General features: G+C 44.8%; 3 protein-coding genes across 7 annotated transcripts; 1 reads left to right on the top strand and 2 right to left on the bottom strand.

Moving 5' to 3' along the window:
- Window positions 1–63,191: 63,191 nt before the first annotated feature.
- On the bottom strand, window positions 63,192–92,139 carry CCDC47 (coiled-coil domain containing 47). 2 transcript variants are annotated; one of them, XM_040438879.1, is made up of 13 exons: window positions 92,028–92,139; window positions 85,657–85,947; window positions 83,966–84,073; window positions 83,080–83,254; window positions 82,570–82,691; window positions 78,638–78,703; window positions 74,530–74,631; window positions 74,339–74,449; window positions 74,168–74,253; window positions 68,769–68,827; window positions 68,576–68,685; window positions 68,251–68,418; window positions 63,192–65,229 (listed from the first exon to the last, which is right to left on the bottom strand). In XM_040438879.1, the coding sequence occupies exons 2-13, from the start codon at window positions 85,936–85,938 to the stop codon at window positions 65,149–65,151; spliced, it is 1,470 nt and encodes a 489-aa protein (XP_040294813.1). In that variant the 5' UTR covers window positions 85,939–85,947; window positions 92,028–92,139; the 3' UTR covers window positions 63,192–65,148. The 2 variants fall into 2 exon arrangements, with proteins under 2 accessions (XP_040294813.1, XP_040294814.1); XM_040438880.1 differs by having other exon boundaries at window positions 92,033–92,126.
- A 7-nt stretch (window positions 92,140–92,146) lies between these two features.
- Window positions 92,147–115,893, top strand: STRADA (STE20 related adaptor alpha). 4 transcript variants are annotated; one of them, XM_040438874.1, is made up of 13 exons: window positions 92,147–92,196; window positions 92,874–92,933; window positions 95,576–95,633; window positions 97,303–97,331; window positions 103,160–103,265; window positions 105,046–105,167; window positions 105,435–105,543; window positions 105,726–105,849; window positions 110,744–110,915; window positions 110,999–111,103; window positions 111,189–111,421; window positions 113,800–113,842; window positions 113,926–115,893. In XM_040438874.1, the coding sequence occupies exons 2-13, from the start codon at window positions 92,922–92,924 to the stop codon at window positions 114,076–114,078; spliced, it is 1,266 nt and encodes a 421-aa protein (XP_040294808.1). In that variant the 5' UTR covers window positions 92,147–92,196; window positions 92,874–92,921; the 3' UTR covers window positions 114,079–115,893. The 4 variants fall into 4 exon arrangements, with proteins under 4 accessions (XP_040294808.1, XP_040294812.1, XP_040294810.1 ...); XM_040438876.1 differs by having other exon boundaries at window positions 92,182–92,200; XM_040438875.1 differs by lacking the exon at window positions 92,147–92,196 and adding an exon at window positions 92,241–92,364.
- A 2,729-nt stretch (window positions 115,894–118,622) lies between these two features.
- On the bottom strand, window positions 118,623–143,554 carry RNF113A (ring finger protein 113A). Its single transcript, XM_040435511.1, has 10 exons — window positions 143,368–143,554; window positions 135,050–135,132; window positions 133,855–133,956; window positions 133,129–133,236; window positions 132,495–132,604; window positions 131,327–131,433; window positions 130,483–130,572; window positions 120,302–120,395; window positions 119,701–119,807; window positions 118,623–118,749 (listed from the first exon to the last, which is right to left on the bottom strand). The coding sequence occupies exons 1-10, from the start codon at window positions 143,516–143,518 to the stop codon at window positions 118,679–118,681; spliced, it is 1,023 nt and encodes a 340-aa protein (XP_040291445.1). The 5' UTR covers window positions 143,519–143,554; the 3' UTR covers window positions 118,623–118,678.
- Window positions 143,555–144,179: the final 625 nt, after the last annotated feature.

The raw sequence follows: 144,179 nt of genomic DNA, 5'->3' as shown, positions 1-144,179 counted from the left end.
TGAGTTAAACCAGATAACCATCCGTGACCCATACCCTCTTCCTCTCATTCCTGACCTTTTTAATCAGATTGCGGGTGCTAAGTGGTTCTCCAAACTTGATCTTAGGGGGGCCTACAATCTGATTCGTATCAGGGAAGGGGATGAGTGGAAGACAGCTTTTAACACCCCTGAGGGGCATTATGAAAATCTTGTTATGCCTTTCGGTCTGACCAATGCCCCTGCTGTCTTCCAACATTTCGTTAATGATATTTTTAGTCATCTCATCGGCAGGTTTGTAGTCATATACCTAGATGATATCTTAATTTATTCGGCTGATCTGAAAACACATGAGGTGCATGTCAGGCAAGTACTGCAGGTCCTACGGACGAATAAATTCTATGCGAAAATTGAAAAATGTGTCTTCGCTGTTCAGGAATTACAGTTCCTGGGATATCTATTATCTGCTTCAGGTTTCCGCATGGATCCTGGGAAGGTCCAGGCAATTTTAGATTGGGATCTTCCTGAGAACCTTAAAGCCCTACAACGGTTTTTGGGTTTCGCTAATTTCTATAGAAAGTTCATTAAAAATTATTCAGTGATCGTTAAACCCCTTACCGACATGACTAGGAAGGGGACGGATTTTTCCAAATGGTCTGACGCCGCTAAAGATGCATTTTCCTCTCTAAAGGAGAGGTTTACCTCGGCACCTGTTCTAATTCAACCTGATGTCTCCCAGCCTTTTATTGTCGAGGTAGATGCGTCAGAGGTGGGAGTGGGAGCTGTATTGTCTCAGGGTCCGTCTCCTGGCAAATGGCGTCCTTGCGCTTTCTTTTCCAAAAAATTATCTTCTGCAGAGAAGAATTATGATATTGGAAATAGGGAACTGTTGGCGATTAAACTGGCGCTTGAAGAGTGGCGTCACTTCTTAGAGGGAGCAATCCACCCCGTCACGGTGATTACGGATCACAAGAACCTTCTGTACCTAGAATCGGCTAAACGTCTCACCCCTAGACAAGCTAGGTGGTCGCTATTCTTTACCAGATTTAACTTTGTAATCACCTATCGTCCTGGGGCAAAAAATACCAAGGCAGACGCATTATCTCGTAGTTTCCCTGGAGGGGGTAATGTTTGTGATCTGGTACCTATTTTACAAAGAGGAGTGGTTGTCTCTGCTGTACACTCTGTTCTAGAGGGAAAGGTGTTAGAGGCTCAGGGGGACGCCCCGGCCTCTTGCCCCTCAGAGAAATTGTTTGTACCGTTAAACCTGCGTCTTGAATTATTAAAAGAACATCATAATTCGGCACTTGCTGGACACCCGGGTAGTAAAGCAACCTTGGAGCTTTTATCTCGTCGTTTTTGGTGGCCAAGGTTGCGTCAGGATGTAATGGATTTCGTGTCTACTTGTTCTACTTGTGCACGCGCGAAAGTCTCTCATACACGTCCAGCAGGGTCTTTATTGCCACTTTTCATTCCCAATAGGCCATGGACACATCTGTCTATGGATTTCATCACTGACTTACCGTTGTCGGCGGGTAAAACAGTTATCTTGGTAGTAGTAGACAGGTTTAGCAAAATGGTACACTTTATTGCGCTACCCGCACTTCCTAATGCTAAAACTCTCAGTGAAATCGTGAAGCTTCACGGGGTCTCTTCCGATGTGGTTTCGGATCGGGGAACCCAGTTTATTTCTAAGTTTTGGAAAGCTTTTTGTTCCCGTTTGGGGGTTCACTTGTCCTTTTCCTCAGCTTTCCATCCTCAGTCGAATGGACAGACTGAGCGTACCAACCAAAACCTAGAAACATATTTAAGGTGTTTTGTGTCTGAAAACCAAGAGTTGTGGTCATCATACTTACCGTTAGCTGAGTTTGCCATAAATAATCATTATCAGGAGTCCACTGGCAAGTCACCATTCCTTGGTGCATACGGTTTTCATCCCCAATTTTGTACTTTCAAAGAGGGTGGGGTCTTCTGGGGTTCCCGAAGAGGAAAGGTTTTCTTCATCTCTTTCATCGGTATGGCAGAAGGTGCAAGTTAACTTGAAAAAGATGAGTGGTAAATATAAATGCATGGCCGATAAGAAACGGTCGCCAGGTCCGGACCTAGGAGTGAATGACTATGTGTGGTTGTCTACTAGGAATATTAAGTTGAAGGTTCCTTCTTGGAAACTGGGTCCTAGGTTCATTGGTCCCTATAAAATAGTAGCCGTCATTAACCCTGTGGCTTTTCGCCTGGAGCTACCTCAGACTTTTAAGATCCATAACGTCTTCCATAAATCGTTACTCAAGAAGTATGTTCCACCTCTAGAACCATCGCCGCTGCCACCTCCTCCTGTTATTGTGGATGGTAATCTGGAGTTTCAAATAGCCAGAATTGTTGATTCTCGTCGGGTCCGCCGCTCTCTTCAGTATCTTGTGCATTGGAGGGGTTACGGTCCGGAGGAAAGAATGTGGGTTCCAGCGTCAGAGGTAAACGCCAACAGGTTAATTCAGACTTTCCATGCCTCTCATCCGGAGAGACCTGGTCCTGAGTGTCCGGAGGCCCCTCGTGAAAGAGGGGGTACTGTCAAGAGGGTATCAAGGGCCACGTCTGACTCCGTTATACCCGGGGTCAGGAAGTCGCAGCGGGTGGCTGCGCGCTCTATATCTAAAGATCATGGTGTTTCTTAGTTATTGTTTTCTGTGTTTGCCTTGCTATCCTTTTTGTCTCTCTCAGGGATCCGTAGCTTCTCCTCCTCAGCTGTTTCGTGTCTGCCACTCCCTACCTCCTTATATTCTCCCCTCACACTTCTCTAGTTGCCAGTTATAGAGCTTCCTGCCTGGACATCTATACTGACCCACTGGAGTGGTTAATCCTGGTTGTTGTTCCTGTGTGCTACCCTCCGGATCCCTGTTTGGCTTATTGTTGTCTCCTGTTGTCGCCCACCTGGGAATATATGTTGAGTCTGTGTTGTCTGTCCTCCCCTTGGTGTTTTCCCTTAGAGTTAGTGGTGCGGACTAGTGTTCCCATCGCCCTGTTCACTACCTAGGGCTCAGCTCAGGGAAAGCCAGGGCTTTAGGCACGTGATCGGCGTACGGGTGAGGAACCCGTCTAGGGACGTCAGGGCAGCCAGGTGCCAGCCGCCAGGTGAGTCAGGGGTCACCATCTTCCCTCTCACTTGGGCAGGGCCTTCCTCGTTCCCTCCCTCTGTGTCACGTATGTGATAGCCACGCCGACCGTGATAAGCACCGAATGTTAACCAGATAACTTGGTTCAATACTCTGTTCCCTCAATATTACTTTCGAACCCCTTTTAGATTCTACCTCCTGTAAATTGGCCATATCTAGAAAGGCCTTGCGCTGTCTACATAAAAGACTCCAAAATGCCCACTTGGTGGACGCTTGGAGGTTAATGAATCCCTCCGTACGTGATTACACCTTCTTTTCAAATGTACATGGGTCCTAACATAGGTTAGACTATCTATTCATTTCACAGGAACATCTCCAGCTCTGTTCATCGGCATGTATTGACTATATTCACTTGTCAGACCATTCTCCTGTACTTTTGACCATCTCTGCCCCTCAGCTCACTCCTCGAGCATTTAAATGTCGCCTAAATGAACAATTAATATCATCCAGTGACCTTGTGGAAAAAGAACAAAAGCTCCTGGATGAATATTTCTCACTGATTTCTACCCAAGGGGTCAATTCATTCGTTTAGAATCTCGTCTTAAGAAAGAGAGAAAAGCTCGTATAGATGCCGTCCTGCATGAGATACAGAAATGGGAAACCCTCCATAACCAATCCCTACTTATTTCCGAACTAACCAAGCTGTATGATTTAAGAGTGTTGTGCCTTTTCATAGGTAAATGCATTGATATCCAATTTATTCTAGTCAAGATGGATGTTCATTACCTTTAAGAGCCATGCTCGACTATAGTTGCAATTTTGTATGTCTTGAGTAGGCCGAAGTAAGGTCACACAAAGGTTTCTGCTTTTTAGTGTTATTCTTCTCATGAATGTACCAGTCTGAGAAGAATCCTTCTTGTCTACTTTTAAATTTATGACGGGAGATAAAGATAAGCTCTATGCAGCTGGTGATAATTACCTATACAATTAGGCATTTATTAATGAAGCAAAATATATAATATGTATGTATTCATTTAATAAGCCTTAGTTAGTCCTTAGCATAAGACAATCAGTAGGACATATATATATATATTTGTTTATATTATATTGTTATATGTTACGAAGACAACATGTATCCAGTATATTGTATATATTTCTCATTAGGAGAATATCTGTCTGTAAAAGAGTGTCTGTGAAGATGTGTGTTTTGTAACAATTATTCACATCTTTGGTATGAGAGGAGGTACTGATATCTCTGTGAGAAAACAAGGCCATTCAAGTTATTTATGATCCATAAATCAACAGTGTGTGAAACATTCAGAGAGACGCCTAGAGGTCTGTCTCTAATTGCTACAAGTGTCAGAATTAATCCCTATAGCTTTGAATTAAAGCTTCTAAGGTCATTTAGACTTACATAAGTTAACCCTTTATACTATGATGCAAATAGCTTATACAGCAGTGCCACCTAGGTATCAGTAGGTGACATTACAACAGTAGCAAAAGTGCATTCTGGGTAAGGTTATGATGTCACATTTTTTATCAATGGTCACGCCCATTCGACAATGATTGGAAAGTTCCAAACTAGGAAGGTGTGTCTAACTGATAAGTTTGTGATCATAAACCATACACAGAAGGTAGAAAAGGAGGATAAAAAGGAGAAAGAGAAGAAAAGTTGAGCTCTCTAGAGGGGTCTATCAAGATAAAAGCCATGGTGAGATGCGCTATGATGGACCACCCAGCTTTCCTAGGAGCAGAAGTGAGATTCCTACTAGGACTTGGTAAGAGACACAGAAAATGATATTTCATTTTATTAAGACTAATTTGATAGTGTGGGTGAAATTATACCATCTAGATTGGCGAATAAATAAATTATTAAATTAATTGATTATCTCCATATTGAGATGTAGTCTTAGGATATTGTGAGGCTTCATTCTACCTGCAGAAGAATCAAGACTCATAATCTAGCAAAGCATTAAATGATTGCTTATATATATACATATATATATATATTGATAGAACATTCTTCGCCGAGCTAAGTGATTGATTCCCACAGGAAAGACTTGTTTCAAGTCCTTCCCATTTAAGATCCTAGATCCCTGTTATTTGTCTTAACAGTCTTACCAAAGTCATATATGTGAAAATAGTCCAGGATGGGGTGGAAGGATATAGTTGTCTCTTCTAAGTTATATCCTTGAATGGATTTGCCCATCTTGAAGTCATGTGATGTGTAGTTAGTTGGGGGGGGGGGGGGCAGAATGTATTTAGCATTCTATATTGATGTCTAGGATTAGACATACCCATCTTGATATCATGAGGTTTTCTCTGAACAGAAGTAATGTATATAACTTATGTTCATATTTTGATATCCTAACCTAATAATAGCTTGGTTATAATGTGACAAGTTATTTCCACTCACATGTATTGTTAAGCTTGTAATGCTTTATATTAACGCTATATATATTCATTTGTATGTATCATTGTGTTTATTTACTTATATATGTATACAGGGTGGGCCATTTATATGGATACACCTTAATAAAATGGGAATGGTTGGTGATATTAACTTCCTGTTTGTGGCACATTAGTATATGTGAGGGGGGAAACTTTTCAAGATGGGTGGTGACCATGGCGGCCATTTTGAAGTCGGCCATTTTGAATCCAACTTTTGTTTTTTAAATAAGAAGAGGGTCATTTGACACATCAAACTTATTGGGAATTTCACAAGAAAAACAATGGTGTGCTTGGTTTTAACGTAACTTTATTCTTTCATGAGTTATTTACAAGTTTCTGACCACTTACAAAATGTGTTCAATGTGCTGCCCATTGTGTTGGATTGTCAACGCAACCCTCTTCTCCCACTCTTCACACACTTATAGCAACACCGCAGGAGAAATGCTAGCACAGGCTTCCAGTATCCGTAGTTTCAGGTGCTGCACATCTCGTATCATCTGAAGGCAATCGTCTATGCTGTGAAGATACGAGATGTGCAGCACCTGAAACTACGAATACTGGAAGCCTGTGCTAGCATTTCTCCTGCGGTGTTGCTATCAGTGTGTGAAGAGTGGGAGAAGAGGGTTGCATTGACAATCCAACACAATGGGCAGCACATTGAACACTTTTTATAAGTGGTCAGAAACTTGTAAATAACTCATGAAAGAATAAAGGTACGTTAAAACCAAGCACACCATTGTTTTTCTTGTGAAATTCCCAATAAGTTTGATGTGTCACATGACCCTCTTCCTATTGAAAAAACAAAAGTTGGATTCAAAATGGCCAACTTCAAAATGGCCGCCATGGTCACCACCCATCTTGAAAAGTTTCCCCCTTCACATATACTAATGTGCCACAGGAAGTTAATATCACCAACCATTCCCATTTTATTAAGGTGTATCCATATAAATGGCCCACCCTGTATAACCTTGTAACCAATAAATCTCCATATATTTATAATACCTGTGTATTATTGTATAATGCAGAACTACATTTTATCATTAACGTCATCTCACGTCAAAAATAACTTATTTATCTGAGGAAATAGTCAGACTCAGATGTCAATTGTATCAATTAGTTTGTCTACAATTCACCAGGTCATGATTTTTTTTTTTTTTAATATTTCTTTATTCAGATGCATGAGGTATACAGTCATATAATACAATAGGTATACATCGTAAGAGACATACAATCATATTTCATGCTGTCTGCATTCCAATACATCTTTTTTCATTTTATTCTCCCCACCCTAACTACCCACCCTCCCTTCACCCCTCCCAACTTCTGCTACTCATACCAATCTTGTTCGCCTCCTCTCAAATTCAGACTTATAAAAATGTTTTGGAGCCCACACCTAGATTTCCAATAAACCAAGAGTACCTTTCAAGCTTGCCTCCAAATACCACTTGGTTTGCTTGAATGGGGTTACTAATTCCATAATTTCTTCTCTCGTTAGGATATGCTCAACCAGTTTTTTCCATTTTTTTAAAATTTTTGCTACTTCCTTTGTTCCTACCTACTTCTAACCTTTCTAAATACAATTTTTTTTTATGAGACCCAACACTTCCTCTATGGTAGGAATGACTGGTTCCAACCAATGTCGTAACAAACACTTTTTGACTGCCATAAGGGTAACATGAACACCTGGTTCCGCAACCCCTTTACCCAACGAGACATCCTGGCCCACGGGAATATACTGGAACACACATTGTTGCGGATCTGTTCTCACCTCAATATCCCAGACCTCTTTAATAAGCGAGACCACATCTTCCCATAGCGGTCTAAGCCGTTGACAATTCCACAGCCCATGCAAAAGGTCTGCTTTGGGCAGCGAGCATTTAGGACATTCCCTCAGATAATGTGCTGGGGCATTGGTATATGAAAGATTGTACGCATATGTAAAATCCTCCATTGTGATTCTCTCCATTGTTCACTGTGAACCGCCCTCCTGACATACTCTAAACCCTCTCTCATTTTAAGGGTCAAATCTTCTACCCCCACATCTCTCTCCCAGTGCGTAAAAACAGATTTCGCCAGGTTCATAAGACTGATGTCTCTCAGACGTCTATATGTATCTGCCAGGGAGATCATAACCCCACCCCTCCCCAATAGAGCTTCAAACCAGGTCATTCTGTCCACTTCTCCTAAGGAATCCGCTTGGGCTTTACAATAGGCTGAGAGCTGATAAAATGCCAGTGGGTGAGATGTCTCCATCTGATGCCCATTAACAAATTGCTCCCACGACATCAATTTATAGTCTGATCCAGTTAGTAAGTCATTTAGTGTGTAAATATTTTTCTCTCTCCACTTCTTATACATTCTATTTTCTCGCCCCTGCGGAAAGGCAGGTAAAGACCACAAAGGCATCTGGGGTGACAAGTATATCGGAAGTCTGTATATTTTCCTAATCGCTTTCCACGCCATAATAGTGTCTCTAAGAAGGATAGATTGCTTTACCTCCTTTGGAAGATCTTTTAACCGAGTGTGAATAAGGGCAGCCAACTCCCACGGTTTAGCCAGTTCCCGTTCCACCTTTCCTGCAGAGAAATAGTCTGTTTTCTCGACCCAGTCCCTCACGTGATGAAAAAAGGGCAGCTAAATTATATAGTCTAATGTCAGGCATATTTAAACCCCCCTCCCATTTCAGCAAGCAGAGTTTCTTATAGGCCACACGCGGCCTCTTTTTATTCCAGAGGAACTTCACAAATGCCGCTTGCAGTTTGCTCACATCTGCGTGTTTGAGAAGCACGGGAATTGTCTGCAATGGGTATAGCATTTTCGGGAAGCTTACCATTTTTATTAAACATGCTCTCCCCATTAACGACAATGGTAGATCCTTCCATTTATCAAGCTCCTTGGTGATGTTGGCTATAAGCGGTGAGTAGTTCAATGAATACATTGAAGATGCATTCTTGCCTATTTTGACCCCTAAATATGTAATATATTCCTTACGTATCTCAACCCCATTTTGGGAAACTTCCCCCATATCTCTATCCCTTAATAAAAAAAAAACTGACATTTGGTCACATTGATTTTGTAGCCCGTTACTCCCTCATAGTTCTGGAATATCTCCAGTACCGCTTTTAGGTGTAAGCCCGGTGCATTCATAAAAATTAGCAAGTCGTCCGCAAAACATGTGAGTTTTAGAACTTCATTCCCCACCTTAATCCCCTCGTACACATCCGACCCACAGAGGAACAGAGCAAGCGGCTCCAAAGCAATGTCAAACAGTAAGGGCGACAAAGGGCACCCTTGCCGTGTCCCCCTGTAAAGCCGAATAGTATCCGACAGAAAGCCCGGAATATGAACCCTTGCCTGAGGATCTGCGTATACTGCTGACAAATATTTCCTGAATGCCCCTTTTATATCCATTTTGTTTAAGACATCATTTAGCCATTGCCAGCTGACATTGTCAAATGCCTTTTCGGCATCAATGGCCAAGAGGGCCTGCGTCCCGTGGGCTCCATTCCGCCTCAAACTATCTTGCACTGCCAGCACTTTTCTGATATTAGTCACCGCCGAGCGGCCCTTGATAAATCCTACCTGGTGTTCCCCAATCAGGTCCGGCATGAGTAATGCCAACCTATTGGCCAGTATCTTTGACGCCAACTTAAGGTCCTGATTGATCAAGGAAATTGGCCTGAAAGATTCTGGTTGTGTCAGATCCTTCCCTGGCTTCGGGATCAATTTAATATATGCCATATTACCAGAAGGAGGAATCCTCCCTCCTCTGAGTACCAAATTAAACGGTAGTTAGCGTCGAGATTATGTCAGGTCCTAATGCCTTATAAAATTCTGCAGGGAATCCATCAGGGCCCGGTGACTTCCCATTATGCAAAGCCTTAATTGTCTGTTGAACCTCAGTCTCCGTTATATCAGAGTTGAGGCTCTCTAACATTTCTGGTGATAGTGTGGGGAGTTTCACTTTGCTTAGAAGTTCCCTCGCTTTCCGCGAGTCATATGTTGAATGGGAGTACATGACCCCAAAATAATGTTTCATAATGTCCAGAATCTTTCTAGGGTGGGACTGCAAGACTCCCTGCTCATCTCGAAGGGGATATACTTGTAAGCGTTTGACATAAGGGCGCGTAATATTTGCCAGCAGCTTTCCCGCCTTGTTTCCATATCTAAAAAGAGTAGTTTGCTTACAATCAGCAAACCACTTAACCTTCCCTTCCTGATAATAATCATAGCTGTGCTTAGCCGTGACCCATGCCACCTTATTTTCATCCGTCGGATCATTAAGATACTTTGTGTATGTCAACCTCACATCTTGTATTGCTTGATCATATTTTTTCAGTATATCTTTTCTCTGCCCTATAGAGTATGATAGGATTCTTCCCCTTAATACCGCTTTCGCAGTTTCCCAAAACAGCTCAGCATTTTGTTTATGTGCTTCATTATCCTGGGCGTACTCCCACCACCACCCCCTCAATCTGTCTTTGAAGTCTTCATCCAGTAACAAATGGCATTCTCCAGATCTGGTCTGTACCCCTGGGGATATTTTCCTCCATATCAACCCAAAGCGGAGCATGATCTGAGATCAAAATGTCTTCTAATTCTGCCTTATGGATTCTGGGGACCAGATCCGGAGATACCAATATATAATCTATTCTGGACCAAGACCTCTGTGAGAAAGAGTAGTGAGAGTATTCCCTATCGGCAGGGTGGTGTCTCCGCCAAATATCTATCAAGTCTACAGTCTCCAGAAACGGCGTAAGTGTATGAGAACCTTCTGGATTTGGTTCACTCCTTTTATTTTCCATCTGCTTCCTGTCCTCCACACTATTTCTCACCCTATTGAAGTCCCCTGCCATTACCATGGATGGGCCTTTATTTTGGAGTACTAAATTCTCCAGAGTTTGGTAAAAACCTGCTTGGGCCGCGTTAGGAGAATAAATATTATACAAGATTAGTTGTCTGCCCCCCAAATTAATCTCAGCTCTCATACTCCTCCCTTCTTTATCAGCCTCACTCTTACTCAAGGTGTATTGAAGATTCTTGTGAAAGAGTATCATTACCCCCGCCCTCCGTCCTGTTGACGATGAACCGATCACCTGTCCCACCCAATATTTACGCATCCTCCAGAATTCTTGTTCCTCCATGTGTGTCTCCTGTAACAGGGCCACATCCGCCTTCAGTTTTTTAAGATGTCTAAGTATCATATTTCGTTTGGTCTGGGAACGCAGACCTTTCACGTTCCATGTCACTATTCTCATAAAATCCTTTTAAACAGGACTATCTCAGGAGACACACCTGGAGGAAAACCAGACTGTCTATACCTGAAAAGAAAGCACAAGTCAGTGATGAGCAGCAATGCAAACATTTCCCAACATAACACCCTTCCCTCCCCCCTCCCCCCCCCCCCTTGAACAATTAAAGCATCCCTACGCGATATCATTCTCCTAGCATCGACTTCTCTTTTTTTGCGCATCCCGTGGAACTATCGCAATTCCACACTCCTACCTTCACACCACCCTAATAAACTCGAAATAGAGTAAGGTCAAAAAAGAAAAAAACGTTGACCAAATCCTACCCCCAAAGCCCTCTATAACTTTCTAAACAATGAGATTCTTCTCCATCTATCGTTTACCCTCCATATCAAACAGCATTACTGTTATTTCTCCATTATCCTCCCCTCCCTTCTATACCTGCAGACCTCACCAGACCCCAGAGATCAAACTTGTTAGTCCCAGGATCTCTGAAACAACTAACAGATTTTGTCCATCATACTTTACACTATACCCCCAGGTCACTTCACTTCAGCCTTGGGACTCATCCATGGACTCTCTAATCGTCGGAGATCTCCTGTAATTCTGCGAGTCCTGTCGCCTCTCCTTCCTACGATTATAGTGAGCGTCCGACCTATTTCCTCCTCTCTCGTGCCATGCGCCCTCATCTTCGTCTCCTAGTTCCCTCATGGCCTCCCTCGGGTTTAGGTAAGTGTCAATGTGTCCATCTGGATGAAAGACCCGCAGTGTGGCGGGGAATAGCAACGCAAATTTGGTCTTCTTTCTGACCAGAGCCGAACATACTTGCGAGAAGGCTCTCCTCCGTTTCGTAACTTCCATCGAGTAGTCGCTAAAAAGGAATATTCTAGAGCAGGGGTGCACAACCTGCGGCCCAGGGGCCACATGCGGCCCTCGATACCATTCTTTGCGGCCCCCAACCATCTGGTAACAGATATGTATGTCTATGTCTTGTGTCTGCTCACATGTATCTTTCATGTATTTTCCCATTAGATGGGAGTCCTGGAAGTGTAACTAGACATTAATAATATATACTGTATGTTTAATATGCCATAAATACAGTATTTCAGTTGGTAATACCTCCTTTAAGTTTTATTTTCGGCCCTTGGAATTGGTTCAGGCTGACAATGTGGCCCCCAACCATAAAAGGTTGAGCACCCCTGTTCTAGAGCCTCTCAGCATCACTGGGTGTTGTGCGCTTTTATACTTCCTCAGTATCGCCTCCTTGGCTGCATAATTTAAATACTTTGCAATGGCTGCTCTCGGTCTCGCTTTACTCCCGTTTGCGTCTGCTTGTCTCGCTGGGCCCAATCTGTGGGCTCTCTCAACTGTGCATTCGCCTTGGAGCCCCAAGGCTTGAGGGAGTTCTAATGTGAATATCTTAATCAGTTGCGCTTGAGGAATATCTTCTGGCAATCCCACCATCCGAAGATTACTTCTCCTGGAACGATTTTCCAGGTCTTCCAATTTGTCTTTAAGCGCCTGATTGTTTGAGAGTACCTCTCTCATCTTTATTTGTGTCTGCTCAAGCTCATCTTCCACCATAGTAACTCTCTGCTCCAGCTCCGTTATTTGTGTGGAATGGTGAGACACCTCCGTCTGTATCTGGAGGAGCGCCGCCGAGACCGTGGCCTCCAGTGTGGATTTAATGTCGGGCGCTAGCAACTTCGCCACTTCCAGCGCCATGGTCTTGCAGGATATCATAATGTCCTGGTCTGGGGTTAAACCACTCTCCGAACCCTCCGATTCTACATCAGAGCTTCTAGCCGGCGTCTGGGCTGCCGATCGGGTAAGTCTCTGTGTCTTCTCTGTTGCCGCCATTTTACCTTTCTGCTGGCGCTCCTTGCCCTGTGATGGACGTGTCGGAGTACACGACATGCCGTCTTTCCTGAGAAATTTCTCCATTCGCTTATTCTGTGGCTCCCACAGAGGGTCGGGGATGTCAGATTTATCACCCGGGAGTTTTATCTATCGGTTTGCGGGCTCTGGGTATCGGAGCTCCGATCCTCGCTACGCTCTCATGCGCGCGCCGGAACCGGAAGTCCAGGTCATGATTTTAAGAATTTATGACAAATTTTATAAATTTTATTTTTTTATGGTTAATTATTTTTATGACCATAATTAATAATTCTTAATTGAATTATTACCCCCCGACAAGAGCCGAATTGAAAAACTTTCTTAATTCTTCCTCAGCCAAATACTTTTTACATTCACAATATAAATACTTTGCACATGGTGATAAAGCCTCTAAATTCATAATGAGTCGTATTAAAAAAAGGAAATTGCAAAATTATATCTGCAAAATTTGCGAACCAGAAGGGAAAGTGGCATTCACAACTAAAGACATAGCCCTACAGTTCTTGGATTTCTATAAGTCATTATACAATATCCCCCAAAATAACTAAAAAATTACCCACCACTATCAGCAGATTCCTTTAAAGCCTTTCTAAAATCGCTATCACTCCCTAAATGGAGAAAATCCCAGATGGAAGTATTGAGGTCACCGTTCTCGGGTGAAGAACTTCAAACACCCATAAAACAGTTACCTAAAGGTAAAGCTCCAGGACCGGATGGTCTTCCAGCTCTCTACTACCGAACATTTTACAAAACATTAATCCCACACTTGTTATCTATCTGTAACTCTTCTCTATTGGACTCCCCTATGTCCACAGATATGGACAATACTAACCAAAGAAGAAAAAAAAACAGCAGATTGAGCAAACTATCGCCCTATATCCTTACTTAATCTTGATCTGAAACTGTTAGCAAAGATGTTGGCAAATTGCTTCTCCATACATTTACCAGCACTAATACACAGAGATCAGTCAGGGTTTATCAAGGGTAGAGAGGTAAGGGACAATACGACTAGAATTATAAATATACTACTTAAAGCTAAAAAAAAAAGTCCCAATCCCTGGTCCTGGTAGGCACTGATGCTGAAAAGGCCTTTGATAGGGTCAACTGGGAATACATGCGCACCACACTAAAAAATTTGGATATCCCAGAACCGTTTATTAATGCCATCTTTTCCATGTATACTAACACATCAGCCACTGTGATAGTAAATGATACACTGTCCCCCTCGTTCCCCATCAAAAATGGCATGAGACAGGGTGTCCTCTTTCCCCCCTGATCTTTGTTCTAACCATGGAACCTCTACTTCAGGCAATTAGACAGGAAAGGGATATAGGTGGATTTAAATTGGGCAATCAAGAACATAAGGTTTTAGCCTTCACTGACGATCTTTTGATTATAACATCTTACCCAACGGTATCCTTACCCCTTATATATGGTCTGTTGAAGAAATTCAGCCCGTTTTCTAACCTAAGAATGAATATGAAGCAGTCACATATCCTCAGTATGGGTATTAAGCCCTCAACCAAGACAGATCTAAGGTTGCAATCGCCATTTAATTGGGATGCACCGACTATTACTTATCTGGGTATCAAGATAAGTTCTGACCCAAACAGACTTTTTCATCTTAATGATACCCCATTACTTTAATCCATGATTGATCAACTTGATGCACTTCAAATCCCTATGCTCTCAAGGTTTGGGCGGAAGAACTTGGCAGCATCTCTCATATTACCGAAATTAAACTATCTCCAACAGGTGCTACCTATTCCGGTCCCCAAATCCTTTTACCTCACTTTATCAAAACATCTTTCATATGGGACAAAAAAAACCTTGCTTGGCCGTGTCAACTCTCAGAAGACCAAGGAATCTAGGTGGCATTGGCCTACCCGACCCATCACTATATGGCAGGGCAATCCTCTTATCGGGGGTGGTAGACTGGATCAGACGACCCTCACACAGATCTTGGGTGGATATGGAGGCCTCGAATTTCCATTCACTTATTTTTTTTTTTTAACTCGTTTTATTTAACGATAAACCATTCAGGTATGAATCAAGCAGTACAAAGTACATTAATTTCCCACGCAGGGGAGCAGCATGACATGTTACAGGCACATAGTGATGCATTACATTAGAGCATACATTTCAAATAAAAAAAAAGAAAAGGAGGGATCGTACCAGAAGGAGCCGAGAATGCGAGCATTCAGTTACATACAGTAATAAGAAACAGGACACATCCACCTTAATTCTATCTTGGGTTGTCGCTTACTGAGTACATATGAGAAGTTTGCAGGGTCAGAGCGGAGGAGCACCACTCTTCCCATACCTTCTGGAATTTTTGTGGACACTTCCTATGCTTATAGACAATGTTTTCAATGGACACTGTATGATTAACAAGGGACTTCCACTGACCCAGAGATGGTGGTCTGTGCCCCATCCAACGAAGTGCAATAGCTTTCCTGGCCAAAAATAACGTTTCTCCCAAAAATATTCTATTATAATGGGACCATATCTCCTCATCCAACACTCCAAGTATACAAAGTTTGGGACAAAGAGGGATCACAGCAGGTACCATTGTGGATAATACCCCCAGTACCGAGGTTCAGAAGCGACGAATATAAGGGCATTCCCAGTACATGTGCCAAAAGTCGGCACGGTCCGCCGAGCATCTGTGGCACTTACTATGAGAAATCCTTCCCATCTTGTGGAGCCTGGTCGGAGTGAGGTATCTCCTATGCAGAATAAACATCTGTATCAATCTATTATTGATAGAGGGAGAAACCCTGGTCGGAGTAAGAAGCGCCTCACTCCAATCATCCCCCGTTAAAGAGGGAATGGATAACTTCCATTTATTTTCAATAGCAAGGGGGTTCATTATCATGCGATTGCATAGCAGATGGGTGTATAGTATGGAGATGATCCCTCTCGGGCCCTGAGACCTAAGCACTCCTATCAAAGGATATTTTGAGATAGCCCTTCCCAATATTCTAAGCTGAGCCTGCAGGGCGTGTCTCAATTGCAGGAACCTAAAAAACATGTTGCGGGGTACCCCAAACTTATCCTGAATCTGCGAAAAGGAACGTAGATACCCACCCTCATACAAGTCCTCCAGTGTGGAGACTCCATGGAGCTTCCACATATCAACCCCATCCCCCAGACACATGTGGGTGAAAATGGGGTTATCCCACAAGGGAATCACATCAGGCAGATCCCCGAGGGCAATTTGAATTCTCCAGGACCGGCCAAAGAGTACCCAGGCGCAAGTGCTCTCGCAGAAAGTATTCAGCATTGGGCAAATCAGCCGATGATTCCCAGGGCTTAAGAAACTTAAGCTGTCCGGCTAAGAAGTATAGGAAGAAGTCCGGAAGAGAAGCACCTCCTTGCGTCTTGGGCCTCTGAAGAACAGCCAGGGACAACTTCCTTCTAGCTCCACCCCACACAAATGAAGCAACCATGGCGTGGATACGGTCAAAAAAGCCTTTAGATATGGGAGCGCAAGCGTGAGCTAGAACGTACAGACCCTTGGGAAGCAGTATTATTTTTACCAGATTTAATCTGCCCATTATAGAGAGGGGAAGAGACCCCCATGACTTAAACTTGTCTGCAAAGAGAGCCACCAGGGGCTCAATATTCAAAGTATATGAGAGGCGTGTATTTCTAGTTATTACTATCCCCAGGTACTTAAAACGATCCACCACAGGTAGATTGTGATAGTGAGGTGGTCAAGTGTGATCCCCAAGTGGCATGATAGCTGACTTGGTCCAGTTTATGCGCAACCCAGAGAATCTGCCAAACTGTTCAATAATCTCTATTGCTCTAGAGAGCGATGCCTCGGGGTCAGACATAAACAGGAGCAAATCGTCAGCATAAAGTCCTATTTTGTCCAACCTGTTTCCCATGCAAATACCCGTGTATGTCTGATCCATCCTTATTCTTAGAGATAAGTGCTCTATAGCTACTGCAAATAACAGGGGCAATAAAGGGCAGCCTTGCCTCGTACCCCTGTTCAGTGGGAAGGATCTGGAATGATGACCATTAATTAATATATCAGCCCTCGGTAGCCTATATGAGATCTCAATCCACTTGATAAATTTCGGACCAAAGCCAAAGTTCTTCAACACGGCAAATAGAAAGGACCACTCAATCGAATCGAAAGCCTTGGCAGTATCCAAGGAGGCCATGGCCCACTGTGCACCCCCCGCCGCTCCTATCTGTGCAATCACCAGGGCTCTCCTAATATTATCAGAAGTGGACCTGCCTGGCATGAAACCTGACTGGTCGCTATGTACTATCGAGGTGACCACTTTATTAAGACGGTTTGCTAAAACTCTGGTAAGAATCTTGTAATCTAAATTCAAAAGGGAAATAGGGCGGTATGATCCACATTCCAGCAGGTCCTTGTCGGGCTTCAGAATAACCACTATTGTGGCATCATACATAGAATCCGACAAGAGTCCACAGGTGTGAGCAGTCATATAGTTTGTGAAGTTGCGGGCTCAATATGTCAGTGTACCTGGAGTATACCTCAATTGGGATGCCATCTGGCCCAGGAGCCTTACCAGCAGGAAGGTCCGAAATGGCTAATTTAATCTCAACCAAGGTAATATCATCCTCCAGTACAGTACTATCCAGATCACAAAGCCGAGGATGAGATACTTCAAGAAAGTACTCCTCCAGTTCCTGCGCTGTGTAGGTCACAACGGAATCATAAAGATCCATGTAAAAACTCTCAAAACAATCTAAAATGCCCTCCACTGACTCCCTCACATGCCCGTCGGGATCCCTAATTCTGATAACTGGGGAAGACATGTTATTACCATGTGCGAGGTGTGCAATAAGCTTGCCTGCCTGATTGCCCATTTCAAAGGACTGCTGCTTGAGAAAGAATGACTTGCGATTGCTTTTTTCTGACAGATGCATCATGTATATCCTGCCCCTATTAAGCCATTCCAATCTGTTTGTCTCAGTCGGGGAGGATGTGAAAGCACTCTCAGCCTCCTTACATCTAGTGTGAAGCTCCACCTCTTTGCGTTGCGTGTCTCTCTTGACGAAGGATATTGACGATTTGAGACAACCTCTCAAATACACTTTCATGCTGTCCCATAGAAGCAAACCATCTGTCTCAATATCCTGCACCTCCAGAAACATCAACAGCTGATCAGGGATCCTGTCATTACTATCAAAGAGAGACAACCAGAATGGGTGAATTCGCATCTTCCCTCCCTGTCTAACAACATCAGATAGCATAAGTTCGGCCCATATCGGAGCATGATCTGAGGGGCCCTGAGGCCCGTATCTCACATCCTTGAGATCAGTACAGACTAGAGCATTCCCTAAAGTATAATCAATCTGGGAAAGAGCTCCCCTGGTTGGAGTGAAGCAGGAGTATTCCTGTATTAATGGATGTCTGATCCTCCATAAATCTAACCACCCTATTTCAGAGGCTACTCTAGAGAGGACAGTATCAGGAGAAAAATCATCAAGCATATTGGAATCCCTGCTAAATCTATCCATCCCACAGTGCATAACCATGTTAAAATCGCCCATACATAGCAATCTAACATTGGGGTATTGCGTAACAAAGCCAATCACAGTTTGCAATAAGGAGGAAGAAGCAGGCGGCGGGTTATATACATTAATCACTACGTAAGGGGTACAATTAATGTGCACGTATAGAAAGATGTATTGGCCCTCTGGATCAGTAACCACCTTATGCACCTCCCATCTAAGACTACTGTGGACCATTATAGCAACCCCCCCTAGAGTGCGAACTTCCAAATGCATTGACTAAATATTGAACCCAGTGTTTTTTAAGCCTGTTCCCGGTCTCGGGCGTCAGATGAGTCTCCTGTAGACCAATAATGTGAGGGTTAAAGGAGCGAATGTGTGAGAATACCGCTATCCTTTTTTTTGGATCCCCTAGTTCCGTCACATTCCAGGACAGGATTTTCATGGAGGCCATTTCGGGTTTGTCCTAGATCTCATAGGATGTTTTACTACTTTCCCCACCGACTCGCCACACCACTGTCTAACCGTGCTAGAGTAGAAATCCATCCCTGAAAAAAAAACAAATCCTAAAGAACATAACTTAAAACGTTGATGTAACAAGGCAAGTATGTGGTCGTTGGAGACTAATCCAACTAATATATGGGCCCATATTTCGGGGACCTGCATAGTGCAATTAGATGGAATACCTATGCAGGTGGAGCCCCAATCACACACTATCATGAGCAACAACAATACATGTTTACATTAAGTAGCAAGGCATGTACAATAAGGTGATTTAAGCTATGACATGACTCCCACATGGGTGAGATTAGCGATTGATGGGACGGCATCATCCACCTCCACAGACATATCAACAAGTGAATGAACAAGCAAACGGAGAGTCACCAATCAGCAGTAATACTTGCACAATGGATGCAGCTAGCAGGTCAGTGCAGTCCTGAGCGTCCCGATTTCCTGGAGACCCAGTCCTCTGCCTCTTTAGGGTCAGCAAAGAATATGGTTTTCTCCCCATCCACTACACGAAGGCGCGCTGGGTACGCCATAGAATACTGCAAATTCAGATCTCGCAGTCGCCGCTTGACCGAAACAAATGTGGCTCTCTTCTTTTGTAGATCGGCCGAAAAATCCGGGAATAAAGAGACTGTCACATCTTCATGTTTGATTACTTGCTTGATCCGAGCTTGGGTAAGGATAAGATCTCTGTTCTTCCAATTCAATAATCTCGCAAGGAGAGGTCTCGGTGGGGCCCCGGGAGGAGGGGATTTGGCGGGAACCCTGTGCGCTCTTTCTATGGCGTATGCGTTGGAAAATGGCGCCTCTGGGAATAGTGCTTTGAACCAGAGCTCGAGAAAAGTGGCAGGGTCCCTACCCTCAGCTTTTTCCAGGAGGCCCAGGATTCGGACGTTGTTTCGTCTGGCTCTATTTTTCAAGTCGTCACACTTCTGCTGCCACTGGTTCACAGAATGCTCAAGAACTTGTACTTTCCCCACCAGGGGTCTGGTCAGGTCTTCAAGTGAAGAGACCCTGTCCTCAGTGTTCTTAACGCGATCTCTAAGCAGCTGGACATCATGCCGGAGCAAACCCAAGTCCACCCTTACCTCCTCGATCTTGCCTGTAAGCGATGTTTGGCAGGAGGATATCACAGACATGAGCTGCAGGTAGGCTGTTTTCAGGGTGAACTCCGGTTCCTCAGGGCTCTCTGCTTCTAATTGCTGAGCTGCCTGACCGCGGGTGACCGCCGCGCGTGATGGTGAAGACGCGGCGGCGCCATGTTGGGCCTCTTGTCTAGCGTACTCTTTGAGCTTCTCATCTGCTGTCTGCGCCTTGTTTGGACCCATTTTCGGTGTGCGGGGTTTCCTCTTGCGTGTACACATCGTCCACTCTGAGGTAGGATTCGGCAGGTTGCCAGGATTAGACAGGATTGAAGTGGGGAATCGGAGGAGAGCTGAGATGCGTGCTCACATGCCGGTAGTTGGCCACGCCCCCTTCCATTCATTTTTAGAAGCCTGTTAGTTGGGTTGCCAGAATCCTTACTTAAAAAAACACAATTGGATTCAACGGTCAAAGCTGGAAATGGCTCTAATCGTCTCCCTGGGGAGTTCCACTCCCCTCTCCGGGGATACAGGTGAAAGATTTGGTGAGTTTGGCTCCTCTTGAACTGAGACAGAGCCTTCCAGTCTCAATTCAAGAATCGGAAATTCCCGTTGTTTATTTATTTAAAGAGGATAGAGGAGTTTAGAGTATGGAAGATCTGGCGCGCTATTTGCCGGAGTTGAGGTTTTATCTCCCCCTGATATCCTTTTATTAGATCTTTTGTAACCAATCACATCCCTAAACAGGCACTTCTCAGGACACTTACCAAGTTCAAGAGCTTACTGTTTTCCCCCGCTCCGCCATATAAACCTATATCGAAAATCTATAGATAATTGAATACCCCTATATCTATGCCTAAACCAGCATTTCTTGGTCTCTGGGAGAGAGATCTAGGGTCATGTTTTGCTCCTGAAGAGCTCCAAAAACTTTTTATAGAACCTCATATTTCATCAAAGTGTGTGAGAATACAGGAGAATGGCTACAACGTTCTTAATAGATGGTACAAGACACCTGACATTACGTGTAGGTATGATAGTTTGAACGCGTTGCAGGAAAGGAAGAGGTACTTTCTTTCATATATGGTGGTCTTGTCCCCTAATACGAAATTGGTGGGGAAAATATTTAAGAGATGCAATGAGGTTTGCAAATCTAACCTTCCAGTGTCCCCCCAGCTTGCCTTGTTGGGCTTGCCGACTTCCAATTCGGCAATAAGGCCCTCATTTCTCTTTAAGAAATTAATTATAGCGGCGCGTCTCCTGATTGCATTTTTGGCTCACACCTGGTTTTCTTTCTCTTGATCAATGGTCTGAAAAGGTGGAATCCATCTAAATATTTGAAGAAATAGCAGCAAAAGAAAATCGTACCTTTTCTAAATTCCAAGCTCAATGGAGATTATGAGAAAGATACAGAGGACTTAAAATTTAAGCGGTCGATTCCGACAAATATATATCATGACTGATAAACAATTCGTTTATGCTATGTAACCCCTGTAATTTTCAGATGAGGCATCTATTCATGTTCTATGTTTGTTAACATAAATGGCATGTAATGTTGAGCTTTCAATAAAGCTTTTATAAAATAAAAAAATTAAAAATAAATAAAAAAATGTATAACTGCACATGCATGAGCTCCGCATTTGATAATACTAAAAGAGACCAAGACCGATACATTTATTTTTATTTCTATCTTTATTTTTATATATACAAACCTAACATATTTCACTGGGGAGCATATTCCTTATGAGATCTCAATACATTGTTTTTTTTTATTGTTTTTTTATTTATTATTATAAGGATATATGTTTTTAAATAATAAATGTGATGTTTTACCGTGAGCTAGCCAATTGTATATTTAATGTTTTTTTCTGTCCGGATTGCATCTGTTTTGCATGTATTTTTCACACGCATGAAGAAAAACTTAAAAGAGTTGTCTCACTTTAGCAAAGAGCATTTATCATGTAGAGAAAGGTAATACAGTCCTGATCAAAAGTTTAAGACCACTTGAAAAATGGCAAAAAATCATATTTAGCATGGCTGGATCTTAACAAGGTTCCAAGTAGAGCTTCAACATGCAACAAGAAGAAATGGGAGTGAGACAAAAAAAAATTTGAGCATTCAATTTAATGAAAACAACGAATAAACTGAAACAGGCTGTTTTTCAGCTGATCAAAAGTTAAGGACCACACCTCCAAAAAAAAACTAAACCCCCCCCAAAACAGAAATCCAACTTCCAAACATGAACTCAGTAATGAGTAGCTCCGCCGTTATTGTTTATCACTTCCAAAATTCGTTTCGGCATGCTTGATGCAAGCGTTTCCATGAGGTGAGTGGGAAAATTTCTCCAAGTGGTGAAGACGGCCACACGAAGGCCATCTACTGTCTGGAACTGTTGTCCATTTTCGTAAACTTCCCTTGCCATCCATACCCAAAGGTTCTCAATTGGATTTAGATCAGGGGAACACGCAGGATGGGCCAAAAGAGTGATGTTATTCTCCTGGAAGAAGTCCCTTGTTCTGCGGGCATTGTGTACTGTAGCGTTGTCCTGTTGAAAAACCCAGTCGTTACCACACAGACGAGGGCCCTCAGTCATGAGGAATGCTCTATGCAACATCTGGACATAGCCAGTGGCCGTTTGACGCCCCTGCACTTCCTGAAGCTCCATTGTTCCACTGAAGGAAAAAGCACCCCAGACCATTATGGCGCCCCCTCCACTGTGGCGCGTAGAAAACATCTGAGGTGGGATCTGCTTGTCATGCCAGTAACGTTGGAAACCATCAGGACCATCAAGGTTAAATGTTTTCTCATCAGAGAATAAAACTTTCTTCCACCTTTGTGTCATGACTATGTTCATGGTTGTGACTCTTAGAGCCGCATGCAGTTGCCAGCGGTCAGTTTGGTTGTTCACCGCAGGTGAGGGCTGTGAGTTGTTTGCCTCACGTGTGGTTGCCGCTGGCAACATGATGTTGTTGGCAGTGTAGCAGCCTGAGCTGACTGCTGGGCTGCTCACTGTCTATGCATGCGGTTGCCTCTGGCAACTTGTGTGGTGTATGTGTGCATTTTCCCTGTTTGGTGTGCACGGGGTTTAGTTGTGTGTGCATTTCCCCTTTAAGTGGCTTCACTACCCTGTCTGGTGGTGGAAGGGTTAACTCCCATCCTAGTGTGTGTGAGTGGGTGTGGCTGCTTGGGCTATTTAGCTTCCGCTGGATGCCTGAAGGAGAGGGGTACTCCAGCCATGCTGTATGCTGGAGTCATCCTCCTGGTCGTCTTATGCCATATGTCCAGTGAGGGCTACCCTTGTGGTCATAAGTAAATGTCATGATGTTAAGTTTATGTTCCGGTGCTGTCTCACCTTAGTGCAGCTATGGTGTCCTGGTTTCCTGTGTGATTTGTGATGTGTGCTGTGTCCTTTTATGTTGGTGTGGACATCAGCACTTGTGCACGGGTTCCAGTCAGTGTGTCTGTGGCAGGTAGGGTGGAACTGGTTTAACTTACCTGCCATATCCATATGTTGTATATGTTCCCTTCTCCTTGCAGCTTGGCCAGTTGAGACTCCTGTTCGTCCGTGATGTGGAGGAACAGGTCGTCTTACTCTGCTCCTTGTCCAGGAATTTCCTGAAGGCTAGTAGGGACCTGAGGTTCCGGAGTATGAGCCCTCCTACCATCTGGGTTGACTCATACGGTTAGGAGTCAGGGTCAGAATTAGGGACGTTTTAAGAGGTGACCTGCTCCCTGATCCTGTCGTCCTGGCCTAGCAGCTTCCTCAATTCCTTTAACATCGCACGGTGGGGGGTTTCCGCCACTCCTCACTGTGACACTTTGAATGACCCATGTTTGGTGCTCTCTTGCAAAGTCCAAACGAGCAGTTCTGTGGCGTTCAAGGAGACGAGGTCTTTGAAGACGTTTTTTGGTTTTGAAGCCCTTCAGTCTCAGATGCCGTCTGATGGTTATGGGGCTGCAGTCAGCACCAGTAAGGGACTTAATTTAGGTCGAGGATCGTCCAGTGTCTTGACGGACAGCCAATTGGATCCTCCGGCTCAAATTTTTTTGGGTCTTCCACTTGACTTTTTTGTTCCATAACCCTCAGGATCATTTAAGAAATTCCAAATGACTGTCTTAATGCGTCCCACCTCAGCAGCGATGGCGCGCTGTGAGAGACCCTGCTAATGCAGTTCAACAACCTGACCACGTTCAAAAAGGGAGTTTTTTTGCCTTTGCCATCACAACGTGTGACTACCTGACAATGAATCCACATCTTTGCACAGATTTGGCCTTTTAAAGGCATGTGGTCCTAAACTTTTGATCAGCTGAAAAACAGCCTGTTTCAGTTTAATCATTATTTTCAACTAATTGAATGCTCAAAAAATGTTTTGTCTCACTCTTATTTCTTCTTGTTGCATGTTGAAGCTCTACTTGGAACCTTGTTAAGATCCAACAATGTAAAATATGATTTTTTGCCATTTTTCAAGTGGTCTTAAACTTTTGATCAGGACTGTATAAGACACTCACTTTACCAATAAAGCCATAGTGGAGATGCTACAATGCACCCCCTTTCCTCACATCTCCTTCAGGAGGTCTCGCTTACCCACATTTCAGATGTCAGGGTACAAGAGCTAATTTCAGAGGGATACAAAATAGAATTTTCCTCTGTTCCCACCTCTCACTTTGTCAGGACTACTATCTTTGCGTGCCTGACCAAAGCCTCGGCCTTATTTCAAGCCATTCAGATTCTACTCGTTACCCGAAAAAGAGGGGACTGTTTGCCTAGTGCTCGACCTCAAGTTACTCAACAAATTAGTTTAAGCCATACATTTTCACATGGAGTCCCTGAGATTCGTGACAGCCTCCACGGAAGTGATAGAATTTTTGTCTTTCACAGACATCCAAGATGCCTATCTTTACATCCTAATCAGTGTCCAGCATTACTAAAAGGGGTTGTCTCACTTCAGTAAGTGCCATTTATCATGCAGAGAAAGTTAATACAAGCAACTTACTAATACACTGTTATTATCCATATTGCTTCGTTTGCTGGCCAGATTTATTTTTCCATCACATTATACACTGCTCGTTTCCATGGTTACAGGCCACCCTGCAATCCAGCATCGGTGGCCATGCTTGCACAATATAGGAAAAATAACTAGCCTATGGGGGTGTGGCTAGTGGCGCATGGCGGTGGCTGTGTGAGACACCAGCTCCGGAGCATTACAGCCCAAAAGCAGCACAAAGCTGCACCTGACTGCCTCAAATTCCGGCCCAATATGTCTGGCTTACCTCCTGCCAACTGCATGATGCCGAAAAAGAAGGGAAAAAAGAGCCCATTGACGCTTACCCAGTTTTTTCCAGAAGTGGATCCCTCACAAGATGACGCCACACTTTCTCCGGCAACAACACAGGGTGAGCAAAAATCCCCAAGCAGCTCCCCGGCCTTGTCAGCAGCAAGGGGGCAAAGATCAGGGGATCGATATCTGAATCCAGCCCTGGGTCATCCCCGGGAGGAAATCTCTCCGAAACACATGATAGTGTGTCCTCAATTACTAAGGCCTCCAGGAGCCATGTTACTGCAGTAGGCTGGTTAGCGGGGAAACCAGAAGCTACCACAGCCACCAGTCCTTGCTCCACTATACCGGGATCTACTATCCTTGTAACTGAATCCCAAATGAAGCACCTGCTGGCTGATTTAAAACTGGCCATTCAAAAAGATTTCAGGTCAGCTATTTCTGAATTACAACATGAGATCACCTCTCTGGGTAATCGTACTGATCATATACAGTCGTGGCCAAAAGTTTTGAGAATTACATAAATATTGGAAATTGGAAAAGTTGCTGCTTAAGTTTTTATAATAGCAATTTGCATATACTCCAGAATGTTATGAAGAGTGATCAGATGAATTGCATAGTCCTTCTTTGCCATGAAAATGAACTTAATCCCAAAAAAAACCTTTCCACTGCATTTCATTGCTGTCATTAAAGGACCTGCTGAGATAATTTCAGTAATCGTCTTGTTAACTCAGGTGAGAATGTTGACGAGCACAAGGCTGGAGATCATTATGTCAGGCTGATTGGGTTAAAATGGCAGACTTGACCTGTTAAAAGGAGGGTGATGCTTGAAATTATTGTTCTTCCATTGTTAATCATGGTGACCTGCAAAGAAACGCGTGCAGCCATCATTGCGTTGCATAAAAATGGCTTCACAGGCAAGGATATTGTGGCTACTAAGATTGCACCTCAATCAACAATTTATAGGATCATCAAGAACTTCAAGGAGAGAGGTTCAATTCTTGTTAAGAAGGCTTCAGGGCGTCCAAGAAAGTCCAGCAAGCGCCAGGATCGTCTCCTAAAGAGGATTCAGCTGCGGGATCGGAGTGCCACCAGTGCAGAGCTTACTCAGGAATGGCAGCAGGCAGGTGTGAGCGCATCTGCACGCACAGTGAGGCGAAGACTTTTGGAAGATTGCCTGGTGTCAAGAAGGGCAGCAAAGAAGCCACTTCTCTCAAAAAAAAACACCAGAGACAGATTGATCTTCTGCAGAAAATATGGTGAATGGACTGCTGAGGACTGGGGCAAAGTCATATTCTCCGATGAAGCCTCTTTCCGATTGTTTGGGGCATCAGGAAAAAGGCTTGTCCGGAGAAGAAAAGGTGGACGCTACCATCAGTCCTGTGTCATGCCAACAGTAAAGCATCCTGAGACCATTCATGTATGGGGTTGCTTCTCATCCTAGGGAGTGGGCTCACTCACAATTTTGCCCAAAAACACAGCCATGAATAAAGAATGGTACCAAAACACCCTCCAACACCAACTTCTTCCAACAATCCAACAACAGTTTGGTGAAGAACAATGCATTTTCCAGCACGATGGAGCACCGTGCCATAAGGCAAAAGTGATAACTAAGTGGCTCGGGGGACCAAAATGTTGACATTTTGGGTCCATGGCCTGGAAACTCCCCAGATCTTAATCCCATTGGGAACTTGTGGTTGTGGTCAATCCTCAAGAGGTGGGTGGACAAACAAAAACCCACTAATTCTGACAAACTCCAAGAAGGGATTATGAAAGAATGGGTTGCTATCAGTCAGGAATTGGCCCAGAAGTTGATTGAGAGCATGCCCAGTCGAATTGCAGAGGTCCTGAAAAAGAAGGGCCAACACTGCAAATACTGACTCTTTGCATAAATGTCATGTAATTGTCGATAAAAGCCTTTGAAACGTATGAAGTGCGTGTAATTATATTTCACTACATCACAGAAACAACTGAAACAAAGATCTAAAAGCAGTTTAGCAGCAAACTTTGTGAAAACTAATATTTGTGTCATTCTCAAAACTTTTGGCCACGACTGTAGAGTCTAAAATGGGGGAGTTCACTGGGGCCCATAATGAGATTGTAGATGTGGCTAATAATCTAGAAGAACAAATCTCTGCACTTAAAAATAAAATCGCAGATATGGAAGACCATTCACGGCACAATAATGTCCGTTTTAGGGGAGTGTCAGAAGAGATAAAACAAGAAAATCTAAAAGATTACCTTACAGATTTATTTGCACCCCTTTTACCCCAAGCCAGCACGATTTACTTTCTGATAGATAGGGCTCATCTTCTACCAAACCCCAAAACGCTCCCAGCAGGCATACCTAGAAACGTTATAGCCTGCATACATTTTTTTCATTTAAAAGAACAGCTTGCTGGAAGCTATGCGCAGGGGACCGATCCTTCCAGAAAGATTAAAAAACATCTCCCTATATGCTGATCTCTCAGCAGCCACACTCGCTAAAAGGCGGGAATACAATGGAATCACAAAGCTGCTCAGGGATCACAAAATCCCTTACAAGTGGGGCTTTCCTGTTAAACCACGGATGCTCAACCCGCGGCCCTCCAGCTGTTGTAAAACTACAACTCCCGCCATGCCCTTCTGTAGGCTGTCTGGGAATTATGGGAATTGTAGTTTTGCAACAGCTGGAGGGCGCAGGTTGAGCATGCCTGTGTTAAACTGATCATCACCAAAGATGGAGGGAAGCATGCTCTCTCATCACCAGGAGCCGCTCTTCAAATGTGTAGAGAATGGAATCTACTCTCAGAGGACGACACCACGAACCTCGGTAAAAGACAGGCTCCACAACATATCCGTGAAGAGTGGACCACAGTGACTTACAGGAAGCGAAGTACGGTCTAACTCTATTCCAGGCAAGCCGGAGCATTGCTCTTATTGTATCCTTTTCCAACAGGCATGTCTATAAGTTGCCTCATTTTGCACAATGCAGTGGGCTGACACTAGCTCACGGTGTGTTTACCTCGGATTCCGTTGTTCCGACCCCCAGTAGATACACATCTTGTATCCTACAGTGACTACTTGACTTTTCCTACATAAGATCATAGAAGATTTGTTAGTTGATGTCATGGACTTTAGTTATTATGTTTATTTTTGTTCTCTCAATTTTCTATTTTTTATATGTTTTATACTCTTTGCCTAGTGAATAAAGGCGAACACTCGTCTATGTGCCATTTGTACGCGTGATTGTAGTGGTACTGTACATAACGGGAGCTGCATCGCATCATCCACTATACTATTGTTATGGGTTTTAAAATAATATCGTTGAATGTTAAGGGACTTAATTCACCTTTCAAAAGAGTGATGCTCTGAAAAGAGGTTAAAACTCTAGGTGGAGATGTGGTATGCATTCAAGAAACGCATTTGAGATCGGCGGATCTTAAACGCCTACAAAATAAACATTTCCGCTATATATATTCAACGACTACGCCTAATAAAAAAGGAGGAGTCACAATTGCTGTTAAAAACACAGTGGCCTTTACTTTACATAGAGGTATGGTGGATGATGGGGGTAGATTAGTTGTCTTACATTGCACTATTAATAACGCAAAGTATACCTTGGTCACACTATATGCTCCCAATAGAGGTCAAGAACATTTCCTCAACTCGGTACTACTCAAAGTATCTAAAGATACATCTGGGTCCTTGATAGTGATGGAGGATTTCAATAAACCCATATGGCTACGATGGACTCTACATCTAAAATACCCGATAAAGAACCAACTTCCCTATATTCCATATTACATCAAAATAGCCTATTTGACATCTGGCGCATACAGCATTCCTCAGATAGGGACTACACGTTTTTATCCAATCCTCACCAGATATATAGCAGAATCGGACGTGCATGCTGTACCTGCGCTCCCTGGACTTTGTGTGGCTGTCATGGCCCACAAACAGGTAGGAACTAGTGTTAGGGACCACTCCATAGAGGCGACCTTGACGTGGTGAGTGGCTTATTACGCTTTGGCCAAAATGTACACCAATGCCTCATCCAGCATAGAGGCAGGGCAGAATCCTGGTTGCAGAGTGCTATTGCATTTGTCTCTTTTTCTTTGTATATGTATTTCGCCATAGCGATGTGCACCTGCATATAGGGTTGTGCTGATTGAATCCCCCACATTTTTTCTTTGTAGTATATATTGGAGGCGTGGCGATCTCCATGCAGTCATGCACACCTGACCAGTCAATCTGTCCTGGAGGCTGGTTTTAAAGTCAGTATAAAACTGAGTCTGCATATATAGCACCTACCAGTAGCCATTTGGCTCCAGGAGAAGTATATAGTGGGCTCAGCATGCATGTTGAAACTTGCATCCCTGGATCCGATGAAAGCTGTAATGGCACTGGACGGGGTTAAAAGCAGAGTGTGCTTGGCGTGCATGCTGTACCTGCGCTCCCTGGACTTTGTGTGGCTGTCATGGCCCACAAACAGGTAGGAACTAGTGTTAGGGACCACTCCATAGAGGCAACCTTGACGTGGTGAGTGGCTTATTACGCTTTGGCCAAAATGTACACCAATGCCTCATCCAGCATAGAGGCAGGGCAGAATGCTGGTTGCAGAGTGCTATTGCATTTGTCTCTTTTTCTTTGTATATGTATTTTGCCATAGCGATGTGCACCTGCATATAGGGTTGTGCTGATTGAATCCCCCACATTTTTTCTATATAGCAGAATCGATTTCTTTCTTATAGACAAGTCCCTCTTACCAAATCAGTCAGTCTGCCATCCACACTATATCATGGCCCAACCATGCCCCTATCACCATGTCTGTGACTGAACACTTAAGCTTGAGTCGCTTTTTGCCATGGAGACTGAATAACTACATTCTTACCCAAAATACCTATAGGCCGCAGATGCACCGGTTTAATGAAGATTATTTTGCCTTTAATGATAATGATATGACCTCAAATAGTACACTTTGGTGTGCCATGAAAGCCACAGTGAGGGGGTGCTTTTTCCAACAATCCTCATTTGATAAGATGTGTAGACAAGCTAAGCAGCTCCAACACCAATTACAATTGCATAATAACATTTGCATAATTTAATTTACAGAACATGCCCACAACTTTGAATTTTTTTTTATTTTATTGTGAAGCAAACAACAAATAGGACAAAATAACAGAAAAAGTCAATGTGCATAAATATTCACCCCCCCCCCCCCTAAAGTCAATACTCTGTAGAGCCGCCTTTTGCGGAAATCTCAGCTCCAAGTTGCTTTGGATAAGTCTCTATGAGCTTGCCACATCTTACCCCTGGGATTTTTGCCCATTCATCCTTGCAAAATTGCTCCAGCTCCTTCAAGTAGGATGGTTTGCGCTTGTGAACAGCAATCTTTAAGTCTGACCACAGATTTTCTATTGGATTGAGATCTGGGCTTTGACTAGGCCATTCCAATACATTTACATGTTTCCCCTTAAACCAATCAAGTGTTGCTTTAGCAGTGTGTTTGGGGTCATTGTCCTGCTGGAAGGTGAACCTCCGACCTAGCCTCAAATCATGCACAGAGTGGTACAGGTTTTGCTCCAGAATATCCCTGTATTTAGCACCATCCATCTTTCCCTAAACTCTGACCAGTTTCCCAGTCCCGGCTGCTGAAAAACATCCCCACAGCATGATGCTGCCACCACCATGTTTCACTGTGGGGATGGTGTTCTTTGGGTGATGTGATGTGTTGGGTTTGCGCCAGACATAGCGTTTTCTTTGGTGGCTGAAAAGTTCAATTTTAGTCTCATCAGACCAGAGCACCTTCCTCCATACCTTTTGAGAGTCTTCCACATGCCTTTTCACAAACTCACAACGTGCCTTTTTGTTTTTAGCTGAAAGTAATGGCTTTCTTCTGGCCACTCTGCCATAAAGCCCAACTCTATGGAGCATACGGCTTATTGTCGTCCTATGTACAGATCCTCCAGTCTCTGCTGTGGAACTCTGCAGCTCCTCCAGGGTTACCTTAGGTCTCTGTGCTGCCTCTCTGATTAATGTCCTCCTTGCCTGGTTCGTGAGTTTTGGTGGGCGGCCGTCTCTTGGCAGGTTTGCTGTTGTGCCATGTTCTTTCCATTTGGTTATGATAGATTTTAAGGTGCTCCTGGGGATCATTAAAGATTTGGACATTTTTTTTATAACCTAACCCTGACTTGTACTTCTCAACAACATTGTCCCTTACTTGTTTGGAGAGTTCCTTGGTCTTCATGGCAGTGTTTGATTAGTGATGCCTCTTGCTTAGGTGTTGCAGCATCTGGGGCCTTTCAAAAAAGGTGTTTATATGTAATGACAGATCATGATGTCACTTAGATTGTACACAGGTGGACATCATTTCACTAATTATGTGACTTCAGAAGGTAATTGGTTGCACCAGAGCCTTTTATGGGCTTCCTAACAAAGGGGGTGAATACACACATGTCAATTTTCTGTTTTCTATTTCTGAACAATAGTTGTATTTATATATTTTTCTCATTTTTACTTCGCCAACTTAGACTATTGTGTTCTGATCCATCACATAAAATTCAGATTAACAAAACATTGAACTTAAGGCTGTAATGTAACAAAATACGAAAAAAGTCAAGGGGTGAATACTTTTGCAAGGCACTGTATCTGGAGCGAGCCATCCACCATGCACGGTCACATCTTGTGCTCCCAGGACGTCGGCACATGGCTCTGCAGTGTGGGCTTTTTTTAACACATCAGCTGCTGACAATAGTGTTGCCATCTGCAGCCTGTGCTGTCAACGCATAAGTCACGGTAAGCCCAACACTCACCTAGGGATGACTGTCTTAAGAAGGCACCTGGCCTCCCATCACTGAGCCCAGTGGGATCAACGCCGTCAGAACCCACAAAGCCACACTCCCGACGCTCCACATCCTGCCTCTTCTCCTTCTCCTCCCATTTGTCCTCCACTCCAACTTCTACCGTGCCATCGTCACATTCATCTGGCACAAGGCAGGCTTCCGTGGCCCGAATGTTCTAGCGTAAAAAAATGATGACGCCGGATAATCCTCTTGCCCAACGGCTGACCGCTGGCTTGGCGGAACTGCTAGCCAGCCAACTACTGCCAATTGGTGGACTCGGAGGCCTTTTGAAAATTTGTGACCATTGGCACACCGCAATGGAAGGTCCCCGGAAGGAAATATTTTTCCCAGAAGGGAATCCCTGAACTATATGGCCACGTTCAGCGGCAAGTTAATATATCTCTGGCACACAGTGTCGTGCCAAGATACATCTGACCACAGACACGCCTAGGAAACACGGGCAGGGAAGGTACATAACTTTTACTGCCCACTGGGTGAACCTTCTGACGGCCATCAAGCATGTAACCCGTGGCACCTGTGTGGATTTGGTGTTACCGCCACTGATTGCATGCAGGCCGGCCTCTTCTTCTCCTCCTCCTACTCCATCCTCCGTCTCCTCCTCGGCTGACTCCTCCTTTTCCACTGCTACCGCCTCTTCCGCTGCACCCCCCAGCTCCCCAGAACCTATTCGACGTGCCAGGTGAGATGTTGCTATGAAACATAGAAACATAGAATGTGTCGGCAGATAAGAACCATTTGGCCCATCTAGTCTGCCCAATATACTGAATACTATGGATAGCCCCCGGCCCTATCTTATATGAAGGATGGCCTTATGCCTATCCCATGCATGCTTAAACCCCTTCACTGTATTTGCAGCTACCACTTCTGCAGGAAGGCTATTCCATGCATCCACTACTCTCTCAGTAAAGTAATACTTCCTTATATTACTTTTAAACCATTGCCCCTCTAATTTAAAACTGTGTCCTCTTGTGGTAGTTTTTCTTCTTTTAAATATGCTCTCTGCCTTTACCGAGTTGATTCCCTTTATGTATTTAAAAGTTTCTATCATATCCCCTCTGTCTCTTCTTTCTTCCAAGCTATACATATTAAGGTCCTTTAACCTTTCCTGGTAAGTTTTATCCTGCAATCCATGTACTAGTTTAGTAGCTCTTCTCTGAACTCTCTCTAGAGTATCTATATCCTTCTGGAGATATGGCCTCCAGTACTGCGCACAATAGTCCAAGTGAGGTCTCACCAGTGTTCTGTACAGCGGCATAAGCACTTCACTCTTTCTACTGCTTATACCTCTCCCTATACATCCAAGCATTCTGCTGGCATTTCGTGCTGCTCTATTACATTGTCTTCCCACCTTTAAGTCTTCTGAAATAATTACTCCTAAATCCCTTTCCTCAGATACTGAGGTCAGGACTGTGTCAAATATTCTATATTCTGCCCTTGGGTTTTTACGCCCCAGGTGCATTATCTTGCACTTATCCACATTAAATTTCAGTTTCCAGAGTTCTGACCATTCTTCTAGTTTTCCTAAATCCTTTTCCATTTGGCGTTTCCCTCCAGGAACATCAACCCTGTTACACATCTTTGTGTCATCAGCAAAAAGACAAACCTTACCAGCGAGGCCTTTTGCAATATCACTTATGAAGATATTAAACAAAATCGGTCCCAGTACAGATCCCTGTGGAACCCCACTGGTAACATTACCTTGTTTTGAATGTTCTCCATTGACTACAACCCTCTGTTGTCTGTCACTCAGCCACTGCCTAATCCACTCAACAATATGGGAGTCCATGCTCAATGACTGCAGTTTATTGATAAGTCTTCTATGTGGGACAGTGTCAAAAGCCTTACTAAAATCTAGATATGCGATGTCTACTGCACCTCCACCGTCTATTATTTTATTCACCCAGTCAAAAAAATCTATAAGATTTGTTTGACATGATCTCCCTGAAGTAAACCCATGTTGTTTTTCATCTTGCAATCCATGGGATTTTAGATGTTCCACAATCCTATCCTTTAATAGGGTTTCCATTAATTTGCCTACTATTGATGTCAGACTCACTGGTCTATAGTTGCTCGATTCCTCCCTACTACCTTTCTTGTGAATGGGCACGACATTTGCCAATTTCCAATCTTCCGGGACGACTCCTGTTACTAATGATTGGTTAAATAAATCTGTTAACGGTTTTGCCAGCTCACCACTAAGCTCTTTTAATAATTTTGGGTGTATCTCATCAGGCCCCTGTGACTTATCTGTCTTCACCTTAGACAGCAAACTTAGAACATCTTCCTCTGTAAAGATACATGCATCAAACGATTTAATAGTCATTCTTTCTAGTGGAGGTCCTTCTCCTTTTTCTTTTGTAAAAACTGAACAGAAGTATTCATTAAGGCAGTCGGCTAGCCCTTTATTCTCTTCTACATACCTTCCGTCCTTTGTTTTTAATTTAGTTATTCCTTGTTTTAATTTCCTTTTTTCATTTATATATCTGAAGAATGTCTTATCCCCTTTTTTCATAGACTGAGCTAGTTTTTCTTCTGCCTGCGCTTTAGAAGTTCTTATAACTTGCTTGGCCTCTCTCTGCCTAATCTTGTAGATTTCCTTAACTTCATTGCTCTGGTTTTTTTTATAATTACAAAATGCTAGCTTTTTATTTTTAATGATTTGGGCCACTTCTGCTGAGTACCACATTGGTCTCCTCCTTTTTTTGCTTTTACTGACAAGTCTAATGCAATTTTCTGTTGCCTTCAATAATGCACCTTTTAAGTAGTCCCATTTCTCCTGGACTCCATGTAATCCGTTCCAGTCTGATAAGGACTCATTTATGACTGTTTTTCTAAAATCTAAAACTTTTGTTTTTGTGTGGTGGGACTCTTTCACAGTTCTTATATTAAACCACACTGACTGGTGATCACTAGATCCCAAGGTTTCGCCTACAATGACATCATATACCGAATCCCCGTTTGTGAATACCAAATCCAAAATGGCCTCCCTCCGGGTTGGCTCCTCAACCACTTGTTGTAGAGATGACCCCAGTAGGGAATTTAGAATATCTGTACTCCTGGTAGAACTTGCTATTTTGGTTTTCCAGTTTATATCTGGAAGATTGAAATCTCCCATAATGATAACTTCTCCTTTCATTGTCATTTTAGCTATTTCTTCAACTAGTAGATCATCTAGTTCTTTAACTTGACCAGGTGGTCTATATATCACACCTACACGAGTTACTGCATGGTTAGCAAACTGCAACGTAACCCAAACTGACTCTATGTTGGCCTCACCAACTTGTATTAGGTTAGATTTAATGCTATGCTGTGCTGTGGCTGTTGTGCTGGGAAGCCAAGAGCCACACCGGTCCTGCACTGCTTTCAGCTCTGCGGTCACAGGCCGATCAGTGGCTAACCCCGCTCAATTTGACAGTTGGTAAAGTGGTGTGTGACAACGTTGTCAATCTGCTGAGCGCGCTAAAACAGGGCAAAATGACACACGTGCCGTGCATGGCACACGTCCTAAACTTAGTCGTGCAGCGATTCGTTGCCAAATACCCTGGGTCCAGGACGTCTTGCGGCAGGCCAGGAAAATCTCTGGCCATTTTAGAAGATCTTACACGGCCATGGCTCGCCTTGCTGACGTTCAGCGGCGACACCACTTGCCCATCAGACGTCTTATTTGTGACTGCCTGTCGCGCTGGAACTCCACCTTGTATATGCTTGATAGGCTGCTCCAGCAGAAACTTGCCGTTAACAATTACTTGTACGAACTCTGCGGCAGGACAGGTTCTGGGGAGCTTGGTTTCTTTTCACCGCTCCAGTGGCTGCTCATGCGCGACGTTTGATGAGATCCCCAAACTGGTCAGTCACAGCTAGGGCGCCATCAGTGACATCGTACCTTATGCCTTTTTTCTGGAGCATGCATTGCGTCGTGTCATTGATCAAGCCGTCGAGGAGCCGGAGCTGGAAGATGAAGTCGCAATGCTGAATGAATTCCCAGGGGGTCTACTCCATCTGAGACAAGTCAGCAGGAATATAAAAGTGAATGGGCACTCTGATAGATGGAGTCACATATGGGAATAAATCAATATCAAGAATTTATTAATAACGCACAATGGTATACCACATTGGTGTATTGGTATTGGCTATTAAAACACCCTAACATATGTTAAAAAATATACAAGAAGAAAAATATCTATATATAGATGCAAATAAAATTGTACAATCAATATAAAATCATGTAAAATATAAATGATTGGTTTCTTCCTATTGGGTCCCAGACAGGAAGGAACCAGATGTTGACACAGTATGGAGGCTAAAAGCACTCTATAAACATAACAGGCACAGTTGGCTCCGCAATATATGTATCCTGATAGGTTTCTATTGGAAAAGCCTCTAATATAATAGGGCGGTTGGTAGGTAATGTTCACAGATAAGAGGTCAAAGTTCTAAAGTTCCTCAGAATTGGATATATGATAATCCTGCAATCTTAGGTTTACTTATCGGAGAGTAATAGTCTTTTCTTATTCACAGTTGTATGCATGTATCGGTAATGGTTTTCAACCGATTTGTGGACAGTGACACTTTCAGATAAGACGTTATTCTGAATAGATTACACAGCAGAAGGTAATTGTTAGGGTCTCAGTGTGCGCAGGTAGTACTCACGTTTAGCAGCCTCAGTTCGTGGCGTCCAACGTGCTGTAATTGTATGGTGAGCTTACCTACTGTTTGATCTAATAAAAGATCTTTCTTTGGTTATATACCAGATCTTTAATCTTCTGCTGGATTATAGCTGTGTCGAGCTGTTGCACACGCGGTCCCGATATTTCCACTAGTTATACAATCAATGGGATTCCTTTAGCGTCCCACGTGTCTCAAAGTCTATAGAGCCCAAGTGTTTAATGGTGAGACGGCTATGTGCCGATTCCTTTCAGAATGGCAAAAATGAGATTCCGCTAGTGGGTACCTTTGGTGAAGCGCTTCACTTGTGGACCATCCGATCGATGTTGTCCGACATATGACCGGCTGTTTTAATCCAATGACCGAGTGTTACCGCCAGACGCGTTTCGGGGACTATTCTTGTCTCCTTCCTCAGTGGCTGAGCAGGAGTCTGAAGAGGAGTCAGAGGAGGATGGTGGCTGGGGGGAGGAGGAGGAGGATGAGCAAGAGCAGGCTTTAAACTTTTTGGGGATCCCTGGTGTTGTCCGTGGCTGGGGGGAGGAGACCGAGGACGACATTCTCCTGGGAGATGAGCAGGAGCCCGGGCGGCTCCACTGCTTCCAATTTAGTGCAAATAGGGGAGATTTAATAAACATTTTTTTTTTGATGCAGTGTTATTGACATGCTGATTTGGATAAAGTATGATTGATTTTACTGTATTGATATCCTATTGTCATATAATGTATGGTTTATCTGAACAATTGGCTGTATGTAAAACCTTTAATAAAAATGATCTGATTCAAAAAATAAAATGAATGAGGCATGGATCTCGGAGGAATTTAACACCTGTGATGACCACGTGTAATTAAATTTCCTCATGGCAACCCACACATATCCACCACCACACAGAACAAAGAATGGTCCTTGCCTTTCACTTTATATATACAGCGGCATAAAAGTCCTTTTATGTCAGGTGAATGCCTAATTTTTGGGGCCTGTACTGGCCAACAGTTACATATTTATCCTGTGACCGCCTAATGTACCTCCAGCCACAGAATCCAAAGTTCTTTGCTGTCAGGTGAATGCCTATTGCCTAATTTTTGGGGCCTGTACTGGCCGACAGTTACATATTTATCCTGTGACCGTCTAATGTACCTCCAGCCACAGAATCCAAAGTTCTTTGCTGTCAGGTGAATGCCTATTGCATAGTTCTTGGGGCCTGTACTGGCCGACAGTTAAATTTTTTCTCTCTAGCCACATAATCACACCCTTGTCTCACTTCTCTGCCTCTCATTATGGTGGCGTATGAACCGCATTCACCATAAGGACCTTCTAATGTCACATGTGCCCCCCACCCCGTACTGTGCCCCTCACCCCGTACTGTGCCCCCTTATACCCTGCATTGTGCCCTCTTACCACACCCTGTGCAGTGCCCCTAGTCATTCCCTGTACTGTGCCCTCTTATACCCTTTATCCAGGCACAGTATGGCGGTGTTATCTGGTCACTGTACAGAGGTGTTATCCGGTCAATTTATGGCGGTAGTATCCAATAATTGGATGGTCATACCGGTATCCATTTCCCTTCCCACGCCATCCTTTTTTAGACCTGGCATGAGTGGGAAAAATATGCAGATTGCGGTGCTAAGAACCTTTGCGCCACAATCTGTGTCAGAAAAACGCCTAACATAGACGTATTTCTATATAATAAATGACCACCTAATTCTATTATTATTCAGTGGTAGGGATAATATATTTGTGGTCGGGGCTACAACTAGAACAGGAATCCTAACTAAGTAATTACCTGAATAAGCGGTTTGATTTGTGCCGTAACCGCAACGTTGTAGGGATGACTGAAGGAGGCCATCCCCTGGTGTTACAATGGAATAGAAGGTGGGAAGGGTGGGTGTGCTGAAACCGACATACAAAGTGGAGGGGGAGAGTGACCCTAAAATAGCGGGGCAGAGCCCCTCCCACAAGTACAGGCCAATAAATCAGCCTTATTACTTGTGGTCGGGGCTACAACTAGAACAGGAATCCTAACTAAGTAATTACCTGAATAAGCAGTTTGATTTGTGCCGCAACCGCAACGTTGTAGGGATGACTGAAGGAGGCCAAAAGAGACAACATATAACCAGAAAAACTTTATTACAATTCGCACTTACAACACTAAGTTCTGAAAGGCAAGAGACATCTCAACGTTCGGATGAGGTATATATCTTTAATAACAGGAGGACTGCCACCGCCCTAGTTTCCTGATGACATGAGCCTGAACTTGGTTCTTGGATGCTGCGGAAGCGGCGCCAATTCGAAAGGAGTGGACAGAGACAGATGCTGGGTCTATACCTAGGTTGGCCAACAGGGTACGGATATGAGAGACAAATTGCGTAGTTGTGAGATGCGCAGCATTGAATGGCAACAATGGACTATCGGGTGGTTTACTGTCTGAATTTTTTAACAACTGGCGTAGCACTTGAACAGGGCACCAGCGGTGGGTGGTAGAGTAGTATATGATCTGGGTTGGAGGGCCTGATTGTGATGTTTTGGTGGATATGAGCGAGAGAATAAAGCTTTCTCTATTTGCCTTGAGTTGACCGACGGTAAGATACCTACTGCTACTAAGGGCTGAGGTAAGTTCCCCTGGTCTCAGGAACCCATAGAAAGCCAGGTACATGGCTGCTTTGATGACTAGACTCAGTTGGGCTCCAAAGGGGCTTCTGTCTAACATGTCAGATAACTCACGAAATGTTTGCCCAGTGATGGCCTGTCGGCCAGGACGTTTATCTTGATTGCATTTGTCAAGACCCCTGAGAGTAGCCTTAATTACATGAATGGAGAATAGTGAGCGGGCTTCTGGTTGACTCGAGGCTCGGAAATGCTGAATACCGGCTAAGTAGGACTTAACTGTAGAGTATGACAGTTTCAATTCAGAATGACAATAGCCAATGAAAGTTAAAATGTAGTTGGTAAAATCGAGACTGCCTTGGGGAAACCTGTCTTGGAACTTGAGAAATGCCCTCCAACCTGTATGGTAAGATCTGGCCGTGTTAGGTGACAGGGACTTGGCTAGTAATGAACGAGCTGTGACCAGATGAGAGTTTAAACCCAGATCAGTGACGGAAAAGGAGGGACTGTGGCATCGTTGACGTCCGCATCGGGAAATACCTGTGAGAAAAGGGCAAAATTAGCTCTAGACAGGGCATCGGCTGCGACAATCTTTTCCCTGGATATATGTGAGCATATGTATCGAAATTGGTGCTGCAACGAAAGAAGCACTAGACGTCTGACGAACAACAACACCTGAGGGGATTTAGATGACCGTTATTCAAAATATCAATGACCACTGCGTTGTCGGAAACAAATAATACCATATGACCGGTTCATTCGTGACCCCAAACATGAGCGGCTGCAACTATGGGGCAAAGGAAGCTGAAGACTGTAGAAACCCCGGCAGTGTCTTGACCTCGTTAGGCCTCTCGTTCGCTAGCCAGTGTGTGTCAAAAATGGCTGCGAACCCAGAACTGGGAGTGGCATCGGAGAATACTACTGGGGAACTGTTTGACACTTCAGGGATGAAAAGTGGAATACCATTCCAGTTAAGAAAATAGTCCCATATGGCTTAATCGGCTACTGCTTAATCGTCAAGGCAAATAAGGCTGTCTTGGGAAGGAGCTAAAGGAAGGAGAGCTAGTAGTCGTGAAACAAATGGCCTACCTTGGGGAATAATTCGCATGGCGAAGTTTTACATACCTAAACGAGACTGTAATTCTACTTTCTTAATAATTCTGGTCTGCGTAAACTTGTGAAGTACGACCCTAATCCTACTCAATTTGTTTTCCGGTAATTTTGCGACCATGTTTAGCGTGTCCAGAATGATGCCTAGGAAAGTGATAACCGATTTTTTGGGGATACGGGAATACCAAGTTGGTGGAAACAGCTTAGAAGCGACTGTAGTGCTTTTGAATTGGACCCGGGGTGTTCTAACAATAGAAAGTCATCCAGGTAATGGATGACAAAACTACAATGAAACTCGTTGACTAGTATCCAGTGGAGAGCCTGAGCCAATTTGTCAAACAACCACGGGCTGCTTTTGGACCCGAAGGTGAGTTTAGAGGCAAAGTAGTAAAGATCTCTCCACTTTATACCGTGCCACTGCCACAGAGTTGGACTGATGGGGAGTAGTTTAAAAGCGTCAGAAATATCGGCTTTTGACAGAATAGTATGACGGCCTAACTGCAGTATTATGGCGATAGCCTGATCTATCGAGGAATATTTCATACTGACTTCTTCGGAAGATATGAGGGAGTTGATACTGGGAATGGAGTGACCGTGTGGGGCTGATAAATCGATGATCAATCTTTCTTTATTGCTAAACTTCCCCGTGACTACGCCTATAGGACTGACTCTCCACCGATCAAAAGGAGGGAAAGAAAAGGGGCATATCAGGAACCCGTTGGCCAACTCAATGGCAATAAGTTAATCTGCAGCTTCAGGGTAGCGCTCCACCGATAATACATTTCTGCATTCATGAGATGATTCGGGCAGGGCAATTAGACCAGTGTGGAAACCTGACTTAAGTCCCGATATGAGGAACTGTACAAAGCTAGGGTCGTGGTGGTTGCGTAGGAAATGCAGCAAGCAATCAATGTTAACAACACTTAAATATGACTTATCCGACTTTAATGTACAGACCGATTTGGGGTGGGCTCTGAAGCAATTAACACAAACATGTAATAGCCTACACTGACTGTAATTGCAGGAGGAAAAATTTAAGTTATTGCAGATCTGAGACCGGCCGAGGTGTTTTATGGGCCTCCCTAACTTATCGACTAAACCGGAGGTTTTCTGCGGTTCAGAGTACCCAGATGGCTGTGCGGAAAGGCTGCTATCGACACTTGAGGCAGCTTTGTGACACCATTCTGCTGTATGGTAGATGGACTGGCATAGGAAACAAGCAGGAGCCCTAAGGCCGGCAAAATGTCTACAAAATATCTCAGTGTCGATATTAGCCCAGTTCGTGACGAATTGAAACTGACTAAGGGTCGCAGCAGCCTTAGCGGAAAAGGAACAGTGATAGTTGTAGAACGAACTACCAGAATATTTGTACCCCAACTCGGTTACCCTGAACAAATAGAGATCTAATTCCTCCCTACAGAGCAAATAACATCCCTATATAGGCTAAAAGCTAGAACGAACTCAGGGATGGTAAGCTTTCTATTCAACCTGAGATCACGGCCCCTGAGTACCACTGAAACATCACCGCACGCGATGACTTTGCTGTCTGAGAAATCCCGGGTAGCAATCAACAAGGAAGCCAAGTTGACGTCCCTGCCTTTAAGGATATATTTTTTGGTGTTAGCCGGTATGAAGTGAGCCGGAGTGATATTGGGAACCTAGACTGTCGTCAGGGCTGGTGCAAGGATTTTTGCCACCCTAGGCAAAAGCAAATTTTGCCGCCCCCTTGACTCTGCCCATTGACCACACCCCTTTACCCGCCCCTTTTTCAGCCACCTATTGCATGCAACATTTAACTATGGTCGTGTACCCTGTGCCAGTCTATGGTCATGTACCCTGTGCCAGTCTGACTATGGTCGCGTACCCTGTGCCAGTCTGACTATGGTCATGTATATATAATATCCAGCCATTGTCTGCCACCTAGTACCATCCCAGTGATGCCAATCACTCTGCGCTGTTCAGCAGGTTGGCACACCAAACACAAGCAGTGCCACCTATTCACTGCTAGGCGCCATTCAGCCACTGTCTGAAATCCTGTGCCACCAGGGCAACATAAAACAGTATGCTGCCTTGTGCCCTCTGCCAGTCTGGCACTGTCCTGCACCCTGTACCATTTATAGCCCTTTAGACAGTCTGTGCCACCTATTAGGCTCCATGTGCCACTGCTGGGCACCCTGTGCCAGTCAGAATCTATGGCCCCTAGTCAAGCAGCAGGTGTGCCCTGACCCCTGTACACAAGTGTGTGCCACCCTGCTGCCAGTCACTGTCCTGCAGCCTCTGACACCCTAGTGCAGGTTGTCAGAGTGCGGTTGCCAGTGCTCACCAGGTTCTGCTCCTCGCTGTGCTCCAGGTCCACACTGCCTTGGCTCTTGCCAAGATCATGTGTCTTCGGCGCGTGATCCCGCGAGACCCACCTCTGGAGGTCACTGGTCTCGCGGGATTGCGCGCCCGAAGTCAGGGCCGGTGCAAGGATTTTTGTCAACACAAGCGAATCTACATTTTGGCGCCCCCCCCCCCCCATCATTTCACATTTCTGCCCCTCATGATTCATGTCCATTTCTTGCTCCCCCCCATGTGCTAATATCATAGTGCCATCCTCTCCCCCTGCCCCCTAATGTGCCAGTATCAAGTGGCTCTCTCCTCCCCCCTCCATGTGCCAGTATCATGGCGCCAATAGCCCCACTCCCCTGTGGCAGTAAAGTAACAGTCCGGTATTTAAAAAAAAAAAAACTTTTTCAGAAAAGTTTCTCCTGGGATTCGAACTCACAACCTTTCACATCAGAGGCAAGGAATTTACCCACACAGCTATGAGAGCAGTACAGCCAGTTGCTAAAAAAAAAAAGTTAAGTAACAGTGTGGTATTTAAAAAAAAAACACTTTCAGAAAAGTTTCTCCTGGGATTCGAACTCACAACCTTTCACATCAGAGGCAAGGCATTTACCCACACAGCTATTACAGCTGTCATGTGTATGGACGTACACTAGGTATCAAAGTTACCTACAGTAGAAGTCTAATATTATTTTTTTTAAGCAATTGGTTATACAGCTTTCATAGCTGTGTGGGTAAATGCCTTGCCTCTGATGTTAAAGGTCGTGAGTTTGAATCCCAGGAGAAACTTTTCTGAAAGACAGCCAAAATGAGATTTAAATACACCAGGGTCTCGTAGCTGTGTGTCAGCTGCGTGCCGCTCGCTCTGCCCGAAGTGACTGAACAAACTCGCAGCGCATCTGGCCGGCAAGTACAGGAACAGAAGGAGTCAAGGGATGATGTCAGTTGGATCACAAGTAGGCGGCGGCCGGGTGCTACTGCTTGGAATTCGAAAAAAAAATAAATAAGAAAACCCTGCCTCACTATTGGCACAGCGGCCCATGCGAAACATTAACCGAGTGACGAAACACGAGATCGGGATCACGCTGACCCCTGCATCCTACCTACACTGCCACGTGGGAGCCGGGGCTGCCAGGCAGATCGCTCTGGTGCAGCGTGACTCCCCCTTACCTGGGGAGCCGGTGCCGCCGACCTGACTGAAACAATGGGCCGCTGACTGAGGCGGCTACTTACCTGGGCTTGCGGGGCGCAGTCCGGAGACGAACGAGGGGCAGTGTGGGTATATTGTAGCGCTGCAGTCTGCTGTAGCCACGCTCACCTGGGTAACGTGTGCTGAAACCGACGTACAAAGTGGAGGGGGGAAGAGTGACCCTAAAATAGCGGGGCAGAGCCCCTCTCACAAATACAGGCCAATAAATCGGCCTTATTACTTATATTATATAGATTCTAGTGAATTATACAGTGCCCTGTATTTTCCAGTAGAAAATGATCCTTGGGAAACACAGTCCTCATCCCTGACCACCAGGACCAGGTAGCGCTCTGTCAGTACATGGTGGCCTCCCCTCTCCACCACACCAGTACACTCCGCTGTCTACTGGTGCTTATTCTGACACTAGGGCTGGGTTCACATCCTATTTTTGCCATCCATTTACGGTAATGCATACCAAAAATGTATGCGTTAACAGATGCCTCAGACTGATGCCGTACAGTGGCGTCCGTTCACCATACAGTTCCATGGTAGAAAAAAAATTTACGTTAAAGTATGCATTTTTTTTATGGACTCTGCAGGATACAAAAACGTGGAGTGCTGCACATTTGTATACATCAAACTGATAGGAATTGAAATTTTTCTAGGCTCCAGCAAGGCACATTTATGAGAGTTTCCCTTTAAGATGCATAAAAATGGCCCCTGATTAAAATACATATTTTTTGTGGGAATTTTTGCCAATGATACCCCTCTGCTATATTACTGTCCATGTTGTTGGACTATTTGTGTACTTCTAGTAAGTGTTTGCTGGCTGCAAGTATGACCTGAAGGTTTTCCAGGTTCGCCTGCCATTAAAGTGAATGATGCCCGCCGCGAACGCACGGTTTGCGAACATTTGATAGCGAACGCGCGTTCGCGAATCATCCCGGCCGATGTTCATCCATCACTACTTTGGTAAAGTGTGTAGCTAACTTTGGTAAAGTGTGCAAGAATATCCAAGAATATCCAAGAATATCGTCCGCAAAGAGACCAATGTTATGGTTTTCTGAACCTAATCTAATGCCCTCAATATCCGAAGATGATCTAATGTGTTGGGGTAAGGGTTCCATGACCATGTCAAAATAAGAGGGGACAGTGGGCACCCTTGTCTAACTCCATTAGAGATGGTGAATGGGTCTGAGATAGAACCTGAATTAAAAACTTTTGCAGTTGGGTTGGTGTATAATGCCATAATGGGGGTAAGGACAGCAGGGCGAAATCCAAATTTCCCAAGTACCTCTTTAATATAGCCTTAATGAATCCTATTGAACGCCTTCTCTGCGTCCAAAGAGAGAAGCAGAGAAGGTGTCTGACGTTTAGCCACCACCGACAGGATATTTAGAAATTTACAGGTCCAATGAGATGCTTGTGGCCCTTTTACAAAGCCCACTTGATCATTACGTATTACTGTGGGGAGAATGTCATTTAGTCTATGAGCACAGATCTTGGCATATAATTTTAAGTCGACATTCAGAAGTGAGATAGGCCTAAAGTTAGCAGGTGTACCTGGTGATTTCCCCGGTTTAGGTAGGATGACAATCAATGCATCCAACATTTCTGATGGGAATTTGCCTGTTCTGAATACGTCATGATATACAGTACTTTAGTTAAATAGGGAGCAATAAGGAGTTTGTGAGTCTTATAAAATTCACCAGTCATTCCATCTGAACCCGGGAATTTATGTAAATGCAATGAATCAATAAGCTTCATTACCTCCTGTTCAGTAATTTCCGCAAATAATTGTTGTGCATGTGCTGTGAAGATTCTAGGTAAGGACATTTGATTTAGAAAGGACACGATTCCAGTGTCAGTTGGTGTGTGGCATTGTCGTCTTCCAAGTTGTATAGGGTACTATAGTAGCTAGGAAAGGAATTAGCAATTCCCCTGGGATCCATAATTTTTGTTCCATTTGGGCCATGCAGGTATGGTATTCTAGATTTCAGGGTTTGAGATTTAAGGAGGCGGGTTGATAGGGCTCCTGATTTATTGTCGTACCAATAATGTTTTAATCGAAGGCGGCGTAACGACAGGTCATATAGATATGTATGTACAGTAAATTTGCAGCCTGCTTTTTGCCTCCGGTGCACTGTGAGTTCTGCCTGCTTTTCCTCCTTCTCCTCCCTATCTTCTGCTCCATCTCTCCCTCTGAACTCCCCTCCTCTTCCTCTCTTGTGGGCACCCACATGACTTCCATCGACACGTCATCATCGACACCTTCACCACCACTGACATTAGAGATCTCGGAGTAGGCAGCAATAGCGGGGACCACCCTCCTTGGGCTGATCTGGGTACTGTCGTCAGACCGCTGGGTAGCAGCCGTTGCTACCTCCTCTTCCTCATCCGATGCCAAGAATGGCTGCGCATCGGTAAGGTTTGGGAATAGATGAGAAAATTATTCCTCTGACTCAAGTGGAGGGGCTATGGTGGTGATGGTGGTGATGTCTTTGGGGGTGCACACAGCAGAGAGTGAGGAGGGTGCAGATACAGAGGATGAGGAGGGTGCAGAAGCAGAAGGCTGAGTGAGACATTTAACCAACTCTGGTGCATCCTTTGACATAATCGCACGCACCTTCTCACTTAGGCTCCGGCCTGGTGCACCTGCCCGACCCCTACCACCCCTGCGGAACGGCCTGCCTCTTCCTCTGCCTGTCATTTTCAAAATGACCCTGTGCCAAAGTCCCTAGAGAAGAGCAGTATTTGTGGAAGCTGATATATGGCAGGCCTCAACCAGTTGTTAGTTGAAGCTGGTATATCACCCTCAAGCAGTAATTTTGTGGACGCAGGTATATGGAAAACCTCTATCACAATTTTGTGGAAGCTGATATATGGCAGGCCTCAATCAGTTGTTTGTTGAAGCAGGTATATCAAACCCCGCAATCTGTATTTTGTGGACGCAGGTATATGGAAAACCTCTATAACTATTTTGTGGAAGCTTATATATGGAAGGCCTCAATCAGTTGTTAGTTGAAGCTGGTATTTCACCCTCAAGCAGTAATTTTGTGGTCGCAGGCATATGGAAAACCTCTATCACAATTTTTTGGAAGCTGATATATGGCAGGCCTCAAGCTGGTATTTTATATCCTTTAATTATTGTAATTACACCTGCTCACGGCTGCAGAGGCGACGTCGAGAAGGTAAAGAGTGAAGAGGAGGCAGCGCTGGCACGGCGCGCGCCCCCTCTTCAAAGAGCTGATCAGCGGGGTGCCGGGTGTCAGACCCCTGCCGATCTGATATTGATGACCTATCCTGAGGATAGGTCATCAATATTAAAAGCCCAGAGAACCCCTTTAAAAGATTTTAATGATTCTACTTAGTTATAGACTCATTTGATTCTTTGAGTTAAAGGGAACCTGTCACCTCCAAAACACATTTTAACCTAACATCATTACCTTACAGTAGCCCCCAGTGTGTTCCTAATCATGTTTTTTATTCCTCCACTGGTTGTTGTATACTTTATAAAAACGCTGTTTTAATCAGTGTTTTTGCTATCCACAGAGTCAGCTTGAAGTCAAAGGGGCAGTGGCCTCCTTGCTTCAAGTCAAGCTAAGCCTGCCCCTTACCCGTCCTCCCTTCACTGTGATTGACATCCTGCTGTGAGGCTGGTATCGTGCAAGCCTCGCGCATGCCTTGTCACTGCGCGACCCCGTCTCCGGCTCCCGCACTCAGCCGGCCGCTTTCCCCTCTCTGCGCATGCGCCAGGCGCGTGCACACAATGGAAAAGATTTGCCACGCCTGCACACTTCACTCCCCATTATGGGCAGAGGCACAAGAGCGTTTAATGCGTATGTGCCGGCCCGTACATCTAGCCGTCTTTGTGCCCATAATGGGGAATGAAGTGCACAGGGGCGGCTAATCTTGTGAATGGCGCTGGCGCTGGATTTCTGAAGAACCTAGGGCGGGCCAGAGGGGTGAACGGGGAGGGGTTTCATATGAAAAGCGACGAGGGGCCTGGGCACCAGCCGCTTGAACGCCGCCCCTGGGCACCACCAGAACCTAATTAACATTTTGAATAAAAGTGTTTTTTAGCGAAAATAAGCAACGGACAGCTATACGGTAAGTAGCATTCCAATATGGGGACTATAATGCAGATCATGGTGTTAGTGTTCTATAATGGTCAGTTTAGGTGAAAGACCCTTTAATGCTCGGGTCTTCCATTGATTTTCATTGTGCTCGAGCATACACAGTATTCGGCCAAACACTGTGATGCGCTGAGCATAGCGATGCTCGAGTCGAACTGCTGTTCGGCCGAGCATGCTCGCTAAACACTAATCATAACATTAATTGCACAACAATGAAAATCCACTAACCTCCCTGTTTTAACAGAGGTAATAAGTACAGTATAACTACGCAATGGAAGAGTCCACTGCTAACTAACTTGGTAAAGCTGCAATGACCGCAGAAAGATGGGAGAAATGGAAACTATTTATGAGTACATACAAGATTTGATATCCTTTAATTATTGTGTCTTTATTATCCTTTTCCCTGCCACCACGACAGCACCACAGAGAGTGGATCCGCCCCAAGGGACAGGAAACCTGCAGAATAAAAAGGTGGAGCCTCTCTCCCACCTCAGTGGTTTCCTGTCCCTGGAGTGGGAGACCTGCAGTTTCTCTTTCAGATTCTTGCCCATAGCAAGGAAGTCCCCGAGATGCTCTGGAGGGCTATGAGGCACATACCTGCTGGGGTCTATCGCCCATATGTTGGGCTGGCAGGACCCTAGGAGCCGGTGGTGGTCCGGGGCTTCCACCTGGCTCTTGCGGCAGGTGTGTGTGCGCTCCTCAATGGGAGTGAGGCCACGTTGAAACATAAAGGAAATGGAAGCAGCCCCATGTGGGGTGTTGTTTTCCTCCGCATGTGGCAGGGACCCAGCAGGGATTCGGTTCTTTTGGAGCAGCGTTTTCCTATGCATGCGGTCCATAGGTTTTTCATCCGTCTCATTGGGGGACACAGGCCTTGACCATGGGTAAAGCTGTTGCCGCTAGGAGGCGGACACTAAGCACACAAACTGTAAGCATCTCCCTCTTCAGCTATATCCCTTCCTGCAGGGACCAAGCTAATCAGTTTTAGCTTAGTGTCAGTAGGAGGCAGACCTTCCTGCGTTGCAGGTCTGCTGATTTACTAAATTTGTCTCACCCAAACCCCCTGCTCGTTCCCGCTCTCTAGAAGAAAAGGAGGACCAGAGATCCCTGTAAAAACCTCTGTCTCCCGCCAGCAAGCGCATTACCACGGCCGCCCCCAGCGAAAGTCCCCTCTGTTCCGGTGTAGCGTCCCTCACCAAGGGGCCGCACACCGAAGGTGGTGATCCATCTAGAGTCAGGGGGGCAGAAGACGTCGGACAGGTGAGTAGGAGCAGTGCTTCCCTCCACCCTCCCTCCAGTAACCCCCTCAGTACCACATCCAGTGACCCCCTCCAGGACCCTGGCCAGTATTGTCTCCTCCCCACGTGTGGACTTGGGCAGCAATCTCCTTATAGGGTTAACATACCTGGGACGCTGCTACAGTAAGGGGGTGGCTGCGTCTGCTGCGGCTTCCCGGGCCGACAACGTCCTCTGGAGCGCACCGGGAGAAGAGGGGGCGTAGTTAACTCCCCTTAGCGACGCTTCCGGGTCTGCGCATCGGTTCTGGGGCAGTCGGGGCCGTTGTTAATGGAGGCCCCGGCTTCTGTGCGGCCGATTCAAGCAGGGTTCCCCCCCTGGCTTATTGTCCCTGGCCAATATCTGAGACGGCCGGGGATGCCGACGTGGTTCCGGTGAGCATGGGACGTGGCCTGAGATGAGGGCATGGCCTGAGAGCGAGAGGGCATGGCCTGAGACGATGGACGTGCATTGGAGTTGGCAGCATTTTGGGGAAGGGGGGCTTGTGATCTCCCCGCCCCCACTTCAGCGGCAGATTTTTAAAGCTTCTGGTGGGAAATAAGGGTCTGACTGGCGTTTGGAGGGACACAGGCTGGGTAAGTTAAGTATTGTTTGGCCCTTCTTGCAGGGCCTAACCTTCCCATTTGCCTCATTGGGTGAGCAAGGCTATGGGAGAGTGGGCAAGTAATTTACATCTGGGTCTCGACTCGGGAGTCCGCTCGGGGGAACTTGCAGATGTGGCCCTGCAGCTCTCGCATGCCAGTGCATATACAGTATTTGTGAAGCATCTTTGTACGCCGCCAGGTTTATGGCTTGCTCATCAGCCCTGTTGGTGGCTATTCGCCGTACCCTATGGCTCTCATGCTCTCATGCTGGGCAGCAGATAATGCTTCAAAAGCGGACCCTGACGGCCCTCCCTTTTACCGGCGGCAGACTTTTTGGTAAGCACCTAGATGAGATAATTTCGGACGCTACAGGTGGTAAGAGCACCCATTTACCACATAACAAAGGGCGGTTTAATAAGTAAACAAAAACTGAATCCGGCCCCAAGGGAGCGTCCGATAAGTCGGCCGCAGGCCAGAAGCGCAAGCCTTCCTTTAAGCCGTGGCCTTCCTGGCATTCCTGTCAACAGGGCTCCAAGTCCTTTGACCCTAAGAGTTCCGATGCATGAAGATCAGGTCCGAGGGACTGCCCGTCATTCTCGTGGACCCAGATTGGCCGCGCAGGGTGGAGCACGCGTCCCTAGTCACCCTTCTTGCCGACGAACCTTGGCATCTTCGGGAGGACCTGCTGTCGCAGGGGCCAATCTTCCACCCGAATTTAGGCTCACTACACTTAACGGCATGGCTTTTGAAGCCGCCGTTCTGAAAGCTTGTGGGTTTTCGAATGTGGTGGTCCAGACCATGATTCGGGCCAGGAAACCGTCAACTTTCAGAATCTACCACCGGACCTGGAAGTCCTACTTTAGTTGGTGCGAGCGGCGACAGCTCTCTCCCGTTCGCTTTTCTTTGCCGCGACTTTTGGCTTTCCTGCAGTCGGGCATGGACTTGGGGCTGGCTCTCAGCGCCCTCAAAGGGCAAGTGTCGGCTCTCTCCATTCTTTTTCAGCAAAATTTTGCTTAGCTTTCGGCGGTTTGGACTTTTCTGCAGGGAGTGGCGCATGCTGCGCCCCCTTTCCGTCCTCCGTCGTATCCTTGGGATCTTAATCTAGTGCTCAACGCTCTCCAATCTTCTCCGTTTGAGCCTTTGCAGCAGGTGTCTCTGCGTTTCCTGTCTTATAAGGTGGATTTTTTTTGGTTGCAATTACTTCTATCCGTAGAGTGTCGGAACTCACGGCTCTGTCATGTCGGTCGCCCTTCCTGATCCTCCATCAGGATAAGGTGATCTTTCTTGCTGAAGGTGGTGTCGACATTCCATCTAAATGAGGAGATTAATCTTTCTTCATTTTGTCTGGACCCGTCTCATCCTTGAGAACAGTCGCTCCATACTCTGGAACTGGTGCTTGCAGTGCGTATCTATCTGTCCCAGACTGCATCTTTGAGGCGGACGGATTCCCTGTTCGTGAGTCCAGAGGGACCGAGAAGAGGGGTGGCAGCGTCAAAGACTTCCATTTCCAGATGGATTTGTTTGGCTATTGTGGAAGCGTACCGCGTTAAGGACCGGGTCCACGCCCTTCCGGGCGACTGCTCATTCGGCATCACGGGGCTTCGGCCCTTCAGGTGTGCAAGGCGGCAACCTGGTCGTCTTTGCATACTTTTTCCAAGTTTTACAGAGTGCACACCTTTGCATCTTCTGACGCTTCTTTGGGGCGTAGAGTTTTGCAGACAGCGGTTCTCTGATTGGCAGGGGGGTTGAAGTTAAGCCCACCCTCAGGGACTGCTCTGGAACGTCCCATGGTCAAGGCCTGTGTCTCCCAATGAGATGGATGAGAAAACTTACCGTAAAATCTGTTTCTCTTCCGTTCATTGGGGGACACTCACAGCTCCCACCCAGTTTTTTGTTTATGGGCCTTTTCGGGCCTGTGTGGTTCTGGGTTTGCACATAATGTGATTTTCTTATGTCTGGCTTCTCCTACTGCTTTTACACTAAACTGATTAGCTTGGTCCCTGCAGGAAGGGATATAGCTGAAGAGGGAGGAGCTTAGACTTTGTGTGCTTAGTATCCACCTCCTAGCGGCAACAGCTATACCCATGGTCAAGGCCTGTGTCCCCCAATGTACGGAAGAGAAACTGATTTTACGGTAAGTACAAAAATCTAGTTTTTACAGCGAATATTTATGTGGCTTCAGGGCCTGGTTGACTGCCTCATGGCTTCAGGGCCTGGTTGGCTGCCTCAAGGTTTCAGGGCCTGGTTGGCTGCCTCGTGGCTTCAGGGCCTGGTTGGCTGCCTCGTGGCTTCAGGGCCTGGGTGTCTGCCTCAGGGCTTCAGGGCCTGGTTGTCTGCATCAGGGCTTCAGGGCCTGGTTGTCCGCCTCAGGGCTTCAGGGCCTGGTTGTCTGCCTCTTGGCTTCAGGGCCTGGTTGTCTGCTTCAGGGCCTGGTTGTCTGCCTCTTGGCCTCAGGGCCTTGTTGTCTGCATCTTGGCCTCAGGGCCTGTTTTTCTGCCTCTTGGCTTTGGGCTTCGGGACTTCCTGGTTGTATGCCTTTGGTGTTATGTTGGTTTGGCTAAATTCTGGTGCCGGTATGGTTGAACGCCTTTGCATCTATGCCTGCTTGGTTGAATGTCTTGCTTTATACCTGCCTACGCCTGTAGCGTTTATGCCTGGTCGCTGAATGCCTGTAGCGTCTATGCCTGGTCAGCTGATCGCCTGTAGCGTCTATGCCTGGTCAGCTGATCGCCTGTAGCATCTATGCCTAGTCGGCTGAATGCCTGTAGCGTCTGTGCCTGGTCGGTGGAACGCCTGTAGTGTCTATGCCGCCTGTAGCGTCTATGCCTGGTCGGCTGATACCCTATTGTGTCTATGTCTGGTCGTCTTAATGCCTGTAGTGTCTATGCCGGGTCAGCTGAACGCCTGTGAAACTATGATTGTCTGCCTTTGAGTCTGTGCCTGGCTAGCTGGCTGCCTTTAGTATATGCCTGAATGGCCTCATGTGCCTATGGAGCAATTGCTTCTATGTTTATGCTTGCTTGGATGACTGCTCCTGCAGCCTCACATTGTAACTGTCTGTTTTCTGCTGCTGGGCTTATCTAGTGCAGTTGTGTTTGATCGGCTGGCAGCTTCTACCGCAGTGTCTGCATGACTGACGGCTTCTGCGGCCGTGTCTGCATGGCTGACAGCTTCTGCGGACGTGTCTGCGTGGTTGACGGCTTCTGCGGACGTGTCTGCATGGCTTACGACTTCTGCCGCTGTGTCTATGGGGCTGGTGTCTTCTGTTGCCTTTTTCCTGTTCTTGGCTCAGAGTGGATGTCTATGTGACCATCTGTGCCTTTTGTGCCCCCGATGCCTTGGTCGCGGTCTACCTTAGGAGCAATGCAGGCAGGGTGAGCTAGTTCTGTGACTATGTCTGGTTGTCTATTTGCGGTTAAGGGTCTACAATAATCATAGCACTCCAACAAAGCCCTATAATGCTCTTGGTGAGGAGTGAGAAGATGGGCTGAACCATATTGCTTGGATGGCCTACAGGATGTAGAGCATACCAACAAAGCTCTATATGGCTCCTGGTTGGGAGTAAGAAGATGGACTGGAACATTTAGCCTGGATGGCATACAGGAGGTATGGCGGACCGGCAAAACCCTATAAATACTTGCCCCCCATCTAGAATTTCGGAGGGGGTCGTTAGTGCGGTAGTTCCGGAGGGGACCCTAGGGGGTCTGAAGGGTCCAGGGGGCTCTTTGGACCTCTTGCAGAAAATCCATGAGCTCCTCCAGGGGATGGATGCCACGGTACAGCTCCACCATGGATGCCAGATTGCAAGGAAATGTGGATGTCTAAAGTTCTTTTGGTGGTAACAAAGGGCCTCCAGTGGATCTTGGATCAAAGCATCTGTCTAGCAATAGATTCTGCACCAAAGGAATCGGTGTTCAGCAATCTCCTTCAGTTTTGATAATTCTTGTCAAGATAAGTACTTCTCTAAAATGTTTTGTTAAATCTATTATGTTTACTTTGTTAAATACTTGATGAGAAACCCATATGAGATTTCTTTTATAAGTTTATGCTGGGTTTTAAGTATAGTGTCTAGTATTAAAATTTCCTAAGTTTGGGGGTTCCCTATGCTTCCGTCTGGGGATTTTTAGTTTAAGATTACCATTCAAGCTCTTTTGATAAGCCCAGGGATCAGAAGTAAAGAGTTTTGCCCCTGCCTGGATGTCAGGGGATGCCTTATACGTTACGTAGGGGTAACCTAGGATTGAAGTAAGTCCTCTGCGCTTTTGTAATAAATAAAGGTAAGGTGGTCTCAAAGAGTTCACTAGCCAGATGGATTAGGACAGTTATTTCCCTGGCTTACATCTCTTCTGGAAGTTCTCCTGAGAGCACATGCTACTCGCGCAGTCTCTACCGCTTGGGCTGAAAGGGCTAATGTTCTTTTGAACAAATCTGTAAGGTTGCCATGTAGTCTTCTCCTTCTACTGTTGCTAATGGCTTCATCTGAATCCTGTCTCTAATCTTCTGTTTGGGAAGAAAGTTCTAGAAGTGGTTAGGTTACCCACCCTTAAGGAAGGGGTTTTCTCTGTAATCTCTCTCTGTGGTGCTGTCGTGGGGGAAGGGAAAAATGATGATTACACTCACCGGTAATCGGATTTTCCAGACCCCACGACAGCACCCTTCCTTATTCCCTCCCTGGTGTTCACGGTTCTTGGTTAAGTTGCACAGGGTTTAGCAAAAAAAAAAAAAATATATATAAATATATATTATTACATAATTGGATAACCTCAGCCAGGTTGGAGTCTCTTTCATACTCTGTAAACTATTTAGGTAGGAGAGAGGCTCCACCTTTTTATTCTGCAAGTTTCCTGTCCTTTGGGGTGGATCCTCTCTCTGTGGTGCGGTCGTGGGGTCTGGAAAATCTGATTACCGGTGAGTGTAATCCAGAGCTATGGATATTTAATATGTGAGCCATTCATGTTTTGTATTTGCTTTAATTATGATTCGTTGTTTGAAACTGGCGATTCTCAGATTTGGGGGACAAGAAATTATACGGTTACTATTACTGTCATTTTACTAGGCAATATATGTTTGCGGTTATATTTCTTTTTTTCTGGAAAAATGATTTAGTCTGTAATGTTCTTTTTTGAAAACTCAAAAAATCTATAAACAATATGTTAAAAAAAAAAAAAAAAAAGAAGAACTAGCCTGTGTGCGCTCCCATGGTCCCGGCCACCAGAGAGGCTGATGCTTTTTCCTATAGCGTGCAAGCACGACCACCACTAATGGATTTGAGGGTGGTCTGTAACCATGGAAACAAGCAGTGTATAATGTGATGGAAAAATCAATCCAGACAGCAAAGGAAGCAATATGGACAATCAGTGCTTTGTATTAACTTTCTCTACAGGATAAATGCCACTTGCTGAAGTGAGACAACCTCTTTAAATTAAGTGTGGAACCTCAAATCCCAATTCAGAGCACTACCATCAGCTCCGTGCACATTTTGTGTCCCTTATGGCTCTTCTTTAGACCAGAGGGACTGTCACTATTCCATACCTGAATGACATCTTGGTGAAAGCTCACTCCACGGTTTCCACCCCAGCCAGCCTCACAACAGTCGTGGATAACCTTTAATTCAGACAGCTGATCAACCTCCAGACATTCAACCTGAGGCCCTCTGAATGGCTTGTATTCTTAGGTATAAGCAAGTCGTCCTTACCCAGGAGTTCACCTATTCTTCAGATCCGCCATCCTTGCCCAGTTTCAATTCGCTTCTGCATGCAAGTCTTTGGGCTCATGGTAACAGCTATGGAAGTGGTCCTGTGTGCTCAATTTTATCCTCGACCTCTTCAACATGCCATTCTAGCCGAGTGGAACAAATCGTCTACATTCCTGGATGCTCAGATACACCCCACTGTCTGACTTAAATCTCTCTTCAGAGGTGGCTGTCCTCCCCCATGTTGCAACCTATTCAAGTGAATTTTGGATAGGTTTGTCCCCAAGTTATATGTATGGACAATGTAAACTCACAAAGTTGTAACAATTTATAATAAGTGTAACTTGTCAGCTTGGGAGGAATATGCTGGGTGTGTTTCTATTGTGCCATTGTGTGTTTAAATGGTGATGTCTGTCCTGTTGTATCAACATGTGTATTGGTGATTTCCCTTTGTCCTGAGAGATAATTGGATTGCTCCTCGGTTGTCTCCGGGACAGAGAGGAGGAAACCATGATACATTGTGGGGATATGTTGTATCTGTCCTGTGTCGCAGTCTCCCTTCTGGTCCTCTGGGGGCGTGAATGATTGGTTGCTGTACTTACATTGTATGTGTTGTAAATTACTGATTGGTTGTATTTCAAAACCCTGTGGGCAGTACTATGTTTGTGGTTTATGCATAAAAGAAGCTGTACTTGAAGTACAGTCAGACCCTTGCTTGACCCTCAACACGGAGCCTTGTCTCGTTATTGGGGGGATCCACTGTATGCTGTTAGAGACTGATTGCCAGGAGTGTAAGCTGATTCCTGTTAGTCTGCTAGCAGCTATTCGTGAGGTTCCAGTTTGGAGTGCTATTTTGTATCCAGTTCGGGAGTTTGGTGTTCTGCAGTAGCTGTGCCTGTCTCTCAGAAAGGGGCATATCGCCTAAACGGATTTTAACCCCTTGTCTGCTGAAACGGTCCGTTACACCTGCAAACAAATAACATGCTGTGGACTTCGAAATCCGGATAGCAGGTCAATTTCCGCACACAAAAAAAGGACAGTATACAGGAGATTTGTCTAATCTCATACACTTCACTGGTGCTTTATTACACTGTGTTTTTTCTACACATAAGGCCATGTGGAAAAACTGTGTGTAATCAGCAACATGTGCAGGTACCCTTGGACACTGCCTCAGCTCCCAGCAATCTCGTTGGGTTTGGACATGATGGAGCTACTTTGACATTTAAGGGGTTAAATGGCCAGGATCAAAGATAACGCAGAGTTGCAGCAGAAGCCCAGGTGTGTATTGCAGTCATGATTCTGCTTTTGATCACACAGGCTCAATGACAGTGCCCTAGTGCTGTAACAGTTCTGAGCTGGATCTCTGAGGACTCCTGCCAGTGTCGTACTATTATGGCACTGGTCATTAACCTCTTCAGGACCCTGACATTTTTCACCTTAAGGACCAGGCCATTTTTTGCAAATCTGACATGTGTCACTTTATGTGGTGATAACTTTAAAACGCTTTTACTTATCCAGGCCATTCTGAGACTGTTTTCTCGTCACATATTGTACTTCATGACAGTGGTACATTTGAGTAAAAATATTTTATTTATAAAAAAAAAAATACCAAATTTACCAAAAATGTGGAAACATTTTCAAAATTTCAATTTCTCTTTTTAAAAGATAGCAATACCTCCTAAAACTGTCATTACTTTACATTTCCCATTTGTCTACTTCATGTTTGGATCATTTTGTAAACATTTTCTTTTTTGGGACATTAGAAGGCTTAGAAGCAAATCTTGAAATTTTTCAGAAAATTTCCAAAATCCACTTTTTAAGGACCAGTTCCGGTCTGAAGTCACTTTGTGAGGCTTACATAATAGAAACCACCCAATGGCCCCATTTTAGAAACTACACGCTCAAGGTATTCAAAACTGATTTTACAAACTTTGTTAACCCTTTGGGTGTTCCACAAGAATTAAAGGAAGATGTAGGTGAAATTTTTGAATTTCACTTTTTGGCAGATTTTCAATTTTAATCCATCTTTTTCTGCTAACAAAGCAAGGGGTTAACAGCCAAACAAAACTCAGTATTTATTTCCCTGATTCTGTAGTTTACAGAAACACCCCATATTTGGTCGTAAACTGCTGTACGGCCACACGGCAGGGCGCAGAAGAAAAGGAACGCCATATGGTTTTTGGAGGGCAGATTTCACTGAGATACTTTTAAGTTGCCATTTCACATTTGAAGACCCCCTGAGTAAAAACTTAAAAAAAAAAAAAAAAAAGACCCCATTTTGGAAACTACGGGATAAGGTGGCAGTTTTTTGGGTACTATTTTAGGGTACATATGATTTTTAGTTGTTCTATATTACACTTTTTGTGAGGCAAGGTAACAAAAAATAGCTGTTTTGGAACAGTTTTTATTTTTTGTTATTTACAATGTTCATCTGACAGGTTAGATTATGTGGTATTTTTATAGAGCAGGTTGTTACGAACACAATACCATATATGACTACTTGTTTTGGTTGTTTGTTTCAGTTTTACATAATGCATTTTTGAAAGAAATGATTTTTTAGTGTCTCCATATTCTGAAAGCGATAGTCTTATGTAGGGGCTCATTTTTTCGGTATGATATGACTGTTTGGTACTATTTTAGGGTGCATATGACTTTTTGATTGCTTGGTATTACACTTTTTGTGATATAAGGCGACAAAAAAACCCCAAAAAAAAAACTTTTATGGTGTTCACCTGAGGGGTTAGGTCATGCGATATTTTTATACAGCAGGTTCTTATAGACACGGCGATACCTAATATGTGTACTTTTTTTATTTATTTAAGTTTTACACAATAACAGCATTTTTTAAACAAAAAAAAATCATGTTTTAGTGTCTCCATAGTCTGAGAGCCATAGTTTTTAAAAAATTTTGGGCGATTGTCTTAGATAGGGGCTCATTTTTTGCAGGATGAGGTGACAGTTAGATTGGTACTATTGTGGGGGGCATACGCCTTTTTGATCGCTTGGTGTTGCACTTTTAGTGATGTAAGGTGACAAAAAAATAGTTTTTAACACAGTTTTTATTTTTAGCCCATACCCACTAATGCGCAGGCGCACCGTCCCATTACGTTTTAGATGCAACGGCGCATGCCCTCCCATCTCCAAGATGGCCACTGCATACTTCTTATACACACATAGAGCATGCGCCTCTACGCACGTGATCCTGGCCAGTCCCACAGCCCTTACGCGCTAGCGCCCAATGTGCGCACAGGTAACCTAACGCACGTGACCCTTGCCCACCTCACAGCCCTGACGTGCATGCGTCCGCGTCTTGCGCTCACACAGGAAATTAATTATGAGGGACATATTTATAGACACTCACACCACAGCTCTACTATCCGACTACCCCCACGCTAATTCACCTGGTAAGATTCATCCCTCCTGTCCATCTTCCTTTGACCCGACACCTATTGCATGATCTACTCACATTACTTCGTGCTTATCCCTCTCCACCTCATACCTTGAGACAAACTGCATTGCTATCCATTACTTTAAGTTTCACATCTGCATTCATGAGTTTTCATAATCCTATGTCATCAAATTGTATCAATAAGCTGATATGTGAATATGACCGGTACTAATATGTTTAATATGCTCAATGGTAATACTACCAATACTAGTAACGCTTTGTATATACGGCACCTATAGATACTTTCTTTTTGATACTCATGTACTCCTCTTATATTACAGCGATAAATTGATAAAGGTCGACACAGACCGAAATGTCTACCAAAATATCGCAGTCTCATTGGACAAGATCAATGATCCAATACATACGATATAACTGAAAATCCAGAGCTGTAATACAAAGCTTGCCTGCAGTTCAAGGCATCGATTGCGAAAAAAAAAAAATCTTCACATTTTTGTGTGTACCACAATAAATCCAACTTTTCATATTATATTCAACAGTGTGTGCGTGGCTCTCTATATAAAAAACAAAACAAAAAAAAAAAACTTTTATGGGCACAGATCCGTACACCACAGCACCTCATAACACACAGGAGTGCAAATTCCTGCCCTCTTTCACAAGGAAGGCATCGGGCTGCCTTCTCTGCCATCTGGTCCCCGTCACAGCAGCAAGGGGACCTGATGGCCACCCTGCACTCAGCAAGATCCTGCACGTGCCGCGGTCAGCGCTGACGGCGGCAGTGCAAGGTGCCGGCCTTGGTGTTTTCACTATCAGTGACTGCAGGACCCCTGCCGATGATCGCGCGGCCGCAGCTCCTGCACCCGCCCAATCAGCTCGCCATACATGTACGGAGCTGGTCCTTAAGTCACGTTCACCAGCGCCGTACATGTACGGTGCGGGTCCTTAAGGGGTTAAGGTGTTAAAGAGGCTCTGACATGTTTTAGTTGGAGGGGGTCTCTGTACAGTCGGATGTCGGACATCGTCCAATCAGTGCTGCCATCATCGTTTGAGTACAGTACAATAGACCCACAACATTAAAGTAACATCCGGACACAAAAAAAAAACCTAAAAAAACAAAAAAAAATTAAACACAAAAAGGGCAGAAAAGCAGAGAAAAAGGGTGTGCCTGTTTAGTACACACATCGCCTATGGGGTCTCCTACCTTTGCCAGTCAAAAAAACAAAACAAAAAAACCCCCAGAAAATCTTAAGTCATGTGTAGAAGAATTTTATTATCTTTTTTTAACCTGGCACCCTCATCATAATATAACACACACACAAAACACCAGTTTATCTTATTACATCCATTTTGATGTTCACTTGCCAAATAAAAAACATTTCGGTGGGTAATAGCTGCCGTGTATCCACAAGAGGACACATAACCGTGGGTTGGGGAGGGGAGATAAAATATTGCAGACAGTCATCCTATCCACAATCATCTGTGTTGGAAAGCAGCAACTGGATTTTGAGTTCCTGAGTATTGAAATCTGATGATCTCTCCTTTATTGCTAGACATCATCGCTCTAATATAAATCAATCACAATCTCATGCAATGTGCGGGCGATCATAGATAATGGACACAGTCAAGCCTAGAACTAGGTCAATGTCTAGTGTTCTCCCATCATGCGGCAGTCTCCTTATCAGGCCTTCTGGTAATCTATATAGTCATGGTGGATTAAATGGGGGTTCCACTATTCAAAAAAATCATTAACTGCTCTGTATAATGGTGTCTTTAAGAGGCATCTGTCAGCAGATATGTACTTCTAAAACTGGCTGACCTGTTGCATGTGCGCTTGGCAGCTGAAGGCATCTGTGTTGGTCCCATGTTCATATGTGCCTGCATTGCTGAGAAAAATGAAGTTTTAATGTATGCAAATGAGCCTCTAGGAGCAACAGGGGCGTTGTCATTACACCTAGAGGCTCTACTCTCTCTGCAACTGCCACGCCCTCTGCATTTTGATTTACAGCTCCAGGCAGTGAAAACTTCATCACTTGTCAAAGTAAAGAGGGTAAGGCAGTTGCAGAGAGAGCAGAGCAGAGCAGAGCCTTTTTGGTGCAATGCCAACCCCCCCACATCATTTTTCTCAGCAGTGCAGGCACGTATGAACATGGGGCCAACACAGATGCCTTCAGCTGCCAAGTGCACATGGAACTCTGCTGACAGATGCCCACACCCATTATGAATGTATTATAGGCTTGTCTCAGCCTGTACCCACACATCACATAATCTGCATCGGAAAAATCTGCAGAATGAGCTGCTGATCAGCAGGTAAATCCACAACAAACCGTGCACAAGTTACCTGTAGATCTACATTGCAAAGGATGAAATCTGTGGTGAAAATCTTATACAAGTTGCTGGTTGTATAAAAAACGGCGGATTTTCACATGAAAATTAAGGGAAAAAAAGTCAGAGTCTTTCAGAAATGGCACCACAGGTATGCATAGGCTGTATTTGGTATTACAGCTCAGCCATATACACCAGGGCTGCAATACCAGACACAGCCTGTGAAGACGAGTGGTGCTGTTTTCATTAGTTATTTCTGGAAAGGCTGGGTGCAAACCTATGAGAAATCTACAGACAAAACCAAGAGATAGCTGAGGAGTTGTATTGTCCATTTCTAGGAAAGTTGAGTGAAGTACAATGTTGCAGCCATTACTGCTCTGTTGTGGACTTTTACCCAGCTTTCCCAGAAATGGATATTTATTTTTAAAAAATGACAATGTGATTTCAGCAGCTGTGACAGAAGACGACTTTAAAACCTGTATTTTGTCATCATTTGGGGGACCCATCGCATCCGGTTATTTCTCTAACCATGCACACAGTAACGTCCTATATTAGTAAGCAGAATATGATCTTGCGATAATTTCACAGCATCAAGTCACACATGACATAACTGGCCGGTTTTTACAAACCTAATTAAACCTATCATTTTGCAATATTTAATGTTTGTTTTGCATAGCTTCTGATCTTGGAATCTCCTATTTCTTCTATGGAATTCTCCGCTGTGGTGCCACAAGGCACCGGGCTGGAAAATAAGTAAAAACGTATAGGTCTCACTGAAACCAGGTATTAGCTTATATTAGAACATAAAACCTGCAGAGTAGTGGTATCTGTGCAGACTGAGCACACCACTTGTGTGACCCGCCAGTGCATGTGTGTGTGTGTGGACCCCCACCAATCAGTAGAGCATGCAAGTGCCACACCCGGTCACAGGCTGGATGTGGTATTGCAGCTCCATTCACTTAAATTCAGCTAAACTGCAATGCCAGACACAACCTGTGGACAGGTGTGGTGCAGTTACTGAAAGAAAGAAGCCTTGCTTTTCTCCAGTTGGTAGGTGTCCATGTGCTGGGAGGTAACTCATCCTGAAACTTCCTAGTCATCCCCCGTATGAAGTACTTTAATTCAATTTAGCCATTTGTGAGTTTGCACATTACTAACGGTGACTACCTATAGCACCCATCATCCAACTATGCAAAGGTCTTAGCCTCCAGCATGAGCCAGGGTGGGTCATGTTCAGGATGGAGAGGCTGCCAGCATTTGGCAAAGATCTTAAAGAGGACCTGTCACGTCTGTTTTAATAGCTACATGCATTCCCAATGTAACAACAACTCTGGAGCATCCATTCCTTTATTATTTCTACTAGAAGTTTATGAATTAATTGCTAGCGGTCTGCAGTAAAAGGTAGAGATGGGTATTAACTGATTGGGGGGGAGGAAGGTCCCTGCACAGGCTGACAATGGCAGCACTGACTGGATGGAGTCCAACACCCCTCTGTACCCTTACTGCAGACTGCTAGCCTAGTGGTGACTGGTCCTCTTTGAAGGGGTTCTGCAGTTCTTTTAAACTGATGATTTATCCTCTGGATAGATCATAAGCATCTGATCGGCGGGGGTCCGACCCCTGGGACCACTGCCGATCAGCTGTTTGAGAAGGCAGCGGCACTGGCAGTAGCGCCACGGTCTTCTCGCTGTTTACCGCAGGCCCAGTGACGTCACGACTAGTATCTATGGCCTGGGCGCGGGGCTAAGATCCATTCAAGTGAACAGAGCTTAGCCACGCCCAGGCCATTGACACTAGTCGTGACGTCACTGGGCCTGCGGTAAACAGCGAGAAGGCAGCGGCGCTGCTGCCTTCTCAAACAGCTGATCGGCAGGGGTCCTGGGTGTCGGACCCCCGCCAATCAGATGCTGATGATCTATCCAGTTAAAAAAACTGCAGAACCCCTTTAACCTGATATATAGAACATTAAACGGATGACTAGGGGGCTGTATTTTCAGATCTTTTTTTTTTTTTACTCAAGTGAAATTCAGTTGTGGATCTTCAGGGCCAATGTTTGCGCCTTATAAACCTTATAGGCTAAATATCAGTTCGCAAAAATTGCTGCCTTCATTGTGTAGCCAACCAGAGCTATGGATCTGACAACACTGTAGTAAATGGAATCGACACACAAGCTGTGTACTGCCCCCTGCAGGTGGGCACTAGGAATAATACTATTTTGCTTTATAGAAATATTTTGCAATAAAACTTAAATACTTTTTTTTATATTAGATTTATAAAATATTGGGGAAGAGATTATTAAACCTAAGTAAAGAACCTAAAAATCAGAGGCCAAGTTATTATAGGATGTACTTGACAGCAGTGTTTTAGCTGGGATAGAAGCTAACACAACCGCAGCCAGGGTAGAGCAGGGTAGTGGGTACATTATGACAACCTCATCTAGGAAGACTTGCCCGCTTATGCAATCAATTTAACCAATAAGCAGGCAGATGGCGAGCAAAGTTTGTTCTTAATTTTAAGGACATGCTATGTGTTTTAACCCCGTCGGTGCCACAACTGTTAGGGCAAGTATGAACTTTTTTTCAACCTAATGCATATAACGTATAGAAAACCTAAAGACTACATTACAGAAATTTGATATACATGGAAAAAAGCCCCTAAAAGACCACCATAACCAGAACAGCATAGCCTGGTCTACTGATAAGCAATCTTCGCCACATATTTTACCAACCTGCCATAGCCAACATTAAGGTATACTCTCTAAAATTTATCAGCAAGACTCATAGATGATTTAATGCCTATGAGATATAGAAGAAAAAAAAGAAACCCAACAGCAAACATTTAAAGGGTTGATAATGGATGACCAGGGAATGATAATGATGACCTATCCTCAGGACCCTGCCAATCAGCTGTTCCAGGGAGCCGCCGTGCATAGTACAGCGGTTGTGCTTGGTATTGCAGCTCAGCCCTATTCACTTCAGTGGGGCTGAGCTGCAACTAGGCCATGTCACCGATGTACGTGATGTCACACGGCCTAGGAAGAGGCCACGGTGCTAATGGAGCGCCTGGCCTTTTCTAACAGCTGATCGGTGGGGTACCAGGAGTCAGACCCTTCATCAATATAAATTTACCGGATAACCATTTTCAGGGAGACATAACTCAGATTTCACCTATCAAATACTATGGGGGAGATTTATCAAAACTGCTGTAAAAGACAACTGACTTACTTGCCCATAACAACCAATCAGATTTTATTTTTCAGAGTTCCTTTGGACAATGAAAGGTGGAATCTGATTGGTTGCAATGTGCAACTAAGCAGTTTCTTTACACCAGTTTTGGTAAACCTCCCCATATGCGCCCATGTACTTTTCTTGCCTATGGTCAGCCTATATGTAATGCTGGCCATTAAACAAAAAAAAAAAAAGCTTTGCAATTAAAATACAATACTGTTAACAATCCTAATCTTCATTACTTGACATCAGAGATTAAAATTTCAAGGTGAAGGAAGAACTCTGTCCTGTGGTTTTCGTTCTAGCCGGAGAGGCTAAGGAAGGCTTGTAGGGGTATGGCTGGATTGGTGCTCGGTGCACATATTGAAGAGTTTTCAGAACCATGCAGCACTGTTACCAACTGGGCTCATGTTATGCTTCAGGCGATTCAGTACATTCTTGTCCATAAGTGAGGGGCGGTTACCACTACAGTCAAACAGTCCATGCCCAAACCTGCCTATACCAAGGTTCCTTGGGAGAAGGTATTGGACACCAGGTCCCTGCTAAAGGTAATTCTTACATAAAGCTGTATATGGGAAGACAAAGTACCAGTTCTTCATAGCCAATGATATACTATTCCTAAATGAGGTCTCAGTTTTCCCCTGCTATCCTGACTGAGGTTGCAGTTAGGGAGGGGGCAGGGACTGGATTGGCTGTTACATGGCCTTCACTTTAATTTGCTTCATTTTCATCTGCTTTTTCTCCATCTTCTTCTGCTCCCGACGCTGGGCGGCTTCCTGCACGAGATACAGAATAAATGTAATGAAGAGTTCATTGCGTCCTGTGCTTAAAAGGGAACCTGTCACCGGGATTTTGTGTATAGAGCTGAGGACATGGGTTGCTCGATGGCCGCTAGCACATCTGTAATATCCAGTCCCCAAAGCTCTGTGTCATATATTACTTGTGTGACCAGAGAAGAGTCATATTTTCAAGCTCTGACTCATTTGCATATGTATCAAATCGTTTTATTACACAATAAAAGCACACAGAGCTATGGGGACTGGATATTGTGGATGTGCTAGTGGCCATCTATCAACCCATGTCCTCAGCTCTATACACAAAATCCACGTGACAGGTTCCCTTTAACACTTTCATGACCAAGGGTCATTGATGCCCCAGTGTCCAGGTCAAAATTAACAAATCTGACATGTGTCACTTTATGTGGTAATAGCTTTGGAACACTTTTACTTATCCACGCCATTCTGAGATTGTTTTCTCGTGACACATTGTACTTCATGATAGTCATATATTTGAGTCAATATATTTCACCTTTATTTATGAAAAAATCCCAAATTTACCCAAAATTTTGAAAAATTCACAATTTTCCAAATTTCAATTTCTCTGCTTCTTAAACAGAAAGTGATACCTGATAAAATATTTATTATTTAACATTCCCCATATGTCTACTTTATGTTGGCATCATTTTGGAAATGTCATTTTATTTTTTTAGGACGTTAGAAGGCTTAGAAGTTTAGAAGCAATTATTACAATTTTTAAGAAAATTTCCAAAACCCGCTTTTTAAGGACCAGTTCAGATCTGAAGTCACTTTGTGGGGCTTACATAGTGGAAACCCCCATAAATGACCCCATTATAGAAACTACACCCCTCAAGTTACTCAAAACTGATTTTACAAACTTTGTTAACCCTTTAGGCGTTCCACAAGAATTAAAGGAAAATGGAGATGAAATTAAAAAATGTCACTTTTTTGGCAGATTTTCCATTTTATATATTTTTTTTCTTTAACACATTGAGGGTTAACAGCCAAACAAAACTCAATATTTATTACCCTGATTCCGCGGTTTACAGAAACACCCCACATGTGGTCATAAACTGCTGTATGGGCACACGGCAGGGCGCAGAAGGAAAGGAATGCCGTACGGTTTTTGGAAGGTAGATTGTGCTGGATTGGTTTTCTGAACGCCATATGTTTTTTATTTTTCTGCCGATCGTCTTGTGCAGGGGCTCGTTTTTTGCAGAAAGTGTTGAGGTTTTTATTGGTACCATTTTTGGGTACATAGGATTTTTTGATCATTTATTATTACACTTTATGGGGCAAGGTGACCCAAAAATTGGCTGTTTTGGAACAGTTTTCATTTATTTATTTTTACAGCGTTCATCTGAGGAGTTAGGTCATGTGATAGTTTTATAGAGAAGATCGTTACGGACGTGGCAATACCTAATATGTATACTTTTTCTTATTTATTTAAGTTTTACACAATAATGGCATTTCTGAAACCCAAAAAATGATGTTTTAGTGTCTCTATAGTCTGAGAGCCATAGCTTTTTTATTTTTTGGGCAATTGTCTTAAATAGGGTATCATTTTTTGCGGGACGAGGTGACGGTTTGATTGGTACTATTTTGGGTGTCATAAGCCTTTTTGATCGCTTGCTGTTGCATTTTTTGTGATGTAAGGTGACAAAAATAGCTTTTTTGGCACTGTTTTTTTTATTTTATTTTTATGGTGTTTATCGGACGGGGTCCATCATGTGATATATTTATAGAGACGGTCGTTACGGACGCGGTGACACCTAATATGTGTATTTTATTTTTTTATAGGAAAAGGCAATGTCTTTTTTTATTTACATTTTTATTTATTTATTGATTTATTTTTACTTTTATTATTTTCACTTATTTATCAGTTCCCTCTTGGATCTTGAAGATCCAGTGGGGCTGATAGTTGTACTATACTTTGCAATGCTCTTGCATTGCAAAGTATAATACTTCCAGATTGCCTGTAGGTGGCAGCACTGGACGCCTTTGCCATGGCAACCGGACGCTTTTGCAAAGCGTCCGGTTGCCATGGCAACCATCGGGTGCTGCAATCACAGCGCTGCAGCCCCGATGGTGGAGAGAGGGAGCTCCCTCCCTCTGTTAACCCCATGGATGCCGCAACCGCAGCATCTATAGGGTTACAGGAGAGTGTCAGCATAGAGCTGACACTCTCTGCTGATGGCGGCGGCTCAGGAATGGAGCCGCCGCCATCACACACAGAATGGGGAATCGGGGGCAGCGCTGGAAGGGATGGGGGGGTCGGGGGGTACAGACTACAATGGGGCAGCCGCAGGAGGGGCGGCTAGAAAATTCATGCAGGGGGCGGATCGCATGCCAGGAAGGAGATAGAGGAGCAGGAAGGAGATCGGCGGGGCACAGATCCGGGGGGGGGGGGGGGGCGGGGGGCGCACACAGAGGGGCACCATGTACTTAGAGCGGCTCAGATGGGGGGGCATGAGGAACACTATCGACTTTCAGGCTCTGATCTGCAGAGCGCAGATCAGAGCCTGAAACGGGCATTTTAACACTGCCGCGATCCGATTGGTTAGTCTGCACAGACTAACTAATCGGATCGATTGCCGGCAAGGGGCCACTCTGATTGGCCCCTTGCTGGCATTACTAGACTGTATGCTGTCCGTGACAGCAGCAGGACAGGGGCAGAAGCTTTAATCCAAACGTTTTGCAGCGCTTGGATTAAAGAGCTGGCTTGACGTCTATACACGTGATAGCTGCACGGGGTATGTGCAGCTATCACGTATATATACAGATTGCAGTCGTGAAAGGGTTAAAGACCGATCAGCACATATAGTTAATAAAAAGTAAATTGTTAATGAAGAGCACCCCCTTGTGGCCAAGTCTGAAATATCACTCTGAAATCCGGCAGTCACAGGACATTTACAGTCTACTGAACAAATAATTATTATCTTTGCGCTTAATTTGCTATGTTGCTTGAGGGCATGTAGATGTGTAATGCTCACAACTCACCTCCAGACGGCGCTGCTTATCAGGATCCTCCTCATTCATGATGCGCTCTTTCTCTGCTCTCTTCTTCTCCTCGCGTCTGTTCTGTGCGGCTTCTTGGCGCTGCACATGTGTAAGCTTCAGAAAGTTCTCCTCAACTCGGGCGCGGTTCTTATCAGCTTTTTGCTTCCCCTGAAAGTGAGAACCAGGTAGTTTGTTAAACATGAGTCACAGTAGAAGGCAAGGTGATATTATTTATATATATATATATATATATATATATATATATATATATATATATATACACACACACATATACATACTCATACTATCTCACACATCAACTCACCTCCCTGTTCAGACGGAACTTTCTCACTTTGTCAATGCTGTAAATTACCATGTTCATCAGTGGCAGAAGAGACTCCATGTCCCTTACTGACGCGTTTCCAGCTCCAGGCACTAGAAGACGAAGATGGAAAAGATCAGATAGTTCCCAAAGATTTCCTTGTTTAGTAGCAGAGACAGGGCACCCCTATCCTTACCATTAAATGTAAACAGAAGAGTCTTCTTGGTCTCTGGTAGTTTGAGTGGCTGCCCCTCCCTGAAAGGAAACAAGTGTAAGTAAGGGGTCCCAAAGCCATAATGGCATACATGCAATTGACTCTAGGCCTGTAAATAAATGACCTCTAATTTCAGCACATGAACAATATAGAAAGCCTATGAAAGATTAAGAATGAAACCAAGTGCCTTGTACAAAATAATGCACCAAGAAAGTTTTTGGAATCAAATGCAACTTTCTGTGTGTGAATGTAATGATGGCATATGTAAGGGATTACAATATTAGAGTGAAAGTGAAGTAAGTTTTTTGGGGAAAACTGTACAATTGAAAAGGAAGCTCTAGTACTCTGTCAGATGCCTCTAGCCATACGGTTGTGCATGGAGCAGACAGTTTCTGTATGGTACCCTGCAGCACAGATGATGTAGCTTGGCCTGTAGATCCTGCACACTCCTAGGTTGCTAGAGCTGGCATCCAAGTTGGTCCCATAAATGCTCAAATGGTGATCAATCTGGTGACTAGGCAGGCCAAGGAAGTGTTGTAATCTGGTAGACACTTCTGGGAAACCCTTGCTGTGTGTGCTCAAGTATTATCCTGCTGGAAAACACCAGTTGGAAGCCCTGCTATGGGAGGCAACACTTGTGGCCGCAGGATGTCCTGCACTGAGCTGTTAGTGTCCCTCGTATCACTACTGGGGGTGACTGTCATAGGTGAAAGGGTCCCCAGATCATCACACCAGTTGGAAGCCCTGCTATGGGAGGCAACACTTGTGGCCGCAGGATGTCCTGCACTGAGCTGTTAGTGTCCCTCGTATCACTACTGGGGGTGACTGTCATAGGTGAAAGGGTCCCCAGATCATCACACCAGTTGGAAGCCCTGCTATGGGAGGCAACACTTGTGTCCGCAGGATGTCCTGCACTGAGCTGTTAGTGTCCCTTGTATCACTACTGGGGGTGACTGTCATAGGTGAAAGGGTCCCCAGATCATCACACCAGTTGGAAGCCCTGCTATGGGAGGCAACACTTGTGTCCGCAGGATGTCCTGCACTGAGCTGTTAGTGTCCCTCGTATCACTACTGGGGGTGACTGTCATAGGTGAAAGGGTCCCCAGATCATCACACCAGTTGGAAGCCCTGCTATGGGAGGCAACACTTGTGGCCGCAGGATGTCCTGCACTGAGCTGAGCTGTTAGTGTCCCTCGTATCACTACTGGGGGTGAACGATTGTCATAGGTGAAAGGGTCCCCAGATCACCACACCAGCAGTTGGGGCAGTGTGTCACCCCATAGCAAAGGCAGGATTGAAGTGCTCACCACGAGGCTTCCATACTTGAAACTAACCATCGTGGCATCCCAACAGAACCTGAATTTGTTGCTAAAGATGATAAGATTCCAGTCTGTAGCAGGTCAGGTTTCTCATCCAAAACACCCACTGCAAATGAAGGCAACGTGGCTGGCTGTCAATGGCCGCACAATGAATGGGCGCTGTGATACCAAATTTCCTTCTGCTATGCGCCTGGAAATGGTTCAGGCAGAGACAGGGGTGCAGGATGAAGGTGCCACCTGTGTCTGGATGGTTGACGAAACTGTGGGAGCTGCTTATGCCAGTCAGTAGATCAAACCCTCCACTAGAACGGTGATCTGTCTGGGCCGTTTGGAGCCTGTTTGCCATGTGTGTATGCCCTCGTGTAAACACTGCTCCCAACACCTCCAAACACCCAAGTCAGAATGGCCTAGTTGGCAGGAAATTTCTTGAAATAAAATACTGCTTCTCAAAGTCTAAAGATGCACCCCCATCATAAAGTCTGGAAACTGGTCAAAATGTCTTCAAGTGCATGAAAGTGGCATGTCTAGTAGTGAAGGATCTCTCACCAAGAGGTACACTAACCAAAAGTAGCCTCTGAGATCCTTTTTATAGGGCAGCAGAAAGACTTTTACGCTCTCTTGTGGCAAGTCCCAGTGTCAAGTCAGACGACACCTGTAATCATTTACATGTCTGAGACAAAACTGCATGCAGAGTTCTGCGGCAATCTGACATTTCTATCTGGGTGGGTTATTTTTTTTGTAAATTAGTATATATCAGGGATGTAACTAAGGGCTCTTTCACACCTGCGTTCTTGTCTTCCGGCATAGAGTTCCGTCGTCGGGGCTCTATGCCGGAAGAATCCTGATCAGGATTATCCTAATGCATTCTGAATGGAGAGAAATCCGTTCAGGATGCATCAGGATGTCTTCAGTTCCGGAACGGAACGTTTTTTGGCCGGAGAAAATACCGCAGCATGCTGCGCTTTTTGCTCCGGCCAAAAATCCGGAACACTTGCCGCAAGGCCGGATCCGGAATTAATGCCCATTGAAAGGCATTGATCCGGATCCGGCCTTAAGCTAAACGTCGTTTCGGCGCATTGCCGGAGCCGACATTTAGCTTTTTCTGAATGGTTACCATGGCTGCCAAGACGCTAAAGTCCTGGCAGCCATGGTAAAGTGTAGCGGGGAGCGGGGGAGCAGTATACGTACCGTCCGTGCGGCTCCCCGGGCGCTCCAGAGTGACGTCAGGGCGCCCCAAGCGCATGGATCATGTGATCACATGGATCACGTCATCCATGCGCATGGGGCGCTCTGACGTCATTCTGGAGCGCCCCGGGAGCCGCACGGACTGTAAGTATACTGCTCCCCCGCTCCCCGCTCCTACTATGGCAACCAGGACTTTAATAGCGTCCTGGGTGCCATAGTAACACTGAACGCATTTGGAAGACGGTTCCGTCTTCAAATGCTTTCAGTACACTTGCGTTTTTCCGGATCCGGCGTGTAATTCCGGCAAGTGGAGTACACACCGGATCCGGACAACGCAAGTGTGAAAGAGGCCTAATACTAGCAGATCCAAGTTTTAATCTTCTTAAAGAAGTCTTCCAGTAACATAAAAAAAAGAACATTATATGCCCTCTACGGGTGTATGCACACTGAAGTGTAGTTCATGCAGATTTTATTATATGGCATTTTCAAGATCTCTCCTCACTGTCAATGAATCAAAACATTCTCCATTAGGCTACTTTCACACTAGCGTTGTTTTAATCCAGCGCTCAATTCCGACACCGGAACTGCCTGCCGGATCCGGAAAAATGTGTGAAAACGGATTACATTTGAATCCCGATCAGGATTTTGATCACAATGCAAAAATGCATTGGAAAAAACGGATCCGCCATTTATGGACTTTAACTTTTTTTTCTAATTTTTCGGGTTTAACATGCAAAAGCCGGATCCGGTTTGACTGAACACACAGCGCCGGATCCGGCGTTAATGCAAGTCAATGGGAAAAAGACCGGATCCGGCGTTCAGTCAAAGTGTTCAGGATTTTTGGCGGAGGTAAAAATACAACATGCTACGGTTTTCTGAAAAGCCTGATCAGTCAAAAAGACTGAACTGAAGACATCCTGAACGGATTACTCTCTATTCAGAATGCATTAGGAGAAAACTGATCAGTTCTTTTCCGGATTTGAGCCCCTAGGACGGAACTCAGCGCCAGAAAAGAAAAACGCTAGTGTGAAAGTACCCTTACATTTGTGTGGGCTCTAAGCCTCTGCGTGTAATACCTCTCACAGCTAATGGTTTGCTACAATTATATCTGGTCTAGATAAATACATTGGGGAGTACACATTTCTCTCATCCTGGCTCTTTGGTACAACATATTAGAATTGTGTGTAAAATACATGAGAACAGGCTCCAGGCTGCTTCGTCTACAGTAAAGTTGTTTCAATACCAACATTTTGATTCGGTTTCGATACCATAAAAAAGTATTGCGATACTCAATATCATTCGAAGAATACAGAAGTATTGGAATGCATTGTAAAGGATCAGACCCCAAAAAGTTCAAGTCCCAAAGTGGAACAAAAAATAAAGTGAAAAAAAAAAAGTTGAAAAAATAAAAGTCCCCCCCCCCCCAAAATTTTTTTAAAGTTTTAAGTAAAAATAAACAAAAACGTCATTTTCCCCAAATAAAGTAAAAAAAAAAAAAATAGGGAAAAAAATAAAAAATAGACATTAGGTATCGCCGCGTGCGTATCGACCGGCTCTATAAAGATATCACATGACCTAACCCCTCAGATGAACACCGTAAAAAATAAAAACTGTGCTAAATAAACAATCAAAAAGTCATATGCACCCCAAAATAGTGCCAATAAAACAGTCATCTCATCCCGGAAAAATCATACCCTACCCAAAGTAATCGCCCAAAAACTGAAAAAAAATATTAAAATGGAAAATCTGCCAAAAAAGTTAAATTTTGAAATTGTATCTATTTTCCATAAATTCTTGTGGAACACCTAAAGGGTTAACAACATTTGTAAAATCAGTTTTGAATACCTTGAGGGGTGTAGTTTCTAGAATGGGGTCATTTTTGGGTGGTTTCTATTATGTAAGCCTCGCAAAGTGACTTCAGACCTGAACTGGTCCTTAAAAAGTTGGTTTTTGAAAATGTCTGAGAAATTTCAAGATTTACTTCTAAACCTTGTGACGTCCCCCAAAAATAAAATGTCATTCCCAAAATGAAGTAGACATATGGGGAATGTAAAGTAATAACTATTTTTGTAGGTATTACTATGTATTATAGAAGTAGAGAAATTGAAACTTGGAAATTTGCTAATTTTTCCAAATTTTTAGCAAATTTGGTATTTTTTTTAATAAATAAAAATTATTTATTTTTACTCCATTTTACCACTGTCATGAAGTACAATATGTGACGAAATTTTTTTATCTCAGAATGGCCTGGATAAGTCAAAGCGTTTTAAAGTTATCACCACTTAAAGTGACACTGGTCAGATTTGCAAAAAATGGCCTGGTTTTTAAGGTGAAATAGGGCTGTGTCCTTAAGGAGTTAAAGAGGACCTTTCATCTGGTAAAAAATTCTGAACTAAGTATCATGATATGTACAGTGGCGCCCAGGGATCTCACTGGACTTACCATTATTTCTGGGCGTATAACCAAGTCCCTGAAGTCTCCGCCCAGTATAACCAAGTCCCCGAAGATACCGGAGGACGTAGCAGGAGAACGGAGCAGCGCCCAGGGATAATAGTAAGTGCAGCGAGATCCCTGGGGGCGCCGCTGTACATATCATGATACTTAGTTCAGAATTTTTTGCCAGATGAAAGGTCCTACATTTACTTTCATTGGTGGTGCAGTGCGCCCGCCCCTCTCTCCTCATTGGTGGCAGTGGCACAGGGTGGAGCGAGAGACTGCTTCCTTCTCCCCTGTGCTGCTGAGGAGAACACGGAGCGCGCTGAAAGCAGCGCGCTCATTGTTCTCGGATACTAGACACTAGCACACTGCACACAGACATAGTCATTTAAACAGGGATCCAAGTGCAATGATAGTATTTATTCAGCATGGAATACTTACTCTTGCACAATCTTTGGACCAGAAAATTGGTCCGAGAAATGGATGGATTCAATCTTATCACCATATTGTGTCAGGTAATGAACCATCTGTAGAGAAGACGTGGAGACAATGAGCAGGAGGTCAGCAAGCAAAGCTAAACAAAACAGGATTAATTCATCTTTAATGGCTCACCTTAGTGTCCAAGACACCATCTGTCACCTCCCCCATCTCAGACAGGATGGCCAGAGACTCCGGGAGACCAAGCTTGGCTGCAGACTTAGGCTTGTCATTGCAAAACTCACTCTGCAAATAGGAAACGGACGTAAAATAATCCTTCCAAATCCAGAGGCAAGAGTCTAACCTACCTCTATTGCCCAACTTACCAAGTCCTGCATTTCTTTCTGCAGCCGAGCAAGCGTCTTCCGAGTCCCTGCAGCAAACACATATGTGTCCATGTCCTCTTCATTCATCGTCACTTTAACTTGCTGCAAGATGACGTGTACAGTAGTAAGAGAAGGAATGAGTAAGGATTTGTACAGACATGATATACAAAGGCTTCACCATCACAGACCTGCATATGAACTAGATATGTCATGACAGGGTTCCAGAAAACAGCAATATCCAGTCCTTTCGTCCATGTTTCCAATTCTCTTTAAGGGTTTTCTGAGATTTTAATATTGATGACCTATCCTGTGAACAGCTCATCAGTATCTGATCGGTGGGAGTCTGACACCCGAGTCCCCCGCCGATCAGCTGTTGGAGAAGGCACTGGTGTTCCTGTGAGTGATGTGGCGTTCTCTGTGATTACCAAGCATAGCGCCAAACATTGCATAACGGCTGTGCTTGGTATCGTGCTCAGCCCCATTCACTGGGGCCGAGTTGTGCTTAGGAGCGTGTCGTCACTGAACTAGGGAAAGCTGAGAGAAGGCCACAGCACTACTGCGAGCGCCACTGGCTTCTCAAACAGCTGGTCAGCGGGGGTCCTGGGTGTCAGACCCCCACTGATCAGATACTGATAACCTATCCAGAGGATGGTTCATCAGTACTAAAATCTGGAAAAATCCCTTTAATGCCGAGTGACCAAGCATGCACAGCTATTTCTCGACAGGCATGTTGTTCTAATGAATGGTAGTCAGACCTCTATTACTTATAACCAGCGTTTAACCCCTTAGGGACGCATGACGTACCGGTACGTCATGGGTTTAAACCGCGATTGCGGCGCGGCGGGAGTTAATCTGAACAGGATGCCCGCTGAAATCATTCAGCGGGCATCCTGTCACAACGCCCCTGTATCGGCGATCGCCGCAAACCGCAGGTCAATTCAGACCTGCGGTTTACGGCTTTACCTGCGGTTGCGGCGGCTGTGCCATCGGGTCCCCTCACGGCTGTGGGGGGGACCCGATGGCATGGAAGGCAGCGCGATGTCTAAGGAAGGCATCGCGCTGCCTTCCGGTGAAGAGACTGTGAGATCCAGCCGCCTGGATCTCACAGGCCCCGGAAGCTGTATGAGTAATACACACAGTATTACTCATACAGCCAATGCATTCCAATACAGAAGTATTAGAATGCATTGTAAAGGAATATACCCCCCAAAGTTCAAGTCCCAAAGTGGGACAAAAAATAAAGTGAAAAAAAAAAAGTTGAAAAAAATAAAGTTTTCCCCCCAAAAATTTTTAAGTTTCAAGTAAAAATAAACAAAAACGTCATTTTCCCCAAATAAAGTAAAAAAAAAAAAAAAATGCTAAAAATAGGGGGGGAAAAAATTATACATATTAGGTATTGCCGCGTCCGTATCAACCAGCTCTATAAACATATCACATGACCTAACCCCTCAGATGAACACCGTAAAAAAAAAAAACTGTGCTAAATAAACCATTTTTTTTGTCACCTTACATCACAAAAAGTACAACAGCAAGCGATCAAAAAGGCATTTGCCCACCAAAATAGTACCAATCTAACCGTCACCTCATCCCGCAAAAAATGAGCCCCTACCTAAGATAATCGCCTAAAAACTGAAAAAAACTATTGCTCTCAGAATATGGAGACACTAAAACATGATTTTTTTTTTGGTTTCAAAAATTATATTATTGTGTAAAACTTACATAAATAAAATAAAAAAGTATACATATTAGGTATCGCCGCGTCCGTATCGACCGGCTCTATAAAAATATCACATGACCCAACCTCTCAGATGAACACCGTAAAAAATAGAAAACTGTGCTAAATAAACCATTTTTTGTCACCTTACATCACAAAAAGTGTAATAGCAAGCGATCAAAAAGTCACACGCACCCCAAAATAGTGCCAATAAAACAGTCATCTCATCCCGCAAAAATCATACCCTACCCAAGGTAATCGCCCAAAAACTGAAAACATTATGGCTCTGACTATGGAAACACTAAAACATGATTTTTTTTTTGCTTCAAAAATGAAAATCATTGTGTAAAACTTACATAAATAAAAAGTATACATATTAGGTAACACCGCGTCCGTATCGACCGGCTCTATAAAAATATTACATGATCTAACCTGTCAGATGAATGTTGTAAATAAAATAAAAACGTTGCCAAAACAGCTATTTCTTGTTATCTTGCCAAAAATCATATGTACCCTAAACTAGTACTAACAATACTGCCACCCTATCCCGTAGTTTCTAAAATGGGGCCACTTTTTTGGAGTTTCTACTCTAGGGGGGCATCAGGGGGGCTTCAAATGGGACATGGTGTCAAAAAAACTAGTCCAGCAAAACCTGCCTTCCAAAAACCGTGTGGCATTCCTTTCCTTCTGCGCCCTGCCGTGTGCCCGTACAGCGGTTTACGACCACATATGGGGTGTTTCTGTAAACTACAGAATCAGGGCCATAAATAATGAGTTTGGTTTGGCTGTTAACCCTTGCTTTGTAACCGGAAAAAAATTATTAAAATGGAAAATCTGCCAAAAAAGTGAAATTTTGAAATTGTATCTCTATTTTCCATTAATTCTTGTGGAACACCTAAAGGGTTAACAAAGTTTGTAAAATCCTTGAGAGGTGTAGTTTATAGAATGGGGTCATTTTTGGGTGGTTTCTATTATGTAAGCCTTGCAAAGTGACTTCAGACCTGAACTGGTCCCTAAAAATTGGGATTTTGAAAAATTCTGAACAACTTCTAAGCCTTGTAACATCCCCAAAAAATAAAATATCATTCCCAAAATGATCCAAACATGAAGTAGACATATGGGGAAAGTAAAGTAATAACTATTTTTGTAGGTATTACTATGTATTATAGAAGTAGAGGAATTGAAACTTGGAAATTTGCAATTTTTTACAAATCTTTGGTAAATTTGGTATTTTTTTATAAATAAAAATGATTTTTTTTTTACTTCATTTTACCAGTGTCATGAAGTACAATATGTGACGAAAAAACAATCTCAGAATGGCCTGGATAAGCCAAAGCGTTTTAAAGTTATCAGCACTTACCGTAAAGTGACACTGGTCAGATTTGCAAAAAATGGCCTGGTCCTTAAGGTGAAATAGGGCTGAGTCCTTAAGGGGTTAAGCAGCTGTCGTGAAACTACTACTCTCAACAGTCTACTAACTACTATCTGTGGCCAACTATGGCAGTAGGCTGTCAGGGTGTAATGGATGCTGTTGAACTACACAGACTTTAATGTACCGCAACTTATATCCATGGTGATTCACTGTTATACCAACTAATACACCTAATATAACTGCACTGCCAACCAAGCTCTTTCCCAAACTTCATGTGCAAAGTTATGTATACATCCCAGACTCTTGTGTAATCAGGTTATTTAGCAGCATGAGTAAACTGGGGAAAACCCCATGTGGAAGTGGTCATGGCCGTCATTACTGGTTGTCACCCAGCTTACCCAGAAACAGATACAACTAACAGTCTAATAGATTATCAAATTGTCAGAAGACTCAGGGATTTAGTAGTGATTTTTTTTATTTCTATTTTAGGCAGAAAAGTCTGACTATGTATTAGGCCTCATGCACACGACCGTTGTTGTGTTCCGTTCCGCAAAATCGGGTTCCGTTGTTCCGTTTCCGTGTGTCTTCCTTTATTTTTGGAGGATCACCAGACATGAAGAAAAGTTAAAAAAAAATCTAAGACAGGTTTGCCATGCAAATGATAGGAAAAAACGGACGCGGACAATCTTGTGTGCCTCCGTGTTTTTTAGCGGTCCCATTGACTTGAATGGGTCCGCAAACAGTTTTCCGCGAAAAAAATAACACAGGTTATATTTTTTTGACGGACTGGAACCACGGATGACAAATGGTGCATTAGCCGAGTTTTCAACGGACCCATTGAAAGTCAATGGGTCAGCAGAAAATCACGAAAAACGGAGCAACTGACACGGAATAAAACAACGGTCGTGTGCATGAGGCCTTAATAAGAGACTCAGAGCTATGGGCTTGACTGATGTGCTGCAAATGGTCATTTTGCTATTGCTCTTACGTGGTAACAGATGGGTTGCCATTGCTTCACTTACCACTTGATCGCAGGTCGGACGCATCATACGAGCCAACACATTCAACAAGTCCTGGCGTTTCAAAAACTGGAATTGTAATGAAAATAAAATTAAAAATTAAAAATGTTAAACACACATGAAATGGACCTACAAGGCACAATTGAGACTGGATATTATGAGCCAAAATACAGAATACAAAGTGACAGTCTCACAATAGTACAGTAGCCCTAGACCAGAGAACACATATGCAGCTGTTGTTTAAAGGAGTCCTCTGCTTTAGACGGTCCCTTCCTGTTACAGGGCTGCAAGAATGGAAGGGAAGGGGGGTGATTGGCCGTGGCAATGTCAAACTGGATGTTTACAACGAAGGAGCCCAGCGGAGCATCGCAGGCCAGGTTTACTAAACTGGAAAACCATCTTTACTTACATTTTTAAGCTAGACATAAAAGCAAGATAACTGTTGGACGAAAACTCATACATTAAACCAGATATTGGTGCAATGTAATCACTTCTGTTAAAAATGGCCTTCCTGACGGCTCCTCACAACTTCAGAAGTGCTGAATTAAGTGGACTTAATGTGCCTCTATAAATGGAAAAACCAAGGCACCGGAGCTTAAAAATACAGTTTATTCAATTCATCAAAATATTCACCTTCAGTGATGTGTCAGCTACATCTGCCCGTTATCAAGCCACAATCCTGTACATAGCAAGTACCATGGATACAAACGACACATAGATCCAAATAAGTGCAGTGGTGCATGGTCTATTTCATAACTGCGGGATTCATGGCGCCAGAGTGCACCAGTAACATCTCAAATGCAGCACCGCTCTACCCTGTGTCCATGTGACAAGTGCTTGTTACATGGACACAGGCTAGAGCTGTGCTAAGTGCCAGTCGCATAGACACACGGCAGAGAGGTGCAGGCCTCGTCAGACATTAGACGTATCCTCTGTCAGTCCGTGCACCTCAACAGAAATCTATGGCAGCTCAGCTTCATTTGAGCCAGAAAACTGGTGTAAATGAAGATAACTGTGTTGATAAGGTTGGTCACTCCCCCTTTTGAAAATGTGGCGAGGGCGGCATAAAAAAAGCCGCCTGCGACTATTTTTTTATATTTTTTTCAATAATCTTTTATATTGTAATTTTTTGTTACAGTACATATAAATAAAAGGTATAACAAATACAAAAAAACAAAATAAATGAGATATATATATATATATATATATATCTTAACATTAATATTAAGACACAGGTGTAACATATACACACATTCTAAATGTTTTCAATATTTAGTTTCCCTAGGATGTTTTTTTCAGTCATCAGATTTTCTATTTCGTGAGTTTGCAAGTGTGTTTCAATAAAAGTCTTCCATTTTTTAAAGAAATGATGTGGGTTTTTTTCTTTGTTATTTAATGTATCTATTCTATCCATTATTGTTGGATGTTTTGCCAGAAGTCTTGAATGTTGCTGCACTTCCATAATCCGTGTTATAGGTCTGTGTTTGAGGAGTTACATTTAGGACAGTTTGTTATTCTTTTTGGATTTTTATCATTTTTTGGGATGTTAAATCCTAGATATGCTTTATGTATTATTTTGAAGAATGTTTATTTCTGACTTTTGACCATCCTTCTAATATTTTTTTGTATGCTTTCATCTGAAAGCTGAAGGGCCCATGTCTTAAAAAGTTTTTGGATATGTGCATGTGAATAGAGATTTTTGTAAGTTTTTATATAGGTTTGAAATTGATGGATGATTTTGAGGTGTTTTCAGTAAAAGATCAAATGTTGTTTCTGCAGCTTCTTTATCGAGATTGGAGAACAGAGGATATTTGTGCGTAGGTGAGGAACTGGTTAGTTTTTAGGTTATATTTCATTTTTATTTCTTTTTTCTGTTAGCCATTTTTTTTTTCAGATTCATGCATTAGTTGACCCGCTGCGTGGATTCCCTTTTCTTTAAATAACGGGCTGTCTTTTCCAGGAGTAAATTCTATGTGGTTCCATAGTGGCAAGTGTTTAGATCAGAGATACGGTAGTTTGTGTATTTTTCGGAGCTCTTTCCAGGTTACCAATGTGTCACTTAGGACTATCGATCCCTTTGCTATGGTCGGCCAGTAGGTGTATTTTGTGTGTAAGAGACTTTTTAGATTTTCTGGAGCCATTAATGCTTCCTCTAAAGGAGTGTTGGAGTAATGCTGAGAGTCCTGTAACCAGTCTGTAACAATATTGTAGTTTCGGATCTTCGAGAGGTTTATTCCTCCTACCTCCTTCCTCTTTTGGTAACAGTTTTTGTAGTGCAATTTTTTTTTTTTTTTTTGCTTTGACATAGAAATTTTGTGAACATTTTGTTAATGTTTGTTATATCTGTATGTTTTAATAATCTAGGGATGGTTTGAAGTGGATATAATAATTATGGAAAAGTTATAATTTTTAATAGTTGACATCATCCCATTAATGATGGTGGTAAATGTTCCCATTTTTGTAATTCTTCTGTTATTTTTTTGAATAAGGGAGGGGGGGTAGTTTAATTAATAAATTGTGTCAGGGGTACGTCCAATTTTTGTGTGATGTGTGTGGATACTGGTTTTAGATTTATGCCTTTCGGACACCAGAACTGTTCAGATTTGGGATTTTTTAGTTCTAATAATTCACTTTCTAGATATGTTCATATAGAATCCTGCTATTTTACCAAAGTCTTGAATGTGTCAGTACTTTCTTTAATTGTTTTTGTGGTTGAGACATAAATAATATGTCATCTGCGAACATCGCTAGTTTTACTTCTTTTTTGTCAATATTGATTCCCTTGTATAGTTCTGATTCTTCTAATGATCTTGCTAATGGTTCTATGGCCAAATCAAATAGAAGTGGGGATAGGGGACATCCCTGCCTTGTTCCTTTATAGAACTGGAATGTGGGAGATAAGAACCCTGGCGTGTGTATTCCGGCCATGGGTTTTAAATAAAGGCAGTTGAGAAGTTTTGTAAAGTTGTTCTGTATGTTCATTTTGTCGAGCACTGCCCCCAGCCAGGACCACCTTTATATTGTCAAATGCTTTTTCAGCATCTTAGGTCATTAATGTTGGATGTTCATCTGGTCGGGGACAGTGCTTAGTTCTGTATAATATAGTTAAAACCTATCAATGTTGGTGACTGCTGCTCGTCCTTTGATGAATCCAACTTTTGCAGGTTCAATAAGTTTAGGCATCAGAGAGGCTAGTCTATCTGCCATTATTTGGGATATTATTTCAATATCTTGGTCTATTAGAGAAATCGGTCTGTATGATCCAGGAATTGTTGGGTCTTTGCTTATTTTTGGTAGTCATTTTATCTGAGCAATATTAGAAGGCAGCGGTAATTTGCCTGTGTGTAGTATGTTGTTAAAGAGCATAGTGAGTGTTGGTGTGATATCATCTTTTAGTATTTAGTAAAATTCTCCTGTGTAACCGTCTGAGCCTGGTGCTTTTCCATTTTTCATTTGTTTGATAGCATTTTGGACTTCTAGTTCTGTGATATCTTTATTAAGCATTAAGTTTTGTTCATTAGTTAGTTTTGGCAATTGTAAGGTTTCAAGGAAAGAATGTCGATTCATACCATGCGACTTTTTAACGCCACATTTCTGGCACAGGGTGATGATAAATCTTCCCCTTTGTGCATTTTGTATCCATGGGAATTTGAAGCGTTCACTTTCTACATACAATTATGTAATTGTGGCTTGACAAAGGTCAGATGTGGCTGAAACATTGATGAAGATGAAAAGGACTAAAAGCAGGTTGCATCAGCCTAAACTGCCCACTGGTTTAACTAGGGGCACCATGTAGGTGACCCACCAGTATCATGACAAATGCACTTTAACCCCAGTAATACTAACAAACTATAGTTTTGGGTAACAAAGGAGAATATACCAAGCAGCAGTCAGTTCTGTTCAAATGAATAGTATCAGCAGGATAATGACAGCACCTTGAGTTGAATCAGCATGCCCTCGCAGCACAGACGCCCTGAGCACCATAGGTTGTAGATGTGCTCGTTCTCCTGGTTCAGCTTCCCAGTGCTCACTGCATCCTTACTTGTCCCGTCATCCCCTGCAATAAGAGGAGGAACATTTTAGCAGGTTTCAGCCTTTCACTAGTTGAACAAAAAGCTGGCTGGTCAATGGGTGACTACATAATACATAGCTGCACCTCTGGCGGCTCTCAAACCTGGCTAACCCCACCCATTCACCTCTATATGCTTCTATGTAGTTGCTAACCTGACAACCCACACAACTTCTCGATTAGCTACATGATACAGAAGAATGGTGAGGAAGTGGGCATACGTGAGAGTCGCTCTATTCACCTGGGTACTCAGAGACCTTCTTTCTCCTGATCGGTTTCGGTCCTACTTGGTGGACTCCCCAGTGAATAAATACTTACCTGTGGATTTGTGACAGGTTTTCATGGTGGGACAACCCTATTAAGGCCTGGCACTTACCCACGAGAGAGAAGTTACTCTCCAGCAGTTCACGGTGAGAATTGAACCAGGCCTGTGCTAGACGGCTGTTCTTATTCTTGCCAATAATGTAGTTCATGATGTATGCCAGGAGCCCTGTTACCATGAGGATTTCCATGTAATAGCTCTCCCAGCTGTTCTGCAGATGGGCAGGGACCTGTAAGAGTGTGATAAAATATAACATGAAAACCAGAATAATGCCCAAAAAAAAATCTATTTAAGGGTAAGGCCGCGCAGGTCATTTCCGTAGCAAAATCTGCACTGAATTGATAGAAAAATACACGTGTGTTACATGCAGATTTCCTGTGGATTTCACACTATGCAGTGAAACCTGCAATGGATATCAGCAGCATAAATTGACAAACTACTGATTTAAAAGCCACACTGGTGGTCAAGCTATGCTCTCATCCACTTTGCTGCTATTGTAAGGCTACTTCCACACGTGTTGTTGTTTTCCAGTATTGAGATATGGCAGAGGATCTCAATACCGGAAAAAAAACTTTTCCATTTTGTCCCCATGCATTCTGAATGGAAAGAAATCTGTTCAGGATGCATCAGAATGTCTTCCGTTCCGGCAGCATTCCAGTTTGTGTCCAGTCATAAAAATCGGAAAAAATGGATCTGGCGCTGAAAACAATATACGGTAAGTCAATGGTGATAGATCTGGGTTTTTTTGTAGCCTAAAAAAAACGGATCGGTCACTCATTGTATCTCAATGTATTTAGCGACGGAGAATGGATGCATCCTGATGTGCAAAATCAAAACTGATCTGCATAATTCCGGTATTGAGATCCTCTGCCAGAACGGTATAGATTTGCTGTATGCGTATCAGCCACGTGTGAACATACCCGTAATTCCCTGAACTTACATCTACAATGGTGATTGGCTCCTTGTTTCTATTGGGGCTTCCTGGGTCTATTTTGTCTGGATAGCCTTCAAACTCTTCATCATCGTATGGCTCATCATTGTCGCTCTCCTGTGGGACAGAAAATAAAAAAAATTAATGCCCCTCCCTAAATAAGGTAGAACTTGGAAGCTGTCGATTAACATTAGGGAACTCTAATTTTAGTGGCACCATGCTTTAGTGGCACAGGTATATGTCATAGTACTTATATCCTCAACACAAGGCAGACTTGACCCTCAGTGCAGCAAAGGACCACAAGGCTAAGGGTGGATTCACATCAATGTTTATGCCTCCGTTTCACTGCAATTTAGAAAAAAAATAAAAGGATCCAAAAATGCAGCACTGTAAAAAAAAAAAAAAAAAAAATAATACTTTACTAGATATTACAATGGTAATGGTGATCCATGATTGCCATATTAATCAGATTTCACTAGAAACATATTTTACATTCGACTCTCTAACCACAGTTCCAGATCTTTTTAGCATAGAAGTAACCCTATAGCCACGTTCATCCAAATATTCTTCAGTTCAGATGGTACTGCTTTTAGACTTACATAGAGAAGCAGTATTTAAAGAGAACCTGTCACCAGGATTTAGTGCATAGAGCTGGGGACATGGGCTGCTAGATGGCCACTAGCACATCTGCAATACCCAGTCCCCACAGCTCTCTGCGCTTTTATTGTGTTAAAAAACAGTTTTGATCCATATGCAAATGACCTGATATGAGTCCTGTATCCGGAGATGAGTCAAGCGGAAAGGAGCCCAGCACCGCCCCGCGTCCTCCGAATCTCCTCCTTGCTGGCTGACGTCAGAGCTGGAGCGCCGAAATCTCGCGTTGCGCGAGCTAGCGCATGCGCAGTGTCGGCATCATGTTCATTCCCTGTACTGGCATCAGCACAGGGAACGAACTACGCATGCGCTAGCTCGCACATCGCGAGATTTCGGCGCTCCAGGTCTGTGACGTCAGCCAGCAAGGAGGAGATTCGGAGGACGCGGGGCGGTGCTGGGCTCCTTTCCGCTTGACTCATCTCCGGATACAGGACTCATATCAGGTCATTTGCATATGGATCAAAACTGTTTTTTAACACAATAAAAGCGCAGAGAGCTGTGGGGACTGGGTATTGCAGATGTGCTAGTGGCCATCTAGCAGCCCATGTCCCCAGCTCTATACACTAAATCCTGGTGACAGGTTCTCTTTAAAGCGGTATCTCCAATGAAAGAGAATCATCTCACCGGCGCCACTGGTTGGAAGTGCCTCTCTATGAGTCAAGATGCGACTTTCCAACAAGTCTTGGGATTTGACAAGGGATTATGGCCAAGCCAGATATTCATCCGTAGTCAGCTGTTTCTGGGTGCTTGCCCCTAATCAGTACGGAGTAGGATTCTGGATGGCTCAGTGTGATGCCTTGGAAGCAGCTTAGGCAGGGTACTGAATCTCCTTAAAAAGACCAACCCTGTATGGAGACTTACTGGTAGTGCTCCAGTGTATGAAGACTTATTGGCAATGCTCCAATAGGGACGCTGTAATGGGTAGGGAGAAAAAGAAGAGTGGCAACCACTATGTGTGCAGCAATTGCTGGCAAATGTTGATGCCATTTATACAGAGACGGAGACCATTAAAGGTGTGAACATCGATTAGGTGCACGAGTGATTACCTGTTCTTCAGCGTCCAGTTCGAACTCATCCTGTCCCTCCACCTCTACTGTGGCTTCCTCATCATCATCCTCCTCCTCCTGCTCCTCTTCCTCATCAGGTGGGTGCTGCTGGTGCGGTGGGCGCTCCGTGGTCATCTCATCCGCTGTGTCTTCAAACTCAGCAAAGTCATTGTCATCATATTCAGCCACATCATCACCATCATCAAACTCCTGGAACTTGGCATTGGAGCTGGCGACCAGGAAGAGGAGGAGTGCGACTAGCAGGCGAGGACAGGACAACATTTTCACGCTCTGCAAGGAAAGAAAGGGAACATATAAGCTGTTGTTGATGTTGACCAAACAGAATTAAGCAACTTTCTAATACACTGTGTACCAATTTTTCAACATGTTCAATATCTTGGCCTGCTGTCACTGAATGGAAGCATCAGGAGGTAGAAGGGCAAGGAATAAAAACATTCACTGTGTATCACCAGAGAGAGAAAAAAAGATCCCAATAGACACTGGTGAACATCTTATCACAATGAAGCACAACTGTCTCTTATAAAAGCCCATTCAATGACTGAAAGCAGGGATCTTGAAAATGATATATTAGAAAGAAGCAGAAAGTTTTATTGAGATGATTCAACGTGTTCCTTTCATATTCCTTTTCTGTTTCTGAGACGGGACTACTGCACGCTTAGGTTCAGGAATGTGAGAAAGCTGGATTAATACACCTGTGGTAATTGGAAGAGAGCCCTAGCTTTCCAAAAGACACCCGATGGCCTTAAACAGGTTGTCTCAAACTAAAGATGGCCATACACAGACACCGGTCAGATGAACACTCATTCGGCCAAAGGCCATCTCTCCGGATCCTCCCATAACTATGCATGCTCGGCTGACCATGCATGCCCAGTGAATGGAGAGAGGGGAGAAAGTTTATCTCCCCTCTAGAAAAAGGGTCAGACAATTGAATCCAATGTGCCCGACTCTTATCTTCCCTAATATCAGCGATTGGAAGAGTTAGACACCATACACAGTAGACTTGTGGGTTTGACTGATACACGTCTAAAGCCTCATGCAAACGTCCGTGGAACACAGACCGCGAGATACCGGCCTGGATTCCTGCTGAGTGCAGGAGCGCACGGCGTCATTGGTTGCTATGATGCCGTGTGCTTCGTGCCGCTGTACTGTACTGTACAGCAGGGGCGGCACGAAGCACACGGCGTCATAGCAACCAATGACGCTGTGCGCTCCAGGCCGGTATCTCATGGTCCGTGTTCCACGGACGTGTGCATAAGGCCTTAATGTGTATGGCCAGATTAAAGGGGTAACCCAGCTTTTAGATACTAATGACTTATGCTGATCAACATCAGATCCATGGGGGTCAGAGACCCGGCACCCCCACCAATGAGCTGCTTTCGTCGGTAACTGGAAATTCAACAGTGGGTGGAGTGGAAGCAGAAGGCTCCGTCCATTGTGTAGTGGTCAGCGAACTTCACTTGAATGGGACCGGCAGGACAGTCACTACACAGTGGACGGAGCCTTCTGCTTCTGGTCCGTCCACTGCACAGCCTCCAGTATTGGCAGCTGCTGAAAAGAGCTGGTAGGTGGGACCCCCACCGAACTGATAATGACATATCCAGAGGATAGGTCAGCAATGTCTACAAGATGGAATGCCCCCCTAAAAGGGTTTTCCAAGGCTTGAAATGCCCCCCCCCCCCCCCCAATATGACTGGGCCCCTCACACCGATTCTACTTACCTGGTGCCCGCGTGCAGATGAAAACATCACGTGTCAGGGGATAGCCAGCCAATGGGAGGCGGTGACGGGGACGAGCATCACCACCGTGCGGGGAGCAGTGCAGGGAGCAGGTAAGTAAAATCAGTGTGAGGGGCATTTTCAGCCACGGATAACCCCTCTAATTCCTATTAGAATATATGAATATCACAGGGGTGTTCATTTGAATGACTGCCATGTAATGCTACATTTTCCCCACACCGGCCACGATGCATGGCCCACTGCAGCTTCCCCCAAGGATTCCATCTGATTGAAAAGGGGGAAAGGAGACTTTAAGAAGGAGAACATTTGAATTATGACGGCGAGGAGCGCTATGTGTTAAGCCCTTGCTGTACTGTAATCTGCTTACGAGAAAATCCCTTTGTGTCGCACTGTGTCCTACATAACACCCTTGCTGCAAATTCCCATACATCCTCATTGTCCACGTACTGGGATCTGGAGAGAAGGTCAGTCGTGCCGGGGGAACGTTCTTCCAGTATTGCTCTCAAAGGAGCCTGAAAGCAATAAATCCTAGCAAATATTAACCCGTTTGCTGCACCTTAAAAAAATGCTGCTTGCAATAAACATATCTGATCATCTTAATGGTCTCCAACCTATAGAAGGGCTCTCCAGCTGTTGCAAAACTACAACTCCCAGCATGTCCTGACAAGCAGCCACTGGAGACCAATTTTCCATAATCCGGGCATTCTTGCATTACTTATAAGGATCTTAACACATGATTGTTGTAGTAGGGGTTGAATGAGATTAGAAAATCATGGCTTTCTGCTTTTTTTTCCGCTCAGAAACAGAGCCACCCTTGTCCATAGGCTGCGCCTGGTATTGCAGCTCAGTCCCAGTCAGCTGAATACTGCAATACAAAACACAGCCTCGTAGACCGAGATGGCACGGTTTCTGGCAAAGTGTCATGCAATCACTGGTGTCTATGGGCACCTGCATATAGTAAACATGTTAAATGACCATGGGGAAAATATGAACGAGGGTGGCACGCTTTTCTGATCCTCCCTCTGCAGTCTATGCTATATAGGCAACAAACAAGCCATATTGTGGGAGCGGGCAGCTGAGCAAGACTGTAAATGGAGGGGGATGTGAACATACAGGGAGTGCCAGACTGATAACCCCTGGGTGCAGCCATAGAGTAAGTTGGGTTAAGAGCGGGCACAGTAAAGAACTGGAGCTGGGAGGCAATGGGACTGGAAATGATTACACAGCATCTCACATCCAAATACAGAATGTGGGGCTTAAAATATCATGACCCCTGCCTAGAGGGGTCAATGGCCAAAAGACTGGGGACAGGTGGTGCCAGAGAGTGATGTCCTCCTCCAGAATACACAAAGCACTACTGATCCCATCAGACACAATATCTATCTATCTCCACAGTGCAATGACCTAATAACCACCACACACACGGTGGAGGTCCTACCACTGGGACAGCCCATGATCAGGAGAACGTGGAGCGCCCTCCCCAAAATTAAAAGAGTAACTGCTCAGGCATGTGATCATCCCGTCCATTCATTTCTATGGGAGCTCTGGAGATCATGATAATTATTTCCCACATAAGGCTACTTTCACACTTGCGGCAGAGGATTCCGGCAGGCAGTTCCGTCAAAACGCATGCAAACTGATGGCATTTGTCAGACTGATCAGGATCCTGATCCGTCTTACAAATGCATTGAAATGCTGGATCCGTCTTTCCGGTGTCATCTGGAAAAACTGATCCGGCATTTATTTTTCTCACATCTTTTTCGGTCTGCGCATGCGCAGACTGGAAGGACGGATTCGGCATTGCGGTATTTTGAATGCCGGATCCAGCACTAATACATTCCTATGGAAAGAAATTCCGGCAAGTGTTCAGTTTTTTGGGCCGGAGATAAAACCGTAGCATGCTGCGGTATTATCTCCGTCCTGATCAGTCAAAAAGACTGAACTGAAGACATCCTGAACGGATTGCTCTCCATTCAGAATGCATTAGGATAAAACTAATCAGTTCTTTTCCGGTATTGAGCCCCTAGGACGGAACTCTATGCCAGAAAAGAAAACCGCTAGTGTGAAAGTACCCTAACCATTTTAGGGTAAGGCTACATGGCGACACTGGTCGTGTGCGAGTCTCATGTGGGCCACAACTGTGACCCTGGGATCACATAAAAATCCAACTCTGCTTGATTTTTTTTAATTTTTTTCAGGGGTCGCATCTGCAGCACACACACATGTTACTCGCGACCCCACTCATTTCTCTGGGATCACAGCTACACTGCGATGCCCCTGCGATCCATGGCCACTACTGTTGCTGTACCTTTAAGGGCCCGACAAGAAGTACTTTCATAGAAGTTAATAAAGAAACAATCGAACGTTTAGAGCATCCATGGCGAATGTGTAGATCAATACCTCCCCAGCCAAAGTCACCTGGGATCTGTCTAGAGCAGGGATGGCCAACCTGAGGCTCTCCAGATGTTGCAAAACTACAACTCCCAGCATGCCCAGACTGCCAACTGCTATCAGCCTACAGCAGGGCATGATGGGAATTGTAGTTTTACAACAGCTGGAGAGCCACAGGTTGGCCATGCCTGGTCTAGAGGTTCCCCAGAATAGAGCAAGTACCGTGTGAATGGGACAGATGTGGGGTATGTAAGGACAAGATCATTTTCCAGGAGGTCCCCTATGTCACAAAGGTTGGGAAGAACTGGTCTAGGTGCATTAGCTTGGGGTAAAGGACACCCACATATACAGCAAAGATCAAAGTGAGGAGACAGATGTGGCACCGCTATGCACAGGACCAGCACTGACAACCCCTTATCAGTATAACTGCACCAATAAGTATGTATAAGGGGCTGACCATAACAACACAGGTCAGACGAGTCAATTACCACCCCTCCCCCATTGTCATTTAAAGGGAGTCTGTCATCAGCATTTCACTTTTTTAACCCTTCCCATAGCTCCCTAGCATGCTTAATTTTAATAAAAACGTTACCTCTGGCATCAATCCTGGACTTATAGAACCATCAAAAACGATCTTTATAACTTATGCAAATGAGGGCTCGCAAGTGCCCAGGGGTGGCGTTACACTCGTAGGTGCCCTGCTTGCTCAGCCTTTTCATTGCGTCCCCCTGCCCCTTCCTACCCTCCGCCCGCCCATCCTTTCCCTCTGACCGCCTTTCTACTAACTTGTTATTCCGCCGAGATCCTGCGCCTGCGCAGTCAGTCCGTCGGCCGGCGCATGCGCACTGCGATGCCCATTCCTTGTACGGCATCACAGTAACTATTGCGCATGCGCCGGCTAACGGACTGCGCGGGATCTCGGCGGAATAACAAGTTAGTAGAAAGGCGGTCAGAGGGAAAGGATGGGCGGGCGGAGGGTAGGAAGGGGCGGGGGGGGACGCAATGAAAAGGCTGAGCAAGCAGGGCACCTACGAGCGTAACGCCACCCCTGGGCACTTGCGAGCCCTCATTTGCATAAGTTATAAAGATCGTTTTTGATGGTTCTATAAGTCCAGGATTGATGCCAGAGGTAACGTTTTTATTAAAAGTAAGCATGCTAGGGAGCTATGGGAAGGGTTAAAAAAGTGAAATGCTGATGACAGACTCCCTTTAAAGGGATTCTGTCACCAGATTTAACCCTATTAAGCTAGCTGACATTAGCGATGTGCTAATGTCAGCTGAACCTAACTAGCCTATTCCTACTTTTATCTATGCCCCCGTTACAACAGAAATCTAACTTTTATAATATGCTAATTAGCCTCTAGGAGCAGGGGGGGGCATTGCCCCTGCTCCTAGAGGCTTCGTTCTCCCACCTTTGTCGCCTCCCTCCAAGTCCTGATTGACAGGGCCAGGCAGCGCTCACATCTGTCTGCCAGCCCTGTGCTCTGCTGAAATACTGAACGGCGCAGGCACGGAGAGGAGGCCGGCAGTCTGCGAGCGACATTCCTTCACCGCGCATGCGCTGAATGGGGCAAGATTTCACCGTCAATCAGGACTTGGAGGGAGGCGACAAAGGTGGGAGAACGCAGCCTCTAGGAGCAGGAACACCCCCCCCCCCCCCCTGCACCTAGAGGCTAATTAGCATATTATAAAAGTTATGTTTCTGTGAGTAACGGGGGCATAGATAAAAGTAGGAATAGGCTAGTTAGGTTTAGCTGTCATTAGCACATCGCTAATGTCAGCTAGCTTAATAGGGTTAAATCTGGTGACAGAAACCCTTTAAAGGATCTCATCACATCAATTCAGGACCTCACAATCACCTCCACTAGTAAAAAGTCATGAAAACTGTCTTTCTCGCCCTCTGAAACCAATCACAGTACAACTTTCATTTTTAAAGAGCACTATAAGAAATGAAAGCTGTGCTGTGACTGGTTGCTCTGGGCAACAGACAAACGACCCCCAGCCTCTGTCAGGTTTCAGGTCAGATATGCAACTGGTCACAATGCTGTGCCTGACAAGCTGAGCTGTCCAGAGGGCCCTGACAGCGCATGCTGGGAGTTGTAGTTTCACCACACAGTTTGCTGACTACTGTATGAAACCAATAACGAGTCATGATACCACGTGAGCAGAATGAAGGCCCTTCGATAACTAGCCATGCCCCACACAACCTCCTCCAAACCGTACCTGACCTCTCCTGGTAACTGTATCTTCCCTTCTCGCCTATTAGCTCACTCTAGGCCGCAGCGGAAGTGGCGTACACTTTGGTAACTCGGGAGAACTCACTGCCCATACCTACGTCACTTCCGGCGCAGAGCGGAAGTAGCCGAGGTCCAGGCAGGCAGAGAAGGAGGGGGTGTGTATTGTATCAGTCAGTGTGTATGTGTTGTTACAGGTTACTGGTACTGGTCCAGTCACTCGTGTATGTGGTGTGTGCTGCTAGTTACATGTAGCTGGTGCCCCTTCGCCTAGGGCTGCTGGGGTACTGTAAGTCTCAGCATGCCTATGTCCAGCACTCATACAGGTATATGACATACTGGTATTTGCAGCTTCTTGTGGTTCAGGTATTATTGGAATACTATACAGACTTGCTGGGATTTGCAGTTCCCCAACAGCACTGCATGGAGGGGGCTATAGTGTGTGTCTATTTCACATCTGTCTGGGCACTGTTCACAATGGCTTCTATGACAGACTAGTATATGGGATCTGTTTTATATTTCATCCTAACAGATAATTTCTCCACCAGATGTCATGCTTTTCACTACCACAAAGAGGACACAGATATGTAGATTGATTTTTAAATTTTAAGGGGCGGGGGTGATATTTGATAGGTTGCACAGATCACCAGGAATCCTTTTTTTCCTGCTTGATCAAAAGGTTGACTCGCCGGTGCATCTATTATGTGAGCCATGGCATGAAAGTGTGTGTGTGTGTGTGTGTGTGTGTGTGTGTGTGTGTGTATATATATAAATCTGTAGCACATGGTATGGTTGGAGGCCGTAATGTGATGTCAGATGTTCTATCTCTCTGCAGGTTCTAGTTTATGGCATATGACTAATCCTTCACCATAAAGAGGACCCCATGTCTTTTCTCGTGAGTATTTCCATGCACATTGCATGTCCCTTGAGAGGTACTTGTCACATTTCACAAGGGAGACAAACTGAAATACAACCAATCCGACAAGCCTTTAAGGGGTCACTGAGTTTTCCGAAAACCTTTGGTATGTCATAGAGCAGGCATCCTCAAACTGCGGCCCTCCAGCTGTTGTAAAACTACAACTCCCACAATGCCCTGCTGTAGGCTGATACCTGTAGGCTGCTCAGGCATGCTGGGAGTTGTAGTTTTGCAACAGCTGGAGGGCCGCAGTTTGAGGATGCCTGTCATAGAGACATATCAAAAGTTTTTACTCTGGGGCATTCCGAGTGCTGAGACCTCCTCTGATCGCTGGTGTGTTATGCGAGTTCTTCTCTCTCCTCGGTCTAGCGATAGGTGGGGTTCTTGGCACTCAGAATCCCGCTAATCAAAATTTCTCTATGTCAGTGGGGGAGATTTATCGGGAGTTTTCTGAACACTCAGTGGGGGAGATTTATCAAACTGGTGTAAAGTAGAACTGGCTTAGTTGCCCATAGCAACCAATCAGATTCTGCCTTTCATTTTCCAAAGGAGCTGTGAGTAATGGAAGGTGGAATCTGGTTGCTGTTGGCAACTAAGCCAGTTCTACTTTACACCAGTTTGATAAATCTCCCCCAGTGACTCTGTAAACAGTGGCCATTTATTTAACCCTGTCTCATTTTTTAATCCAGTATGCTGCACTGATTTATATAAAATAAAAGTGACAACCATGTGTGCCGGCCAGGTCTGTGCTTTGGTCCGCAATACACGGGCACCGACCGTTTGCAGACGCTGACCCATTCATTTGAATGGGGTCCGCAATCCGCATCCAATGGTCTGCACTTCAAAAAAGTAGTGCATGCAGTACTCTTTTGCGGTGCAGAGACACGGACAGAAAACCCACAGAAGCACTCAGTAGTGCTTCTGTGGGCTTCTGCTCCGCACCGCATCATCGGGACTGTGGACCCATTCAAGTCACTGGGTCCACATCTGTGATACGGTGCACACACGGCTGGTGCCTGTATGTTGCGGACCCGCTGTTTGCGTTCTGCAATATAGGCGTGGCCAGGCAACGGGCATGTGCATGAGCCATAAAAAGAAAAAAATATATATGCAAGCTCCTCCGTTCCAGTTCCCTGGAACCAGAAACAATGGGAACAGGAGCCTCCATGCAGGACTGGAGGGCTTTATCAGCAATCCTGGCTGTCACAAATTTTTGTACTAATTCTGTCTTTATAGTGCTGCCCTGCATAGACATAATTTCAGGATTTTTTAGTTTTTGTTTTTATGTCCTTTTATATTGATGGCCTTTCCTTGGGATTGGTCATCCATTTCTTAACGGCAGTGGTCCCGCACCCCTCTTCAGTTGTTCTGCAGTAGTTATGGCACTTTAATTGCTGCAGTATTGCTGATCAATGAAAGTGCGAGGGACAGACCCCCGCTGGTCGGGTATTGGTAGGTTATCCTGAGTATAGGCCATCAATATGAAAGGATTGGAAGACCCCTGTAAAAGGAACCTGCCATGATGAACATGGTGTCTGACCTACAGGCAGAGAGAGCAGGAGGAGCCGAGAAGATTGACATACTGGTTCTAAAAGTGGTGCCGTTTGGCGCAGCCAGGGTTTCTACACTTTTTCTGACTTGCTCAACAAGAAGCCAGGGTTTAAAGGGTGGAGGTCTAAGTTGTGCCATTTTGTGCTAAAATTGTGCCAGAAATGTGACACAAGTTTGTGTTTCAAAGTAAACCAACCAATAGTTGGTATAGAGTTATACCAACTGCACCAGACTTATCATTCAGCCTGAGCCCCTGTGATAAATCTAGTGCAGGTCCAGACAGCCGGTCTAGGCTTTCACCATCTATAGCCTTAGTAAATCTGGGACACCATTTTATGGAAAATTATTAAGTATAACCTGTATTTCATTCATTTAAAAACTAGGCTTTGAAGTCAGAGAGGCGTCCTATCAGTGATTGACCGCTTTCCCTCTGCTGCTGGCTGATCACGCTGCACTTTCAAGGTGTCGAGTTCCCTTTAAATGATACAAATCTTGCTTCCTGCAGCCACCACTAGTGGGAGCTCATTACACGCAATGTTATTATAGAGTTCAGTGTATAAAATAAAAGCTGGTAAACTCCCCCTAGTGTTTAGACACCGATCTAATAAGATAAAAATATACTTTGTGATCCTTGCTTGTTACTTGTTGTCTCTTCAACCCTGACTCTGTCTCCTGCTGTTAAAGGGGTTTTCTGGGATTTTATTACTGATGACCTATCCGCAGGATAGGTCATCGGTATCTGATCGGTGGGGGTCTGACACCTGGGACCCCTGCCGATCAGCTGTTTGAGAAGGCTGTGGCCTTCTCTCAGCTTTTCCTAGGCCATGTGATAACACGTACATCGTTCATGTGGCCTAGGAGAAGCTCAGCCCATATAAGTGAATAGTGCTGAGCGCGATACCAAGCACAGCCGCTATACAATGTACGGCGCTGTGCTTGGTGAGCACGGAGAAGGCTGCAGCACTCACAGGAGCACCGGTGCCTTCTCAAACAGCTGATCGGCGGGGATCATCAGTATAAAATTCTTGGAAAACCCTTTTAATCGGACATCCCTTTCTTTCTCTCCGCAGCGTTGGGTTTCAGATAAGATCCTGGTTGATGGTTTGAGAGAATTAGAGTTTTTTGGAGGTAAGTCAGATTTATCCGTACGATACAAAGAATGTCCTTTGTCTCTTGCCTTGTACTTTCCACACTCCAAGCAAATCTAATACACTGTTTCCTGCCTAGTGCAGGACCGGAGGGAACAGTGCATGGCTATTTTCTTTCGGTGGGTCTGACCCCTCAGAGTGTCCCTTTAACCCATTTAAAGATGCTATAGATTACTATGCATGCAACAACGCTCTCATGTGAGCTCTTCTACCAAGCTCCACTTTTACATAGTTTGTACATTAATGAAGCTATATCACATGTTGAACATTTTGACAGTCCAGTTACATTGCTTTACTTGATCAGTTTCTCAGTTATATGAGGTTTTATTCTTTGTGCAGAGATAAAACTGTACTTTGGCTTTGTTTGGAGTAGAAAGCAGCAACCAGATCGATCAATCGGTGTAATGGCTCGTCCACATGACCGTTAATGTCCCGTGCCCGTGTTGTGAACCGCAAATTGTGGTCCGCAATGCACAGGCACCTTCCGTGGGACAGGCGCATTAGGGATCATAGACCCATTCATTTGAATGGGTCCGCGATCCCTCCGTTCCGCAAAAAGATAGAGCATGTTCTAACTTTTTGCGGTGCGGAGGCACAGCACGGAACGGGACCCCAAAAAGCACTCCGTAGTGTTCCGTATCTCCGGAGTTGTGGACCCATTGAAATGAATGGGTCCACATCCGTGATGCGGAATGACAACGGAACAGAGCCCGTGTATTGCGGATCCGCAATACGGGAACGGGACACCAACGGTTGTGTGAACGAGCCTAAGATTAAGGGTACTTTCACACTAGCGGCAGGATGGATCCGACAGGCTGTTCACCCTGTCGGATCCGTCCTGCCGCTATTTTGCCGTGCCGCCGGACTGCTGCTCCGTCCCCATTGACTATAATGGGGACGGGGTGAAGCTCGGGCGCAGCACAGCAGGCCGCCGGACTAAAAGTACTGCATGTCTGACTTTTTAGTCCGGCAGCCTCTCACCGCGCGCTGCCCCGGAGCTCCGCCCCCGTCCCCATTATAGTCAATGGGGACAGAGCGGCGGCACGGCGAAATAGCGGCAGGACGGATCCGACAGGGTGAACAGCCTGTCGGATCCGTCCTGCCGCTAGTGTGAAAGTAGCCTAAGGCCTCTTTCACACGACCATTATTTTTTAAATATTTTTTTTCGTTTATGTGCCGTCTTTTGCGTTCCGTATACGAACCATTTATTTCAATGGTTCCGCAAAAAAAACGGGATGTACTCCATATGCATTCCGTTTCCGTTTTTTCCGTGGCTCCATTCAAGTCAATGGGTCCGCAAAAAAAACTGAACCCATATGGAAATGCATCCGTATGTCTTCCATATCCGTTCCGTTTTTGCGGAACCATCTATTGAAAATTTTATGTCCAGCCCAATTTTTTCTATGTAATTACTGTATACTGTATATGCCAAACGGAAACGGATACGTGAAAAACGAACCGCAAAAGACTGAAAAGCCCATACGGTCGTGTGAAAGAGGCAAGCAAAGTATTTACAATGCCAACCAGCTTTGTACGTAGAATTTAACCATTGAAGGTTGTTCAGAAGTGGAGTTTTCATTTAAAGCGGAAGTCGTGTGCTATTCATGTGCTGATATAAGCTGAGTGGAACCTCCTCTCCCTCCCTCCAGACTCGCATTTAGGGGACTCCCGAAGGAAAGTAAGTGAGACGTCCTGTCTATGCACCACGTGTCTGTATGTGCTGCATGGAGGCATTATGATGTGACGCACAGCTTCGTTCCCAGCAACCTGGTCAAGAGAGAGGGGCCTGTACTTCTGTCTTTGTGCCTGTAGAGTATGAGCAGGTTGATGATATGTGTAAATATAATATGTAATCTATAAGAAGGAAATTAGTCATGGTGTATTTTTATGATTGGCCGTTATCAAAGGGGTTGTCTATTTCAAATAGTCCTATATAGGGATAAGGTAATGGGGGGACCTCCATCAATTAGCAGGAGTAGAAAGGGACTAAAAAGAGTGTCTTTCTCTCTGGAGGACTTCCGGCACTCCAGCTGTGGTGAAACTACGACTCCCAGCATGCTCCATTGATTTCTGTGGAGTTCTGAGAACAGTCAAGCATCTTGAGCGTTGTAGTTTTACCACAGCTGGAGTGCCGGAGGTTAGCCATCACAGCCCTATCATGTCCGTGCATTAAAAGGACCACCCATTGATTTCAATGTTTCCTTTTTATTGCTTTTTTCCCCCCACATTTGGTGGCGCCGCAGGCAAATTGAGCTCTTGTTGCCTGGTTCCACTTGGGATCCTAGCAGCGTGACACTCCGTGACTGGTGTACTTTTGTGAAATGCTTGTAACAAAAAATGATTGTCCAAAAGTAGATGCCCCCTTTAACTATATGACTTGTTGAAGTATTGCAAGTCATTTCCATTATTTTATTATACTTGATGTAGTGCTAATGTAATTTAATTCACTTTTTAAATGTCTTTTATGCTGATGGCATATCCACAGGGTAGGCTGTCAATATCAGATTGGCTGGTGTTCGCCACCATGTACCCCCATCCATCAGCTGGTCATGCGCTCTGCTGCTCCTTTCATTTCTATGGGACTGGCAAATGCTATAGAGAGGAACGGAGCATCGGTGCCCGTGTCTGAACTGCCGCTCTGTCATTAGAGGGTCCCCATTCCCAAAGGTAGGACCCCCACCAATCTCAGTCATGGATAGGGGATAACTTAAAAGTATCAGAATACCCTTTTAAAGGCATATGAAATCAATAGGAAAGCACTGCAGGCAAAATCTGGTAATTACGTATCACTCCTTCAAATGTAAGGACAAACCGGTAATACAAAGTCACTGTACGCCCTCCAGAACAGAAGCTGCTCTTTGTAATGGATCCTAATCCAGGATAATACAGAAGTGTCCCAGATAGGGGTCTGTCCTCTATGAAGTCCATGTTCCCTATTATCCTTTTCTAATGGGGTGGCCATTTTAAGAAATGTCCCTTTCCCTAAAGGGATTGTTTTTTTTTATTATTATTATTATTATTACTATTTTTATTTTTATTTGCCTTTGCTTAATTTTCCCTTGATAGAAAAAAATTGAGCCCCATGGTGGGTCCCTAGTAACATCTGCCGTAGACCAAGCTGCTGGGATGAGACTGTGGCGCTCACATACGTTTTTCCTGTAATGTACGGTGTTATGACGTCTGCCATTTCATTATCATGCTCCATTCAGCATTTCAGATCTCTGTTATATTGCTGTCATGTCCTTCCATGGTGGGCAAGGGCGCCCTAGGCCCTCTAAGTACACATGGTTTAAAGGGTTACTTAGCCACCTCTGCTTGCACAGCCAAATGTAAACTACCTAGTCTACTATTGATATGTCCTATATTGATGCGTCCATTATGGTTGTCACTGTCCCAACTGAACAGTCCCTGGATAGCTGTATATACATCAGGACTTAGTCACAGATTAGGTCATGAACAGTGGACATAAATCTCCCCCTTTAAAAAGTCCTGCATGCCGACTGTCGAATGGACACCAGTGGGGTCCGTTCAGCTACGTGCTGGATCCAGTACTTGTATTAATTACAATGGAAATAACTAGTGGTGATGTGAAGAAGACCTGCTGCTCAGAAGCACAGAGGAGGGTCATAGAGAGCTCTAAACCCCCTACCCCTTTTAAAGGTGCATGAAACTTGTACTGTGGAGTACTATTGGACTGACGCCTCGTACTGGTATATTATTGGTGTTAAAGTACAGAGGACAAAGTTCTTTTAGCAGGTTGATCATTCTTGCCTTCCGTACTGCATCTCCAAAGAGAATTGTATTCATTCTGCAGTGTAAATGCCTATTATCAAATACCCTATCAGGGAATTCTGAGCTAGTAGAAGAGGGGTAGACCCCATCCAAGACCCCTTATCTATTAGCCAGAGCAGAGAGCAGCTACAAAGAGTGTCTCTCTCTGGTAGATCTAAAACCTCTGAGAAGTCATTCATTTCAATAGGAAGTTGTAGTGACTCCTATCCCCTGTGGGGGCGCTGCAGGGAGGTTGAACACTTGTTGCCCGTTACATTACAGCTGATCTCTAGGGGTTCTAGCATAGGAACATTCTGATCAGTATATCACTGGGGCACCCTTGTAAGAAATGCGATTATAGAGAGGAAAAAGGTTTTTATCATCTCAGACTTTGGTGGCATATTGCTAGGATATGCTACTAATATCAGATAGGTGGGACCCGCCCCTATCTCCTGAACAGGTCCCCCAGAAAGAGAGTGCACCTCACCTGCGCAGCATGATCTCTGTTGGACTGTGGCTGCGCACGTGTGGCTGCCCTATGCTCTCTTCTTGGGTCCCATACCTATCTGACATTGGTGGAATATTCTAGCGATATGCCACCAAGGTCTGAGGTGAGACAACCCCTTTAATGTCTTAAAATGATGAGCAAACATCACTGCTCCTGCCTGTGCCCCCTATGCCTAGATAAATCCTGGCATAGCACATCGGTACCCTGTACAAATGTGCTATCCCAGGATTTAGCATAGTGTTGCAAGCTGCTGCCTGTGCCCGCTCTGCTCAGCTAAAAAGTTCTGGCATAGGGGTACTAATTTCTGTACATTCACATGACCTCTGCACCCAGTCACTGGCCTCAGCAGTGACGTTAGTGTGCCAGTGATTGTAAAACATATCATAGCTGCAGGACTGGCAGAGATCACTGCAGTTAGGTAAATTTCCTAAACTCCGGGGCCCTTTTAAGCTATGTGCCGACAAGTCCTATTTACTAATGAATTATCAAGTAACAGTCACACACGTAGCAAAGCAATATCGGCTTCAATAAGTGGGGGGCTTGGAAACATACATTGGTGTTTTGTGTATTGTACATCTTTTCTGAACATTGTAGGCAAAGAAGGGGTTAATGTAGTAGTAATGCATTTTTAGGATGTACAGTACAGACCAAAAGTTTGGACACACCTTCTCATTCAAAGAGTTTTCTTTATTTTCATGACTATGAAAATTGTAGATTTACACTGAAGGCATCAAAACTATGAATTAACACATGTGGAATTATATACATAACAGACAAGTGTGAAACAACTGAAAATATGTCATATTCTAGGTTCTTCAAAGTAGCCACCTTTTGCTTTGATTACTGCTTTGCACACTCTTGGCATTCTCTTGATGAGCTTCAAGAGGTAGTCCCCTGAAATGGTTTTCACTTCACAGGTGTGCCCTGTCAGGTTTAATAAGTGGGATTTCTTGCCTTATAAATGGGGTTGGGACCATCAGTTGCGTTGAGGAGAAGTCAGGTGGATACACAGCTGATAGTCCTACTGAATAGACTGTTAGAATTTGTATTATGGCAAGAAAAAAGCAGCTAAGTAAAGAAAAACGAGTGGCCATCATTACTTTAAGAAATGAAGGTTAGTCAGTCAGCCGAAAAATTGGGAAAACTTTGAAAGTAAGGGCTATTTGACCATGAAGGAGAGTGATGGGGTGCTGCGCCAGATGACCTGGCCTCCACAGTCACCGGACCTGAACCCAATCGAGATGGTTTGGGGTGAGCTGGACCGCAGAGTGAAGGCAAAAGGGCCAACAAGTGCTAAGCATCTCTGGGAACTCCTTCAAGACTGTTGGAAGACCATTTCAGGGGACTACCTCTTGAAGCTCATCAAGAGAATGCCAAGAGTGTGCAAAGCAGTAATCAAAGCAAAAGGTGGCTGAAGAACCTAGAATATGACATATTTTCAGTTGTTTCACACTTGTGGAATTATATATATAACAAACATGTGTTAATTCATAGTTTTGATGCCTTCATAGTCATGAAAATAAAGAAAACTCTTTGAATGAGAAGGTGTGTCCAAACTTTTGGTCTGTACTGTATATTTCATAATGTGGTAAACTGTAATGAAGCAAGTAATGGGATCTGATAACATGAGTGGTTTGCGTGTCTTTCTGACTACATGCACTACGTCCTGGTGCTGTATGCGGTCAAGACACGGTACAGAGAAGGGCCTGGAAGAAGACCGGGGAGGGTGAGTTCTGCGCACTGCTTCCCGCAGTGCTTTCCTCGCCACTCCCCGCGCCTCCCGCATGCTTATGATCGTTTCCATTATGGGTGGCCGGGAGCACTGCTGTGCAAGAAACGTCAATAAAGGGGAAACTTTGAAGGAAACGCAGCGCAACACAAGTACGGCAGCCATCTCTTTTTAGGACAGGAATATTCCCATTTAATGCTTCAGATTAACTGAAGGTAGATTACAGATTTTTCTTCCTCCTTTCTGATATGCAGGCAGTTGTCCATTTTGGTCATTCTCCCTTTTTTGTAACCCCCGTTCAGAAATGTTGTTCTGTAGAAAGCATGGAGCAGTGTTCCTGAGAGGCCAGTAACAAACATGACTGCCTCAGTGCCGGGTCTCGCCTGTCTTGGTAGTGAATAGATAGTAGGCGTGTGAATATGTTCTCTGATTTATGGCATGTGTATTTGGTAACCTGCTTCTGTATGATTCCCACACCCAGGCAGTTCTGCTGTCTCAGAAGACATCTTATACATGTATAATTAGTGGTGTTGTACAGGATTGAAAAAAATGGCTGCTTTCTTCCAGGAACAGCCCCACGTGTGTGTGTTGTTACCGCCCTGTCCTATTGACTTCAATCCGATACCAGACACAGCAGCCATGTTTTTCTAATCCTGGCCACATAATTCTGGCTCCATCCTCATTGCTGCTTGCGCTCAACCATTCTGACTGGTTGCATGTGGTTTGAAGCATATGTATTGGTGCTTCATTTCATGCTGGAGTAAATGGGCGGGCAGCATGGTACGCCGATACATACACCATGGTCCCAGGCACAATTGCTAAGCCATGGCTGGAACCTATTCTGGATTCTACTTAGCAAACAGCCGACCAGAATCAAATTCCTTGGAGCTATATAGGAATTATTAGTGTATATCTACCTCCCTTGACCATATAGATATAACCTAAATGTATACATTACTTATCCTATGCTGACCCTGATTTACAGTATGTATTTTACTTCAAGGCTGCATTCAGAATTCTGCTGGAAACAGTCAGCAAGCTTGCTGGGAGGCACTCCCCTAACAACTTAGCTGAGCTCCTGTGTTGCAGAGGGACAGTTACTTTTGCACGTATAATTGACATTTCAGACCATGTAAATCTTCACACTAAGGCACCAAATCATCAGGGAATGCCGAGAGACCTCATCTCTGAATCTTGCAGAATTGTGCATGCAGCTCTGCAGTATAACATAGGCTGCATCAAAGGCCCCATTGACAATGAATAATAATAGAGCCTCATGCACCTACTAATCCATGGACACTTCATTCTCGTTCCATTAATACGGCATCTTAATTAAACATCATATTGTCATTTTGTCCACATTTGGTGTTGTAGTCCTTTCCATGTATTTAATACCAGTGTCATGCTTTCTCACCCGTCTGGCATCATACGTCACCATCTAGTTAACCTTCCACAAATCTAATGGCCTCATGTTCTGTTCTTTGTGCTTCACCTCCAGACGGATGAAGCAGCCAGTGCAGAGTCTATAGCCTCCTGTCGTGGTCCGGACACCATGGGGGTATACACACCGGACAGTACTTGTTATGATCTGCTCACTATTATAGGTAAGAGGGGAATACGGAATGGGGGTGGGCTCTGATACCCATGTCCCATAAGGTGAATAATGCCTGGTTTACTTGTAGGATCCATAATTTTTACCCGGATAGTTCTTTCTTTTCTCATTTTCATATGTTGCTGGTTGCAAAGTAAAATCGTGAAAGGCATTTCCTTTAATATGACATCTGATAATTCAGAAAGTCTAATATTCTGGCACTTGCTTGCAGCACAAACCTGCAGGGACCATAGGCAGAAATTAAAGACTAAGCAGAGAACACATTCTTAGGACTCATGCACACGAACGTATTTTTATTTTCGTGTGCGTTACGTTTTTTTTTGCAGACCGTATGCGGAGCTATTCAGTTACTCCGTGTGCGTTCCGTTTCCGTATGTTCTATTATTGTCTGCATAACTGACAAGGATAGGACTTTTCTATTAGGGGCCAGCTGTTTCTTAAGCAAAATACGGAATGCACGTGGATGTCATCCATATTTTTCGCAGATCCGTGTTTTGCGGACTGCAAAATACATACGGTCGTGTGCATGAGCCCTTATTGTGCATACAAACGATAATGGCTGACCGATTTTTCCCTATAAGAAATGCAAAGTTATTTCTAATACAGATTTATAGCAGTAGCGTCTTGTGTTAATATTTTATTTACTGAAGGGGTTGTCCCCTTTTTACATTGATAGCCTCTCCTCAGGATAGGCCACCAATATCTGATCGGCAGAAGGCAGGCACCCTGCACACTCCTCCCCCTGATTTTTCTCATTCACCCCCTCCTCCCCCCCCCCCCCCCCCCCAAAAAAAAATCAGCTGTTCCGGAGTGGCTCCAGATTGGAAGTAGGTGCCAGAACTGTGTAGTGGACAGAGCTGATTACTGCAGCGCTGCTTCCTTTGAATGAGTGGGTGCAACGCTGCAGTAACCAGCCCCTTCAACTACACAATGGAGCCTTGTAGTTCCAGCGCTTTAGCTACTCGGGAACGGCTGATTGGCAGGGGTGCAGTGTCCAATCTCTACTGATCAGATGTTGATGGCCTATACCGAGGGCTAGTCCGTCGGTGGAAAATACTAGACAATGCCTTTAGAGGGGTTGGCCCATATGGGACTTTGATGGCACATCATTAGGATATGCCATCAATGTCAAATGTCTCACCTCTAGAACCTGATCCTATCTAGAGAACGGTGCCACCAAAGTGAAAGACAGTTCAGAAAGTAGCCTAGTGAGCACGTTCTAAGTTCTGAAAATATCTGTTTATGCACACAGACTGGGGTAAATAAGGCCATAAATGTATGGTGCAACAGAACCCAAAATTAAAGAGGTCATCTCGTGATTAATGGAAGAAATTAAAATCAGACATCATATAGTACACAACATTCTTTCTAACAAAGCTAGAACCAGTCCTGTACCTCACATGGATCCAGAGATCTCCCTATTCATTGGTCCAATTGTTCTGCTAGATTTATATCAAGCCAAGAGCTCAAGGGGAGTGTCCTTTCTCAGAGGGTGTGTCTTTCTTGTCTAGCTCTCCCTATCACAAGCTCAGAAGGATGAAACTGAGCATGTGCGACCTTCTCAGTGAGCTGGACAAAGAAATAAGTAAAAAAACAAACAGCAGGTGGTGCTATACAGATACATTTTATTGAACTCAGCATCTGTGGTAAATTACATGCAGTTACATCCAGGTGCTGGTTTGAAAACTGTACTGAGAAAATCCCTTTAAGGGAAAAAATGTAGAGCTCCTTATGTACTTTTGTTTATTGAAGGTATTCTTTTTTTCCTATAGGAAAAGGCTTTGATGACCTGATGACCGTCAACTTAGCACGCTATAAACCATCCGGAGAGTATGTTTGTATCAGAAGGGTTAATATGGAGTCCTGCACCAATGACATGGTTGCTTTTCTGCAGGTACGGTGAACACACGTATGTTTTGTGAGGGGCAGTGTCATAATGTGAGAAAGGAAACCGGTCAGAGGACTAGTGGGAGATGTTCTTTTCTGATTTTGAAGGACAGAGTTCCATACATGATTACTAGTGGGGACGGGGGAGGTCACATAGAGACTAAAGTAAAAGAGCAGTGATGGGAAGCTCAGCTTTGTACCTTCTATGTTTGGACTAATCCTATAGTTTGGATAACCACTAATTTGTTCCCTTAACCCTTTTTCTTCCCTGCAGACTGAACTCCACGTGTCCAAGCTGTTCAATCACCCCAACATCCTCCCGTACAGAGCAACCTTCATTTCTGATAATGAGCTGTGGGTGGTCACCCCGTTCATGGCTTATGGTGAGTAGAATGGGGCAAACGAGTGACAGAGCAGTCCGTGAACATCTTCCTAAGGAATTCACCACTGATAGGAATGTAGAACCAGTTACCATGTCCTAAATCATTACCAGTGCAGTATATTGAAGGTGCTTGCTACACGTTTCTCTGCACACTGACCATGCCACTGTGTTTATTTTTTACAGGATCAGCCAAAGATCTGATCTGCACACACTTCACTGATGGCATGAGTGAGCTGGCAATCGCTTACATCCTGCTGGGAGTGCTGAAAGCCCTGGATTATATTCATCACATGGGATATGTACACAGGTAGTGCCATCAAACCTTCAGTTTCTGCATGTCTTTGAGTTACCCTTTCTGTCCTCTGATGTTTTCATCTTCTGGAAAAGACACCCCTACAGCTTCCACTGATATTGTCACCAAGCTTTCCCAGACTCCTGAATGACAACATGTTCTAGTCATGCAGTGATGGAAACCTCCACTACATAAAGCCTCATTCACACGTTAGTGTTTTGGTCAATGATTTCCATCAGTGATTGTGAGCCAAAGGCTCCATTCACATATCCGCAATTCCATTCCGCATTTTGCGAAACGGAATTGCAGACCCATACATTTCTATGGGGCCGCACGACGTGCGGCCCCAATCTGGAATTGCAGACCCGCCCTTCCGGGTCCGCAATTCCGATCCTGGAAAAAAATAGAACATGTCCTATTCTTGTCCGCAATAGCGGACAAGAATAGGCATATTCTCTTAGTGCCGGCAATGTGCGGTCCGCAAAATGCGGAACGCACATCGCCGCTGTCCGTGTTTTGTGGATCCGCAAAACACACACGGATGTGTGAATGGACCCAAAACCAGGATTGGAGCCTCCACAGACATTAGGTATAAGGGAAAGATCTGCTCCTGTTCTGTCTTTAGAGCCGCACCTGGTTTTGTCTCACAATCACTGATGGAAATCACTGACCGAACACTGACGTGTGAATGAGATGAGACACAGTTCCAACCACCTACCGGCTGGGAAACAGCAAGCTATAATGTTTCCCTAACTCAGAAACGGCATAGCTTGTTGTGCTACACTGTTTCAGTATCTGTCATGCACGGCAATGAGAGCTACTAAAACAGCAAAGCGCCGGGAGGTGGTCGGTACTGTCTCATCTCGCCTTAGTAACGGTGAGATGAGACAACCCCTTTAATCGTAGCCCTGTTGCTTGCCGTCCAACTTTTACAGATGCGTGTACCATTTTAGCAAGAATTATTTTTTATTTTTTATCATCCGTCTCATTGGGGGACACAGGCATTGACCATGGGTATAGCTGTTGCCGCTAGGGGGCGGACGCTAAGCACACAAAGTGTAAGCCCCTCCCTCTTCAGCTATATCCCTTGCTGCAGGGACCAAGCTAATCAGTTTTAGCTCATGGTCTGTAGGAGGCTGACCTTCCTGCGTTGCAGGTCTGCTGATTTACTAATTTTGTGGGGGTTTTTTTCTACTGGGAAGCTTCAGACCAGGAGGTCACCCAAATCCCCTGCTCGTTCCCGCTCTCTAGAAGAAAAGGAGGACCAGAGGTCCCTTTAAAAAAATCTCTGTCTCCCGCCAGCAAGCGCATCACCACGGCCGCCCCAGTGAAAGTCCCCTCTGTTTCCGGTGTAGTGTCCCACACCGAGGGGCCGCACATCGAAGGTGGTGATCCGGCTGGAGCCAGGGGAGCAGAAGACTTCGAGGCAGTCCTCTGACCGGCCCGACTCTGGGGATCATGGGGCACGTGCCCATCGCGGCTGGGCCCAAACATCCCCCCCCCCCCCCCCCAAAGGGTGTCTGTGTCTCCCGTTTCCTCGGCCTCTCCTCCTGCTAGAGAGTCTCACTCCGACGTCTCCTCAGCTGAAGAGGCATGTTCTCAGGAGAGAGGGTTAGATGAGGATGTTGTCTCACCGGAGGGTCACCCAAACTATCCTCCATGGTGAACAATTTAATTACGGCAGTTATTGCGACGTTGCAGGTTGAGGATCCAGCTCCGTCATCTGCCAGCGCGGGTGTTTCTTTTGGAAGTCCCGTCATTCGCACACGTGTTTCCCCAGCCATCAGGAGTTTGATTCCTCTCTCTCCAAGGAGTGGAATTTTACCTGATGAACATTTCATGTTGCCAAAACGCTTGAACATCCTTTTCCGGAGGATTTGACTAAGAAATGGTCAGCTCAACCTATAGTGGACCCGCTAGTTTCCCGCTTGGCTAAACATACTACCTTGCCAATGGCGGATGGGGCTTCTTTCTCTGATATAAGATAAGAAGCTGGAAGTGTTTTCAAAATCTGCCTTTGAATCAGTGTGCACAGCACTGCAGACGGTGTTTGCCGCTACATGGGTGAGCAAGGCTATGGGAGAGTGGGCAAGTAATTTATGTCAGGGTCTTGACTCGGGAGTCACCTCGGGGGAACTTGCAGTTGTGGCCCTGCAGCTCTCGCATGCCAGTGCAAATATTTGTGAAGCATCTTTGGACGCGGCCAGATTTATGGCTCGCTCGTCAGCCCTGTTGGTGGCTATTCGCTGTACCCTTTGGCTCTCCTGCTGGGTGGCAGATAATGCTTCAAATGCTTTACCATGAACAGGGGGCGGTCTAATAAGTCAAAAAAGCAGAAGCCTTTTTTTTCATCCCTTTCGGAGTTTTTCCAGCCCCAAGGGAGTGTCCGATAAGTCGGCCGCAGGCCAGAAGCGCAAGCCTTCCTTTAAGCCGCGGCCTTCCTGGCATTTCCGTCAACAGGGCTCCAAGTCCTTTAACCTTAAGAGCTCCACTGCATGACGGGTGGCTCCCGGCACCCTCTGTTCGGGTGGGCCGTCAGCGTCATGCTTGTTTGGCTGGTTCACATCTCAGATGCGTGGGTGAGGGAGGTCATTGCAGAAGGCTACAAGCTGGACTTCAAGTCCTCCCCTCCATCCTGTTTTTTTCGGTCGTCTCCTCCGGCCTCTCCTGCAGCCGCAGATTATTTTTTTCTGGCAATTTACACGCTGCTTCAGCAAGGTGTGATTTGTTCTGTTTCCTGCGCAAGACCGTTTTCAGGGGTTTTACTCCAATCTCTTTGTGGTTCCCAAAATAGAAGGGACGACCCGTCCCGTTCTGGACCTCAAGGCGCTCAACCGTTTCCTTCGCGTCCGCAGATTCCTGGATGGAGTCACTGAAGTCGGTCATTGCATCCATGGAACTGGGGGAGTACCTGTGCTCGATAGACATCAAGGGCGCTTATCTTCACGTGCCCATATGCGTCAGTCATCAGAGGTTTCTTTTTTTCACAGTGGGTCCATTTCACTACCAGTTTGTGGCTCTCCCATTTGGCCTCTCCACGGCTCCCAGGGTCTTTACAAACATTCTGGCGGCAGTCATGGCCCTGCTCTATGCCAGGGGGATCGTGGTGATCCCTTACTTGGACGTTATCCTGGTGAAGGGTCCGTCGTTCCAAGGGACGGCAGACAGCCTGAGCATAGTCCTGGACACCCTGGAGCTCTTCGGATGGATCGTGAACAGACAGAAGTCTTATCTTTATCCATCGCAGCGATTGACTTATCTGGGCATGGTATTGGACACTTGTCAGGCCAAGGTATTCTTGCCCCCGGAAAAACTATCCGCTCTCCATCTTCAGATTCGCTCATTGTTGAGGCCAGCTCCGGTTCCCATTCGTCGCTGCATGCGGGCTCTGGGGCACATGGTTTCTGCCTTCGAAGCAGTCCCCTATGCTCAGTTCCATACCAGAGCGCTTCAGAGAGCCATTCTGTCGAGCTGTGATCGCTCCCCAGACTCCTTGGATCGGCCAATGCGTCTCCTTGCCCCAGTGTACTGGGCCCTCAGATGGTGGATGACCTCTCCGATGGTGACATCGGGGCATTCGTTTCTCACTCTCCGTAGGAGGGTGTTAACAACGGATGCAAGCCTCAGGGGTTGGGGGTGGGGGGAGTGTTGGAATATCTCTCGGTCCAATCAATGCAAGGAGCGCTCCCTTCCAATCAGTATTCTGGAGTCGAAGGCGATTCGGCTCTCTCTGCAACACTGGGCCGACTATCTCAGGGGTTGTCCGGTGCAGGTGCAGTCCGACAACTCCACGGCGGTGGCGTACATCAATCACCAGGGCGGCACCCGGAGCTGGGCGGAGAAACCGGTTCCGGCACTATCGGCAGTTCACATTCCAGGCATAGACAACTGGATCGCAGACTTTCTAAGCCGGGAGCGTCTCGATCCTGGCGAGTGGGCTCTTCACCTGCAGGTCTTTTTGGGATATCTGCGAGAGGTGGGGTCAGCCGAATGTGGGTCCAGGGACCCCAGGGCCCTGGCATGCGATGCACTGGTGATCCCGTGGAGTCGGTTCGCGTTTCCTTACGTGTTCCCACCTCTTCCGCTCATAATGTGATTTTCTTATGTCTGGCTTCTCCTACTGCTTTTGCACTAAACTGATTAGCTTGGTCCCTGCAGGAAGGGATATAGCTGAAGAGGGAGGAGCTTACACTTTGTGTGCTTAGCGTCCGTCTCCTAGTGGCAACAGCTATACCCATGGTAAATGCCTGTGCCCCCCAATGAACGGAAGAGAAACAGATTTTACGGTGAGTACAAAAATCTAGTTATGGCTGCCTACAGTCAGCCAGCTGTTATAGTACTGGCTGTACTGACTGGCTGCCATGTAAAGGGAATCTGTCAGTAGGTTTGTACCTTCAAAACTGGCTGATCTGTTGTGTCTTGGTCCCATGTTCATATGTGCCCCCTTGCTGAGAAAAATGTTTTAGTATGTGCAAATGAGCCTCTTTGAGAAATGGGGGCATTGCCTTACATCTAGAGGCTCTACTCTCTTTGCAACTGCTGCTCCCTCTCCACTTTGACAGGGCCAGGCAATGAAAACGATCATGCCTGGCCCTGCCAATCAAAGTGGAAAGTACGCAGCAGTTGCAGAGAGAGTAGAGCCTCTAGGTGTAATGGCACTGTCCCCTGTTGCTCTAATGGGCTCATTTGTATATATTAAAACATAATTTTTCTCAGCAATGCAGGCACATATGAACATGGGACCAACACATGCCTTTAGCTGTGCACATGTAACAGGTCAGCCAGTTTCATAGGTACAAATCTGCTGACCAGTGTCATTTAATGAATGCCGTGCGTAACAGAATTTTATTTTCCTGTAGTGTGGTCTGCAGTAGATTCTAATAACTCTGTGTTCAACCTCTTCCTCTAGGAGTGTGAAGGCCAGTCACATTCTCATCTCCGTGGATGGTAAAGTTTACCTTTCTGGTCTGCGCAGCATCCTTAACATGATAACACATGGACAGCGTCTTAAAGTCGTCCACGACTTCCCCAAGCACAGCTCAAGGGTCCTCCCATGGCTTAGCCCGGAGGTCTTACAGCAGGTAGGGGAAGGGTACCTTTTGTGAGGTGACCTTTTCCCCCTTCTTATTGTGCATTGATATCTCTGGATTTTTTTTCCCTTTAGAACCTACAGGGGTATGATGCCAAATCTGACATCTACAGTGTGGGGATCACAGCGTGTGAACTGGCTAATGGTCATGTGCCATTCAAGGACATGCCAACGACACAGGTGAGGGAAGGGCTGAGAAAACAGAACATAATGTGGTTTATCTATGAGTAATTTCTTTCTCAAGCGTCCTTCCTCTTTCTGCTAGATGCTCCTGGAGAAGTTGAATGGCACAGTACCCTGCCTGCTGGACACCGCTACCATTCCCGCCTCCGAACTCACCATGATGACCTCTCGCTCAGGGGCTGACTCTGGCATTGGTGAGGGGACATCCTGTCGCCCGTCCAATGGGGAGCCAAGCATGCATCCATACAATCGCAGCTTCTCTCCTCATTTCCACAACTTAGTGGAGCTGTGTCTGCAGAGGAACCCTGCACTCAGGTAAACAGAGGGTGGCCTGATCATACATAACCCCAAGGAAAGGTATTACTACAAGCAAATGATATCATAGGCTTCTTAAAAGGGTTGTCCTATTACAAGAACTTCTCCTATCTTATGCCAATCAAGAGAACGAGGGGCCTGTGTTCCTTCGTCTGAAAGAAGCAGGAGACACACATGCATGTCCACTGCTCCATTCAGTACAGTAGAAGAAGGAAAGATAGGAACCTCTGTGTCGGCACTGTCAGCAGGAGTCCGGTTCCGGGTAAGTATTAGTAAAAGGGATTTATTTACAGTCAACTCGTTTCAAGGGCGGTGCGCCCCCTTCCTCAGGGCAGTAATACACATGACCTCAACAAACAAGGGTTTTTAAAACCATTTTTGGCGCGTAGGCCAGCGGGTGGGAAGGGGTGGAGGGGGAGAGGGGCAGACCCTGGGCATGCTTATGCATAATCTTCTATGTTAATAGTGCAATGGAGGGGTTACATACATGTTAATGAACATTTGTAAACATAGAGCCTGTTCTGTTTATTATTAACATTATGGATCGGCGGTATGTTGGTTCAATATAGCACAGGCGCTGTGTGCTTGTTATACAGCAGATGCTGCAGCCGGCTCAGTGTTGAAGTTCAATAGTGAACACTGTGTATCTGTTTGGCTAGTTGGTTACCACATTCAAGGTATATGTGGTATACATAGTATCTAAATTCAGCTGTTCGTCCCCATACATATTTATTAACTGCAGCGCTGAGTTTTTCTGTTGGAACATAGGGCTCGACGATGCGAGCGATACTCAGCAGTTATTGCGCTGGGGAGAGAGCGAGTTCAGTGTTAAGGGGAAGAGAACGGGGTCAGGTATTTGTACCCTCAAAACGATGTGTGGTTCATGAAGCGATCAGCCACAGTAGCTGTAGTTCGTTATCAATTTTTGGAGATGAAATAATAATTTTGGAGTCAATTGTTCTTATTACCTTCTTATCACTACTATTATGTATTTTTATATTTATACATTATATATATATATATATGCAATCACGCCTGTGCTATATTAAACCAACATACCGCCGATCCATAATGTTAATAATAAATAGAACAGGCTCTATGTTTACAAATGTTCATTAACATGTAAGTAACCCCTCCATCACACTATTAACATAGAAGAATATGCATAAGCATGCCCAGGGTCTGCCCCTCTCCCCCTCCACCCCTTCCCACCCCTGGCCTGCGCGCCAAAAATGGTTTTAAAAACCTTTGTTTGTTGTCATGTGTATTACTGCCCTGAGGAAGGGGGCGTTCCGCCCTTGAAACGCGTTGACTGTAAATAAATCCCTTTTACTAATACTTACCTGGTACCAGACTCCTCCTGACAGTGCTGACACAGAGGTTCCTATCTTTCCTTCTTCTGCTGTACTAATCATTTATCCCGACAACCGTACCCACGGCACAGGTAGGAACCAAGGTAGCAGCGCAGGCATCCCATGTGTTGATCGGGCAATATCAGCAAAGTACAACATAGCCAACAGCACATGGTAAGCGCAACTGTTTTTATGTTATTACCCTAATGAAACAGCGTCACACGTGAGGCGCTGCCTCCTGTCCTTTTTCTTCTTTTGCACTGCTCCATTCAGCCATATGGAACTGCTGGAGGTTAACAAGCTCTTATACCTATCTGCTACTTCTGGCAGTCCCATAGAGATGAATGGAGCGTTGGACAAACAGGCCTGTCTGCCGCTTTATTTAAACTAGGGAAACATGTACCCCTGTTCTCATGACGGGGCTCCCAACGGGCGAACCCCCAGCGATCAGAAACTTGTTATTTTGAGGATAGAAGATAAGTTCTTGTAATAGGACAACTTCTTTTAATGACAGACTCCTCTCAAGAGCTAATTGTCTAATTTAAAGGGAATGTTCAACATGTTGCTTTAGAGCAGGAGGTGCTGAGCAGATTGTCTAGATTCAGTAGAACTCTGTCACATCGAACTTCGGCCAGAAAAAGTTTCAATGGAGTGAGCATGGTGTCACTGCATCTGTGTTCAAACCCTATGGGAGTGACGGGAGGGGGGCTTATGGCTAGGTTCCCCTATTCCAGCGATGACTGAGAGGTCTCAGTTTTATTGTTAATCACCTATGAGGCGATAAATATTTGTTGCTGGAATACCTCTGCATAATCATTGCCCCCTCGGGGCTTAGGAGTCCAGTGGGCAGCCCTACTTCATCCACTGCTCAGTGTGCACAGGCTATTCTTCCATGGGGAATTTAATGTTCTACTGTCATCAGACAGTGGCCTTTTAGATAGATTCCCACATCAGTATTGGATAGAGGGGAGGGTTAATTTCTGGCTTCTTACTTTTGGCATCATGACCTTTTCTTCTTTGTTGTAGGCCGAATGCTGGCACACTGCTCAATCATTCCTTTTTCAAACAGGTAAATAGTGCCTATGCCTTCTATCAAAAAGGGGATAGCCTAAAGCGGTATGATACTTAAAATCTAACCTTTTCCACTTCCAGATAAAGCGCAGAGCGTCAGAAGCCCTCCCTGAGCTACTCCGTCCTGTGTCACCCATCACCAACTTTGAAGGAGCAAGGAATTCAGAGCCCCATGGTGTGATGGAGTTGGCATCTGATCTGGAGCACTTGGATGTGGACGATTGGGACTTTTGAGGCAAAAAGGAGGGACTGGGTAGGGGATGGGGAGGATACAAATCCTGTTAATGTTTACACCGCATAGGCCCCATGGGAGGGGTCTCACTTATTGTAGGTGCATGAGGAAACCTACCACCAAAAAGAAAGTGTAGACGCTGACACTGGTGTTAGCGAAGTTCACCTCTCGCTTTGTTTCCATTCATGGGGACCGGTGCACTGTGCTGGAAACCTGTTCTATCAATGCTTAGTTAACCTGGTCGGCACTGTATGGATCTAACACATCACTGTTAATGAGTGAGTGAACATGGGGGCACAGATGTCCCTGGTGTAACTCAGGTCTCGTTGTCACCTGCTAGTAATACACATGGGAAGCCTTTTCATTGCTGGTATGCTCCTGTAATGTTTAGATAAATCCCGTTTATCTCCACACACTTCTTGTGATATATAATCATTCAGTCTTACTATAGCACTTAAAGACGGGGCAGTAATACCAGTGTGGTTTTTAAGGTGATATGCATGTGATTTATTTTTAATAAACTTTTATAGCTCACCCACCTGAAATCATCAGTAGGCTGACATCTGACTTCACACCCTTCCCTTTGAAAATGTAGAATTGCAGGACAACAGAATGCATTTTATAGGAAAAGGGATATTCTAACCAGTGGGTTAGTCTCTGTTGGACCTCAGATGGCCATTCTTTGGTGCTGTATTAGGAATGACCTTATTCACAATTATCACTGTAAAGGCTCATGCACATGTCTGTTGGACCCGCAAAACACAGAAAGCAGCTCCTTTATTGGAGAGAGGGAAGAAATTATCACAATGGCCGCCCCCCCAAACCACGTTTACAAGTTCTGTCTGGTATTGAAGCTCGACACCATTCACTTGAAAATGACACTACCAGACATATCCCATGAATACGTGTGGCACTGTTTCCAGATAACTCCCCTTTAATGGAGCAATTTAAATGATGAAAGTGTATTAGAGAACTGCTTTAGGAGCAATATCCTAAGATACAATATAGGTCCATCATGGGCAGGCTGTAAATCGGGCTTATGGGATAAGAAACAATATGGTCTGTCTGTTTTGTTTCCCCCCCAGAAATGGGGCACTCTTGTGTCTGGATTGGAGAACGGCCCCACAGGGTTGAACTGGTTTAATACTGCACAATCCATGGGCAAGAGCAGCATGGTTTCTTGGGGCAGACCATTTTCAGCCCCTCTGAGGGGTAAGATATAGGATTTATAAAACATAATCTGTAAGTACAACTAATATGCTATTTCAGTATGAATAGGAGGAAGGAAACACATGTCTGAATGTTCTCATGATGATTCATTCTAGATTTGCACGTTTTTGGGGTGCAACACATGGGGTTTGGTGTAAGTGTCTTCAGAGTGCTTCTTTTTCAGATATACTCTGTAGTCTGGCAGAACCTCATGATTGTCAGTATCCTTCCTCCTGTAATACATACAAGGACTGATCAGAACACTGCATTATAAGGCGGACAGTATTCTGAATAGCAGATTTAGATTTCATATAAAGAAGGGTCTTTCTTGTATTTTAGTTCAATTTGATGACACAGTCATTGGCTGATCACAGATTGCATCTAGAATCTCTAGCCCCTTCTACATGCAAAGAACTTTCCCAAGTTTGTGGCCTTCCTATACTCCTCAATCTGCACCAACATCAAGACTTCAGTAGCACTGTCCACCTGGATAATAACTTGTTCCAGTGCCACTGTCGTCTATGAGCACAGCGTGGTATTGCAGCTTGGCCCTGTGCAGGTGAGCTGCAATACAAGACACTGCCTATGGAAAACAGTGGTGGCTTTTTATATATATATATATATATATATATATATATATATATATATATATATATATATATATAAATTTTTAAATGTGTAGGGAAATTGATAATAGATTTTTTTTTTTTTTTAAAGTTACTTGATTGATTTGGGATTTTTTTAAAGTTGTCTTTTGGCAGTGAGCTGCCCATCTGCATTGTTCAGCGCAGTACTGAATAGTAAAGACGTGCCTACCCTGCCCTCACCGTCGTCTTCATATATTCCCTAAAGCTGGCTATGAATACAAAAAATTGACATATAACTGCGGCAATATATTTAGTGAGCGCACCGGACATACAGATCGCACGGACACTGTCAGCACTCTACTGACAGTGTACCGATGTTAGACAGGACAGTGTGTATATATATTATCTATCTATCTATCTATATATATATCCGGAAAAACGAGCGGCACTCCGTTGGATAAAGAATAGTGAACCTTTAATCACCCAGGTGGTGCAGCGTTTCGGCTCTGCTCTTGAGCCTTTTTCAAGCAAAAAGGCTCAAGAGCAGAGCCGAAACGTTGCACCACCTGGGTGATTAAAGGTTCACTATTCTTTATCCAATGGAGTGCCGCTCATTTTTCCGGATTTATACATTGGGGTAAGAAGCCTATTCCCCCTGGGACGTGCACCCTACTCTTCACATTCATTCTACCAGTGCCGCCATTTTTCTTGTAATATATATAATTATTCATGGCCAGCTTTAGGGAATATATGAAGTAGAAAGTGAGGGCAGCGCAGGCAAGTCTTCACTATTCAGTACTGTGCTGAACAGTGAAGAGGGGTAGCTCACTGCCAAAATACTTTTTTTTCCATTAAAAATCCACTCAAAGTATATTGAAAATGTTTATAATCCATTTCCCTATACAATAAAAAAAACCTCCCACAATCCCTTTAAGGAATAGCAGCACCTTGAGATGTCTATGCTTTGACGTCCATGGCATTAAACCTGGGACATCTAAGTCTGACCTCTACATGTAGGCTAGCGCACAAATATGTTTTGTCCGGTGCATTATGACATGACAAGCTGGAGATTCTCTATTACATGCATATTGTTGCCAAACTGAATAAATTTTAACTGTTTCACATAACGGATTCTGATGTCCTTACTACAATCACAGCTGTCAATTATAAAAGGTCTGGCCTGTCAAGTATGCATCAAATATTTCATCTGCGAGTAGGTGACTGTGTCTGCAGCAAGTACTGCTGTATTTTAGGGAGACCCCCATTGACCGTTCCATTCATAGCAATCCCCTGTGCTAGAAGCTTGTATCGCTCCAGGAAAATAACATGCATTACACGCTGTTTGGAGACATGTTGTCACTTCCTGGAGCATGTCCATGTCACCAATAGACCCAACTGCTGAAGGATTGTCACTATGTTGCACTGGAAAAGGTGCTGGCTGCAACACTTGCTAAGGAATTAGGCTACTTTCACATCTGTGCTTTTGCTGTCCAGTTTTGTGATTCGGCATGGGATCTCAAAACCACACAGCAAAATGCATCCGTTTGAATAATACAACTGACTGCATCTGTTCAGATCGGATCTGGTTGTATTATATTGAAAATGAAGAAACCAGATTTAGCACTAAAACCATTGTAAGTCAATGGGCGCCAGATCAGTTTTTTTCGTGTCCGAAAAAAACCAGATCTGGCACCGTCAGTTTCCCATGCTGCACACAAAAAAGCTGCTTGCAGCGGTTTTCTGTCTGGCATGGGAATGCAACAAACCGGAATGGAATGCATTCTGCTGCACTCTGTTCCGGTTTCTTCAGTTTTGTCCCCATTGACAATGAATAGGGACAAAACTGAAGAGTTGTGCTGCGGTTTTGAGCCCCTGTGCCGGATCTCAAAAGTGCCAGATCTCAAAACCGGACAGCACAACGAATATGTTAAAGTAGTTTTAGCCCTTTAAGACACCAATTAGTATAAACTGAATTTTTCCGTAAAGTCTTCAGTGTTCGCTCGGAGCAACACGTTTTTTTAAGTACTATCACAAGACAGTAGGTATTATTGCATATTGTAATTAGGGTACTTTCCCACTAGCGTTTTTGTTTTCCGGTATTGAGTTCTGTCACAGGAGCTCAATACCGGGAAAAAACTGATCAGTTTTATCCTAATGCATTCTGAATGGAGAGCATTCATTCCGTTCAGGATGCCTCAGTTCAGTCCCTCTTACGTTTTTTGGACAGAAAATACCACAGCATGCTGCAGTTTTCCGGATCCGGCATTAATTTACATTGAAGTGTATTAGTGCTGGATCCGGCATTAAGTGTTCCGGCAAAACTGATCTGGCTTTCCGGTCTGCGCAGACCATAACAAAAATGCAAAAAAAAAAAAAAAACAACGGATTTGTTTTTCCGGATGACACCGGAGAGACGGATCCGGTATTTCAATGCATTTGTCAGACGGATCCGCATCCGAATCCGTCTGACAAATGCCATCAGTTTGTGTCCGGATTGCCGGATTCAGCAGGCAGTTCTGGCGACGAAACTGCCTGCCGCTAATGTGAAAGTACCCTTACATGGCACCAGAACTTAGCCTGTTTCCAGTTATAAGTTCAGCCTCCATAGCATCTTTTGGCATGTACAGTTTTGCCAATAAAGTCACCACAATCCTCCATACTCTAAGAGTGTGTTGGATGGTTCAAATCAATATCCTAGATGTGGTACTGGATATGTATCTGATAAAATATCCCTCTTAATTCTATTACAATACAGAAAGAAGTCCACATTTTTATATAAAGTTTATTGAATAAAAAAAAAAATCAACTAGCCCTGTTCTTCAGGGGAATCGCTGTCTTCCTGCTTGGCTTTGTGCTTCTCCATCTTTGCAATCAATTCTGATGAAAAGGTGCAGAAAGAAAACGTTATATATATATGAAATTGAACTTAAATCTTCCCACTTTTTCAGATTTATTTGCCACAGTACGTGGCAATTACCTTGCAGTGTAAAGCATGCTGGAGTGACAATGCTTGTCAGCAGCATGCATCACTGATGAGAAAGGATGGGGGTTTCACATTCCAATAAGACAATGTAGCCATAGTCACTAACACAGTTGCAAGCATCAGAACAGAAAAAAATGAAGTGCATTGTGCCCAGTAGACAGCAAGTGCCCTATATAGGCAGACAGTGTCACTTCTTGGTCACATGTTAAAAACAAACACATAATATAATTTTTTTTTGTAGTGGCCCTCTGTATAAGAAAGCGCAATCTGCTGTGCTTTCCTATAGAGCTGACCGGAAAAAAAAAAAAAAAAAGCTGTGGCAAGCAACAAAATAGTGAATTGAGGCTTATGGATATGTTTATCCCCTTTCCGACCTCTTGATGGTAAATATACCGTCGTCAGTCAGGCATTTCTAAATGGCGCCCTCTTGCGTGAGCATCAGGTGCTATGTCTGCCAGAGGCTGTTTTAGAGGTGGGTACTATGCTACTTTGCATAATACCCACCTCTAAAACAGCCTAGGGCAGCGCTATAGACAGCCAACTTGGGTTAGTGACATCAACGGGCTCACTGCTAGGCAGAAGTCTCCACCTAGCATAGTGATGTGAATCCCAGTACGTCACTGGCAGTAAACCGACCTTGTGCTGCGTGATGCAAAGAAGTGCTCAGATGCTCCACTCATATATAGTAAAAGAATAAAGACAAGCTTATATCCAGGTTCAGCCCTGAACCTGCAGAGCCCCTTTAATGCGGTTTTATTCTATGCGGCGACAACTGCAGCAGACAGTGCTGTCCAGCCACTAAGTAACTTTAAAATATTCCAGGATCTGTAATGAGGCACACATACCTTTAGCTGGGTTAAACACTCCATTTGTTTGTGTGTTACACACATAGCAGCGCTGGGATTTACGGTAATGCTGCAGGGCACAACCCTCGCAGAAATAATGCTTACACCTAGACGGGTAAAGAATCAGGGCCAATTAATAGAAAATAAAGCATATAAAGTTGACTGCAGATTCACTGTCCATATTGGAAGTAGGATAAAATCCTGGGACGCACCTGTATGTATAAAGATATATGCCAAGTCAATGGTCGAATTTACAATAACCACTAATGATAAAGGGGTTACCCAACCCCTATAAAGCCCGGTCCTCTCTTACTGGTCATACTTACTCAGCTCCCCAGCACCCATGTCACTTCTGATGCCCGCACAGGTGCCACTGCATCTCCCTGACGCACGGATCGAAACAGTCGGGAAGGGGGGCAGCCAATAGCAGGCTGCAAAGGGAATGAGCCTCCCTAGCGTTACCTACAACGCCCGGGCAATATAGGGGTTGGATAACCCCTTTCAGAATAGAGAAACTGGCTAACACTTTCCTAATAATGCAGACGAGATCTCTTCTCACATTGAACTTTTCTGGACAACCATGGCAACTCACTTCACTTACTTAGTAATAATTGGGTTCTTGAAGGAATCTTTGCAGATGAAACATTTAAAGGGCATGTCTTCTTCATCGCTGCTAACCTCATAATTCTCCTCATCTGAAAAACAATGTACAAAGCGATACAGTTCCACATTTACAACCAGTAGCCATTATGCAGCATATTATTTCTGAAATCATACATGAATGCATAACATCTATGGTGGGGGTAAACAGGAAATAAACAGGTTTCCTTTTCAAACAGTCTGATCCTATTGGGCTCCCCAGGATGAGCAGCACCAGTTTTCTGGCAGCCACTTATTCCCTTACTTCATTAAAAACAATTTGCGTACTGCAATCTTACATTTCCATATCATCCCTCAGCAGCACACTAAAGGGTTAATCTTCCTTTCTCCCTACTAGAAAAAGAAGACAAAAAGAACATTCAAATTGAACAGAACCGCCAAGGGGCGGACACTATAAGAACCACACTAAGACAACCCTCACATGTGTTTTTTCCTTTTGTCTCCTCTAGTGAAAAGTGGAGGGTTAAATGCGGCATACCTGGGGGTTCCTAGGCTCAGCCTGCCCCCCGCTACCTCGTTTCTGCAGCCAGGTAGAGCAGGAGCTTTCTTGTCTCGCTACCTAGGGCATGCGCCGCGTCTCTGTGTGATTGCTTGTGCCCCATCTTTGATTCTCCTCCTCGGGGTATTTTGTTGCGCGCATGCCCCAGTGGCTCCGCGTCACTCTCGGGGGCGGGGGTTTACAAAATATATTGCTGCCCTAGCATCCTGTGTTTGGCGTCCAGCCAGGCAGCAGAGTTCAGCTGGGGTGTGAGATTATCCTCCAGAGAGTCCGCTAAAAGGAGGAAGGAAGGAGAAGCACAGGATATGTCTTCAGTGCTCCCAACCACTATTAGACGACCATCCTGCAGATGTCTGGTCGGTGCTCCGTTTCTGAAGAGGCTGTCTTTGGTCCTAGGACCCACCAGTTTTTAGGCTGGTTTCAAAACCAGCTTTCTGAAGTTTTTCAGGAATTTAAGTCTAGTCACTGCTCCAGTAAACGTCCAAGACGGAGCTCTCCTATCCTTCTTGTGTTATCTACTGAAGATTTGGATACTCAGATCCGCTCAGAAGGAGAATTGGATTCAGACTCCAATTCCAGTGACAAGGGTGACCCTGAAGATTTTTAACTTCTTCCAAAGGATAGAGCCTCTTCCCTTATTAAGAAAGTCAAAAGAACAGTGGAGAGAGTATCTGCCTCTAATGACATTTCAAAAAAGGAAGCATTTTTATTATTTTCCGAAAGCCCCTCTTCATTGTTTTGCAGAGCAGCCCTTACTTAAGGAGTTTATGCAGTCTGATTGGAACAAACCAGAAAAGAAGCCAGATACAGGCTCCAGATTAAAGTCTAGACCCCAAAACCACGGCTGAGTGGGAGTCTCCCCCCAAGGTAGATCTCCTGGTGGCGAGATTTTCTAGAAGATCTATGTTTCCTTCTGAGGAATCCTCTCTAATTAGGGATGCTATGGACAGGCGGGCAGAAGCATCCCTAAAAAGGGTTTACTCTGCAGCAGCTGCATCTTGCAAAGCTGCTTTAGCGTCTATTCCCGTAGCCTGAGCCTTGAGAATATGGCTTTCAGAGCTCTCTAAGGATCTTCAGGATGGGGTCCCTAGGGATCAGATTTTGGAGAATCTTCCAGATAGGAAAATGGCAGATATGCCTCTGGACATTCTTTTAATGGACTCTAGAATCCTGCCTTTGTCTACCTCCGCTAGAAGAGCCCTGTGGCTGAAAGAATGGGCTGGTGATATTCCTTCCAAGAATCACTTTTGTTCATTGGAAGTCTTTTTGGCCTCCAACTAGAAAAGATCTTAGAATCTCTGAATAAGAAGAAAGGAGTTAAGTTTCCTCAGCAAAGAAGGAAGCCTAGATTTAGGGTCCATTCACACGTCCGTAAGTGTTTTGTGGATCCGCAAAACACGGACACCGGCAATTTGCATTCCGTAATTTGCGGACTGCACATCGCCGGCACTATAATAGAAAATGCCTAATCTTGTCCGCAAATGTGGACAAGAATAGGACATGTTCTATTTTTTTGCGGAAACGGAAGCGCGGATGCGGACAGCACATTCCGGCCCTATTGAAAATGAATGGGTCTCCACCCGTTCCGCAAAATTGCAGAACGGATGCGGACCCATTTTGCAGACGTGTGAATAGACCCTTCCGTAAACAATACAGAAATTCTCCCAGACGCAATAGCGACAATAGGTTTTTTGATAAATGTCGTGGTTCCAATTCTAGGAGGGATGGTCCTTCATCTACTCAGAAGACTACATTTTTGGAGGTCCCCAAAAACCCTAATCTTTGACACCAGAATTATCCAGTCAAAGGCTCTCTCATTTCTTTCCAGCTTGGCAAAATTCCACCTAAGATGCTTGGGCCCTATCCACTATCCAAAGAGGTCTTTCTCTCGAACTCCTGCAAGTTCCTTCAAATGTTTTTCTCTCGACCCATGGAAACAAAAAGGATAACTGTGTTGGTTCACGAGTTCCTGCTCAAAGGAGCTCTACTCCAGAGTTTTTGCTGTCATGTGGTGCTTGGTAATAGACCTCACCTTCCTGAACAAGTTCGTGGCCAAGAAAAGGTTCAGGATGGAGACGATCTCTTCAATCACAGCTCTTTTTCAGAAGGGGGACTTCATGGCCACAATCGACCTCAGAGATGCCTATCTCCATGTGCCAATTCGGAAGTCACACAGGCGTTTTCTTCAGATAACTGTCTCATACGGAAGATCCATACACCACTATCAATTCACTTGCCTTCCTTTCGGTCTATCCAGTGCTCCGAGGGCCTTCACCAAGTTGTCAGTGATTATCGCAGCAGCCCTGAGACTGAGAGGGATACACATTGTCCCGTATCTGGATGACTGGCTCCTGAAAGCATCCTCAGAGGAGATTCTGGGTAAGGGGACACGGGGAAACATCGGGATGACATTGCCAAATATCCTTGATGTTCCACAAGGAGGCCCTCACGGACAGGTGACACATCCAGAGGGGAGCAAAGCTCCTACTCATACAAAGGCAGACATACAACTCGTGCTCACAACTCTAGAGAGCCATCATGCCACACCCAGCTCCACCTTGCGCACTCCTTTAACCCTAAACAAACCAAAATGGGAAGGAACACCAGCCTTAAAGGGGAAGTGTAAAAACATGCTAACACGGTGCCACCAGCAACAAGCATGCACGGCAAAAGTGTCACAGTCCACTACCACCAGACCGTGACACATATTTAGCATTCCAACAGAGAAAGTCAAAGCGGTTGTCCATGGCAATAGTGCTAATGTTGTAGCAGCAGTGAAGATTTTAACAGGAAAACATGGATGGGCAACGGTGCGATGTGCAGGTCACACTCTGAACTAATATTTTGGTGTTTTTTTTTTTACACTTTTTATTTAAAAACTAATTTTCCCCCTTAGGGGCCAGAACCTGGGATCTTTTAATCCCTTGTCCTATTCACCCTAATAGAGCTCTTTTAGGGTGAATAGGACTTCACACTCTCCCTGCTGTCCTTTGCATAGTGCACACAGCAGCAGCGAGCTGACTATGGCAGCCAGGGCTTCAGTAGCGTCCTGGCTGCCATGGTAACCGATCGGAGCCCCAGGATTACACTGATGGGGCTCCGATCGGAAGCTGTGGCCACTGCCACCAATGATTTTAATACTGGGGGGGGGGGGGGAGGGGGTGCACTGCGCCACCAATGATAATTAACCCTTAGTACAGGAGGCGGGTACTGGCAGCAGATCAGCGGCAGTTAACCCCTCAGGTGCCGCACCTGAGGGGTTAACTGCCGCTGATCGCAGCTCTCTTCCGGCTATGTGATTCTGCTGCCGGCACCTGCCTCCTGTATTGTGTGTTAAAGACCACCTTATATGGGTCCAGACTTTCAGTAGCAGGCTACACAGAGCGGCGCCCAGAGATGTCCCAGCACTTACCATTATTCCTGGGTGCCGCTCCGTTCGCCCGCTGTGCCCCCATTACTGTCTCCTGCTCCATATGCTAATTACGATCGGCGCAATGGGGAGAAGACATCAGCTTATCTAGTGGGCGTTCCTTCTCGTTGGCTGTAGCGCTGTCCAATCGCAGCGCAGCGAGAAGGAACGCCCAGGAGAGAAGCTGATGTCTCCTCTTCATTGCGCCGATAGTAATTAGCATATGGAGCAGGAGACAGTAATGGGGCACAGCGGGCAAACGGAGCGGCACCCAGGAATAATAGTAAGTGCTGGGACATCTCTAGGCGCCGCTCTGTGTAGCCTGCTACTGAAAGTCTGGACCCAGGAAAAGTCGTATCATTGGTGGCGCAGTGCGCCCGCCCCTCTCTCCTCATTGGCAGCACGGCACAGGGGGGGACGGAGAGACTGCTTCCTTCTCCCCTGTGCTGCTGAAAGAACATGAGCGCGCTGACAGCAGTGCGCTCATGTTCTGTGATACTAGACTGCGCAGCAGCGCAGCCCAGTAAAGAAAAAATGGAAATCCCGCTATTGTATCGATACCGGGACAAAAGTATCAATTGGGTATCAAAATTTCGATACCCGCAACAACCCTAGCTGGAATAGCACTTGTTATCAAGACTGCTGGAACAAAGATGGCCAGTGACTGCTGCTCTCTCAGACCCAGAAGTGACTCCAAGAGGAAAACACCACTACCTTGATCTGAAGCCTGAACAGTGGAGCCTGATTGAGGAGCTAACCCAGGCCCCTTGAGCCATTTGAAGGAACAGTGTTTCTGAGTGGCCAGAAGTACGCTCTCTGCACCTTCTACAGCTAGTGCAGAACCTAAAGAAGTCCATACAGGGTTTAGCTTTTGAGACTGCACCATTAAGGTCATACCAGGCTCATGTGGTAGAACAGATAACAAGATGGCAAGAACTGTCTACGTTTCAACCTGACTCTTCAAACACTGCCCTAATTGCCGCTGCTCTGGATCCCAGATTTAAGAAACTTAAGTTCTTGTCTGCTGATGAATCATTCAAGGTCCAAACCACAGTACAGACCATGACACTTGTTGCAAAAAAGGAAATTACATGGACACGGCCCAGTGAACACGATGGAGCTTCTTCTAGAAGAGGACAAGAAGATAACCCTGCTGCAGCAAAGCATGCAAAGGGTCATGCCACAGCCACATCATTCCTCCAGCACATACTGGGATCATCAGAGTCCAGCTCCAGTGATGAAGAGGATAAGGAGCAGCAGTTAAGTCAATCTGTGCAGAAGGAGGTCTTGATGTACTTTGGAGAATATCCCGTATCCAAGAAAGAGAATCTGCTGTCGTGGTGGAAAACAAATGAAACACGCTATCCAGTACTAGCAAAGCTGGCAAATTCCTTTCTGTGTATTCCAGCAACATCCACGCCATCAGAGCATCTGTTTTCTGCAGCAGGAAACATAGCATCAAAGAGCAGGGCCAGCCTCCGTTCTGAGCATGTGGATATGCTCACTTTTCTTCATTGCAACTGCCAAATGATCATTTAGGCCACGAATCAGCAACCTTTGGCACTCCAGCTGCTGTGAAACTACCACTCCCTGCATGCAAACATACTCTGTTCTTCTAACTATATAAGTGATTGAAGCATTCTGGGAGTTGTAGTTCCTGAACAGCTGGAGTGCTGGAGGTTGCTGATCACTGCTTTAGGGTAAGCTGGTTAATGCAAGCTTACATGCACTTTAGCATATGTACCTTATTCAGGAGTTAACGTTATCCAAACTGGTGTAAAGGTCAACTGGTTTAGCAACCAATCAGATACCATCTTTCATTTTTTCAGAGCTCCTTTGGAAAATGAAAGGTGGAATCCGATTGGTTGCTATTGGGAAACTAAGCCAGTTTTCCTTTTCACCACTTTTGATAAATCTCCCCCATAGTTTTTGTTTTTGCCTTCTAAAAATGCCAGAAAGCCTTACAAAACAGTACAGATGTGTTATGCAAAAAGTCTTCAGCGTTGAACAACATAAAGGGTAAGGCAATGTTTATGTCTTACTAGTTCGTTTACTTGTATTTTTTTTTTGTAATTTAGCTTTTTTTTAATTTGAATTTTGCTTTTAAAAGTAATTTGATCATCTTATTTAAGTTTCTTAACCACCTCCGGAACGCCTAACGCACAGACGCGTCCGGAAGGTGGTTGATTCATTCCTCGTAGACGCATATACGCGTCATCTCGCGAGACGCCAGATTTCCTGTGAACGCGCGCACGCTCACAGGAACGGAAGGTAAGCGAGTGGATCTCCAGCCTGCCAGCGGCGATCGTTCGCTGGCAGGCTGGAGATGCGATTTTTTTAACCCCTAACAGGTATATTAGACGCTGTTTTGATAACAGCGTCTAATATACCTGCTACCTGGTCCTCTGGTGGTTCCCTTTGTTTGGATCGACCACCAGAGGACACAGGTAGCTCGGTAATATGTTGCACCAAGCACCACTACACTACACCCCCCCCCCCTGTCACTTATTAACCCCTTATTCACCCTTGATCACCCCTGATCACCCTATATAGACTTCCTGATCACCCCCCTGTCATTGATCACCCCCCTGTAAGGCTCCATTCAGAGGTCCGTATGAATTTTACGGATCCACTGATACATGGATCGGATCCGCAAAACACATACGGACGTCTGAATGGAGCCTTACAGGGGAGTGATCAATGACGGAGGTGATCACCCCATATAGACTCCCTGATCACCCCCCTGTAAGGCTGCATTCAGATGTCCGTATGATTTTTACGGATCCACTGATACATGGATCGGATCCGCAAAACACATACGGACATCTGAATGGAGCCTTATAGGGGGGTGATCAATGACAGGGGGGTGATCACCCCATATAGACTCCCTGATCACCCCCCTGTCATTGATCACCCCCCTGTAAGGCTCCATTCAGACATTTTTTTGGCCCAAGTTAGCGGAAATTATTTATTTTTTTCTTACAAAGTCTCATATTCCACTAACTTGTGTCAAAAAATAAAATCTCACATGAACTCACCATACCCCTCACGGAATCCAAATGCGTAAACATTTTTAGACATTTGGATCCCAGACTTCTTCTCACGCTTTAGGGCCACTAGAATGCCAGGGCAGTATAAATACCCCACATGTGACCCCATTTCGGAAAGAAAACACCCCAAGGTATTCCGTGAGGGGCATATTGAGTCCATGAAAGATTGAAATTTTTGTCCCAAGTTAGCGGAAAAGGAGACTTTGTGAGAAAAAATATATAAAATATCAATTTCCGCTAACTTGTGCCAAAAAAAAAAAATTTCTATGAACTCGCCATGCCCCTCATTGAATACCTTGGGGTGTCTTCTTTCCAAAATGGGGTCACATGTGGGGTATTTATACTGCCCTGGCATTCTAGGGGCCCTAAAGCATGAGAAGAAGTCTGGGATCCAAATGTCTAAAAATGCCCTCATAAAATGAATGTGGGCCCCTTTGCGCATCTAGGCTGCAAAAAAGTGTCACACATGTGGCATCGCCGTACTCAGGAGAAGTTGGGCAATGTGTTTTGGGGTGTCATTTTACATATACCCATGCTGGGTGAGATAAATATCTTGGTCAAATGCCAACTTTGTATAAAAAATGGGAAAAGTTGTCTTTTGCCGAGATATTTCTCTCACCCAGCATGAGTATATGTAAAAAGACACCCCAAAACACATTGCCCAACTTCTCCTGAATACGGCGATACCACATGTGTGACACTTTTTTGCAGCCTAGGTGGGCAAAGGGGCCCACATTCCAAAGAGCACCTTTAGGATTTCACAGGTCATTTACCTACTTACCACACATTAGGGCCCCTGGAAAATGCCAGGGCAGTATAACTACCCCACAAGTGACCCCATTTTGGAAAGAAGACACCCCAAGGTATTCCGTGAGGGGCATGGCGAGTTCCTAGAATTTTATATTTTTTGTCACAAGTTAGCGGAAAATGATGATTTTTTTTTTTTTTTTTTTTTTTTTTTCCTTACAAAGTCTCATATTCCACTAACTTGTGACAAAAAATAAAAACTTCCATGAACTCACTATGCCCATCACGAAATACCTTGGGGTGTCTTCTTTCCAAAATGGGGTCACTTGTGGGGTAGTTATACTGCCCTGGCATTTTAGGGGCCGAATGCGTGAGAAGTGGTTTGAAATCAAAATCTGTAAAAAATGGCCTGTGAAATCCGAAAGGTGCTCTTTGGAATGTGGGCCCCTTTGCCCACCTAGGCTGCAAAAAAGTGTCACACATCTGGTATCCCCGTACTCAGGAGAAGTTGGGCAATGTGTTTTGGGGTGTCATTTTACATATTCCCATGCTGGGTGAGAGAAATATCTTGGCAAAAGACAACTTTTCCCATTTTTTTATACAAAGTTGTCTTTTGCCGAGATATTTCTCTCACCCAGCATGAGTATATGTAAAATGACACCCCAAAACACATTCCCCAACTTCTCCTGAGTACGGAGATACCACATGTGTGACACTTTTTTGCAGCCTAGGTGGACAAAGGGGCCCATATTCCAAAGAGCACCTTTCGGATTTCACCGGCCAATTTTTACAGATTTTGATTTCAAACAACTTACCACACATTTGGGCCCCTAGAATGCCAGGGCAGTATAACTACCCCACAAGTGACCCCATTTTGGAAAGAAGACACCCCAAGGTATTCGCTGATGGGCATAGTGAGTTCATGGAAGTTTTTATTTTTTTGTCACAAGTTAGTGGAATATGAGACTTTGTAAGAAAAAAAAAAATGAAAAAAAAACATCATTTTCCGCTGACTTGTGACAAAAAATAAAAAGTTATATGAACTCACTATGCCCATCAGCGAATACCTTAGGGTGTCTACTTTCCGAAATGGGGTCATTTGTGGGGTGTTTGTACTGTCTGGGCATTGTAGAACCTCAGGAAACATGACAGGTGCTCAGAAAGTCAGAGCTGCTTCAAAAAGTGGAAATTCACATTTTTGTACCATAGTTTGTAAACGCTATAACTTTTACCCAAACCATTTTTTTTTTTACCCAAACATTTTTTTTTTATCAAAGACATGTAGAACAATAAATTTAGAGAAAAATTTATATATGGATGTCGTTTTTTTTGCAAAATTTTACAACTGAAAGTGAAAAATGTCATTTTTTTGCAAAAAAATCGTTAAATTTCGATTAATAACAAAAAAAGTAAAAATGTCAGCAGCAATGAAATACCACCAAATGAAAGCTCTATTAGTGAGAAGAAAAGGAGGTAAAATTCATTTGGGTGGTAAGTTGCATGACCGAGCAATAAACGGTGAAAGTAGTGTAGGTCAGAAGTGTAAAAAGTGGCCTGGTCTTTAAGCTATAGGGGCTGAGGTGGTTAAACAACTTAGGCCAGATTCACATTGCAGTGTGAACACAGAGACTCTGATCATCTGGCGAGTCCAGCCCAAAAAACGCTATCTAGGTCTCTGTGCAGCATTTTTTGTCCGGGGTAAAGCATCCGGATCCCCATTACAGTCAATGGGCATCCAGCTATGACAGATGCAGCCAGTGAACTCCGGCAGTCTGTTCCTCCAACAGAACAGACTGCCGGAGTTCACAACATAACCTTAGATACACATTCTGGCAGAAGAACACCTTGCTAGTGTATACCTTATTGGGTATAGCCTGATACAACGAGCTATATGCTCTCATTGACTATAATGTGGTCCAAGGCCATCTGGCCATGTTCCGGCATATATGCTGGGTATCGTCCAAAAAAAACCCGCTAATTGAAGTTTTTTTTTTTTTTCCCGTTTGGCCAACACCAAGCTTGAATGCTGTAAGAAGGCCGGGCCCCATTACAGTCAATCACAGCAGCAGCCGGCAGTATCCAGCTATACCTGATACGGTACATTCTGGCTGGCTGTTCTTCTGACAGAATGTATATTGCAGCTGTGAAAGAAGCCTTATGTGTGTGCAATTATTTGCTATACCACTGTAAGAAATAAAAATATTGTTTTTATAAAGCAATAAGTTATTTTAAGAAGGTTTTTCTTTTTAGAGTACTCGATTAATCGTTGGAATAATCGATAAATTACTTGATTACTAAAATAATCGATAGCTGCAGACCTAATCCATATTGGTCATCCCTTTAAATAATATGGGAGTGGGTGAATTTGACAATAATATAAATGTAGAAGTACAATTTGCAGTAAAATCACCACATACCATTGGCACCATAACGTCCCTCCTCAAGTTCTCGCTCTAGCTGCCAGCCATGTTTGTAGTCAGAGCGGTCGTGAAGAAATTTACAGCTGTCTGAAATGAAAATAAAGGGAAGATACTATTAATTGCATTGATTATACAGGAATTAATGAGACTGAGTGACAAACAAAGGACAGAGGAGAAATCTTTCTGCAATATTACCAAGGTGCATTACTTCAATTCAGCCACTAGATGCTGGGCATTCAATATCAGATCGGCACAGGTCCCACCACCTCCGATCAGCTGGTTGAAGAAAAGGTGCGTGCCTTGCCAGTGTTGTCGCAACAGCACCGGTGAGCAGGTGTATTTACAAGCCGTCCCATTCACTTCAATGGGAGGATTCCTTCCTATACACTTAGGGACGAGCCATCCCACTGAAGTGAATGGGACGGCTTAGGTGTAATTACACCTGCTCACCGCTGCTGTTGTGACAGCGAGCAGGTAAACAATGAAGAGAAGGCAGTGCTGGCACGGCATGCACCTTCTTTTCAAACAGCTGAGCAGTGGGGGTGCCGGGTGTTGGACCCCAGCCGATCTGATATTGATGACTTATCCCGTGGATAGGTCATCAATAAAAATAACTTGGACAACCCCTTTAAATATTCAGAAACACAAAATCGGCTGTGATCACTAAAATTCTTAATTGGTTCTTTCTTCTCAGTCTTCTGCTTCTGGTTAGGTGTCCGATTATCACATGTACTGTATTCATTGAATGTCAGATTAAAGAAATGCTACTGTATCTTTACTGCAGTAAACTAAGCAATATAACCTGTCACCAATGTCAGGATGATCAGCTACCACCACTCACCTCCAAAGCCGCAAAATCCTGTTTCCTTGTAATCTTTGCAAATATCTGGTTGGTAGTCCCATCGCACTGTGGCTCTGAGATGTTCTGGGGCTCGGATTGGACCTTTCCTGTGTTAAAAATAAAATTCTACAGCTAAAAGGAGACAATGTGGAAATGTAACAGCATAGATTATCAGGGCTCAGGCCTAGTATATTCCCACTATTTATTTTAGATGGTGCAAGTGCCGACAAAGTGGACTCTAGATGCAAACTACAGAACGTTTCACACAAGGTACACTATCTTTGGTGTTCGTTGAGCCATGTGTCATGCATTAAGAACACCAGTGATTTAAAGGGAATCTGTCACATTGGGTAAAGTGTCTGGGAAAAGATTCAGAAAAGCTTGTATTTTATACATTTGAATTATTGCTCATTCTGGGTTTTAAAGTCCAGGAGTCGGTCCTATCAGTGACTGACAGCCATCTCTGTATACACAGTTATAGAAAGAATGCTGTCAATCACTGATAGGACCGCCTCCTGGACTTCAAAGCCCAGAATGAGCAGGAATTTAAATGAATAAAATTTTACTGAATCTTTTCACATAAATCTATATATTAATCTGCTCAGCTCTTCCTGCTCCATAACATGCTGCTTGCAGCTCAGACACTATGCCCAATGTGAAAGATTCCCTTTAAGCGGTCTTCCCACCAAAAGCAGCATCTACAGGGTAGGTCAGAAATATTACATCAATGAGTGTCTGATTGCTGTAACCCCCTCCAAATTCTGCAATAGTTATGGTGAGGAAGAGTGGAACTGTGCCTCTCCATACAGATCTATGGGAGATATAAAAACAGTGAGCACGCTCCCTTGGCTGTTTCCAGAACTCCTATCTGCATGTAGGGTGCACGTTGTGTTTGCTTGGCCATTGCTATATACAGAGTAGGAACAGGGCACAGGATTCCAGAAGTCAGACCACACCAATGTAACATTTATCACCTGCGGATAAGCAATAAATGTCATTGTTGGGAAACCCCCTTGATAACAAGCATCATGGTCTCAGGAGAGTTGTGCACCGCCCCAGATGGGAGTTTATGGGCTGATTTTACTAACACAACTAAAACGTGTCACTGTACTTTATAACTACGATTTCTCAGGAAGGTAACAGACTTAAAAATCCTGAATATCAGTACCTGACCATGCCGGAAGATGCATTCCCTAAGGAAGTGTCTTTAGGTTTAATGAATTTCTGGTAATTGTGCAGACCTCGATAGATCTTATCATCTACCTTTCCCTTAAGTTCCTAAAGGGAGAAAATAAATGAAGACATTGTTTTATTGTAACGATCAATCCCCTGTGTAGGTCATCAATAACAATGGCAGATACATATTAATTTAATTGGATGTCTCCCATTTCCAGCTGCAATGAACTACAAGTTTCAGCACAACCTGATAACTGAAGACTGAGATTAAAGCCTCATGCACACGGCCGTTGTGCGGCCGTTCCGTGCATTGGGGACTGCAATTTGCGGTTCCCAATGCACGGGCAACGTCCGTGCAGCGGACGGGACGGGACGGATCAAGACCTATTCAACTTGAATGGGTCCGCACTGCAAAAAAATAGATCATCAAGTAAATGGGTCCGCATCCGTGATGAGGGGAGCACACGGCCGGTGCCCGCATATTGCGGACCCGCTGTTTGCGGGCTGCAAAACGGCAACGGCCGTGTGCATGAGGCCTAAGACTGTCGGCTCATACTAAGATTTGCAGCAAGTAAGGCACAGGCAGTACTTCTCACCTACACTTCTACTTAAGTGCTCCTACTCACCTCCTGTATTTTCTGGCTTCTTTCAAATATTGCCTGTGCATCCTTGTCTTTCTCTGTGTCCAGCTCATAGATGGCTGTTGCTCCCATGTCATCAGGACCTACAGGTTTCTGGAAAAGCCATGAAGGAAAAAAAAAAAAGAATTAATGAAACTAATGTTAAATTTTCTGCTTCCCTTCACAATATGATACAGTTAAAACCTAGACACCCATAATTTTCTAATTTAAAGGGGTTTTCTGGAAGTTTGATATAGATGACCTATCCTCAGGTTATGTCATTAATATCAAATTGGCAGGGGTCCAACTCCTGGCTGTTTTAAGAGGCGTCTTCCTAGGCCAGTGCCTTCATGTTCATTGGTCACATGGTGTAGGTACAGGACAATCCCATTCAAGCGGTCACTCAAAATCTAAGCTCTATGTTCATAGTGGCTCAGTGGTTAGCACTGGTGCCTTGCAGCGCTGGGGTCCAAGGCTCAAATCCGACCGAGGACAACATCTGCATGAAGTTTGTATGTTCTCCATATGCTTGTGTGGTTTTCCTCCCACACTCCAAAGACATACTGATAGGGAACTTAGATTGTGAGCCCCACTGGGGACAGTGTCTGTAAAGCGCTGTGGAATATGTCAGAGCAAAAAAAATAATAAAATAGTTGTAGATGTGAGAAGAAAGGGATTGTTACCAGGGGCGATACTAGGGAAGAGTAGACTCAGGATAGGGGATAATCTCACCGCTGACCGTGTAGATTTATAGCTGACACTTATAGAGCTGGTCGACTTCTCCTCATCGCTGCTGCTTGTTTTATAATCCACTTCCTTCACTCTTTGCTTTGTCTGAAAAATAGAAGAGATATCATTAATACAGCAAGACCTGCTGTCTTTTAGGAGTTCATAGTCATAGGAACAGGAGAACTCTGCTTGTACTCCCTACTTGTGCCCATGTGATACTAGGGAGTAGTATTCCATATCTTACTGTTAGGATGAGTTTTCTTTTCTTGAGGTGGCAGACCTACAGTTGGACTACTAGATGCTCATAACAGCACTTCCTTATCTGGTCCTGTTCACCATCCACATCCTAACTGGCTTTAATGGCGAGTGTTAGCTGTGCACATTGATGTAGATGATGATGATTTGGGACCACACAATTAGTTGCAGCTAGGGCCCCCCCCCATCAAAAGGTTGAAAAAGGCTAAACCTACAATAGGTAGTGCTGCCACAAAGACCTGGAACAGCCAATCTATTCGGAACAAGAGTACGTTTTTATTGTTGTTGGTATACACTCAGGATAAGCCACCTATATGTCCAACTCCCCCCATTCCCACAATCAGCTGTTTCAGGGTAGCTCCAGTGTACAGTGGATGGCGCTGGTTGCTGCAGCACTGCTTCCATTCACTTCCTCACAATGGACGTAGCTATGAAGTGTTGGAGCTACAGCCAAACTGCTGACTGGTGGGGGTGTGGGGAGTAGGACCCCTGTTGATAAGATATTGATAGCCCCTTTAAAACTATTAAAAGGTTTCCCTATCCCATCAATTGGAATGGCTTATCCTTAGAATACACCATCAATATCTGATCGACAGGGGTCCAACTCGCCGCACCCCCTACATAATAAGCTTTTTCAGAGTAGCTCCAGTACCAGAACTACACAGCTTCGTCCACCGTATAGTGGATGGAGCTGGCTACTTCCTCACAATGAAAGCAGCTGTTTAGTTCCGGTGCTCCAGCTAAACAGCTGATTGGCGGGGATGTGGGGAGTTGGATTGTTGATCAGATATTGATGGCTTATCCTGAGGATCAATAATAAAAACCTGAAATGCCCTTTACGCTATTAAAAAGTTTCCCTATCCCATTGTATTAAAAGGGGTTGCCTGCACTGAACTAATTTTTGTTAGAAGTATCCCTGGCAAATAAAAGGGTGTCCCGCTACCTTCTGCACCATGAGGTTGATGTTCTCCCTCTTCTTCCTTTTAACCACAGATGCTTCCTCCTCGTCTTTTTCTTCGCTGCTTTCTGCAGGCACAATGATAAGATAGTAAGACACACCATGGATATACACGCCAGCATGGAGGACTATTTAAAGGATTTTTTATTTTATTTTATGTGTTAGGGTACTTTCACACTAGCGTTAGTGTAATCTGGCAGGCAGTTCCGTCGTCGGAGCTGCCTGCCGGATCCGCCGATCAGTGTGACAACTGACAGCATTTGTAGACCGATCCGGGTGCGGATCCATCTACAAAAGTATTGCAAGAACGGATCCGTCTCTCCGCCTGTCATGCGAATGGACGGATCCGTCTTGCAGTCTTTTTTACAGTTGTTTTGCAATGCCGGATCCGGCACTAATGCAAGTCAATGGGAATTAATGCCGAACCGGCATTCCGGCGACCGATCAGGCATTTTGGACTGACCTAATACCGCAGCATGGTGCGGTATTATGTCCAGCCAAAACGCCTAACAGTGACTGAACGGAAAGCATACTGATGCAAACTGAACAGATTACTCTCCATTCAGAATGCATTGCGATATGCCTGATCAGTTCTTTTCCGGTATAGAGCCCTTTTGACGGAACTCTATGCCGGAAAAGAATAACGCTAGTGTGAAAGTACCCTTAAAGGGGTTATCCGACTTAAATAAATCTATTCTAATTGCATTTATTGTAGACCAGTGAAAGATTCTTAAAATCACTTTCATCACCTATCTATCACTGTTTGGCCAGTTCAGTTCAGGGTCATGTTACACCTGACGTCAGTAACCCTGCTCTGCTCATGACGTTTCGTTTACAAGCTTTTCCCTGCTTGAGGGAGTGTCCAGGCTGTGTAAACGAGACGTCAGAGCCTCTGGTGTCCTCCCCCCTCCCCCCTCCAGCTCTCCTCACACTGCCTCGGCTCTGCTCTGCTGATGACGTCTCGTTTACAAGCTTCTCTCTGCTTGAGGGAGTGTCCAGGCTGTGTAAACCAGACGTCAGAGCCTCTGGTGCCCTCCCCCCTCCAGCTCTTGTCACTGCCTCGGCTCTGGTATGCAGTACACACCAGAGCCGAGGTGATCTCTTCTCCAGCAGCACAGGGTATGTTTGTCCCTCCTGCATTCACTGGGGCTAGAGGTGGCAGTTTGTAAACGTTCCCCTCTGCATCTGGGGATCGTTATTACAGCCCTGGTCCCCCCCCCCACACTAGTACACATTGAACACCCCCTGGGAAATATAAATAAATTATTGGCCATCATTATTATGATCATCAACATCATTATTCAGCTATATAAAATCCTTATCTGCCACCAATATATGGATTTCTCTAAGCAATATCAATATTGAATATATATTTGAATAATATAGATATTGTTTAGATACAGATAATGCTAATGATATTTTCACACTAGCGGCAGGACGTATCCGACAGGCTGTTCACCCTGTCGGATCCGCCCTGCCGCTATTTGACGGTGCCGCTGGACGGATCCGTTATTGCAATTCATTTCTAGACGGATCCGCACCTGGATCCGTCTACAAATGCTGTCACTTGTCACACTGATCGGCAGATCCAGCAGGCACGCAGCTCCGACGACGGAGCTGCCGTGCGGATCCGGCATTGCAAAACAACTGAAGGACGGATCCGCCCCTCCGGTCTGCGCATGCGCAGAACATGAAAAATGTGAAAAAGACTGACAGAGGGATCCGTCCATCCGCATGACAAGCGGATAGACGGATCCGTCCTTCCGGTCTACGCATGCACAGAACATGAAAACTGTGAAAAAGACTGACAGAGGGATCCGTCCATCCACATGACAAGCGGATAGACGGATCCGTTATTGCAATGCATTTCTAGACGGATCCGCACCTGGATCCGTCTACAAATGCTGTCAGTTGTCACACTGATTGGCGGATCCGGCGGGCAGCTCAGACGATGGAACTGCCTGCCGGATCACACTAACGCTAGTGTGAAAGTACCATAAAAAGTCGAAAATCCAGGACTTTTAGTCAAGTGGCCGCTCGCTGTGCACTGCCGTGCTGCGCCATAGCTCCACCACCGTCCCCTTTATAGTCAATGGGGACAGAGCGGCAGTCCAGCGGCACGGCCAAATAGCGGCTGGCCGGATCCGACAGGGTGAACAGCCTGTTGGATCGATCCTGCCTCTAGTGTGAAAGTAGCCTTAGGCTCCATTCACACATCCGCAAATGGGTCCGCATTTGTTCTGCAATTTTGCGGAACGGGTGCGGACCCATTCATTTTCTATGGTGACGGAATTTGGAATTAGTGCAAATACGTCCTCCTTGATATACTGTAATAACAGAGAAAATTTTTAGACTAGAAACAAAACCAAACATGAAAGAAATGTATGTAAAATAACATAACTTAGGCCTCTTTCACACTTGCGTTGTCCGGATCCGGCATGTACTCCACTTGCCGGAATTACACTCCGGATCCGGAAAAACGCAAGTGTACTGAAAGCATTTGAAGACGGAACCGTCTTCCAAATGCGTTCAGTGTTACTATGGCACCCAGGACGCTATTAAAGTCCTGGTTGCCATAGTAGGAGCGGGGAGCGGGGGAGCGGTATACTTACAGTCCGTGCGGCTCCCGGGGCGCTCCAGAATGACGTCAGAGCGCCCCATGCGCATGGATGACGTGTCCAATGCGATCACATGATCCATGCGCTTGGGGCGCCCTGACGTCACTCTGGAGCGCCCGGGGAGCCGCACGGACGGTAAGTATGCTGCTCTCCCGCTCCCCGCTACACTTTACCATGGCTGCCAGGACTTTAGCGTCCTGGCAGCCATGGTAACCATTCAGAAAAAGCTAAATGTCGGCTCCGGCAATGCGCCGAAACGACGTTTAGCTTAAGGCCGGATCCGGATCAATGCCTTTCAATGGGCATTAATTCCGGATCCGGCATTGCGGCAAGTGTTCCGGATTTTTGGCCGGAGGAAAAAGCGCAGCATGCTGCGGTATTTTCTCCGGCCAAAAAACGTTCCGTTCCGGAACTGAAGACATCCTGATGCATCCTGAACGGATTTCACTCCATTCAGAATGCATTAGGATAAAACTGATCAGGATTCTTCCGGCATAGAGCCCCGACGACGGAACTCTATGCCGGAAGACAAGAACGCATGTGTGAAAGAGCCCTTACACTGTGCAGCTGCACTGCAATGTGACAGGGAGATCTTCTGCCCTGTGTGTGTATTTATTATTTTTATGCAAAGTGCAGAGCAGGGTGAGGGAAAGGTCAGGTTGTTCACGCCCAGAAATATTCATGAGGCAGAGCTCAGGCTTTGTTGGTACACGCCCCCTCACCTTGTACTTGAGCATGTAAACAAAGCAATGACAGAACCATGAAAAGGTGTAAATATGGGTTTTAACTTGATGAAATCAAGCTTAACCAAATTATATGTATATCCTGATGGATTTTAAGTGTTTTTTTTTTTTTATTAACTCGGATAACCCCTTTAATAAAAAAGCATAATGTGTGTAAGAAAAGTTCAGCAACTTTCTTATACACTACATGGCACAGTTCCTTAGGTTTACACCAGTGTTTTGCACAAAGAGTTGCAACTTTTTAAGATTTTCCACTGCTTACTGCACTTTAGAGAATGTGGGTGGGTTTTAGCATAAGGGGCAGAGACTTCTCCTTGGACTGACACATTCATCATAATTTAAAGGGGTTGTGCAGCATCATAGTGATGACCTATCCTCAGGATAGGTGATCAATATCAGATCAGGACAACCACCGTCAGGTGATCTGGATAGGTCATCAGTATCTGACTGGTGTGGATCCAACACTCGGGGCCCCTGCCGATCAGCCTATTGAGAAGGCACCCACACTGTACTTTAATAACTGAACACTGTTATACAGTTAACAATTGTCGGTGAAAGTTAGAAAAGCTTCATATCTATGTCCTGAAAATGCAGAGAATTCTGTGCAAGTCTGAATGGGAATAAAAGAAACATGTAAAAAGTGCAGCTGCTCTATTCACTGATTGTCATAGAAGGGTTGTCTGTGAATAACTAACATTTCACAGGTACCGCAGCCTGCCTCCACTATGGAAAGATTCATACTTCCCTGCTATCTGCTCCTGCGCACTGGCTCCCGTGTGTCCATCTTCTGGTCCGTGGCTTGTTAACTTCCTCTCCGGTGTGGACATGATCATTTGCTCCGCTGCAGCCAATGACTAGATTCAGCGGTGACATGTCCACTAGAGACACATCACTACTGAAGCCAGTTATTGGCTGCAGCGGAGCAGAGGATCATGCCCATGCCAGGAACAAATTAAACAAGCCACAAACCAGAAGATGGACACATGGGAACCAGAATGCAGGACCAGAGCGTCAGGAAGTAGATTTTCTATCACTGGTTATAGAATAAGGACAGAAAACACAGAAGAAGGTGAGAACTGATTATCTATCACCACTAGAACACCCTGCTTATAACTGATTATAGTACAAGGGCAGGAGAGAACACAGGAGAGGTAAGAACTGATTATCACTGGTTATAGTATAAGGACAGGAGAGGTGAGAACTGATTATCACCACTAGAACATCCTGCCCATCACTGATTATAGTATAAGTACAGGAGAGAACACAGGAGAGGTGAGGACTGATTATCTATCACCACTAGAACACCCTGCTTATCACTGGTTATAGAACATAAAACATATTTAAGATTAACATTTCTAAACTTTTCTAAATGTAAATTTCTACCGACTCCGACTCCACACAATTACACTTCACGGCTGTTACAATCTTGCTGATGTACAGCTAAACACAGATGATGCAATGTTGGCACAAGTGTTGCGGCCTCTTCAAACAGCTAAGGCTACTTTCACACTAGCGTTCGGAGCGGATCCGTCTGATGTTTCATCAGACGGATCCGCTCCGATAATGCAGACGTTCGCATCCGTTCAGAACGGATGCGTCTGCATTAAAACTTAGAAAATTTTCTAAGTGTGAAAGTTGTCTGAGCGGATCCGTTCAGACTTTACATTGTAAGTCAATGGGGAACGGATCCGCTTGAAGATTGAGCCATATGGTGTCATCTTCAAGCGGATCCGTCCCCATTGACTTACATTGTAAGTCTGGACGGATCCGCTCGCCTCCGCACGGCCAGGCGGACACCCGAACGCTGCAAGCAGCGTTCAGGTGTCCGCTTACTGAGCGGAGCGGAGGCTGAGCGCTGGCAGGCGGATGCATTCTCAGTGGATCCGCTTCCATTGAGAATGCATCAGGGCCAGACGGATGCGTTCGGGGCCGCTCGTGAGCCCCTTCAAACGGTGCGCACGAGCGGAGCCCCGAACGCTAGTGTGAAAGTAGCCTAAGTGGGGGTGCCTGGAATCGGACCCTCGTCTGTCTGATTCTGATGACCTTTCCTCAGGATAGTCACGAATCTCATGACACTGCACAACCCCTGTAAAAAGGTATTCCCATACAATAGGACCCGCACCTACAAGAACGGAGCGGGAGAGTGGTGGCTGGAGGACCCCGGGATCCGTCCACCACCAAGCGCTGCTCCCATACAAGTGAATGGGAGCGCACCGCGCACACATGGCCCCTGCTTCCATTCATTTCTATGGGGCAGACGCTCGGCTATTTTCGGCTGCCCCATTGAAATGAATGGAGGGTGGCCGCGCATGCGCAGTGCACCCTCCATTCATTTCCCCGCTCCGTTCTTGTTGTAGGTGCTGTTCCCAGAGGTGGTACCTGCACCCATGAGACAATGGGGGCATATGCTAGCGATATGCCCCCATTGTATGTGATGGTAAAACCCCTTTAAGCCAAAAAAGTAAATAGTTAATCTTACCCCGTGTGCCATAATATTAAATTTCAGCCAGCAATGGGCTGTTGTACTTTCAGTTATAATTTATGCCAATCCATTGCTGGCACAAATTCCAGTTTGTGGCACATGGACATTTAGCGCATCTTATTGCCAATCATCCTTTAAAGCGGTTGTCTCAAATGGCACTTATCATGTAGAGAAAGTTAATACAAGGAACTTACTAATGTATTGTGATTGTCCATATTGCTTCCTTTGCTGGCTGGATTAATTTTGTCCATCACATTATACACTGCTTGTTTCCATGGTGACGACCACCCTGCAATCCAGCAGCAGTGGCCGTACTTGCACACTGTAGCAAAAAGCTCTGGCCTATGTGCACTCCTACATAGTAACATAGTATATAAGGCCGAAAAAAGACATTTGTACATCCAGTTCGGCCTGTTATCCTGCAAGTTGAACCAGAAGAAGGCAAAAAAAATAAAAAAATTTCCTTCCCGACTCCAATCAGGGAAACAGAATAACTCCCTGGATCAACGACCCCTCTCTAGTAGCTATAGTCTATAATATTAATACGCTCCAAAAATACATCCAGGCCCCTCTTGAACTCTTTTAGTGAGCTCAACATCACCACCTCCTCAGGCAGAGAGTTCCATAGTCTCGCTGCTCTTACCGTAAAGAATCCTCTTCTATGTTTGTGTACAAACCTTCTTTCCTCCAGACGCAGAGGATGTCCCCTCGTCACAGTCACAGTCCTGGGGATAAATAGCTGATGGGATAGATCTCTGTACTGACCCCTGATATATTTATACATATTAATTAGATCTCCCCTCAGTTGTCTTTTTTCTAACGTGAATAACCCTAATTTTGATAATCTTTCATGGTACTGTAGTTGCCCCATTCCAGTTATTACTTTAGTTGCCCTCCTCTGGACCCTCTCCAGCTCTGCTATGTCTGCCTTGTTCACAGGAGCCCAGAACTGTACACAGTACTCCATATGTGGTCTGACTAGCGATTTGTAAAGTAGTAGGAATATGTTCTCATCACTGGCATCTATGCCCCTTTTGATGCCACCCATTATCTTGTTGGCCTTGGCAGCAGCTGCCTGACAATGGTTTTTGCTGTTTAGTTTGCTGTTTATTAAAATTCCTAGATCCTTTTTCATGTCAGTGTTACCGAGTATTTTACCATTTAGTATGTATGGGTTACTTGCATTATTCCTTCCCATGTGCATAACCTTACATTTATCAGTGTTAAACCTCATCTGCCACTTATCTGCCCAAGCCTCCAATCTATCCAGATCCCTCTGTAGTAGTATACTGTCCTCTTCAGTGTCAATTACTTTACACAGTTTAGTGTCAACTGCAAAAAAATTATACTTTACTATGCAAGCCTTCTACAAGATCATTAATAAATATATTGAAGAGAATAGGGCCCAATACTGACCCCTGAGGTACCCCACTAGTGACAGTGACCCAATCTGAGTATGTACCGTTAATAACCACCCTCTGTTTTCTATCACTCAGCCAGTTACTTACCCACATACAGATGTTTTCTCCCAGTCCGAGCATTCTCATTTTATATACTAACCTTTTATGTGGTACAGTGTCAAATGCTTTGGAGAAGTCCAGATATACGACATCCATTGATTCGCCGCTGTCAAGTCTAGAACTTACCTCTCATTGAAACTGATTAAATTAGATTGATATGATCCCTCACGAAGCCATGCTGATATGATGTTATTTGCTTATTATCACTGAGATCCTCCAAGATAGCATCTCTCAGAAAACCTTCAAACAGTTTACCCAGCTACCAGAGAGGCCAGTGCTTTTTCCTACAGTGTGCAAGCACGACCACCACTGCAGGATTGCAGGGTGGTCATCACCATGGAAACAAGCAGTGTATAATATGATGAAAAAAATGAATCAAGCCAGCAAAGGAAGCAATATGGATAATAATACATTAGTAAGTGCCTTGTATTAACCTTCTCTACATGATAGATGTAATTTGCTGAAGTGAGACAACCCCTTTTAAGAGTAGCCTATGAAATGCTAGTCTTTTAGTAAATTTCCTCTCTGCTTGCGGTCAGTGAATGGTAACCATCACTGTTTACCCTATACAGACTTTACAAAGACTCTTCTACAAGTGAATCCAGTCTAGCCCAATCCTCTGTGCGCTGGTCAGGACTCCAGACTGATCCACTCTAGCAAAGAGGACACAGAATTGTGTACACTGGAGTCAACTGTAGCAAACCCTCAGCTGTGAGAAGTATTAGGTTTACGCTGTTATGTAGCAACAGAGGAAAGAGAAATGTATCTTTGTAGCAATCATGCTGGTTATTACCCAGCAAGATATAAAACGGACATGACCGGTTGCTATGGACAACCACACTATTCCCTGCAAGATCATACAGGGCTTTGTACTCGGCTCCTTTAAAACAAGCGCCCCCTGTCTCTTCCCAGAATACCTTGCGCAGCCATTTGCACTCACCCTTATCCTCCTCCCTTCGCTTCCGTCCGGCGAATTTTCTGGTCGTTTTCTTAAACATAAAACTGCACACCGGGGTCTTAGAGCTCTCTATCGTCGAGGAACCGGGGTCGGCCATGTTTACGCCTGCAGTAGTATCTTGTGTGTCAGCCATGGCTGCAGTGACGTCATGGGACTATAGAGCTGGAGAGTGTCACCTGAGGGCGCTAGAATTAAAATGTCGACACCTGCAGGCTGTTAGCAGTATTGCAAGAGCCTGAAAGAGCCAAGCATGGACGCGCACAGGTAGAGCCATACTGACGGCGTGTTTTGTACAATATATTTATATATATCATGTTATATATCTGCTCAGACAATAAGGACTGAGTATAAATAATATATCAATATTTCTATTTTAGTAGCTGAATAATTTTGCTTATTTACATTTGCACTCATGCACACAACCGTTGGGTGTTTTATGGTACCACAAATTGCGGAACGGAGTGGCTGACCCCTAATAGAACAGTTCTATCCTTGTCGGTAACACGGACAAAAATAAGGCATGTTCTATTTTTTTGCGGAACGGAAGTACGGGACGAAATCCCACGGAAGCACTTCGTAGTGGTTCCGTTCCGCATCTCCGGATTTGCGGACCCATTCATGTGGATGGGTCCGCATCCGTGATGCGGAATGCACACGGACCGGCGCCCGTGTATTGCGGCCTGCATTTCGGCAATGGGCCGTACACGCCAGTGTGAAAGAGGCCTAAAACTGATCAGTTCTTTTCCGGTATTGAGCCCCTAGGACGGAACTCTATGCTGGAAAAGAATAACACT

The sequence above is a fragment of the Bufo bufo genome, chromosome 6 (assembly GCF_905171765.1).
Source record: "Bufo bufo chromosome 6, aBufBuf1.1, whole genome shotgun sequence".
In the NCBI taxonomy this organism is placed as follows: domain Eukaryota; kingdom Metazoa; phylum Chordata; class Amphibia; order Anura; family Bufonidae; genus Bufo; species Bufo bufo.
This window is presented reverse-complemented; position numbering and strand designations above follow the sequence as displayed.

What these genes read in the sequence shown, in the direction of transcription:
- RNF113A (XM_040435511.1), bottom strand. Translation starts at nt 143,518, where the DNA reads ATGGCTGACACACAAGATACTACTGCAGGCGTAAACATGGCCGACCCC. An exon ending in GAAGCCAGAAAATACAGGAG is followed by an intron (nt 132,605 to 133,128) that starts GTGAGTAGGAGC and finishes TTCTCCCTTTAG; the next exon opens with GAACTTAAGGGAAAGGTAGA. An exon ending in GCATCTTCCGGCATGGTCAG is followed by an intron (nt 131,434 to 132,494) that starts GTACTGATATTC and finishes TTTTTAACACAG; the next exon opens with GAAAGGTCCAATCCGAGCCC.
- STRADA (XM_040438874.1), top strand. An exon ending in TAGGGGACTCCCGAAGGAAA is followed by an intron (nt 97,332 to 103,159) that starts GTAAGTGAGACG and finishes CTTCACCTCCAG; the next exon opens with ACGGATGAAGCAGCCAGTGC. An exon ending in AGGACATGCCAACGACACAG is followed by an intron (nt 111,104 to 111,188) that starts GTGAGGGAAGGG and finishes TCTTTCTGCTAG; the next exon opens with ATGCTCCTGGAGAAGTTGAA.
- CCDC47 (XM_040438879.1), bottom strand. Translation starts at nt 85,938, where the DNA reads ATGTTGTCCTGTCCTCGCCTGCTAGTCGCACTCCTCCTCTTCCTGGTC. An exon ending in AACTGGACGCTGAAGAACAG is followed by an intron (nt 84,074 to 85,656) that starts GTAATCACTCGT and finishes TCTGTCCCACAG; the next exon opens with GAGAGCGACAATGATGAGCC. An exon ending in GTCCGACCTGCGATCAAGTG is followed by an intron (nt 74,632 to 78,637) that starts GTAAGTGAAGCA and finishes GTCATCTTGCAG; the next exon opens with CAAGTTAAAGTGACGATGAA.